At 51.7% G+C, this 135290-nt stretch overlaps 10 protein-coding genes across 36 annotated transcripts in view; 6 read left to right on the forward strand and 4 right to left on the reverse strand.

Moving 5' to 3' along the window:
- The first annotated feature begins 3352 nt into the window (after positions 1 to 3352).
- Positions 3353 to 3814, forward strand: LOC311590428 (ATPase inhibitor, mitochondrial-like). Its single transcript, XM_084769403.1, has one exon. The coding sequence runs from the start codon at positions 3369 to 3371 to the stop codon at positions 3690 to 3692; it is 324 nt and encodes a 107-aa protein (XP_084625529.1). The 5' UTR covers positions 3353 to 3368; the 3' UTR covers positions 3693 to 3814.
- Positions 3815 to 12113: 8299 nt separating this feature from the next.
- Positions 12114 to 15221, reverse strand: RASSF7 (Ras association domain family member 7). 7 transcript variants are annotated; one of them, XM_084774119.1, is made up of 6 exons: positions 15150 to 15221; positions 13946 to 14079; positions 13053 to 13765; positions 12747 to 12875; positions 12581 to 12662; positions 12114 to 12493 (listed from the first exon to the last, which is right to left on the reverse strand). In XM_084774119.1, exons 2-6 carry the CDS (start codon positions 14070 to 14072, stop codon positions 12462 to 12464), a joined length of 1083 nt encoding a protein of 360 aa, XP_084630245.1. In that variant the 5' UTR covers positions 14073 to 14079; positions 15150 to 15221; the 3' UTR covers positions 12114 to 12461. The 7 variants fall into 7 exon arrangements, with proteins under 7 accessions (XP_084630245.1, XP_084630241.1, XP_084630239.1 ...); XM_084774115.1 differs by lacking the exon at positions 15150 to 15221 and adding an exon at positions 14858 to 14958; XM_084774113.1 differs by lacking the exon at positions 15150 to 15221 and adding an exon at positions 14686 to 14851.
- On the forward strand, positions 15084 to 20867 carry LMNTD2 (lamin tail domain containing 2). Of its 3 annotated transcripts, none has more exons than XM_084774095.1 (15): positions 15084 to 15210; positions 16332 to 16399; positions 16771 to 16970; positions 17059 to 17211; positions 17435 to 17522; positions 17612 to 17767; positions 18059 to 18130; positions 18228 to 18316; positions 18688 to 18962; positions 19156 to 19246; positions 19345 to 19534; positions 19755 to 19874; positions 19967 to 20172; positions 20333 to 20579; positions 20655 to 20867. In XM_084774095.1, the coding sequence occupies exons 3-15, from the start codon at positions 16783 to 16785 to the stop codon at positions 20784 to 20786; spliced, it is 2007 nt and encodes a 668-aa protein (XP_084630221.1). In that variant the 5' UTR covers positions 15084 to 15210; positions 16332 to 16399; positions 16771 to 16782; the 3' UTR covers positions 20787 to 20867. The 3 variants fall into 3 exon arrangements, with proteins under 3 accessions (XP_084630221.1, XP_084630223.1, XP_084630222.1); XM_084774097.1 differs by having other exon boundaries at positions 18865 to 18962; XM_084774096.1 differs by lacking the exon at positions 16332 to 16399 and having other exon boundaries at positions 15102 to 15210.
- Positions 20804 to 38337, reverse strand: LRRC56 (leucine rich repeat containing 56). Of its 8 annotated transcripts, none has more exons than XM_084774102.1 (13): positions 37981 to 38337; positions 36185 to 36255; positions 34555 to 34730; positions 33394 to 33481; positions 31968 to 32028; positions 26243 to 26339; positions 25966 to 26166; positions 25283 to 25466; positions 23996 to 24157; positions 23851 to 23915; positions 23481 to 23617; positions 23133 to 23272; positions 20804 to 21455 (listed from the first exon to the last, which is right to left on the reverse strand). In XM_084774102.1, the coding sequence occupies exons 3-13, from the start codon at positions 34723 to 34725 to the stop codon at positions 21160 to 21162; spliced, it is 1602 nt and encodes a 533-aa protein (XP_084630228.1). In that variant the 5' UTR covers positions 34726 to 34730; positions 36185 to 36255; positions 37981 to 38337; the 3' UTR covers positions 20804 to 21159. The 8 variants fall into 8 exon arrangements, with proteins under 8 accessions (XP_084630228.1, XP_084630229.1, XP_084630230.1 ...); XM_084774103.1 differs by lacking the exon at positions 37981 to 38337 and adding an exon at positions 37782 to 37833; XM_084774104.1 differs by lacking the exon at positions 37981 to 38337 and adding an exon at positions 37670 to 37690.
- A 114-nt stretch (positions 38338 to 38451) lies between these two features.
- HRAS (HRas proto-oncogene, GTPase) lies at positions 38452 to 41456 on the forward strand. Of its 5 annotated transcripts, none has more exons than XM_084774124.1 (6): positions 38452 to 38597; positions 39459 to 39610; positions 39786 to 39964; positions 40106 to 40265; positions 40361 to 40444; positions 40920 to 41456. In XM_084774124.1, the coding sequence occupies exons 2-5, from the start codon at positions 39500 to 39502 to the stop codon at positions 40424 to 40426; spliced, it is 516 nt and encodes a 171-aa protein (XP_084630250.1). In that variant the 5' UTR covers positions 38452 to 38597; positions 39459 to 39499; the 3' UTR covers positions 40427 to 40444; positions 40920 to 41456. The 5 variants fall into 5 exon arrangements, with proteins under 5 accessions (XP_084630250.1, XP_084630249.1, XP_084630248.1 ...); XM_084774123.1 differs by lacking the exon at positions 40361 to 40444 and having other exon boundaries at positions 38454 to 38597; positions 40920 to 41045; positions 41163 to 41456; XM_084774122.1 differs by lacking the exon at positions 40361 to 40444 and having other exon boundaries at positions 38455 to 38597; positions 40920 to 41045; positions 41192 to 41456.
- Positions 41457 to 52200: 10744 nt separating this feature from the next.
- RNH1 (ribonuclease/angiogenin inhibitor 1) lies at positions 52201 to 64126 on the forward strand. 5 transcript variants are annotated; one of them, XM_084774108.1, is made up of 10 exons: positions 52201 to 52357; positions 57943 to 58047; positions 59640 to 59810; positions 60145 to 60315; positions 60820 to 60990; positions 61070 to 61240; positions 61327 to 61497; positions 61762 to 61932; positions 63585 to 63755; positions 63872 to 64126. In XM_084774108.1, the coding sequence occupies exons 2-10, from the start codon at positions 57962 to 57964 to the stop codon at positions 63957 to 63959; spliced, it is 1371 nt and encodes a 456-aa protein (XP_084630234.1). In that variant the 5' UTR covers positions 52201 to 52357; positions 57943 to 57961; the 3' UTR covers positions 63960 to 64126. The 5 variants fall into 5 exon arrangements, with proteins under 5 accessions (XP_084630234.1, XP_084630235.1, XP_084630233.1 ...); XM_084774109.1 differs by having other exon boundaries at positions 52202 to 52357; positions 57948 to 58047; XM_084774107.1 differs by lacking the exon at positions 52201 to 52357 and adding an exon at positions 56063 to 56219.
- Positions 64127 to 66494: 2368 nt separating this feature from the next.
- On the reverse strand, positions 66495 to 89916 carry PTDSS2 (phosphatidylserine synthase 2). 2 transcript variants are annotated; one of them, XM_084774111.1, is made up of 12 exons: positions 89686 to 89909; positions 85866 to 85967; positions 77940 to 78022; positions 74287 to 74354; positions 70691 to 70825; positions 70273 to 70323; positions 69652 to 69765; positions 69445 to 69563; positions 68193 to 68307; positions 67966 to 68111; positions 67678 to 67863; positions 66495 to 67337 (listed from the first exon to the last, which is right to left on the reverse strand). In XM_084774111.1, exons 1-12 carry the CDS (start codon positions 89799 to 89801, stop codon positions 67160 to 67162), a joined length of 1413 nt encoding a protein of 470 aa, XP_084630237.1. In that variant the 5' UTR covers positions 89802 to 89909; the 3' UTR covers positions 66495 to 67159. The 2 variants fall into 2 exon arrangements, with proteins under 2 accessions (XP_084630237.1, XP_084630238.1); XM_084774112.1 differs by lacking the exons at positions 66495 to 67337; positions 67678 to 67863; positions 67966 to 68111; ... (3 more) ...; positions 70273 to 70323; positions 70691 to 70825 and adding an exon at positions 73001 to 73061 and having other exon boundaries at positions 89686 to 89916.
- Positions 89917 to 99473: 9557 nt separating this feature from the next.
- Positions 99474 to 122492, forward strand: ANO9 (anoctamin 9; the record flags this gene model as incomplete). 3 transcript variants are annotated; one of them, XM_084772632.1, is made up of 25 exons in its annotated part: positions 99531 to 99608; positions 101480 to 101565; positions 107683 to 107757; positions 107983 to 108108; positions 108240 to 108364; positions 109554 to 109600; positions 109699 to 109757; positions 109846 to 109919; positions 110152 to 110286; positions 110399 to 110495; positions 110654 to 110714; positions 110826 to 110908; positions 110994 to 111098; positions 111178 to 111330; positions 111418 to 111454; positions 111651 to 111762; positions 118774 to 118831; positions 118920 to 119017; positions 119153 to 119295; positions 119392 to 119544; positions 120293 to 120440; positions 121047 to 121148; positions 121224 to 121317; positions 121453 to 121565; positions 121659 to 122492. In XM_084772632.1, the coding sequence occupies exons 2-25, from the start codon at positions 101512 to 101514 to the stop codon at positions 121684 to 121686; spliced, it is 2280 nt and encodes a 759-aa protein (XP_084628758.1). In that variant the 5' UTR covers positions 99531 to 99608; positions 101480 to 101511. The 3 variants fall into 3 exon arrangements, with proteins under 3 accessions (XP_084628760.1, XP_084628758.1, XP_084628759.1); XM_084772634.1 differs by lacking the exon at positions 101480 to 101565 and having other exon boundaries at positions 99474 to 99608; XM_084772633.1 differs by lacking the exon at positions 121659 to 122492 and having other exon boundaries at positions 121453 to 121569.
- A 403-nt stretch (positions 122493 to 122895) lies between these two features.
- SIGIRR (single Ig and TIR domain containing) lies at positions 122896 to 132031 on the forward strand. The gene is made up of 10 exons (XM_084772635.1): positions 122896 to 123041; positions 127688 to 127841; positions 129106 to 129304; positions 129916 to 130046; positions 130128 to 130268; positions 130510 to 130653; positions 130757 to 130859; positions 130939 to 131089; positions 131241 to 131430; positions 131725 to 132031. Exons 2-10 carry the CDS (start codon positions 127835 to 127837, stop codon positions 131886 to 131888), a joined length of 1230 nt encoding a protein of 409 aa, XP_084628761.1. The 5' UTR covers positions 122896 to 123041; positions 127688 to 127834; the 3' UTR covers positions 131889 to 132031.
- A 610-nt stretch (positions 132032 to 132641) lies between these two features.
- Positions 132642 to 135290, reverse strand: part of PKP3 (plakophilin 3) — a 10928-nt gene continuing 8279 nt past the window's right edge. Inside the window, exons 8-14 of the mRNA XM_084772631.1 lie at positions 134799 to 134916; positions 134556 to 134726; positions 134267 to 134452; positions 133781 to 133934; positions 133386 to 133578; positions 133202 to 133289; positions 132642 to 133008 (exon numbers count right to left, since the gene is read on the reverse strand). Of these exons, the coding sequence (XP_084628757.1) occupies positions 132973 to 133008; positions 133202 to 133289; positions 133386 to 133578; positions 133781 to 133934; positions 134267 to 134452; positions 134556 to 134726; positions 134799 to 134916 (946 nt within the window). The 3' untranslated portion in view covers positions 132642 to 132972. The remainder of the gene's footprint in view (positions 133009 to 133201; positions 133290 to 133385; positions 133579 to 133780; positions 133935 to 134266; positions 134453 to 134555; positions 134727 to 134798; positions 134917 to 135290) is intronic.

Consider the following 135290-nt stretch of genomic DNA (forward strand, 5'->3'; position numbering starts at 1 on the left):
TGTAGAGAACTTAACTGTCTGGTTCAGATGATTAATAGACGGAATGGGACTAGAAACGCCTCTCCGTAGTAGATCGCTTTCTGCCTGGCATGCAGAAGGCTCTTGTGAGAAGGGAGAAATGTGGAGCCCAGTAGGTACAAGGGCAGAAATACTGGAGTCCTGGCCAATGCCAATAAGGTGTTATGGAGGACCATGGAGCTGCAGGGAAAATTAAGACTACAAAAATGAGATTTGCCTAGAGGCTAGAGGCACAGAGGGCATTGGGGAGGCGCGAAGGGATGGTCTTTGATAGGAGTAGAAGACAGAGACTGTGGATTTTCCGAGGTGGATGTGAGTGGGCAGGGAGTAGGGGAAAGGAGGAACATGAAGATGCGAAGAGAGGAGTTTGCTTAGAAGGGAGACAGCAGAAAGACAAAGGACTGCCTTGGAGATAAAATTGTACTGGGGAGGGGGGCTGAGAGAAGGCAGCATCTGAACCTTGGTCCTCCAGTGCTAAGAAGTGCAGATTCTGCAAAGGAATTCAAGGCTGAGGGGTTGAAGAGAACAAGGAAGTAAGAAGCAAGCACATGGAGAAGGGACGTGGCGGGCTGGGAACGTGGCACACATCTTTAATCTCCAGCAGAGACAGGTGGACCTCTGTGAGTTCAGGGCTAGCCTGGAATACGTAGTAACTTCCAAGATAGTCAGGGCTACAAAGAAGACCCTGTCTCAGGGCTGGAGAGCTGGCTCAGAGGTTAAGAGCACTGACCACCCTTCTTCCAGAGGACCTGGGTTCAATTCCCAGCGCCCACATGGCAGCTCACAACTAAAGCTCCAGGCCCAGCGTGGTGGCGCATGCCTTTAATCCCAGCACTCAGGAGGCAGGGGCAGGTCAATCACTGTGAGTTAGAGGCTAGCCAGGGCTATCACACAGAGAAACCCTGTCTCGGGGGAAAAAAAAAGCAAAACAAACAAAACAACTGTAACTCCAAGATCTGATATGTCATTTTTTAATTTTTATTTTATGTGCATTGGTGTTTTGCCTACAGACATACTTGTAGGCAAAACACCAATGCACATAAAATAAAAATTAAAAAATGAAGAAAAAGAAGAAGAAGAAGAAGAAGAAGAAGACGACTCTGTCTCAAAAAAAAAAAAAAAAAAAAAAAAAAAGAAGGAAAGGGACATGGGGTATAGCTAAGTTGGTAGGGTGCTTGACTGTCATGCCCAGAGCCACGGTTCATCCCCAGCATAAAATAAACTAGGTATGGTGGTACGTGCCTGTGATCATCTTTGGATACATATGGAATTCAAAAACATTCTAGGCTACAAGAGACTCTAACTCAAAAAAGATGGTGCTGGGAGTAAGGTAGGGCTGCTCAGGGATGACAAGGGGCAGAGTCTGTCTGGAAAAAGTATAGAGAAACTAGGAAGACTGAACAGGCAAAGCCAGCACAGTAACTGTTCACGGTAGATTTGCTGGGAAGGGAGAGCTAAGTAGAAGTAGCTGAGAAGAGGCATCCGTACATGTTTAAAATAGGAGAAACAGCAGTTGTTGTTGTTGTTGTTGTTGGCTAGGGCTAGAGGGATGGCTCGATGGTCACTGTTCTTCGAGAGGACCAGAGTTCAATCCCCAGCACCCACATAGTGGCTCACAACTTCTTCAACTCCAGTTCCAAGAGATTCAATGCCTCCAGCCTCTGGCTGGACTCATGTACATACCCACATACAAACACAACTATACATAACTAAAAATAATAAATTAAAAATATTGCTGCTACTGCCTGGATGTAAGGGAGAAAGGATGAAGTCAGAGAGGGTTTCCTTGGAATACCTCTCCCTTCTGTGGGCCATCCAGTTACATGCAGATGAGGGAGGATGTGGCCCATCTTTAATCTCCAGCAGAGACAGGTGGACCTCTGTGAGTTCAAGGCTAGCCTGGAATACACAGTATAGCTTCAGGTGAGTTTCTCCCCCTCCTTGTGTCTTAGTGTCCTTTGCTATAAGATAGGGATGGATAGAGCCGGGCGGTGGTAGCGCACGCCTTTAATCCCAGCACCGAAAAGGCAGAGGCAGTCAGATCTCTGTGAGTTCGAGGCCAGCCTGGCTTACAAAGTGAGTCCAGGACAGTCAGGGCTATACAGAGAAACCCTGTCTTGAACCTCCCCTGCCCCCCCCCCAAAAAAAGATAGGGATGGATGTTGCTCATACTTGCTGTAGAGGCAACTGTGAGTACTGGCTGGGTAAATGCAGAGAAAAAGCTTTGTTTGGGGTCCATCATGATAAAAAAAAAGGGGGGGGGTACCTGAGAGGCCACCCTAACTCTGAAACAAATACCTCTTCCTCCCTTCTAGCTTGGATCCCTGCATGTATAGGCCCATCTGTACAAACACTGCCTGCCTGGTGGAGATCATCAGATATAAGGGCACCTGTAAACACACACTGAAGCTCCGAGGGAGGAGAAAAACAGGCAGCCTACGAACAACCTGGAGCCCCCTTAGACAAGCGCCAGCTCCTTTTATCTACTATTTTCTGTGGCTGCTTTTATTGGGGGAGGAAGCTGCTAAAAAAGAAAAACTGACACCGGGTGTGGTGGCGTGCGCCTTTAGTCCCAGCACTTGGGGAGGTAGAGGCAGGCAGATCTCTGTGAATTCAAGGCCAGCCTGGTCTACAAGAGCAAGCCCAGGATAGCCAGGGCTGCAGAGAAACCCTGTCTTAAAAAACCAAAAATAAAAGAAAAACTGTTGAGCTGGAGAGATGGATCAGAAGTTAAGGGCACTGGCTGGCTGGGTGTTGCTGTGGACCGTCTCAGTCGGGCATAGATCCTTGGGGTCAGGAGTTCTCGAAGCGTCGGTGGGCAGAAGATAGGCAAAGTGACATTCAGATTCAAACTTCCCCTAAGTTGGTCTGTTTGTCACTTCGCCTATCTTCTACCCACTGACGCTTCGAGAACTCCTGACTCCAAGGACCTGTGCCAGACTGAGATGGTCTGCAACAGGGCATGGTGGTGCATTTAATCCCAGCACTTGGGAGGCAGAAGCAGGTGGATCACTGTGAGTTCCATGCTAGCCTAGTCTACAAAGTGAGTGCGGGACAGCCAAAGCTACACAGAGAGACCCTGTATCGAAAATAAATAAATAAATAAAAGCACTGAGTTCAATTTCCAGCAACCACATGATACCTCACAGCCATCTATAGTGAGATCTGGTGCCCTCTTCTGGCCTGCAGGTGGCCATGGAGGCAAAACACTATACATAACAAAAAAAAAATTTTTTTTTAAGAAAAACTGTTATAATAAATAAATGCAACCACAGTGATACATTAAAAAAAAAACCAAAACCAAACCAAAACAAAACAAAACTCTTCCAGAAGGAGCGTTGCAGGCGACAATGGCAGGCTCGGCGTTGGCGGCTCGGGCTCGGCTCGGTGTTTGGGGCATGAGGGTCCTGCAAACCCAAAGCTTCGGCTGGGACTCGTCGGACAGCATGGACCCTGGCGCTGGCTCCATCCGAGAAGCCGGTGGGGCCTTCGGAAAGAGGGAGAAGGCCGAAGAGGATCGGTACTTCCGAGAGAAGACGAGAGAGCAGCTGGCTGCCCTGAAGAAACAGCACGAAGATGAGATCGAGCAGCACGTGAAGGAGATTGAGCGGCTGCAGAAACAGATTGAGCGGCATAAGAAGAAGCTAAAAACCCAAAAGGACAACAGTGATTAGACGCCCACGCCCCTCCTGGGACGGCCTGTGCATCGTCCCCCCACTCCCACAGAGACATAGTTTTGAGTGATGAATATTTGGTTATGTGCCACTCACAGATAATAAAGTTACCACCAGTAAAAAAAAAAACAAAAACAAAAACAAAAACGAAAACAAAACAAAACAAACTCGTCCTCAACATCAGTAGCCAGCCTATGCAGCCATGGCAACCCATGCTTATCAAGTGTGGGGGGAGAGGTGCCTGCAGGGAGCTGCCCCTTGCCAAGCCAGGCCGAACCCAGCATAAGTACCGCTTTTGTTCGTTTTGAGACAAGGGGTCTTGTAGTTCAAGCTGGCCTTACATGTGCTATGTAGCAAAGGCTAGCCTTCAACTCTCAGTCCGCCTGCCTCTACCTGCAAAGAGCAGGTAACATAGGTATGAACCAAACATGTCTAGCAGCAGTACTTCCTGAGAACATAAACACATCTCGACATCCCGTCTGCTGATGTACCACCCCAAAGAAAAACCTGATGATATAAAACAGCTTCTCACCTGTCCCCACATACCTTGATGGCCAACATTGTCAGCTGTCATATATACCCACCCTGATCAAGGCTATGACTTCTCGTACATGCTAATGAGTTGCCTACTGGCCAGTTCTCACATATTCCTGCTAGTGTACACATACAAAGGCGACCTGCTCACACAAGGCCTGAACCAGAAGTGCCTACCTGATTCCTAATGTATGCTGGCACACACTGTGCCATCTCCTGCATGGACAGACAGACATAGAAATGGTATATGCATGTTCTTGGTGTGCATAGAAGGTTGTAATAGGCTGTGTGTTCCTCCTCCTGTCCAGCCTCTCCCAGAGGGTTTAGCTCTTTCCCCTGTCATCTGAACAGGAAGAAAAACAGAGCTGAGTGAACACTGAGCCTAGGCATTGCCTTCTGCCCTACCTGGTGCCTAGCAGTAAGACTGTTGAATAGTGCCAGCACTCAGGAGGCAGAGGTGGGTGGATCTCCATGAGTTTGAAATGGGTCTGGTCTACAGAATGAGTTCCAGGACAGGGCTACCGAAAGAAAGAAAGAAAGAAAGAAAGAAAGAAAGAAAGAAAGAAAGAAAAAGCCAGGTATAATACTGCACACCTTTAATCCCAGCATTCCTGGAGGCAGAGGCTGGCAGATCTCTGTGCTTTCAAGGCCAGTGTAGTCTACAAAGAGTTCCAAGACAGCAAGGGCTACCCTGTCTTGAAAAAACAATACCCAATGGATAGGACATTCTCCACAGTTATGTGGAGAGTGGGGACTCACTCTGACATGAACTCTGGTACTCCATATTTGACCACCTCCCCTTGGTGGAGAAGCCTGATGGCACTCAAAGAATAAGCAAGCTACCAAGATGAGACTTGATAGCCTATGACCATATAGTGGGGGAGGAGGTCCCCGTCAGTCTTAGACCTAGGGGAGGGGAATAGGGAGAAAACAGAAGGGAGGGAGGAATGGGAGGATACAAGTGATGGGATAATAATTTAGTTGTAATTTGAATAAATTATTTAAATCATAAAAAATATTTACAAAAAGAAAATGCATAGATGTGAAATAAGGAGATAGGGAGACTAGGATCTCACTATGCAAAATAGCGTCAGAAGATTAGAACTGTCAGCTTCAGCCACCTTGAACTTTGTAAAAAAAAATGGTTGTCTGAGATTGGGGATACATTTTAGTGTGTGTGGTATGCATGAGTCCCTCTGCTCAATCCTTACCATGCCCAAAATAAAATAAGATACAGTTGCTAAAAAAAGAAAAGAATGCTGAACAGTCAAGAGATCCCCAAAGGAGGCTGAAGCAAGGTGATCTGGGTAAGACCAAGGGATGTAAAACTCCCAGAGCTGATGAAGAAAACAATAGGTAATAGGTTGCCCCCTCAGACCAGGCAAGACAGTTGTTGTGTTCCTTGACTACATATAGGGTGGCTACAGGCTGGAGAGATGGCACAGAGGTTAAGAGCACTGCCTGCTCTTCCAAAGGTCCTGAGTTCAATTCCCGGCAACCACATGGTGGCTCACACCATCTATAATGAGATCTAGTGCCCTCTTCTGGTGTGCAGGCAGAACACTGTATAAATAATAAATAAATAAATATTAAAAACAAGCAAACAGAAAACCAAAAAGGGTGGCTAAAGGAACAGAGTTCTGTGCCAGATGTAAGAATTGTTCAAGCCAAGCCAGCAGGGTCATGCTTTCTACAAAGGTACGGGGGAACCTTTCCTGCTTTTCTCACTTGGGGGCTCCAGGCTTCCCTTGGCTTTGTTGGCATTACACTTCCTCACGGACTTTCCTCTGTGTGTTTTCTCTATTGTCATAAGTACACTGTCATTGGATTTAGGCTCTCCCACTTAAGTCATAATGGTCTCAAAAATCCATTCTGCTGCTGGAGGAGAGAGAGAGAGAGAGAGAGAGAGAGAGAGAGAGAGAGAGAGAGAGAGAGAGAGAGAATGTGTATGTGATGCTGGATACCCACAGAAGCCAGAGTGTATTAGATCCCCTAAAATTGGAGTTACACACTTGGGAGGCAGAGGCAGGCAGGTCATTGTGAGTTCAAAGCCAGCCTGGTCTACAAAGCAAGTCCAGGACAGCCAAGGCTACACAGAGAAACCCTGTCTCAAACACACACACACATACACACACACACACACACACACACACACACACACATACACACACACATATACACAAAAAAATTGCAGTTACATTTCTGAGCTGCTATGTGAGTACTGGGAATTAAATCCAGGTCCTCTGAAGAGCTATTGCTCTCAACCATTAAGCTATCTCTCTAGACCCAGGTACACACTTTTGTTTTTCAGACAGGGTTTCTCCATGTAGCTCTGGCTATCTTAGACCCACTCTATAGATCAGGCTGGCCTCGAACTCACAGAGATCCGCCTACCTCTGCCTCCCGTGTGCTGGGATTAAAGGTATGTGCCACCAGACCCAGCTTCGGCTCACACTTTTAACTCTAGCACTTGGGAGACAAAGGCAAGTGGATCTCTATGAGTTTGAGGACAGCTAGTCTGCATGGTGAGTTCCAGGCCAGCCAGGTACAATGAGACCCTGTCTAAAAAATAATAAAATCAGGCCAGGCACGGTGGCACATGCCTGTAATCTCAGCACTAGGGAGACAGAGGCAGGCAGATCTCTTGAGTTCTCTGATCTACACATTGAGTCCAGGACAGCCAAGATTATACAGAGAAACCCTGTCTCAAAAAACAAACAAACAAAAAACCAAACCAAAATCTTTCTCTTAACCATCTACAAAGACACCTCCCCCGCCCCCACTTCTTTTGCAAAGTCACATTTATAGGCCATAATAGGATTTGGGCATTTTCTGTGGTACCATATATCCACTGCACAGGATGGTAAGGACTACATTTGAAGTTCTGAGGCACAGGCAAAGCCAGAAAGGAATTAAACTTCTCCCTACCTCCCCTTAATCCCTGACATCTTTCCTCTGAGCCTAGGCCTCGCCCTTAAAAATGTGAACCTTCTTAGGATTCCCAGTAACTGCTAGGATTCCTTCAGGACCCACATGATTCCAGCCTTGCCCCATCCCCACCCCCTCTATCTCTGAAGGGTGACCTGAAACATGTCCTCCTGCTTCTGCCTCTGACCTAGGTTACAGGGGGTACACTCTCTCTGCTAGGCTAACGGGTATGTCACTTCATCAGGCCTGATCCTTCAATTTTTGACCCTCTGTGGAAACTGAGTCACCTCCTGGCTTCTCTGTGTTACATCCCTAGATGGCCACAGTGCACCACATTCTGCATCTGAATTTGTCCCCTGACTCCAAGCCCTTGAGGTCTGGCCTGGGTCAGATACCTCCCTGGTAGGGCCTCAGAACTTAGCTGCCTGGGCTGGGTTTCTGGCAGCTGGCAGGCTTCAGCCTAGACTTTATAAGGTTCAGGATATAGAAAAGCCAAAGAAGCAAAGGAGGACAAAAGCAGGACAGATGGTTGAAGGGCAGGAGGCTGAGCTGAGGAGGCTGGCCCCTGAGCCAAGGACCAGGGTATCTGTGGTGGACAAATGGGCCCTTTGGAGTTGCCTGGAGCAAGGAAAGGCTGTTGTCCTGGAAGTATATCTCTGAGGATGGTGTGGAAGACTGGCTGAGGTAAACAAGGATGGGCAAAGAAAAAAGGATCTCTACCTCAGAAGCAAAAGAGCAGCTGCCACATTTTCTGGAGTGATCAAGCTAAATGCCCCCATGATTCCACCATAGGAACAACCTGGGGTTAGAGGGCTTGTAGGGAGCAAAGTTAAGTCTATTCTGGCTGCACTTCCACCCCACTCCGTTGGATCTCTTCCTAGGAGTCCAATAACTGGTCCTGCTTGTCCTAAGGAAGGTGACAGTTCCCCCAGTAGGCGCTTCCGCCTATTTTCCAAAAGATAGGGGCAAACTCTCTGAGAGCCCAGTGCTTTGCGAGACTCTGCCTTCAGGGAAGGTCGCTTACTAGGCAAAGGCAAATCCCACAGTAGAGAAGGGAGTCCCTGGGGGGCAGACCCTTGGGAGCTCCAGGCAAGTCAGACAAGAGACAGTCCTCTCACCCCACTTCTCATAGCCAGATGGACCCACATATCTTTGAGGATCTATAGGCACTGGAGAAAGGCAGAGGCGTACGTGCCTCTCGAGGGTATGGTGTCCCTGGCCATCCAGGCCACTCCTGGGTCACCGCCAGGACTACGTGCGCCTGGAGTGTTGCGAGTTCCAGAAGAGGGGCGGTCTTTAAACTGGGCGGGGGAAGAGCCGGTCTGCCTGAACTACAGTCTGGGAGGCGGGGCAGCTTCTTTGCCTCAAAGGGCCCCGCCTTGTCCAGCTGTCTCTGCGCTGGGCCGGTGAAGCACTCTGCTGTCCCAACTCCAGGTCCAGATGCGGTGAGCCCGGGCCGTACCACCGCTCGAGGGAAGGACTACGAGACTTGGACTGTACTAACATCCAGTCAAGGGGAGACACTCTCCCGCAGGGCCGCCCCGCAAACTCCGCCCAGCAGGTGGCGGCCCCTCCCCAAGCCGACGTGCAGAAAGGAACGCGCCGGCCTCGCCCGCGAAGGGTTGCGCGGCGGTGGGCGGGGCGTGCTGCCTCCCCTCGTGTTCACTGGCTGCAGCCCTGCAGGGTGGGCCCTACTCGACCGGCCATTGGCTGCCGGATAGACTATTTGCATGTGGGGCGGGGTAACTGGACCCGATTGGGGCCCGACTTGGGTGTGAGAGTGGCCACCTCCGCTACTGAAGTTGATCCAAGAGCTGGCGATGGCCCTGCTCCGGGGTCGCAGGTGAAACTGGAGAATTGCTAGGTTGAGGGATGGAGGAGCACCTTTGAGGTTGCCCTTCCCAGGAGGATTTGGGCATTGGGCGGGACAAGAGAGAAGTGGCTCTGTTACCTAAGGGAGGAGGGCGGGGATGGAGAGGGGGACCCCCACTTGCCCGCCTGCCAGGGCAGTCCTTCCAGGCTCAGGACAGCCACTGCCCACCGCACACTGCGTTGCTCCGGACCCACTGTGCGTGTGACAGCGGCTGATCTGTCCCTGGGCAGCGCGAATCCCTGGCCCTTCAGTGACCTGGGTCTGGGAGGCGGGCAGGGGCCACTCTGGGGCGGAGGAAAAGCACCTGGGTTCAAAGATGTAGAGCAGCAGGCCGCTAGAAGTCCACACCTACTTATAGACAGGCCTGCTTGAGGGAGCCCAGCCCAGACAGGCTGGGCTGGGGGCACACTGTGTGCTTCTCTGCTCTTCACCTGTGGGACTGAGGTTGGGCTAGATAACTCTCTTGGAGGGAACTTTCTTATGTGTATTAGGATTCCAGGATGTGCGGTCCCCAGGACGGCCACTGTGGAAGTAATCAAGCCCCGGGAATCTGGGCAGGCACAGGTGTGAACTTCAGCCAACAGGACCGAAGCCTACTGGAGCCACCTCTGGAGCCTCCTCCAGGAAGGCAGTGGCAGCTTGAGTTCTGCCACTTTCAGTGAGGGAGACCGTACCATGGATCTCTGTGGATGCCTGGGACAGGCCTGTCCAGGACCACCCCTCAAGTCCACCTGAAAATGGAAAAGGATAACCAGGGAAGCTATAGGATACAGGGCCAGGACATCAGCAGCCTGGTTCAGTCCCTGGAGATGGAAGGGCAGGCTTATCCAGACTTCTCTAGACTGACACTGGTCTTTGAAGGGGACCGTTTTATCACCACGGTGGTATCCAACTCAGAGTGTTCTGCAGATGGTAAGGTTTATGGGGCCTCTGGGTTGAAGAGGCTGCAAAACTTGACTCTCATTTCTGGACAGCTACGTGCTGGGGAGATCCACAGGGGTTCTTTCACTTCTGTTGCTACAAATGAACAAGACCACTGAGGGGAGGAGGGGCCCTAGCAGAGCCTGGCCCTGCCCTCTGGTTGGGTTGCCCAGCCATGGAGACTGCCTACCTCACCTACATCACCCACATGACCAGGTCTTGCCCTGCCAGGGACCAGATGTTTGTGGGCAGCTTGTCTGTCCCTCATTTTAGCATCTATCCCACTACTGTTTCCAAGTAAAGTTGCAAATTCCAAAGTAAACTTTTCATTAACTCAAAGGCGTGCTTGGTGGTTCAAAGCAGTCGATCAACTGTTTGGAGCGTGGGCCTTTATCCACTTGAAAGAGCTACCGAGCAGAGCTCTACCAGCCTTTCCCCTCAAAGCACAGTTGCTACTTGGAAGAAGAGGGCTTGGTAGCTTCTTTCAGTGCCACCAGGAACAGCATACTACAGACTGGACCTGGCCTGGGCAGGGGCCTCAGGAGAGAAAGCGCTTCTCAGGACACAGAGCAGGTGGTGCTAGGGAACATGTGAAAGACTCAAACGAGGATACAGCTTAGCTGCCTACCCAGCTCCCTTTGTGTGGGGTGGACTCTGGGTGAAAACGCTAGTGCAGCCACCAGACTATGTGCTTAGCTTGGGGAGATGAACCACCATGGGCTTTGGACCAGTGCCAAGAGGTCTATTCAGTTCTCCTGAACGTGGACAGGGCTTCAGGTGGTGTGGGTGGTGGGTGGGTGAATCAGGTTCCTCAGACCCCTGTCTTCTCACCACGGACACCAGCCCTAGTGGCTTTTTTTGCACTCTAGGATCTACTCTAAATGACCTTTTGCTTGGCCCTAGCTGTCTGGTGCCACAGGTCAGGCAGGTCTAGGCTATAGCAGGCTCAGCCTGGAATGCCGACAAGAGCAGGCTGCTGGAGGTTCTGGCCTGCTGACATCACGCCTCTCCCCTTCCCTGTTCCGAGCTTCAGGCAAGAATATGGTCTGCTGGGTGGTGGCGTACACGTTTAGGCCCAGCACTGGGGAAGCAGAGGCAGGTGGATCGTTGAGTCATAGGACAGCTTCGACTACACAGAAAAACCCTGTCTTGAGACCTGGCCTCTGAGGAGCTCTCTTTAGCTCACGTGATAGCTTCTTTGCTTCTCGATCACAGGATTTCCATGTTCCCTTTCAGTCTGCCCCAGAAGAAATGGAGAGCACGGAACCTAGCTTAGGTGGCAGCTGCAGAGAAAGCCGAGCCCACCCCACATATCCTCTTTAATATTGTGTAAAAACACTCATAGTCTATGGTGTCCCCATCTTGTCATCCAATTCTACCCATGGTTCTGATCCTACAAGCCTTCAGCCTCGCTGGGCAATGGTGGCGCATGCCTTTAATCCCAGCACTTGGGAGGCAGAGGCAGGTGGATCGCTGTGAGTTCGAGGCCAGCCTGGTCTACAAAGCGAGTCCAGGACAGCTAAGGCTACACGGAGAAACCCTGCTTGAAAAAAAACCCTTCAGCCTCAGGAGCTCAGAACATGTGGTTGCCTGGGTAACCAGGACTTTAGAAGAGGTCACTATCTACTCAGGAGCAGGAGTTGTGGTCGGATTGAGCTGTAGAAACATCCGCACCCGTGTCAAAGCTGAGGGCTCACAAACAGCTGTCACACTTCACACCAGGAGGAGAGGGTCAGCCCTACCCATTCCACGTCCATTTCTACCTTCGGGCTTGGCAAAGTTTTCTAGGGAAAACTACCTGGGCCTGGCCAAGCCATAAGTCACAGACTTGACCCAGGAGTCCAGGACTCGCCCCCACAAGTTCTCTGCAAACCTGACAGGCGGGTCTAGCTTGTCCTGGCATCCTCAGTTCCTGTTGCTGGTGGCACACAGGCCAAACAAGGAAAAGCCAGGGAAGAAGGGTCCAGATAAAAACGCAGGCCAGGGTTGAGGTGGCAGGCCTCACGAGGCTAGGGATTACAAATAAACACGCCTAGGAACAGTTATGACACAGGGCCCAGGGAGCCCATAGTGCTTTCTTAGAAACCTGGCAGTAGCTGCCATGTGAGCCTCAAGTTCTGGACTGCAGACACTGCCCAGTAGTACAACTTCAGAACACAGTTAAACACCTTTGAAAGGTAGTTTATTAAGGTTTGTTGGGGCAAAGGAAGGCAGCACGTGGCACACACCCACAGGATGGAGACAGTGTCCACACTTCTCCCTCCTCCAATAAGGAGGCCTGGTAAGTTTTGACCAATGCCCACTCGCTTCTTCAGGGGACTTGGGAGACATGAAGAAGACTAGGATGACATGTTGCCAGCACTCCCGTCCCCTGGAGCAGAAACCCCACGACATCATAGCTTTGCCCGTTGTAGGGAAGGAATCCTGTGATGGTACTCCCCCACTGTCCAGGTGGCTCGTCCCAGCTGTGCTGGCTCATCTGTCCTCAGTGACCCCTACTTGCGCAGTGACTGCTACCTCCAGGAGTTCTGCCTGATGGGGCAAACTGTGGGAAAGGAACAGGCTGAATGGGCTGAGACCAGAGCTGGGCCCTCCCCATGGAACAGGGGTAGGAGTAGGGAGAGACACATACCCTCGGGACTCAGGCTGGACACTAGGATATGGCTCTGGGGGACTCCCAGGAGAGGCTCTTCTCTAGGTGGAGGTAGAAGGTCCTGTAGGGAAAGGTGGTCAGCTGAGAAGTGGGGTAGCCATCCCCCTGACCCACCACCATCGCCTCTTCCCAGAACGGCTCTGACCTGTGTGTTAGGGATGGTTCCGTCCAGCTTTGGAGGTGGTGGCAATGCAGCCCCCGTCTGCTGGATGAACTGCTGCAGGTTGCACTGCCGGAGTTCCCTGTTCAGCTCCTCCAGCTCCTGAGCCTGGGCCTGAGGGCACACAAGACCTTCAGGAACAAGGCTATATGACCTTTCCCCAACACAACATGTTCCCCGTAGTGAGGTTCCCCAAACCCGCACACAGGTGCACGCGTGCAGCAGGTGAAGAGTTGACAGACTGTCAGTGTAGCAGGTAGGGAGTTGACAGGGGTCTAGATCTGAGCTCACCTGCAGAGCGTGGTCAGCGGCCTCCAGAGCCTGGCTCACTAGGGCCAAGGTGCCCTGCATCTCCAGACTATGCCGCTCCTGGATGGCCAGGTCCTGGCGCAGGCGCTCAGTAGCAGATGCTGTAGCTGAGGGAGGACCAGGGGCCTCAGCAGCCAGTCGAAGCTCTGCCTCCAGGGCACAGGCCTGGGCATCGAGGGCCTCCAACCTGGCGGCGTGCTCAGCAGTAGCCGCACTCAGAGCTTGTAGGCGTGCCTGTCCCTCGCGCTCCCTGGCTTGTTCTCGGTGTAGCTCCTGTTCCCAGAAGGACTCGTGGCTCAATTCCTCAGCGTTCCTTTGTACCCTGAGTTCTAGGCCCTGCAGGTCTGCAAAGCAGTCTGGTGTGGGTCCCACCAGGGCTATAGGCTCAGGGATCGAGGGGCTGGGGACCAGCTTTGGACAACCTAGGTTGAAGGTCAATGCTTTGCGTGGCTCCCGGCCTGGTTTTGCCCATGGCTTCGGGGGAAGGCTGGCACGAACTGGGCATCGTTCCGGGGGTGGGCAGTTGTCTGAGGATGGCCTCCCAGACAGGCTGGGCCCTGTTCGCCTCAGGACAAACTGGACATCATTGGCAAACTGTCCACAGGTGGCCTGTGCTCCCACTGGACACTCCTGTGGCAGCAGCTGTCGTTCCTTCTCTCTAAGACGCTGCACAAGGACAAAGCGGCCTGTCTGGCCTGTGGAGGAAAGACAGGGTCAACCTATGTCCTCCCCCTGCCCCACCCCCTTTCTCTATCTACCTAGCTTGAAGAATAGAGCAAAGGATGGAGTCGACCCCACCCTCCTTGGGAGGGAAGATGCCACTGGACCACAGCCCCCTCCCACCAGTTTAACTTTTTTGTCCCTAGGGAACTCACCTATAGCTTGGGCTAGCGCGATGACCACTTCTTGGCAGGTGGTCTGTTCTGAGACCCCGCAGACCACCCGCTGGATGCCATCCACCCATACCTTCAGTTCCATGGCCACAAGCTCCTCCAAGACCATCCCTGTCCTGTGGGGAGGGTACAGGCCATAAGACCAAGCCAGGCCTGCTTCCTTTTCTCTTGGCTTGCCACAACAACTGGCTCAGGACTGGGGCCCTTCAGCCCTGCCCTCCTGTGCCCAGCCCCACCCGCAGGCCACACATTCCTACAGTGGCTGGGGAACTAGTTTGGCCCTCTTGAGCATTTTGAGGCGTCCCCCCTCCTTCACCAACCTCCTCTTGCCCCACCCACTCCACTCCAGGAACAAGGCGAATCATTAACTAGGTCCAGGTTTTCCTGTCCCCCGGTCACCTGGCTCAAAGGCCACTACCTTATTCAAGCGGGCAGCCGTCCCCAGGCACGCAGCCGTCCCCAGGCACCTAACAGCGACCATACGCAAGTACGATGCCTGCCGTCTACAGTCATGGGAACGCCCCCCAGGGAGGGAACAACAGTCTTCGGCCCCGGAGGAGATCAGAGTCACAACCCAGACAGACTTCCATCTCCGAACCGACCCTAGACCTGAGCAGCAACCCCCCTCGCCAGTTCCCAGTCTGCCTCCGCAGTCCCTCCCGTCCAGCCTGTGCTCTGGCCTTCGGTGGTCCCGCCCCCGCTGGGGGCACAGCCCGCCTCACTGCTGATCCCCGGCCGCGCGGGATCCAGACGTCCCACTCCGCAGCGGGCAGACGCAGGTGCAGCACAGCCCCCGCGCGTCCCTTTGCCCAGATCCGCCTCTCCTCGGTCGGAGACGGCTCCCCTGGTGCCGCGCCCAGTGCTCAGGAAGCTTGAGAACCCAGCACAGCTCACCTGGGCACTCGCCGGCCTCCGGGACTTAGGCGTTTGGGCGCCGCCTCAACCTGCTGTCCCAGCACCGCGGCGCGCCCAACCTCACGGCCTCATTGGCTAGCGGCCCGCAAGTCCCGCCCCACGGCACCCCATTAGCTCGGAGGCGTGTGCCTCCCGCCCCATACCCACTCTAATTGGCGGCTTCCTCCCGCCACGCCCCATTGGCTCGTTACTCGGTCCCGCCCCGGAGGCATCCAGGTGTGGGCGGGGCCTGAGTGGGTTGGGGCAGGACCTGGACGCCCAAGATGCTCACCGCTGTTGATCAACGCGGAAGCGCGTCTGCAGCTGCGTTCGCTCTGGGCTAGTTGGTCCAGGTGAGATGGGTTCCCAGCTGCAGAGAGGACTTCCACAGAAGACTTTCACTGTGATGGATCTCCGCCCACCGAGAGGGCCCCAGACTGGAATTTTGCAACCCCGATATGCTCAACAGTCTCCCTCCCTTTTCTAACCCCATGGGCTAGGCCTCTTCAGCCTGCTACCTTAGGAATCTGTGGCCCCCGACTCCGGGAAAAGAGACCGTGAACAGCCCCCCATCTCCCCTCCCACCTCCCGCTACTCGAGGGAGGTGGGGTTTAGGGGCCAACTGACCTAGTGGGCCCTGCAGCCTTGGTGGGGGAGGGGATCGTCCCTGAGGCTGCCTGGGACAAAGACCCTTGAGTCTTTGTTTGAAGCGCCATCCTCTCCCCTCCCCCAGTGAGCCCATTGCCCTCCAGAGCAGCCCGGCTCTCCCTGAAGCGGGGCCCCTTCAACGTCTTAGCTGGTGTTCCAGTGGGCTAAATGAAGCCAGTCCAGCAGCGCCATGTGCTCTGCCCCAATCACAGAAAGCTCTGGGAGGGGGTTCCTATGCCCCTGTGGCCACAAGGAAGCAGATTTAGAAACATGAGGCTATGGAAGCGACACGGTAAGAAGGAGCCTTCTGGGCCTCACTTCCATTCTGAGGCAGAAGCAGCATTTCCCAGGGTTCACTAGTGGAACCACCATTGGGGAAAGCCCGGGGGTATGGAGACAGACACAGCTAGGTAATGTTCCCAAGGGTTAGGCAGATGGCTGTCAGACACAGGCTTCCTTGTTGACTACAGTTAGCACAGCCACTACAGTCTCTCATCACCGTCCTCAACTGCCCCCCTAATCAGCTCATCTCCTCAGGACCATTACATACTCAAGACACCTACACATCTACTGCTACAACTACACACACACACACACACACACACACACACACTGAATTCCCTCCCAGGACACCATTGTTTCCCAGTACCAGCCTATGACTCCTGGCTAGGGATGGGTTCCAGGGGTCTGTATAGTTCCCTGGGCTTCAGCTTAGCTGGGTGGGTAGTCACCTTGCTTACATATCCAAACCCCACAGAGTACACTCAAGGCCCTGGGCTGCCCTGTCTCCCTGGAGGCTTCTAGTAACAGACACCCTCCCCCTCAGGTGCAGAAATCCATGGCAACAGGATAGAACGCTTCCCTCTCTAGGCCTTCTGTGGGTTTAGGCCTCAGGTGAGTGTGGGGGTGAGCTCCTGGGCTGGAGGGACATGGATAAGGGTTACAGGCAAAAGGGTAGCACCTCTGATCTTAGCTCTAGGCTGAGGGCAAGTAGGACAAAGAGGAGAGAACAGGGAATATAATGTACACACTGAGGACATGCTGCCTGGGGCGTGGTGACCTGCTGTCCTGGCCTGAAACATACACATGAGGACATTCATGTGACCAGCAGTCCTATGATATCCTATTGGGTAGACACCTGAGTAGGCCTCTTCAGAGAGAACTGGCAAGTGCTATCTGGGCCTCTCTGACACACAAAGAGAGTGTCATGAAGTTCCCACCCCCGGGACACAGGGCACACTCCATCCTTCCTCTTTCCTTTCCAGCTCCTGACCAACATGGCCCCTAATTCTTGCCAGGAGTCTGAAGATGAGCAGGTGTCGACAGCTCCAGCAGGTGGAAAGGCAGACAGCAGTGACTTAGGGTCTCCAGTTGGCACACCTATGGACAAAGAGACTCCTTCGTGTTCCCAGGGCACTAAGCCCTACAGCACATCCGCACCAAGGGCCTACTCTATCGGGCAGCAGTAAGGAGGCAGGGGGTGGGGCAGCCTCCTGGTCTGGGCCAGCCAGAGGGGCCAGGCCTGATCCAACCGCAGGGAACTGGAATTGCAGGTTATCCCCTGAAAGCCTGGACCCGGGTACCCTGAAGCTGTTATGGGAGCAAAGAGAACTAGAGATCCAAGCACTTCGGTGGGCTATCCAGAGTCGCCAGAATACCCGAGACTACTATATCCTGCAGGAGGTGGCAGGGATTCCCCCCGAGCGGTCAGTGCAAACCCCTCAATCCAACCCAGGTCCTACCCTGCTGTAGCTCCCTGTCCCTGGAGCATGTAGACCCCTTGCCCAGACCTGCTAAGGGTTTAAGCTGCCCTGGCCTGCGATAATATGTACCTTCAGGGCTTGGTGGCAGTGAGGTCGGCTTCACTGCTGACCTACTCTCAGGGATCCTTGCCTGACCCGGAAGTACTGAGATTGCCCCTCCTACCAGGAGCTTCAAACGCCAAGATAAATTCCTGCAGAACCAGGTTCAGAAGCTTACCCTGGAGCTGAAAGCGCAGAAGGAACAAGCTCAGCTGGTGAGGGGTGGGGGGGGGGACGGGAGCAGGTTGGTCTGGGAAGGTAGGGCTGCTGGAGGCCTCTCTCACTGGCAGACACTCTTCATCAGGAGAAAGAGCGCTTGGAGGAGAAACTGCAGCAGAACCTTTGTGCGATGCAACAGCTGGAGGCTGAGCTGCAGTCGTTCCAGAAGTCATGTCTTCTACAGCTAGCCCGCTCCTCTTGGGTGGGACGCATGCTGAGGTCTCAGACTGGCAGCGTGGAGGTGAATTTGGGCTTCTGGCCCTGATACCTCTCAGGCGCCCCTCCCCAACATTCCTTGGGGCAGCCAGGATACTTCTTGAGGCAGGTGTCTCTCCTGGGGCTCTTGGTCTGCCTGAGAACCTGTCTCTCTTGGGATTCCTCCACAAGGAGGGATATGCCCAGCAGTCCTCTCTCCATCTAGTACACAAAGTGCTGTTAAGGTCAAAAGTGAGAGGCCCTGGGGGGTGGGGAAGGGGTGAGGAGGTCTCGCTCTCAAGCTCCCTGTGAGCTAGTCTGTGCTTCCTTCTTGCAGGTGGTCACTGCAGAGGTTCTAAGGGACCCCAGTGACTCTTCTGACTATGCTGAGGTTCCCATTGCTGGGGAGGTGAGCAAGGCTTGCCACAGGAGGCATTCCACATAGATGATGAGGCCACTGAAGCCCTGCAAGGTGAGAGAGCCACGATCCTCTTATTTCCTGCCAGGGTTTCCGGTTGGAGGATGTAGATTGGAACAGCATTGCCCACCGATATCCCAACCTCTTCTCCAACATGAGTTTCCAATCGGATCAAAAGTAACTGCATTGGACAGGGAGTCCCCAGGGGTCAGGGGAAGGGAGGACTTGACTTGACTGAAGTGCACCAGTTCTTACTGTGTCCTTAAGTGTCCCGAGCCAAGTCATGAAACTCCTGCAGTCTCAGCTATGAAACATAATATGTAGAATGGGTTCAGAACAAGGGGAGGAGGTCTAAGGTCATTAATTTATCATGAGCTGAGTCTGACTCCTGAGTTCCTAGAACACACACACACACACACACACACACACACACACACACACACACACACACACCAGGGTGCCCATTGCCTTGGGGAGGCTGGCTGGGGTTGGGAACATGGGGCCTGGGTCTAGGAGCCAAAGCAGCCAGTGAACACATGTGGTCCCAGGCTGCCCCAACCACACCCGTCCTACGAAACGGATGGCCGGGACTCGGAGTACACCACCAGGCACACAGATAAGTCGGGCAAGGTCCTGGAGTGGAGCACATTGCCTTCGACGGACACCAGCAGCTCAGAGGTATTTGACTCTGACACCAGCAGCTGCCAGGTTGTTCTGCGTTCTAGAGCAAAGAAGGTGACAGGCCACCCTTCCCAGGAAACAGACATAACTTCTTCTGAGCAGATGCAGGAATGGGCTAGGAGCTGCAGTGGACACAAGCAAGGTGAAGTTGGGTGCATCTCCCTTTCATCCTTTAGCAACCCGTTGACCTCTGCCCAAGGTCCTTCAGCCCCCAGGGTGTGGCAGCTTCATCCCTGCTGCTGTTTCCCTATGATGCAGACCCCTGGTCTGGCCTCCTGGGGAACTGCCCACGGGACTCTTGTGTTCTCCCTCCCCTAAAGGACTTCTTTTTCTAGATCTTCATAAGAGCTGCTCACCCTCGTCTAGCAAGACTGTTCTGGAACCCTATGTGGACCTTCCCCACCAATATGCAAGGCCCCAGTTGAAGTGAGGGCTGCCCAGCCATGAGCACACCAGAAAAAGCGGGTGGTTTGCTGGGTGGATGGGTCCCTCCTTCCCTACTCAGCATTCTTTTCTGGGTCCAGCCCACTTGGTTGCTGCTTAAAGATTGCTGCAGTCAGCCACCGAGAGAAGTTCATCCGTATCCTCAACCAGTCACGGGTAGAGACTGTTGACCTAGGCGGCTTTGTTCTGCAACAGCTTGTGAGGGATTACCCCGTGTGCATGTACCGCTTCCCGCCGGCTACTCTGCTAGCCCCGCAGCACCACATCACGGTGAGCCCTGCTGCTTGCCAGCCCACACTGCCTTGCCCCAGCCCACACTGCCTTGCCCCAGCCCACACTGCCTTGCCCCAGCCCACACTGCCTTGCCCCAGCCCACACTGCCTTGCCCCAGCCCACACTGCCTTGCCCCAGCCCACACTGCCTTGCCCCAGCCCACACTGCCTTGCCCCAGCCCACACTGTTCCTCACTTGGTACCTGGCTTTTCCCTAGGTATGGGGTGAAGGAACCAGCAAGACCAAGAAGCAGCTGCCACTGTTCTCAGGCCAGGACTCCTTCCAGTTCCAATCCAGCCGAGGCTGTGTGACGGTGCTAGTCAACCCCCATGGCCAGGTCAGTGCTGATCCCCAGCCAAGGAGCTGAGGAGTCAGCTGGTCTCACCAGGTTAGAGTGAATTGAACAGCACAACCTGATGGTTTTGCCAGGTCCTCAGTGAGCATCAAGCTGCACCTTGTGTGTCTGTGGGCTCGAAGATCTTCACAGACAACACTGACTGGTCCATTGACCGCTTCCCGCTCTCAGAGTGTGAGCCCTGTGCTGATGCCGGTGAACAGCAGCGCCATCGTCATCATCCTTCGTCCCCACACAAAGGCTCGGCAAGGGGTGCAGGGGCCAGGCGCAAAAAGCCAGGGTAGGCACAAGTTCCTGAGTCTACCTCACAAAACCTGTCCCTTATTTCCCTAGGCATAGCCTTGGACAGGACTACTACCCTGGCCCATACTATCTTGCATTATGCCCACCTTTGCCCAGAACTGAGTAGAATATTCCTTGGGTCCCTGTCACATCTCTAGGCCAGGTGTTCGCCAGCAACGGCTCTCCAGCACTAGCAGACCGAAGACCTCAGGACCTCTTCGCCCCACAGAGACCCAGGATATCTTGCCACTCCTGAGCACCCAAAAGCTCCTACCCCCTGGGGAAGTTCCTGCACAGCAGGAAGGCATGAAGGCTGAGACATCAGAGCTCCTGCCTGTGATCCCAGAGTGTGCCTCAAGAGTCTGTCTCCAGGACTCGCTGGGCAGGCTGGAGCACAAGGTCCAGGTGAGCATGATGCTGTAGCGCCAGGTTCTCTGCTCTGCCATTCCACAGGTTCTTAGGCCCCAGTGTTTTCTGCAGGTATGCCGGAAAAGCGTGGACCTAAGTTGCCCCATGGTGGCCCTGTCAGTACAGAGCACAGCCGAGAGCAGATATGGCTTCCGCTTCCTCTGCTGCCCTCCCATCACCGAGGAACTGTGCCGGCGGTTGTAAGGCAGCAGGGCCAGGCAGGCAGTGCCAGCTGTATAGTTTATTGAACCAACTGTTGCTTACAAAGTAAAGCACATTTCTGCACACCTGAGAGTCAAAGTGATTTGCTTGGCTTTTACAGAGGATATATGGTGTCCCAAGAGAAAGGACTGCCCCACACAAGGAAACCTGCAAATCCAACCCAGGATGGTTGTGTTCTTTGGAGGCCTAGGATAAGCAGGCTCAGAACTCAGGCCACATAGGTGACCCAGACTCTTGGGACATACAAAGAGCCCAGCCCCAGCTCTAACCTCTTCAGCTTTGGCCCCACCTAGGCCAAGAGATCCCAGCAAGGGGAGGTTACACTAAGGGAGAGAGTGGGCTGGGGGGACAGGGTTCAAGTGATGAAGGCAGTGGAGGCCTGGGGAGCAGGCTTCGGGTCTGAACATCCCTGGGCTCGATGGCTGGGGCCTGAGGACATCTCCAGGGCTCTCAGGGTAGTCACTGCAGCCAACCTCTCACCCAGGACAGACCCCTCACCCAGGCTAGGCCTCAAGCTGCCCAGGACTCTAAGCCTACGTCCTCTGAAGGGCAGGTCTGCAGATTTCCCTGAGGAGCTGATGCCTGACTCAGGTGGCATTGGGTACTTCGGGGGAGAAGGGATTAGGTGAAAGCCTGATGTCTTGGAAAGTTCTAGAAAGCAAGGAAGAAAACAGCATGTCAGAGAGGACCTTTCAGATAAGGTGGGGGAGTGTTAGTTGCTGCCTATCCATAATGGTGCCCATCTATAACATTGTGAGATGGTGGCAGGCTGGGGGAAGTCCAACCGCAGGTCAAGAGCTGCAGTGTCCTTTGGGGTACCTACAGGTGGCAGTATCCCTGTCCCACTAGGCACCTTCCTTTGTCCTGCTTCATCTGCTTCCCAGAGAAAATATGGCTTCAGTCCTGGGGCTAGCTTTAGGGCAGTGGTTCTCAGCTGTGGGGTGTGACCCCCTTAGGGCTTACATACCAAATAATCCTGCATATCAGATATTTACATTATGATTCGTAACAGTAGCTAAATTACAGTAATGAAGTTGTGATGAAAATAATTTTATGGCTGGGTGTGGTGGCACACGCCTTAATCCCAGCACTTGGGAGGCAGAGGCAGGCAGATCGTTGTGAGTTCGAGGCCAGCCTGGTTTACAAAGCAACAAAAAAGAAAAGAAAAGAAAAAGAAAAAGAAAATAATTTTATGGTTGGGGTCACCAGAGCATGAGGAACCGCATTAAAGGGGTGCAGCATTAGGAGGGTTAAGAACCACTGCTCTTGAGCATACAAAGTGCCCATGAGGCCTGGGCTCTGGGGGGTCATCTGGCGGCTCCAACCAGTTCTCTCTCTCCCCTTCCCCTCTCTCTCTTTGGTTTTTTGAGACAGGGTTTCTCTGTGTAGCCTTGGCTGTCCTGGACTCGCTTTGTAGACCAGGCTGGCCTCGAACTCACAGCGATCCTCCTGCCTCTGCCTCGCAAATGCTGAGATTAAAGATGTTCAACCAGTTGTTAAACTTCTGTAATGATGTGAGTTAGGCGGCTAGGGTCACCCAGTGCCTTCTAGGCCTGACATCTGCAGCAGGAGGTCCAGCAAATTCCAGTCAACTCTGCTGATGGTTGCCTTCCTACTGTCCCTTAATGTGTGCAGTTCTTGTCCACTGGGTGGCCAGCTGTTGATCTTGCTTTACTCTCAGGGCCCTCTTCCTGCCCACTGCCCCAAGCACCAGCCAGACTGTAGAGGGCTAAAAGTACGGTTGTTTGGTCACTGACAACTTTGTACTTTTGCTCTTTTTGCCCTTTCTAAGGCTTATCCACTATTGCTGGGTAAAGGTCTCTTCAGCAGCAGTCACTTTGGCTCCCTCGGAAAGGATGCTGCCTGGCTTAATTCTGCATCCCTATGTTAGGTCAGTCCTGCCTGGGCTGAAGTCACTGAATGCTCCTAACCTTCTTTGCCTTGGTCTCCTGGTGGTTCTGTTGGCTACTTTCCTACTTCTGGATTCTGCTAGTTTCTCCTGAGAACTGGTGTCTGCTTCTGGATACTGTGAAGCTCCCAACAGGTGCTTGTCTCTGAACTTGCCCTGTATCCTTTTGTGGAATGCCTCCCTCTCTCATTTATTAGTCCTTGAGGTATCATGGTGTCAAGGAAGAGTTCAGATTGAACCTGCTCTAAGTTATGAAACCCACCCACCCCCACCCCCACTTTGCCAAGAAGGGGACAGTCTTATGTATCTCCTTCCAGCGCCTGGCAAGGGAAGGGGCTGAACTATCCTATGCTGCTCTGAGGTGGGGACATCCATACCCAGGTAAGGGATCAGGTTATTCTTAGGCTCTGGGGTAGTACCTGAGACCACGTGTGGAGGGGTTAGGGAAGTCTTTGGTCCAGTCTGGTCTTCCTGTTCTTCAGAAGCCGCCTGTGGGTCCTGGGATGCGACCTGAGCAGGTCTTTCTGGCTGGAACTCCAGCTGTCTGTGGAGAAGGGGACTGAGGTGGGGAGAAAGGAGAGCTGCAACCATGTCTGTTTCAGAACTAGGCCCAAATGGCCACCACACTGGGCTGGATCACTGGCCTGTGGCTCCTTTGGCCATCTTGAGGGACCAGTGGCTGCTCAGCCAAGGAAACTTCTAGCCCAGATCACCCCACACCAAAAAGGACAAAGGGTGGTAGGGCTGGCAGGAAGAGGGGGACCAACCGCAGGCCAATGTCCCTCCAGGCCCGAAGCCCAGTCATGGCCAGGTCACAGCTTTCTTCAGGGTCAGGCCTTGGGGTGGAGGGACTGGTGGCCAGATCTTGCCTATGTGGGGGCAGCTGCTCCAGGGGTGCCCATTCCTAGGGAGGGAAAGGGCTGGTGTAGGGACCCTGACCCTGGAATAGGAGGGCCAGAGCATGGGCATGCCAGTAGTCCTGGACACTGATACAGTGGGGGCAGCTCTGAGTGGTGGTCCAGTTCAGGGGAGGACTCTGGATAATGGTCTATTGTGGGGTATGGGTAATAGGAAATGGTCTACTTTGGGAAGGAAGGCAGCAGTCCTGGACTACTTTGGAGTGTGGGAAAGGCATACCTGGTACTGGTATCTACGTTCCCGTAGGCCTTTGGTGGGGTTCCCACAGAGAACTTGACCAGGACCTGGAGAAGAAGGTGTGGCTATGCCTGGTTTGGGGTCAAGGTACTGCAGGGTCAGCTCTGGGTCAAATAGATTCAGTTACCATGGGTGAGGTTGCTGGCATGGTCTTCTGTGGCTGGGCTCTCAGAAAGCAGACCTTCAGGCAAGGGGCCCTCAGGGACCAGTAGGGACAAGGCCCATGGCTGGGTCTCAGGCACAGGCTTGGTTGAGTCAAGTTTCCAAATGTTGGCTCCATGGGGACAATCTGTCCAGGGTCAGAACCAGAGATCACTGGGCTCATGTTGGCAAGCATGCTTCCAGCTCAGATCACAGAGCACAGCCCTGCCACTCAAGAAGCTGTGTGACCTAGGCTGGCCTGTGATGGCTCCTTTTTCTCCAGAAAGACCCTCAGCCTCAGACCCTCCTCTCCTTCAACACAGGAAAGGGGAAGCCAGCGGCTGCTGCTCATGGGAATATCTTGACCTGGGTCAAATGTGCATGGTTCTAGGGACATAGGTCCGGGAAAGGGAACAAAATGCAGTCACCCAAATCTGAAAGGCCTGGGGAATGAGTGGAGGTCTTTTTTCCTGGGGTTGAAGGAAGCCTGTCCTCTTGGGGTACTGGTGGGGACCTGTCTTCCTGAAGGGCTGGTGGTGGTCTCTTCTGGAGTCAGGGGCTGGGGCATAGTATCAGCCTCTATAGTAAGTGTCTGGCCTACCCAGGTCCATAGTAAGTGCCTGTCTGGCCTACCCAGGTCCATAGTAAGTGTCTGTCTGGCCTACCCAGGTCCATAGTAAGTGCCTGACTCGCCTACCCAGGTCCATAGTAAGTGTCTGTCTGGCCTACCCAGGTCCATAGTAAGTGCCTGTCTTGCCTACCCAGGTCCATAGAAAGTGTCTGTCTGGCCTACCCAGATCCATAGAAAGTGCCTGTCTGGCCTACCCAGGTCCATAGTAAGTATCTGTCTGGCCTACCCAGGTCCATAGTAAGTGTCTGTCTGGCCTACCCAGGTCCATAGTAAGTGCCTGTCTGGCCTACCCAGGTCCATAGTAAGTGCCTGTCTGGCCTACCCAGGTCCATAGTAAGTGCCTGTCTGGCCTACCCAGGTCCATAGTAAGTGCCTGTCTGGCCTACCCAGGTCCATAGTAAGGGCCTGTCTGGCCTACCCAGGTCCATAGTAAGGGCCTGTCTGGCCTACCCAGGTCCATAGTAAGGGCCTGTCTGGCCTACCCAGGTCCATAGTAAGGGCCTGTCTGGCCTACCCAGGTCCATAGTAAGGGCCTGTCTGGCCTACCCAGGTCCATAGTAAGGGCCTGTCTGGCCTACCCAGGTCCATAGTAAGGGCCTGTCTGGCCTACCCAGGTCCATAGTAAGGGCCTGTCTGGCCTACCCAGTCGAGGGAGGAGAATGTCAAGCACGTTGCCTTCCTTGATGGCCTCCTTCACCATCAGCCAGTCCTGGTTCAGCTTCTGGGGAGCAGGCAAGTTGGTGCATGTGGTAGGTACATCATCTAGGATGTGGAGCTGAGGGATGAGCTTCTTTACTTCTGCCCTGTAGTTGTAGTCCTGGGGTACCTATAGGGTAGAGCCAAGGGGACAGCAGACCTGGGTCTAGTGGGCCCTGCAGGCCAACTGCTTCCTGGGGCTCCCTCCTCCAGACTACTATGGTACAGAACAGAGACAGGGTAATGATATTGTCTCATCATACTGAAGCCTAGGGATTAGGCTTTCATCCTCTCAGAATGTGTGCCCTCATCCTCAACGCTCATAGCCAAGGGTCAGGGAAGCCCTCTAGCATGTGGAGCTCATCATGGGTCAACACCAACCAGCAGCCATTGAGGTGAACAGTGAGCTTGGAGCATGTGTGACCTTTGTGGGGTGCATGTGGATTCACCTGCTATGAAGAAGCTTGCATATGCTTGATTTTTCTAAACAGAGTTAGGCTACTTAGGCCTCCAGTGACAGAAGAGAGAGCTCACAGAGAACAAACCAGAAGATGCATGTGGGCACAAAGGTCTCCATTTTGTGGGGGCTCCTCCTAAACATATGCTGACTGGGTGTTCAGCACACATACCTTTTTGGGAGGGCCAGGATCTGGCTTCAGGCATACCAGATTCCCCTCCAGTGTGAGCGTGGCCAACCGTGGGCACAGCTGCAGGAACCGCATCTGCCCTAGGTCCTCTACATTGTTGCCCTCAAGGTCCAGCACCTCCAGCTGCTCGAGCAGGCACAGCGGGCTCAGGTCCGAGATGTTGTTGTAGGAAACATAAAGTTCCTGAGGACCACAGGAGGGATCTCAGCTGGGGTCTGTCCTGATCTCCGTTCCTTGCCCTCAAACGCTACAGACTTACCTTCAGTGCCAAGAAGGAGCCAATGCCATCCAAGTCAGTCAGGCCACAGCGAGCCAGCCACAGCACCTGCAGGTGGCCCAGAGAAGTGCCCAGGTCTCTGCAGAAGACAGGCAGAGTGGCGTGATGGTTAATCTTCAGTGCCAACTTGATTGGACTTAGAATCACTTAGGAGACACATTTGGAGCATGTGTCTATGAAAGTATTTCCAGAAAGGGTTAACTGAGGAGGGAGGATGCACCCTGAATGTGGGTGGCATCTCCTCAAGGGCAGGGATCCTAATGGGGGAAAGGAGCTGGCCAGCTGATTGCTGGCACCCCCTTTTCTCTGTTGTTTTTGTTTGTTTGTTTTGTTTTTTCAAGACAGGGTTTCTTTTGTTGTCCTGGCTGTCCTGGACTTGCTTTGTAGACCAGGCTAGCCTTGAACTCACAGAGATCCCCCTGCCTCTGCCTCAAGAGTGCTGGGATTAAAGGCGTGCGCCACCACGCCTGGTTTCTTCTCTGTTTTTTAATCTACTCAGATGTGAGCAAGCTTCCACTTCCACAGACATGAGCTGCTCCTGCTGCCGTGTCTTCCCTGCCATGATGCTGTGTCCCCTAAATCATGAGCCAAATAAGCCTCTCCTCCCTTAAGGTGCTTCTTGCCACAGCAGTGACAGTAAAAAGTGACTACTATACGTGGTCAGTGCTGCCATGGGGTTGAGGGGTCTCTCCTTAGCTGACACAGGCCAATGCCATGCTACCACCCACTCTGGCTGTCCGCAGGTACAGGGATAGCTGTGACTTGCCTGCGGTAGGCTCCACCTGATGGGGTCCAGAGATCCCTGCTCCCATCTCTCCCTGCTGTAGCATCCTGGGTATAGTTTAAATGTGTTCCTGGAAAGCCTGTCTGTGGGCACAGTGGTCCCTGGAGTGTTGGGGGCCCTTCCCAAACATGCTGACTGAGTGTCCAGCACCCACACCTTGTTGGAAGATCCAGGGGCAAGCCTGAGACATACAAGACTGTCCCTGAGGAGCTGCCTTCAAGCTGCTGCCTTGGCCCAGCCCTACCTGCTACTGTTGCTGTCCTCCTCTCTTTTTATTTATTTATTTATTATTTATTATGTATACAGATTTTGTTATAGATGGTTGTGAGCCAACATGTGGTTGTTGAGAACTGAACTCATAACCTTTGACAGAGCAGTCAGTGCTCTTACCCTCTGAGCCATCTCTCCAGCCCTGTCCTCCTCTCTTACTGGCCTGCTGTGCCCACAAGGCCTCTGTTCCTTGCAGTGTATGCAGATACTGTGTTTGAGGACCTGTCCTTGCTCTTTCTTGCTGTGATGCTCTTCCTGTAGCACTGAACTGCTCTTTGCCACCTGACCTCAGGCTTCATGAGCTATCACTGTATCTCATGCCCTAGTCCTTTTGGTAATGGCTCGGCTACCATGTAGCCCCGCTAGGCTTGTTTTCAGCTGTTGCTCTAGGCCGTACATTTACTTTAGTCTTTGTCCTTCAAGTTGTTAAGATTCAGCAGTTACCCTGTTAGTTGCCTTAAACCACCATTTTCTTTTTAAAGTGTGTGTGTGTGTGTGTGTGTGTGTCTGTGTGTGTGTGTGTCTGTGTGAGTATACAGCACATTTGTGCAGGTGCTCATGGAGGCTAGAAGAGGATGTCAGATCCCTTGGGGTTAGAGTACCAGGTGGTTACAAGCCGCCTGATGTGTACTGGAACTGAACCTAGGTCCTCTGAAGAGCAGTACACGCTCCTGCTGAGTCATTTCTCCAGAGCCCCCCTCCCCTTTTTGAGCTGTTCTCACTCTGTAGTCTAGGCTGGCCAGGAATTTGAGGCAGTTTTCCTGTTTCAGCCTTTTAATACAGGTGTGCATCACCACACCAGCAATCAAATGACTGTTTACCCCTTGGATAGAATTTGTTTCTAGTGATTCTTTCCAGCTTGGCTTACAGAGACTTCATCTCTTTTGCTCACACACATCTGCTGCTTCTGCTGGGATGGCCACTTGCTGGGGCATATGTCTCTGTCATGCTGTCATGCTGTCTTCCTTCCAGTGCTCCACTCTTTCTGCCTTAGAATGGTTCGTGGAAGGTTGAGGAGAGCCCTCCCCCCCCCCTTTCTTAAAAGCAATTTGCAGCTGAGCAGTGCCAGTGGCTGTGGTGGTAGTGCACACCTTTGATCCCAGCACTCAGGAGGCAGAGGCAGGCAGATCTCTGTGAATTCAGGGCCAGCCTAATATACATAGTGAGTTTGAGGACAATCATGGCTATACCAAGAAACCCTGTCTCAAAAAATCAAACTAACAAACAAAAATCCCAAAAAGCAATTGATCTTGTTTTTTTTTCTTGAGTATCCTGGAGTCAGTTATGTTTCGATTCTTTTCTAATTTTTGACAAGTTTCCTTTAATCTTTACATTTTTGTGTGTGTCCTACCATCTCAGTTTACTTCTTTTTGTTTGCTTGTTTTTTGTTGTTGTTTTGTTTTGTTTTTTAGGACAAGGTTTCTCTTGGTATTGTAGCCTTGCCTGCTTTGGAACTCATCAGGCTGGCCTCAAACTCAAGGAGATCCGCCTGCCTCTGCCTCCCACGCGCTAGGATTACAGGCGTGCACCACCATGCCCGGCTATCTCAGTTTACTTCTGTCAAGAGTCCAGATTCTCTGAGTTAGGTAGGACTCCTCTATCTGCCTCCATCTCTGATTCTTTTATTTTTCATATTTATTTATTCTTTCTCTGTCTCACCCCCACCCCATCTCTGTGTATGTGTGTGTGTGTGTGTGTGTGTGTGTGTGTGTGTGTGTGTGCGCGCTAATGTGAATATTACACCGTGGCATTCATGTGGAGGTTAGAGGACAATTTGTTGGAACTGGTTCTGTCTTCCTTTGTGATCCTTTTACAAGAAGATTTACTTTTATTTGTGTGTATGTGTATTGTGTGAAGACATCCTGGCAGGACAGAAGAATGCTAGGCCTCTCCCTGGAGTTGGAGTTAAAGATGGTTATTAGCCATCTGACATGAGTGCTGGGAACCAGTTCAGTCCTTCTGGGAGAACAGCAGTGCTATCTCTCTTTTAGACTCTGTCACAGACAGTTCGTTTTGGTTTTATCACTCCTGTCTTTTGAGGCTCTTATGGTTTCCTGAGGGGTTGCCTTCAGTTTGCTTGTAGCTGAGGCAGTTTGTAGTTTTAGTCCATTTGTTTTCAGAGCTTGCCCACTTCTTGCAACCTGGAGCTCAGAATTTCATGCCTGGGCTGAGCTTCAAGAGAGTCAGGCAACTTCCATTTCTTTTGGTGGACCACATATCCAGCTAAAAAATGGATTCTTCTTGTTATAAAAAGAATAAGGATTAGGAAATACCCAGCACTTCAGGAGGCAGAGGCAGGTGGATCTCTGTGAATTTGAGGCTAGCCTGGTCTACAAAGCAAGTCCAGGACAACCAAGGGTACACGGAGAAACCCTGTTTGAAAAAAGAAAGTATTAGGAAATAAGTGGATTGTGTTATACTTTGTAATAATAGGAAATTTATATAAAATTCTTAGAGTTTAAGGCAAAAAGCAAAACATATACCATTTGTAGAGTCTTGTAACAGAAAGAAAAGTCTAGATTTTTAAAAAAGACTTAACAAAAGAGAATAGTCTGAGGTGGTGGCATAGCTCTACTGCAGTTCAAGAAGCCAAAGGAGACATCATGACCTCAGTTCAAGACTAGCTTGGGCAACCTAGAAAGACCTGAACACTTTAAACAAAACAAGCTGGGTGTGGTGGCTCATGCCTTTAATCCCAGCACTCGGGAGGCAGAGGCAGCTGGATTGCTTGCTGTGAGTTCGAGGCCAGCCTGGTCTACAAAGTGAGTCCAGGACAGCTAGGGCTACACAGAGAAACCCTATCTCAAAGAGAGAGAGAGAGAGAGAGAGAGAGAGAGAGAGAGAGAGAGAGAGAGAGAGACAGAGACAGAGACAGAGACAGAGACAGAGACAGAGACAGAGACAGAGACAGAGAGAGACAGAGAGAAGTTCTGGGTTTAAAGAGAGATCCTGTCTTACAAAATAATGTGGAGACAGAGGAAGACACTCACTCAGTGTTGACCTCTGGCCTCCACATGTATATACACGGGCAAGGGCACCTGGATATATGTGTGAACATACACATACACTCCACCCCTACCACTACCACCACCATGAACAACAAATCGTAGGACTCTCCAGGTTTAAGCCAAGTTGTTGCTTTGTTTTGTTTTCTGAAACAGTGTTTCTCTGTGTAGCCCTGGATGTCCTGGAACTCACCAGGCTGTCCTCTAACTCACTGAGATCCATCTGCCTCTGCCTCCTGAGTACTGGGACTAAAGGCATGTGCCATCATGCCCAGCTCATCCCCAGTCTTATAACATACTTTTAAATCCAGCTCAAACCAGATGGGGGTGGGGGGATGTCTCTGTGAGTTTGAAGTCAGCCTGGTCTACAGAGTGAGTTCCAAGACAGCCAAAGCTACACAGAGAAACCCTGTCTCGAAAACAAATAACAACAAACAAACAAACAGAGAGTGGAGGCATATCCTATCCTAGTACTCAAGAGGCTGAGGCAGGAGATTACCATGAATCTAAGTATAACCTAAGGTATACAGATTCTAGGCTAGCACCATGTCTCAAAGAACAAAAACATAAGGAAAAAAAAAAAAAAGAACTTGGAGAAAGTGAGAGCAAGAGGAGACAGTGTGTGTGTGTGTGTATGTGTGTGTGTATGTGTGTGTGTATGTGTGTGTGTTTGTGTGTGTGTATGTGTGTGTGTATGTGTGTGTGTTTGTGTGTGTGTGTGTGTGTATGTGTGTGTGTATGTGTGTATGTGTGTGTGTGTATGTGTGTGTGTATGTGTGTGTATGTGTGTGTGTATGTGTGTGTGTATGTGTGTGTGTGTGTGTGTATGTGTGTGTGTGTGTATGTGTGTGTGTGTGTGTGTACTGCTCTAGATAAAATTCCATGTATGACAGACAAGAACTCTACTAACCAATCTACACCCCACCTTCTTTCTAGAATTTTGACTGGAATTTCACCCCTTACACCTCTCGGCTTGGGCCAGCAGCATCTTCACAAACACCTCTGCTCAAACTCCCAGCCTGCGGGTACTCTTGACTTTGTTCTCTCTAATCCAGAGACAGAACCACAAGGTGCTCCCGTGTTCTGAGTGCTGTCTTTTAAGCTAGCTCCCGAGAACTCTGAGAATACTAAGCTTTCTTGACACTTCAGTCCCTGTTCAGCAGACAGATGTTCTTCTGGATCTAGCCTCAAGTAGAGGGTCAGCTTGGAGGCAGCTCCTGACTACTCTTTTTCCTAGGGACACTTCCCTCTAGCTCCTGGCTCTATGGGCGCATGCCTGGTGTGAGCACCTTGACCTGGACCCCAGCTTTGGTTTCAGTATTGCTCACATGGGGCAGGTGCCTCCCCATAAGCCTAAGAAACAGGTTCTTGCCTCTCTACAGGGTGCTAGAAACAGGAGCCACAGACTCCAAGATATTTGGAAGACAAAACACATGGACCGCACCCACCCACAAAGGCTCTTACCCCTGGGGTTTCCCCTCCCCCCTTCCATGAATCCCACACCTGAGTTAATGTCTGTAAAACCATTTGATGGCAGCCTTCACCCTCCAAGGGTCGACAGGGTGGATCAGAGTCTTGAGAGGAGGGGCAGCCTTCAGCAGCTGAGGTCCAGGCCCCAGCCCCTGCTTGCCCTAGACCAGGCTCTCACCTGAGGGAGCCCAGGCAGCTGTGGTTCAGCTTCAGTTGGATCAGGTTAGGGAGGTGCACTCCTGCGGGCCACAGGGAGGAGAGGTTGGCCTAGCCCCAACAGCCCTGCCCACCTCTTCGCAGTGCCTTCTGCTCCCTACATTCCCGAGAGGCATGGACAGCTGAGTGCCTGTTCACAGGCCCACGACCTCTTGTGGCTCACAGTGGGCCTGACTCTGTGGGTTCTCTGCAGGTTTTCTGAGCCTTCTCTTCCTTACAATGTGTGTCTGCATACCCTTTTACCCATGTATAGCCTGGCATGGGTAAAACAGGTGCAGAAAGTACACACACTGGTAAGGACTTGGCTTGAGAAAGGGAGCCAGGCTGGTATACGTGAGGTGAACCCTGAGCATCTCCCCTCATTGGCCCCCAGGGCTGAAACATCCCCCACGGGTCTTTCAGCATTAGCTAACAAGTCTCAGGAATGTCCTGCTAGTGCCTTGTACAGCCTAAAGCTCCAGGAGAAGGTCCCCATTTTTAAAGCCTCTTAGGGTGAGATCCTGGCTCTTTGAGATAGAATCCCTGAATGATGAAAAAAGGGGTGTAGGGTGGCCTATAAATCTCCAAGGAGGAGCAGGTGACCCCTGATCTCACAGGTCCACAGAACTGCTACACTGAGTTGTCAAACACTTAAATGCCAAACTGAAAACCAAGCTAAGCAGGATGGGGAGTGTTTAACTTTACTTGTAATCAGAGAAAAGCAAACAAAATACACAACTATCCTGTATCTTTCCTGTTGGGACGGTGTTGGTGAAATTTGAACAAGGTCTGTGACATAGATAAGAATGCTCTATCAGTGTCCTTTTCAGACTTGGACCATTACACACAGAGTATTTAAGATAATGTTCTCTTAGGAAATAGGCACTAAAGCATTAAGGAACAAGAGGAACCCTATCTTAAACAGATTGAGAAAACAAGTTTCTCAGGGATGTGTGTGTACAGCCATGAGAGAGAGAGATAAAGAGAGATAAAGAGAGAGAGAGAGAGAGAGAGAGAGAGAGAGAGAGAATAAATATTCTGAGGAAAGGTTACATGAGGGATCACTGTAACTTTTTGGGGGGGGGGAATCAATGTAACTTTATATGTGTGTGTGTGTATGATCTGTGTGTATAAATTCAAATTATCTCTGGGAACACCTTGCATAAGAGCTTAGTACCTTTGCTATTTTGCCACACTGGTACTGGTATTTGGATGTGGTCCCCCTGAAAAGTCATTTAGGAATAAAGACCCTGGGCTAAAACTTCTTAGTCTAAGGACCAATCTTAAGGAAAGAGACATTTAGCCCAAGGTGTTTGCTAGCTTGTCATTATACCCAGGAAATAAACTGGCTCATTGAAAAGTCAATCTGTGACAATCACAGGGGCATGGGTGTGAACAGTGACTCTCACCGAAGTTCCCCAGGCTGTTCTTACGGGTGTCCACACACATCTCCAGCACCCTCACCAGTTGGAGGTCATCTACCTGGGCCAGGGCCTGCTGCAGAAATCATCAGGTGTCATTCCCAGTTTTCTCCATGCTTTTGGCTGAGGACTCTGTAAAGGTGCCTACGGGAGCAGGTGGCAAGTATTCCCCTGCCTTATCCAGGTTGGGTTTGCTGTAACAGTTTGGCTGGTGGGTATGACATGAGCAGAGATTATAACAGTTTGCCTGTCAGGAAGGAGTGCTGCCAAGGAAGGGCCTGCACTTGGGATGCCAGTCTCCAGGTGAGACTTTCAAAACAGACCCCACAGTGCAGTTGGAGGCCAGAGTCCTGCTGAGCAGCATCCAGCCACAGCATGCCTGGACCAGAGGATACACAAAACACTCATGCTGGAAGCCAAGGGGCCCTACTGGTCTCTGTTCTTGTTGATGAACTAGGCCAAACCTTCTTGTGTGTGAAGTGCCAGCACGGTCTCGCAGGACTCTGGGCCACACCTGCTATGGCATCAGTAGACACCTTGGGGAGCACATGCAGGCTAACCAGCTATTCTGAGGAGGTCCTGGGTGATACCACCCACTGCAGTTCTCTCTTTCATTGTGGCCAACCATGAGTAGGTTGAAAACTCTTAAGCACTGGGAGCATCAGGGTTGCCCAGGTGGACTTTACAAAACCTTAGGACTAAGGGGTGGGGCACAACAATAGGCTCTCACGCTAGATTTGGAGGAAAGGCTTTACCTGCTGCCGATACAGGCAGCATACCAAGGATAGACCCTACGTCAGGCAGCTTGAGAGGAGACTGAGGAACTCTGGCCTTGGGAGGTGGTGGTGCAGTATGGACCATGATCAGCTAGCTGCCCTTCCAGCATCCCCGTACGCCACCTCCTAGTCCTCCCTGCTACAACATTACCTACGAGTAAGGGGCTTCTTGTCTGCTTGAGCACAGGCCTCAGCCAATAGTTACAGAACCTTGGCCCAATAGTGCTTGTGTCACTTGGGGTTGCTGGCAGGGACCCTCAGGGTGGAAAGGTAGGTGGTACCTAGCAGAGGGAAAGCTAGCTATCAGCAGAAAGGGTGCCAGGATGCCACCTCATGCAGACCCACGGAGGAGCCTGAGGCCCCAATCACTTACCAGCCGAGCAGGGGATAGGTGCTGCTCCCTGCGGATATCCCCATGGCTGCCCAGTCTCTTGTTTTGTGGGCAGGGGTTCTTTAGGCCCTGCCAGCTCAGCTCTCGTACCCGGATACTAGCTGTGCTTGGCCGAGGTCCCTGGGATCCATCCCAGGCTGGGTCCATCCACATCCAACCTGTTAGGAGAGGCAGAGGGCCAAGTCTCCTGGTTTACAAGGCTCTAGTTCCCAGCCATGGCCCACAAAGCCATTGGATTAATTCTGACATCTTCCCACCTCCCAGCCTGATTTGGACTGAGGAGCCCTGGCAATCTTGGTCTAGATAACTGAACAGCGCACATCCCCTTCCCTAGTGTCAGCTCAGACTTTCTGCTTGTGCTGATACCTTCCTTTTGCTTCTGTATTTTGGAAAAAAAAAAAAATGTATTTGCCCATTTTATAATTTGTGTATATGTGTATGTGTTAGTGTGTGTATATGTGTGTATGTAGAGGTCAGAGGACAACTTTGGGTGCCATTTCTCAGGTGCCATCTTCCACTTGTTAAAAATTTTATTATTATTACCATTATTATTATTATTATTATTATTATTATTATTATTATTTGGCCTTTTTGGGGGGGGTTTCGAGACAGGGTTTCTCTGTGTAGCCTTGCCTGTCCTGGACTCGCTTTGTAGATCAGGCTGGCCTCGAACTCATAGCGATCCGACTGCCTCTGCCTCCCAAGTGCTGGGATTAAAGGCATGTGCCACCACGCCCAGCCTGAGATAAAGTCTCTTAATGGTTGGGGCTTACCAAGTAGGCTAAGCTGGCTTGCCCACAGGTCCCAGGTACTTGCTTGCCTTTTTCTCCCTAGTGCTGGGATTACAAACTCACACCATGATGCCTGGCATTTTATATATGGGTTCTGGGGATCAAATTTGGGTCTTTATGCTTACAAAGCAAGCAGTTTATTGTCTGAGCTATCCCCTTAGCCCCTGGTTCTGTATTTGTTTCCCACAGTGCCCACACAAAGAGTACTGGCTCCATGCTTTGCCATCTGGGGCCTCACAAAGGTTGTGAGTTGGGCCTGGAAAGATAGTTCAGTGGTTAAGAGCACTTGCTGCTGTGTTTGATTCCTAGCATCCATACTGGGTGGCTCACAAATTCCTATAACCAAGGGATCAAGCTGGGCAGTGGTGGCGCACGTCGGGAGGCAGAGGCAGGCGGATCACTGTGAGTTCGAGGCCAGCCTGGTCTACAAAGTGAGTCCAGGACAGCCAAGGCTACACAGAGAAACCCTGTCTCAAAAAACCAAACCAAACCAAACCAAGAACAACAACGACAACAAAATAAAACATAACCAAGGGATCAGATGACCTCTTCTGGCTGCTGAGAGCACTTGTTCTCTGTGCTATACCAACACACACAGAGGCACACCCATATATGATAAAGAATATTATTTTCAAGGCTGTGAGACTTAGGAGTACTGAACACGATGCCTGAAATGACCAGCAGCAGCTGTTACTGACAGTTCCCTGAGCTCCCCCAGACCCTGGCTATGGAACCTTCTTCGTCAATGGTCTCTAGTCTAGGTACAGAAGTGAGATGACAGACGTCCCTCCAGCCACCCGCTTTGTTGACTGAGGCCCCACCTGCAGGTAGCTGGCTCCTGCTGTAGTTCAAACATTCGGGCAAGGGGGCCACATGTGTCTACAGGTAACACCTGGAAGAGAGAGTTAGATTATCTTCCTGGCTAGGTCACAGTGCCCTGTAGCACCTGGGCTGAGCTGGCCAAGGTCACAGCACCCAGGTGCAAGGATGTGGGCTGCTAGCTGGGGGCCTGGGCCTGGATTCCCATTCTAGTGAGGGTGAGGTTCACATAATGAAGAAGGCCCTCTGGGTAATACAGTATAAACAAAGACATGATCCAAGTCCTCATCCAAATCCTCCTTCCACTCCTAAAGGGGACGGTTCTGAGTCATCTTCTGTAAGCCCACCACTCCTGAGCTCCTCCCCATACCTTTGGAGGTTTTTGTTGGGGTGGGGTTTTCTTGGTTTTCGAGACAGAGTTTCTCTGTATAGCCTTGGCTGTCCTGGACTCACTCTGTAGACCAGGCTGGCCTTGAACTCACAGCGATCTGCCTGCCTCTGCCTCCCGAGTGCTGGGATTAAAGGCGTGCGCCACCATGGCCGGCGTGTTTTGTTTTTTTGAGACAGGGTTTCTCTGTGTAGCCTTGGCTGGCCTTAAATTTACAGAGATCTGCCTGCCTCTGCCTCCCAAGCGCTGGTATTAAAGGCTTGCGCTACCACCTTGGAGTTTTTTTCAGGTCTCTATACCTCTGGTAGCAGGCTCATGTACTGTTTCGCCTTAAAGATACAGAGGTCTACGTTTGGCCCCTAGGGCTGGAGTGAGAACTCTTTCCTCTTGGTCATAGTCCCTGGCCTCCATCCAGGTTTGGCCGACCCCTAACTCCTGCACTTCCTGTCTTTCACAAATACATTTTTCTAATAAGAGTGACCACCACCCCCGCCTTTCACCGCACTTCATGATTTATTGCTTACTCAGTCTAGTGTCTTGTCCCACAAGATGTGGGCCCCACTCCTCGGCCCAGGTTTCCCCTAGCACAAAGGGCGTGGAGAGACGGAGCCAGGCTCTCACCTGAGGAGTAGGCCAGGGTGCCCAAGACAAGGGGCCCAGCCCTGGGGCCCTCCAACACAGCGGTCGCTCTCTCAAGTGAGGGCTTTATTTTTTTCCACCGCGGTGGGGTTGCGGCCCTGGCGCCATGGCAACGGAGGCGGGGCCTCATTTGAATACCCAAATATTCGTAAGCCCCGGGCATCCGGGCCTGCCTGAAGATGAGCCCCGCCCCCTAGCAACCGTTGCCGGGACACGCGGCAGATCCGGTAGGAGAGCTCTCTAGAGTAAAAGAGACTAGCTAGACCGCTGAACGCAGTGAAGACACCCACAGTGGTTTGGAGAGCCGCCAGTGAGGGGCTTCTGGCCGGCTCTCAGTTATCGGCCTGCTGGCCCCATCGGCCGAGCTGAGCTCGCACCCGGGGCAGCAAGTGAGCGCGCGCCCCCAGGCCTGCACCACCTGAGTAAAGCCCTGGCTGTTTTCTGATGAGGACGTGCTTACTCGTTTCTCTGAAATTTCAAAAAGTGTTGAAAACACGTCATTTGCATCTGACAGATGTATACCCTACTTGCTTGAGTGTGGGTGAAACACTTCATTTCGCCCCAATACCAACTTTTCTGACTTCCGGGGTCGTTCTTCAAATGGGACGCAGTATGAGTTGCTGCAGGGTTAGGACCTCGAGTTTGGGGGAGGCGGGGGAGGTGGGGTGGGGGTAGGTGCGGGGTAGGGGGTGGATGGGTGGGGTCTTCTCCAAACACTACGAGCGCGATGCTATGGGCCGACGCTGCTTCGGGAAATGGCCTTGGCTCCACCTCGGCCTACGAGAACAGGCAACTTGGGGTCCCGGCGGACTCTGTCTTCCCCGGATATCCCGCCTGCGCGGTGCTGACTGTCCCCGACGCCAGGTCCCCGTCGGAACGACCTTTCCGCTTTGTGGGTCTTGGGGCTTCTGGTGAAGCTACAGGATGGGGGCTCTGTGGCAGGCCCTGCGACGCAACCCGAGCGCACGCCAGTTGCTTTCCGGAGGAATTCCGGTCTCGGAAGCACCGTCTCTCACACTCTCCTGCACCTCGGAACTAGGCGTCACTCGCTGAACGAAGCACCCAGGCGGCAACACTGCCCTTCCTGCCACTCCGGGAAGCCCCACTTAGCTGCGGCTTCTGACGGATGGGTTGCTCAACCAACCACAACAGGTCGCGGTGAGGTGGCGTCCGACCAATCACCGGCCGTCTCGAGTTGACGGACGGGCGCGGGGCGGAGCGGGGCGGGGCGAGCGCGGGCCCCGCCGAGTCCCTGCCATCCGCGCCCGGCGCCCGCAGCCCGAGCCGCACCCGCCGCGGACGGAGCCCATGCGCGGGCCTAGCCGGCGCCCGTCCGCGCCCCCGCCCTGCCCCGGCCCCGGCCCCGGGGGCAGTCGCGCCAGCAAGCGGTGAGTGCGGGCACGGGGTGGGGCTCGGGGCGCAGGTGATCGGTGCTTCCTCGCTCCTCTTGGCCCGGCAGCGTGCCTAGCGCCGGGCTGCCCGCCTCTGCGGCCCGGTCCGCCCTGCCTTGTGGCCGCCCTCCCGGCGGGGCGCCGCCCGGGCCTCCGGAGTCTCTGCGCCCCGCGGCCATCACGCTCCGGCCTCGGGGCCACAAGGACACCCGCGTCGGGCCCCTACCAGGGCCTTCTGATCCCGGCCACCCCTTGTGAGTCTTTCCCCGCAGTCACCTGCTTCCCACACCCTCAGCTGCCTTTTTTCCCCCCTGCTTGGTGAAGGCTCCCTGGCCCCTTGTAGAAGGTCTGTCTTAGTGGAGGGCAGGCTGCCTCTCTACCCACCCTTCCCCCGCTGCCGGGACCGCGCCTGGCATGCAGTAGGCGCTCAGTAAATACTTGTAGGTTGCACCCACATGCCGGCGGGCCGGAGCCGGTTGTAGGTTGGCATTGGCCTGCCTGGGCACGCTGAGGCTGCCGTGGCAGGACCTGTTTTTTGGGGGGTGGCCTCAGCCCTCAGGCGCCTCCAGTTGAGGCTTTCTGCCTACCTAGCGACTTCTAATTTGGGTGCGTGGTTGGGAGTAGCTCTCAGCTGTCAGCCCTGCCTTGGGGGCCTCTCCCTGCTTCCTCACACAGCCATTAAGGGCTGTTGGAGGAGGGGGGGGTCCTCACTGTCCCAGCTGGAGGTGCCACAGGTGAGTGAGTGACTGGGCCACTGCCTGGCCTGCCTGCTCAATGCTGGAGAGGGCCTTTGGGTCAGGCACCTGTTTAGAAGTGTCAAGCGGCTAGGGCCTGGCTAAGTGTGGTTCTCCTTGGCAGGTGGGGCAGGATCTCCTGGAGTGGCAGCCCCTGTAGAAGCGATGACAGAATACAAGCTTGTGGTGGTGGGCGCTGGAGGCGTGGGAAAGAGTGCCCTGACTATCCAGCTGATCCAGAACCATTTTGTGGACGAGTATGACCCCACCATAGAGGTGAGCTCTTGCTGTCTGCCTGGGCTCTGGCAGTAGTTATGGGTAAGAGTCAGGACAGGCCCACACAGCCAGGTCTTGCAGGTGGTATGGGGCTGGCTCCCAGCTGATTCATCAGGGGATGAGAGGTACAGGGTAGGCCGGCTCTGTGGATGCTCTAAGCTGTGTCTTTCTGCAGGACTCCTATCGGAAGCAGGTGGTCATCGACGGGGAGACATGCCTGCTGGACATATTAGACACAGCAGGTCAAGAAGAGTATAGTGCCATGCGGGACCAGTACATGCGCACAGGGGAGGGCTTCCTCTGTGTGTTTGCCATCAACAACACCAAGTCCTTCGAAGACATCCATCAGTATAGGTGAGCCACCTACAGCTAACTATGAGCCCATGGCACGTGTGTGCGCACACACCGGCACACATGTGTCTTCTCCTGACTGTCCTGGATACGGCCATGGCTGCAGCCGGCTAGCTGGCTCACATACACTCCGTCCCCTTCCAGGGAGCAGATCAAGCGGGTGAAGGACTCAGATGACGTGCCAATGGTGCTGGTGGGCAACAAGTGTGACCTGGCTGCTCGCACTGTTGAGTCTAGGCAGGCTCAGGACCTTGCTCGCAGCTATGGCATCCCCTACATTGAAACATCAGCCAAGACCCGGCAGGTGAGCTTGCTTCCCAGTCCACAGCTAAGTGAGGGATTCACCCCGCCCCACCCCAGCCAGGGAACACAGCTCATCGCCCCTCTCCCTCAACACAGGGCAGCCGCTCTGGCTCTGGCTCCAGCTCCGGGACCCTCTGGGACCCTCCCCCGGGACCCATGTGACCCAGCGGCCCTCATGCTGTAAGTCTCCCAGACGGCAGGCCTGTGAGGGAGGCAAGGGCCAGGGTCTGGGCTCACGCCCTGCAGTTCTGGGTTGACACAGCTCCAGGGCAGGATGGGGGTCCGTGGAGAGAGCTGCCCTGAGCCAGGCCGGAGCGGTGACCCAGGGCCTTCCTGTCCCCAGAGTGTCCTGTGGGTACCTGATAGTTTTGAGCCATTAAGTGTGTTAGGGTGTCGTACCTGAGTCATACTGGGGGTCTGGGAGATTTGAGTGGCTTTGACTTTTCACGGATATTCAGGAGTGAGCCTGCTTTAGGAGAGTTGCCCTTTGCTTTTTAGATGGGCAGAGCCCAGCTCCCTATTTGTGTTGGTTGTGCGGCTGAGGAAGGGAGCCTCCAAGACTGGGATGTTGCCTGATCCAGGCAGGGAGTTTCTTACCCAGACAGCACCACTTTCCTCCTCAGAGTCCTCTCTGATCCAGTCCCTTTGTTCCCAGGGTGTGGAGGATGCTTTCTACACTCTAGTACGCGAGATCCGGCAGCATAAACTGCGGAAGCTGAACCCACCTGATGAGAGTGGCCCTGGGTGCATGAGCTGCAAGTGTGTGCTGTCCTGACACCAGGTGAGGCAGGGACCAGCAGACATCTGGGGCAGTGGCCCCACCTAGCCAGACGAACTTCATATCCACTCTGATGTCCCTGCTCCCCATAATTCTGCCAATCCCCCTGCCTGCTGTCAGATGTGTCCTTTGTGCCCATCCCGGCACAGGCTTAGGACGTGGAGGTGCCGGATGCAGGGAGGAGGTGCAGACGGAAGGAAGGAAAGAGGGAAGGAAGGAAGGAAGCGATGCTGGAGCCAGGCCAGTCCAGGGATGGTGGACAGATGTGACCAAGACCTTCGCATGGACAATTTGAACAGACTGTTATGAACTGTCCCTATTGCCACTGGCACCCCAGCCCTCGACCCCTCTCAGTTCCCTCCGGGTGCCCATGGGGCACAGGTTGAATTACAGTAAATTATTTGATGGTCTTGACTTGTCTCTGGCTGGAAGTAGGAGGTGAAGTGCCTGTGGCCTCACAGAAGATACTGGGAATCTGGGATCCACCATCGGCCTTGTTCCTGTTTGTAGAAGAGGCTGGAGAGGCTTGCCTGGGACCCTGGACTGTGTGGCACTTCCTTTCTGCCCGCCCCAGTGATCTTGTGTTTCCTGCAGAAAGCTATAGGCAGCACAGGAATAGTCAGGTGATTTGAAAAGTGACCTATTGTCTTTAATGGGAGGAGGAGGTCTGGAGAGTAAGGGGCCATCCCTTGTCTCCAGTAGGAAACACATTTCCTGCATTCTGAGGTTCGTGAAATACAGCCCCAAGGATCACAGAGTGTAAGACCTGCCCTGCCCCAGCATCCTGTAGCCCTCTGACCTGTGATGAGGCTTCTGGGACTCTGGAAATAGGGCCCCAGTGTTTTCCGTGTAGCTTCAGGCCTCTGTCCCACTGGTGCCTACAGCCTGGCAATCTCAGCTCCCTGATATGGTGGAAACTGCTTCACCGGTTCCTACCACCTCTCTGAGGTGTACAGATGTTCTCCAAGTCACCTGTGTGGTCTTGAGAGGCACATACAGGGCAGGTAGCTGCTCACCGCTCCCAAAGGGCATGCCATGCCCAGTGCCTCATTTTAGCAGTCGTCATGGCTACAGGACGGTCCATCCCCTGATCCTGGTCCTCATCCTGGCCACTGGGGCTCACGGTGGGTGCCCTCTACCCTCTCAAGACTCAAGTGGAATATAAGCAGGCTCCAATAGGCCTGCTGCTGAGTGGTTGGTTGGGCAGTGGGACACCACACTTGTCTCTTCCCCAGCAGCCAAATGTTCAGCTTCCTTGTCCATGTGTACTTGAGGCCGCTGAGGTATCACCTGAAGCTTCACTGACTCCTCTGGAGCCATGTTGGCCATGAACCCACGGGCCTGTTTGGGGTTGTAGCAGTCTGGGTACATGCTGGGCTGTGCTTGTAAGGGCAGACAGGAGCTCGGTGTTCCCGCTGGAAGCAGTTGGGTGGGAAACATGGGCCCTAGACTTGCCTGCCCTGGGCAGGGAGCTCACGCTGGAGCTAGTTTGAGAAGCATGTCACTCCTTATCCTTCTAGATGCCACAATGGTACCTGAAGTTCTTCAGGTCCAGCCTGAAGCAGCATGTCCTACAGAGAGGCTTCAGGAAGTTTTCAAGGGTACACAGCTGGGCTCTGGGCTGGTCCCTGGGAAGGTCGGTGTTCATGTTCTGCCTGTGCCTAGGACCATCTTGTTGAGGCTATTGCACGCTTCTGTTTGTACCTCTATCACCATGTAGACATAAGGCCACAGCCAATGAGAGATCCTGCCAGGAAAGCACCCTCAACTCTTAGCTGTGATACAGGGATGGGCCCAGTGCTTGGGACAGTACCTTGCACCTTGCCCAATTGACCACTTCTGGCTTGGCCCACCCTTTATGGCTGGTTCGCTCAAGGGCTGGAGAGATAGGCACCGTGGTTGGTTTGAGTGTTACCCTCGGCTAGCCAAGGTCTGTACTGGGTACCCAAGGAATGACTTCTGTGACCATGACCTCATCCTCAGGATGTAGCTATCCCAGAGCTTCAGGGGGACTTGAGGAGGTCTGCAAATACAGCTGGCATAAGAGGATATCACCTGTCCAGGTGTGGCCTGCGCACAACCTCTGGGTTCTCTGTAGAGAGGGGATTCCATGAGGCTGTCATCAGGCTTGTAGCTTCTCAGGGATGGACTTAGCAGGGATGACCCTAGGATAAAGGGTTCTCCTGTCTTGGCCATGCCTGCCAATGGCAATTGCTCAAACACTGGCCTGTACTGTGGGTTATGTGGTGGGAGGGTAGGAGGGTCATTCTTCGGGCCTAGTTCGTCTGTTGGATATTGGCTCTCCTGGGCCTTCTTGGGAGGCAGGGGAGCTCCTAGGACAGTCACATCCCTGAGCAATTGGCACTGTGGAGCAAGGAAGGTCCCTGCCTGTCCTCACTTGATTGCTACAACATGGCAGGAGCCCTGGGCAGCTGGTGTCTCCTCACTGTCCTGATGGAACTCAGTGGCCCCCAAACCTCTCTGTTCTAGGTGCAGCCCAGTGCCTCCAGGGATGAGGCAGGTACCTTCACTCACTGTCTACTTTTTTCTTTTTTTTTTTTTTTATCTCATTCTCATAATCTGGGAACCAAAAGGGTGTGGCTGGAACCCCATTTTTAGAATCCTGAGAGCCTATAACGTACAAATACAGCTTATTGGGGGGGGTCATAACTTGAGGATAGTGACAGGTTGTCCCACGAGTCAGAGGCTTCCCCTCATCCCACAGACTCAGAGAAGGGAAGACTACCCACATAAGTCCTAGCTAGACTTGCTGCCCCACTATGTCCTGCTTCCTGATGAGCAGGGTAGCCTTTGAGGCAGAGAAAGGGCTATGGCAGATAGGGTTTGAGCAGCCAGTTAGACCCATGTAGTTGGTAGGGGACAAGGATGAAGGTTTGTGGCTGCCTCTTGGGCTCAGAGCAGGAGATGACATAGGTTGATGCCATAGCTGGTGGGAGGGGCATAATAACCAGCAGGGGTGTGTCACCTGGGCTTGTTCAAGCATGGAGGGTTCTTGGCTGATAAGGACATAAGGGGGTCCTTTGACAGCAGACAGTCCAGTGGCTCAGAACAAGTAGGGCAGGGAAGGTGTTATGGCTGTAAATTGTCACCACTAATTAGTGTGGCTGTCACCCAGTCTGGCAATTTGGTGCCATGAGAAGCTGTTTACTTAACTTGGATACTATGCTGCTTATTAATGAGTTGGCAGCTGGAACAGTGCCCAAAAGGCATCTTCCTTATTGAGGACCATTGTTGGGACAGAGGTAAACCTGACCCATGCCTAGGCAGTGGCCCCCTGCTTTCAGGAATCAAACTCAGGGGAGGAGATCGCCCAAGAGGGCTGAGGTCTTCTGTGGGACTGCACGAGGCCCCAGGGAAATTAAATGCAACCTCTGCATTTTCCCCTGATAGCAGAGTTCTGGCCAGAGGACAGGGACCCCTGCTGTGGGCAGCATCTGGAAGGAGGTCTGGAAAGTAGATGGGGAGGGGTGGGGGGAGGAAGCAGACAGGTTGGGAAGTGCCTGCTGGTCTTGTTCTCTTACAGAGTTCGGGCACATGGAAACCTGTCTCTGCTAGGCTGGAGCAGTAACATGGTACTTTCAGGATTCAGGCTTGAGGACCAGTAGTATCCATTGGTGTTTCAGTAGCCTGCCAGGTGCTTCTCCTGGGATGGCATGCTGCAGCACTGCCAAGATTGTGGGGTTCTGGGGTAAACCCACGAAGGAGTCGGGAGCCTGGACCACCATACCCTTCCCATGCTAGACCAGAAGCCCCAGTTCCTAGCTGCACCTCAGTGATCACAGCTAATCCTCATCGTTGTGTCCTGCCTACACAGTGACACAGAGCCGGCCTGGAGGTGAAGGGGCAGAACCAAAGGAGAGAATGAGTCACTTCTTATAAGAGGAAGAGAACTGCTAAGGGGAGACTAGAGAACAGACCCTAGTTGCTGGTGGCGCACGCCTTTAATCCCAGCGCTCGGGAGGCAGAGACAGGCGGATCGCTGTGAGTTCGAAGCCAGCCTGATCTACAAAGTGAGTCTAGGACAGCCAAGGCTACACAGAGAAACCTTGTCTCAAAAAACAAACAACCTTTAATCCCAGCACTCGGGTGGCAGAGGCGGGCGGATCGCTGTGAGTTCAAGGCCAGCCTGGTCTACAAAGTGAGTCCAGGACAGCCAAGGCTACAGAGAGACCCTGTCTCGAAAAACCAAAAAACAAAACAAAACAAAACAAAACAAAAAAACCAAACAACCACCACCACCAACAAAGAGAACAGACCCTAGAAGCAGGAATGGTGACACCCACTTTCATGCTCATACAGTGTGACCCATGTCACAGGGTCCTGTATGGCCCATAAGTCACAGTAGTAAGAAGGCTACTGCCTAAGGGAAAATGTCCATGCCCACTGGGTGTTCTGACAGATGCTGACAGGGAAACCCAGGCTGAATCAGGACCAGGCACCAAGCAATCTCAGGTATCCAGTGGATGGAAGTTTGCTTTTCATTCTGCTTGGCTCATGTTGTTTGTGCACAGGATTTCAAGTCTTTGCAATACGTTCCACAGGTTTGAACCAGAGTGTAGAGCCTGTCGGACCACATGGTAGTCGTCAGTTTGGTTCTTTAAGGAACCGGTGTTTTCCAAGGAGGAGGCCTAGCAGGTGTTAGATGGAGTAGCTGTACACCTGGCTCCATACTGCTGCAGTGTCTGTGTCCCCGAACCCGTTCCTCCCAGTCTCCTGCAGGAGTACTTCCTTCTTAAGGCTGTTCATGCCCTTTAGCCTTCGCCTTCGCTGGCAGGCCAGCTCTGTGTCACTGTATAGGTCTTTCCTGGTCTGTGGAGGTCCAGGAGCCCCTCACTCTTGTGCCCTCTCTGTAGGGCATAAGTCGTGGAGAGTGCTGTTCACAAACACTGATTATTTGTTTGCCTGTATCATTTTCCTTGGGTGCCTCCTGTTTAGGACTTAATGCCTGCTAGTACCCAGCACAGGGGTGTGGCTACTTTCTATAAGAAAAGGTCCCTTAGCAGTATCACTTCTTCTAGATCTCTACATCTTGCTTAGGATTCCTTCCTGTTCCCCTGGGACTCCCGTCCCTTTTGACATCCCTATACACTTGGGGACTCATGCTCCTGGCCTCTCCCTACCTCTTCCTTCAGGCCTCCAGAGTTTTGGGCTCCTGACAAAGGATGTGGCTCTGGGTCCTTCTGCTGTGCTTCCTAAGACTGCTTGGCCTAAGCTGGGCATGGTGGCACATGCCTTTAATCCTAGCAGGAGCAGGTGGGTCTCTGTGAGTTCCAGGACAGCCTGGTCTACAAAGCAAGTTCCAGGACAACCTGGGCAATACACAGAAAAACGCTGTCTTTTTTTTTTTTTTTTTTTTTTGGTTTTTCGAGACAGGGTCTCTCTTGGCTGTCCTAGACTCACTTTGTAGACCAGGCTGGCCTCGAACTCACAGCAATCCGCCTGCCTCTGCCTCCCAAGTGCTGGGATTAAAGGTGTGCGCCACCACCACCCGGCAAAACGCTGTATTGAAAAAACAAACAAGAAAAAATGCTTGGCTTGTCATCCTCCTACCCGCACAATCTGAATCACAGATTTCTTTTTTCTTAATCAGGCTGGGAGAAGCTCTGCCGTTTGTTTCTTTCTTTATTGAGACAGTCTCACCATGTAGTTTTCGCTGGCCTGGGACTCTCCATGTAGACCAGGCTGGTCTTTTTTTTTTTTTTTTTAATTTAATTTAATTTTTTTGTTTGAGACAGGGTTTCTCTGTGCAGCCTTGGCTGTCCTAGACTCACTTTGTAGACCAGGCTGGCCTTGAATTCACAGCAATCCACCTGCCTCTGCCTCCCGAGCGCTGGGATTAAAGGCATGCGCCACCACACTCGGTGACCAGGCTGGTCTTAAACTCAGAGAGATCCACCTGCCTCTGCCTCCTGAGTTCTGGAAGTAAAAGTGTGCCCTGGGCACACCTAGCTGAGGCTCAGTTTTAATGCTGGCCTTTCAGAAAATCTTTATTTCTCCCTCTTTTGTTTTTTTGTCTGTCTGTTTGATGTGTTGTTGTTTCAGCTTCCATTTGTAAACCTCTTCCTAGAATTTGGATGCCCAGGGAGGCTCCAGGGTTGGGGCTACTTTTGACTTTATCTCTGTTTAGCACTGTACCCATGACATTGCTTATTCTTTGCCTGGTCCTGGAAGGAGAAAGCCAGGCCGACCTGGTTTGTTCATGGCACCACTTGGGATTTTGCTGTCTCTGCCCCTGATCTTCTTCAATCCTGATATTTAATGTTCTAAATTTTTTTTTTCTTGAGAAGGTGGGGTCCAGTTCCTTATCCCAAATGTGAGATGGACTCTGGGAAAAGCTTTTCCTGAAATGAGAAATGTGGGCTTGGGAGGGACATCAGGAGGAGCTATAGTAGGCACTGCTGCCATCAGGGCAGGACTGGTGTCTAGGACACGGAGTTGGCCATGTTCTTGTTTACCTCCCTAGTTAGGGAGAGACCTATGCTCCTGCTGGACCTGTTTACTCATTCTGCTCCTGGCAGGGATGCAAAGGCAGTGCTCGTGTTTCCTTTGGCTGACTTGGTCCCTAGCAGAGGAAACCATACCTGTCTCAGGACTCTCAGCAGACCTGGGGAGAAGTACAGAGGGAGAATAAAAATCCTGGCTGGCAGGCCTAGGGTGACCATGGGAGGACCAGACTGTGGGGATTGGCTCATGGCCCTCAGGAGAGTTCAGTCCTCCTGAAACTGGACTTTGCCCCCCATGGTTAAGGAGTGGACAAGGGCTCAAAGTTTTAAACTTCTGTTCCTCCCATCCACCAGGTGGCATCATTACCCCTGAACTGGGGTGGCCCAAACTTTGGCAGCAGGTTCTTCCTCATGGAGGTAACCTTGCAAGGAATAGCAGAAACCTGGAAACCAAGACCTGTGTCCTCAGGGTGAAGACATGTGCTTCCCTTTCTGAGGAGCCACAGAAGTAGTACACACCCTGGCAGCAGCCAGTGGTCTGAGGGAATCCTGGATCAGCATGTCACCCTTTGCTCTCTTGCATGGACTCTAGTCCTTAGCTATTTCCCCGAGTGTTTGAACTGACAATTTGCTAGAACATGAAAAATGATGGCATTGGCTGAACTGGTTTCTTCTTGGTGTGGCTGTAGGACACTATATTGCCCTCTTGCTTAGAAAGCTGAGGTGACCAAGCTGGAAAAAAGCAGGAAAGGTGCAGACCCGGGCAGGTCATGCTGGTGGCCTCCTTTCATGGCATGGGACGTGCCTCAGGCCATAGAACCTTGCGATCCAGATGGGTCTTAGAAGGCAGCAGGCAGCAGCTCCTGTGCCTCATAAATAGTCCCCAGGGATGGAGTTCTGCTCAGTGAGTCTCCCATCAATTGCTACCCACGCCCTTGAACTTGCAATCATCCTGCTTCGTCCTACTAGTGCTAGAACTGCAAGTGTGTGCCATCGTGCTCAGCTAATATATAGAGTTTGGAAGCATCCTGCCAATCTTTCTTTTGATCAATGTGTTATGTCTGTTTTCATTTACTGTAATTGAGAGATGCTTGCCTTTAGTTCTATCATTTTATGGCTTTCTGTTCCTGTTGTCTCTTTCTTCTTTTTTTTCTTTTCTTTTTCTTTCTTTCTTTCTTTCTTTTTTTTTTCTGAGACAGGGTTTCTCTGTGTAGCCTTGCTGTCCTGGACTCGCTTTGTAGACCAGGCTGACCTTGGACTCACAGCAATCCGCCTGCCTCTGCCTCCGAGTGCCGGTACTAAAGGCGTGCGTCACCATGCCTGGTCCAGCTGCCTGTTTCTAATTTTCTGTTTCCCCTTTACTGTGAAACAGTCTGGTCCCAGGGTCTAGAGACAGGTTCCAAGGTGCTGCAGTGACACAGATGAAGGATTACACAGGGCACAAGCTGCACTCACTGGCAGGAGGGTGGTTCTGGGCAGCAGCAAGGCCATTGGCTCCCTGTGATAAGGATAAAGCCAAGTATGCATATTGGTTAGAAAGAGGTGACTTTGGGCTGGAGAGATGGCTCAGTGATTAAGAGTGCTGCCTGCTCTTCCAAAGAACCTGAGTTCAAGTCCCAGCAACCACATGGTGGTTCACAATCATCCATAATGTGATCTGATGCCCTCTTTTGGTGTACAGGTGTATCTGCAGGCAGAATACATATTATGTATACATACTAATAAATAAATCTTTAAAAAAAAAAAAGAAAGAAAAAATGAAAGGTGACTTTGTTTTGCCAGAATATGCCTGGTTTATATTAAGGTAATAGCAAAGTCAGGTGTAGCACTGCAGCAGGGACTAGGAGGAAAGCAGCAGATACACTTTAGTGGTTTTATACTTTGCTGGGAACATGTGCAGAAAGGGGACCAGGGTGTGACGTCTTGCCTTTAACTCCAGCCTCAGAAGGCAGAGACGGGATTCCCAGAGCAAGATGGCTATCGAGACAGCTATATCCAAGATCTCAGGGCTGGACTGAGAGCCCCTGCCTCCAGTCAAAGATGGTACTTCCTGACAGCAGCCGCAGGCCTCCACATGTACATGTAAACACGTGCATACAATACCCACACACATGTGGGCTCTCACACATGCAAAAACATGCGTACCCTGCACATCTCACTCATATACATGCTACATGAAAATGGTGGGGAATTTCTGATCAAATCAGTAAAAATTGGGGTTTGGGATTTAGCCTAGTGGAAGGCCTTGGGTTTGATCCTCAGCTCTTAAAAAAAAAAAAAAAAAGAATTAGGAAAAATGAGCCAGGTGTGGTGGTGCACTCCTTTAATCCAAGCACTCAGGAGCCAGAGGCAGGCAGATCTCTGTGAGTCTGAGGCCAGCCTGGTCTACAAAGTGAGTCCAGGACAGCCAAGGCTACACAGAGAAACTCTGTTTTGAAAAACAAAAATTTAGCAAAAATGGCTGAGATTATATCTCATTTGGTAGAGTACTTATCAAGCATATATGAGGCCCCAGGTTCAATCCCTATCACCACAAAAAGTGAGGACAGTAGTACACACTTTTAATCCCAGTACTTGGGAGATACATGCAGAAGGACCTTGTCCTTCGATGCTCCAGGAAAGAAGCCTCACGTTCACCAGGACCCATCCTCCTTGAAGGTACTCAGTTTGTGCCCACTAGAGGGAGCAAGAGCCCTGCCCAGTTGGCCCTGCTGGCAAACCGGTTTCGTTAGGAGCAGAGTCTCTTCTGGATTCTACCTGTTATATCTGCCCACACATATCTACTTCCTCAATTATGGGAATGTAATTGATGGTATAAAATTTTCTTTTTTGTTGTTTTTCGAGACAGGGTTTTTCTATGTTATCTTGGCTGTCCTGGAGTTGCTTTGTAGACCAGGCTGGCCTTGAACTCACAGCAACCCACCTGCCTCTGTCTCTCGAGTGCTGGGATTAAAGGCGTGCGCCACCATGCCTGGCAGTGGTATAAAATTTAGGAATAAACATTTCTATGTGTGGGATGCATGTGGGTGTATACACACACACACACACACACACACACACACAGAGTACCATGAGACTTTGAGCACCGAACTGAGATACCCCATGAATAAAGTTACCATAGAGCCTTAGGTACTGAACATAAAAGAATGTGAACCATCATTTTCAATTTAATTAAAAAAATACTGTTCACATGCTGGAATGATATTTTGGACATACTGACTTAAGTAAAGATTAGTTTCACCTGCTTCTTTTAAATTCCCTTTTGACATTTACTTAATTACTTGTGTATGCATGGGTGCCACAGCCTATGAGGGGAAATCAAGAGGACAATCCAGGGGATGCAGTTTTCTCTCTCCATCATGTGAGTTCCCAGAATAGAACTAAGGTGTCAGACTTGACAAGTGCTTTACCAAACGAGCCATCGCCTGTTTCTTCTAGTCTTCTTGCATAAAACTTTCCTGTTATTAAGTCCTGTAAGGTCACGTCTGTGAGCACACTGCATTTCTTAAGACCATCTGGTCTACAGGAAGTGCTAGTAACAACAGTCAAAATGGCACCGTTTTCATCTAGGCCACAGGATTTTAGGCTGATCTTATTTTGCTAATATGGCTTCAGTTTGTCTATAATGAACGATTTCTTGTAAGGCAAGGAAACTGTAAACCAAACTAATTTCTACCTCTTCCAAAGTGGGTCTATTCTTTTTAGTATTACATCAGAAAGCCTTAAGTTTGTTGGGGTGTGCGGGCTGGAATGGGGATGGGGGGGGGTGTTGCCTGGTCACTCAACACCTCTGTGTCTGTAGAGGAGCAGAGAAGGCAGAGGGCGAGGTCTTGCTTGTTTCCAGTCTAGCACCAGGTTCCTGAGATGTGGTGGTTTGGATGAGATGGCCTCCGTAGGCTCACATGCTTGAATCTTGGATGCCCAGTTGGTGGAACTCTTTGGTAAGATGAGGATGTATGGCCTTGTTGAAGTTGTGCCCCTGGGGGTGAGCTGAGAGCTTTCTAAACCCCACCACACTGTTTGCAGCTAGGCCTCTCTGCCTCCTATGCGTAGCTGAGGGTGTAAGTTCTCAGCTACTGCTCCAGAGTCAGGGCTGCCCGGCTCCCTACTGCCATGCTCCACACCATGACGGTTAGAAAATCACTTTCTGAAACACAACAAATTAAAAACTTCCTTTGATAAGTTGCCTTGGACAAGGTGTCGCACAGCAGTTAGAAGTCTGAAGGGAACAGGGAGGAAGGTAATGGAGCAGAACACTAGTTGGCCTCCTCCGCTCTGAACAAATACACACACACTACACACACATATTTAAAAAAAAAAAAATTCCCAGAGACCAGGTATGGTGGCCACGTGCTGAGGGTTTGTTCAAATATAAATAAGTCAAGCAAGCAAAGCATAGTACTCCCAGAACTCAGGGGAGCTGAGGCAGGATGGACTCAACTTCGAGGCCAGCCTGAGCTACATAGGGTGTTTCAGGCCACCAAGAGCTATTCGAGGCCTTGGCTCCGAAACAAAACAAAACAAAACAAAAGCCTCCAACACGTTTTGGCCGAGTTCCGGAAACACTTTTAGCATGTAGGTCAACAACGGGTCCAGGAATCGGCCCACACCACCCGTCAGTATCCAGCAATGAAGGCGTTAACTACCCCGGGAGCATCACTGCTACCCAGCCCTGGAGGGACTTTCCGGTAGCAGTCAGGTGGGTTCCAGGCATCCCTACAGACGGTGACGGCACCAGGCTATAGGCCCCGCCCTCCACCATGCGGACACGCCTCGCAGGACCTCGCCTCTTCCCCTCCAGTCAGAAGGCCGCCGTCCCGCTCCGGGTCTCCAGGCCTCGGGCTTCGTGAGGTCAGTTTCACGTGCTATGTTAGCTCGTGCTCACTCAAGATGTCTGGGCCTCCCGGCTCAAGCTGGTAAAGAGCTGGGGGCGAGAGGAGCGCCCCCGGGCGGGGCGGGGCTGCGGGGGAGGGGCGGGCGCGGCGGCCTCGCGCACTTGGATGACGCAAACTCACATCCGGTGCTCGGCTACGGGGCCTCACGGGTCCGCTTACGTACGAGTAGCTTCTCCTTCAGGCCGCCGAAGCAGGGACCCGCCCAGCCAGAATTGCTTCCCCTCCCCCCCAAATGAAGCTGCCCTTGGTCTTCGTCCCCCAAAAGCACCTCCTCGGGATTCGGGGAGTAGGTGGACGGCCTAGATAGAGCGAGATCAGAAGCGGAGGGTGGCTCGGAGAACCGGGGGCCAGGCTAGCCAGAGGCCTCCCGCACGCTGTGGGAAGTGGAAGCGGCTCCCGTGGGAGGGCACGGAACTGGTGTCGCAACTCCCGACTGTCGCTTTGCCTTGTTGGATAAGGCAGACGGATTTCGACAAGTTGTGTCATTTTGGCTGTGTGTAGGAAGGCCATTAAAATCGACTGGTCCTCTTTGCAGGATGGTGAAAAATCTGAAACCAGCCCACCCATAGATCGGTTGATTCAGTCAAATAAATGGATAATTGTGCACAAAGGAAAGTGTCATTGTATATAGGTATTTTGAAAAAAAAAACTACGTATTTTTGCGACAAGATCTTGTTCAGTAGTCTGGCCATTGTATATGTATTGTTTGTTTCTGTTTCTTTTTCTTTTCTGTTAGCTTTGACTGTCCTGGACTCACTTTATAGACCAGGCTGGCCTCGAACTCACAGTCATCCGCCTGCTCTGCCTCCCAAGTGCTGGGATTAAAGGCGTGCGCCACCATGCCTGGCCTGGTTTTCTTTCTTTCTTTCAGATTTATTTATTATTTATACAGTGGTCTACATGTACATCTGCAGGGCATCAGGTTACATTATATTTGGTTGTGAGCCACCATGTGGTTGCTGGGAATTGAACTCAGGACCTCTGGAAGAGCAGTCAGCACTCTTAACCTCTGAGCCATCTCTCCAGCCTATTTTGTTTCTTTCTTTCTTCTTCTTTTTTTTTTTTTTTTTCTTGTTTTTTGGTTTTTCGAAACAGGGTTTCTCGGTGTAACAGCTCTGGCTGTCCTGGACCTCTCTCTGTAGACCAGGCTGGCCTCGAATTCACAGAGATCCTCCAGCCTCTGCCTCCCAATTGCTGGGATTAAAGGCGTGTGCCACCACCGCCCAGCCATTTTGTTTGTTTGTTTCTTTCTTTTTCTTTTCTTTTCTTTTCTTCTTTGGGGTTTTTTTTTTTTTTTTTTTTTTTTTTTTTTTTTTGAGGCAGGGTTTCTCTGTGTAGCCTTGGCTATGCTGGACTCGCTTTGTAGACCAGGCTGACTTCGAACTCACAGCGATCTGCCTGCCTCTGCCTCCTGAGTGCTGGGATTGAGTGCTGGCATTAAAAGAGTGGGCGATCATGTCCGGCATTGTTTCTTTTTAAAGACACAATTTCACAGTGTAGCCCACCTTGCCTGAATCTCAGTATGTAGCACAAGCTAGTCTTGAACTCATCTTGATCCTCCAGCTCAGCCTTCTGGATGAAGTGCAGGGATTGACGTAAAGGTTGGGCCACTGTGCTTGTACACAGATAAAATAGGTTGACTGTGTGGCACCAGCTTCCAAACTCAGTGTGGAGGAGGATGAGGCCATCCTTGGTAATGTAGGTGGTTCAAGGGGGAGCCTGGGGCACATAGCAAGGCTATATCTTCTTGTTTTTGTTTGTTTGTTTGTTTGTTTTTGTTTTTGTTTTTCCAGACAGGGTTTCTCTGTGTAGCCTTGGCTGTCCTGGACTCACTTTGTAGACCAGGCTGGCCTTGAACTCACAGAGGCCCACCTGCCTGGGCCTCTGAAGTAGGGTGTCCTGCTGCAAGACCACAGCTTAGAAATATTGTAACAGAGCTAACCAAGTGTAGTAGTGGTGTACGCCTTTAATCCAGCATTCAAGCTGGCCTCGAACGCACAGTGACCCGCCTGTCTCTGCCTCCCAAGTGCTGAGATTAAAGGCTTCATGCCCAGCTAGAGGAAGCTATTCTTTTCTTTCTTTCTCTTTTCTTTTTTGAGGTTTATTTATCATGCATACAATGTTCTGCCTGGATGTGTGCCTGCCCATCAGAAGAGGGCACCAGATCTCATTATAGATGGTTATGAGCCACCATGTGGTTGCTGGGAATTGAACTCAGGACCTCTGGAGGAGCAGACAGTGCTCTCAACCTCTGAGCCATCTCTCCAGCCCAAGGAAGCTTTTCTTGGAGGATATTCTTAGCTTTTGATTTGTGGAAGCTACTGGTCTGCTAAGTTGAAAGATTCCATAAGGAAGCTGAGTGTAGGGACACAGGCCTTTAACCCCAGCACTCAGGAGGCAGAGGCAGGCGGATCTTTGTGAGTTCTAGGCCAGCCTTGTCTACAAACAGCCAGGGCTGTTGACACAGAGAAACCCTACTGTGAAAAACTCCCTCCCCCCCCCCACAGTTTCTCAGTGTAGCCTTGGCTGTCCTGGACTTGCTTTGTAGACCAGGCTGGCCTCAAACTCACAGCAATCCGCCTGCCTCTGCCTCCCCAGTTCTGGGATTAAAGGCGTGCGCCACCACCGCCCAGCAAGACCTTGTTTCAAAAATACAAAACCCAAAAGCAAATCCCATACCTTGTGGGTACGTTACAAAGCTTAAACATGGTCTTGAGGGATAGCTTAGAAGTTAAGATTAAGATCACTGTCTGCTGCTCTCCAGAGCACCCAGGTTCAGTTGCCAGCACCTGAATAGTAGCTCACAACTGTTGGCTCTGTTTTTTAACACTTAAACTTTATTATACAACCCAAGTAGCTTACACAAAAGGGAAAAAAGGTTAAGGGGAAAAGAGTGAACCTTCTGGTGTCCGTTCCACGGGACGGGTCCCTAGGTGTCTCTGGCCTGTGTGCTGGTCCGGCCTGTTTGCAGAAACTCTTCCTGATCACGTGTGTTTAAGCCCCGTCTGACCCTGTTGTTCCTCTCTTTGTCCCCTCTGCTTGTCTGTCTGTCACGTGTAAGGGGCGGTCTCCCTCTCCCATTGAGGGTCGATTAGAAACACAGTAGTCCAGGTGGAGTCCCCAGGTCCACTTTCTGAATTCCAGGCTTAGGATGGCCCCACCCAGTCTATCTCAAGGTTAATCTCAGGGAGTATCCGTGGTGTGTCCAAGGGCTAAGCCGACAAGACTGCTTTTACAAAGCTTACAGTCCTCAAACTACCATCTATAACTCGTTCCAGGAATCTGATACTTTCTGGCCTCCCTAGGCACAATACACAGACATATATGCAGGTAAAATATTCGTGTACATAAATAAAATAAATACCCGAAGTGCTTAACTAGTGGCAAAACGCTTACCCTTTGTGGATGTTGAGAGCCTGTGCATAAGAGGCCGTTGTTACCACCCCTAGCCACCTCCCCAGGGCCATCAAGAGTGCTTTGAACACTGTTCTATCCATGAAAACCTTGTCGGCTCGTAGGCAAGGTGGGTGTGTGCTGTTGTCGTACAAGAATTTCTCAGAGTCACAGTCCCACCCTATTCGTAGCAGCTGTGGATCATTTTAAATATTTTTAGTCAGGCCCAAAGAAGTGACTCAGGTTTGTCCAGTTCTGTTCCCAAAGTGCAGCCTGCGTGTGGGAGGGGCCGACCTGGTGGGCGGTCTCTAGAAAGCAAAGTAAAAGGCTAGTTGGGGCCAGAGAGTGAGGACCCGCGAGAGTCTCGAGGTCCCGCCCTGGGCGGAAGAAACGGGAGCGGCTGGGTCCTCTAGCTGCAGCTCCAGGTGAGCTAGGTTCATGTTTCGGGGAACCCGGCTGGCTCTGAGAGTTTTTCTCGGGTCCCTTCCTGGCCCTCTTAATACGTGGCAGAGCGTCTGGACCAGAAGGTTCGAGGGACCATAAATAGGGCGGGAGCGGGATCGCGGGCCGGGAGAGCCTCTGAGACCTGTTCCTCCTTAGGGTGTGGCACACATGTGTCCTGGAGAAGCCTTTCTCCGGCTGTGCTTGAAGGCTGACCTCGTGTCTCTGGCGCCAGCAGCCTGTTCGCTCACTTAAAGGCCCAAGGAAGGGGCGGGGGCGCTGTCTTCAGATCCCAGAATTAACCCAGCTGGGCTACAGCTGATAGCAGCTAGCTAGCAATCCGCACAGTCGCATCTAAGTCTGAATAACGCCTCTAAGCCGGGCTTGTGGGGGCCTCCTGCCTGGTCACCTGTGTACACTCCCAGGGCCTACATTCCAAAGGATCAATGGCCCAGAGAGGCCAAGGGCCTGGTCCCAAGGCCAAGCAAGGGGAGGAGTGTGGGAGGAGAGCCAGCTGCCTGGTTACTTTCATATCCCCTGTCCCTGACCTCAGATGATCAGTCAGAAGCTGGCACCTTACTTCCCACAAAGTCCAGTCCTGTGCTTTCCCCAAAGGTAGATACTGTAGGATCCCCTAGTCTGTAGTGCAGAAGAGAGCAAGGCCTGGGCCTAGGGGATGCTGCTGTGACTAGAAGTCCTGTAGGTGCCCCACCCCACTGTTAGTGCCCCAGAGATGAGTCCGTTTGGATGCCACACCCTGGGATCCAGGCAGTGCTGGTTGTACTCACTGGTTCATTTTGGGTGGGGATAACTCTGGTTTCTCCATGCTCTCTGGCTGTATGGCCACAGTGATTTATTCAGGTCCTTGCCTCAGTTTCCCCTGCCACTAGCCCTTGTGTCAAGATGTGTAAAGTGAATTTTACCCCCTGATTGGCATTAAGGGGGTATCCTCCCAGCTCTGGGAAGGGAGGGGAAGGCCCCTTTAGCAAGGCCATGCTGTGCCAGGCACTGTAGCCTCACAGAGAACTGTTGTCATTGTCATGATCATCATAGAGGGTAGCCGAAGTAAATTTCTACTGCTCTTAAACAGAACCCAGTACCCCCTCCTTCCTCTGTGCTAGCAGCACAGCACAGATCACTCCTTCCAAAGAGCCCTCCAGGGTACCCATATGCTGTCCAAGCTGGCCTGCTTGACAGATGCTCAGAATTTGGGGACGTGGGTGTCTGTCCCCTGGCCTCAGGAACATCCATCCACAACCAGTGCCTGCCTTGTTTGTTCAGGCTCTGCCTATCCTTGTCAGGCCCTGTTACCTATTTGCTCTCACTTTCCTGGATATAGGTCTCTCTGTATTTTTTGGCCCTGAGCTGGCTGAGGGTTATGCAGAAGACATCCCTGGGCTGACCTAAGTCCCCAGCCTCAGAAGGAAGTCCCGGAAGCAAGTGCCCTAGTGGCTGCCCCCCAGTACTCTCCCTTAGCCCAGAGTCCTGTGCCTTCCCACCCTTAGGGTAGTTGCTTGTTGCCAGGAGCCTCTCCCTGATATCTTGTTTACTTCTGGAGACTCAATATGTAGATACACGCACCCAGAGAGGTTGGGCCCCTACTGAAAAAAAATCTACTCTCATGGCTTCTGGATTCATCCTCTTACGAATTCCAACCTGTCAAGCTATGGGAAATGTCTCCAGAGTTCTCTTCTTTCTTCTGCCCAGACTAGGCTGTGCACCCACCATGAGTGTTGACATCCAATGCGAGGAGCTGAGTGATGCCCGCTGGACAGAGCTCCTTCCGCTGATGCAGCAGTACCCAGTGGTCAGGTAGAGGCAGCCTTGGGGGCCTTGTGGGTACAGTTGGGTCTGGCTCGGGGAGCACTACTCTGTTGTGGAGGTGGGTGGTTCTTACGGCTTGGTGGCCATCTGACAGGGGCTTGCTGTGTTCTAGAGGCATACCATTCATGGGCAAGAAGATGCGTTGCGTAACCTTCATGGGATGTTATTCTTGAGTTTTTCAACCTTTTTGTTTGTTTTCAGACAGGGTCTTACTCTGTAGCCCATCCTGGCCTGGAGTTGGGCTATGGGGACATAGCTCAGTAGTTGAGTACTTGCCTAGTATGCCCGAAGACTTGGGTTCAATTGATTTCCATTACAATATAAACCGAGTACGGTGGTACAAGCCTATAATCCCAGTACTGGGGAGGCAGAGGCAGGAGGATCAGAAGTCCAAGGTTATTTTCTGCTACATAGTGAGTTTGCAGTTAGCCTGGGATACATGAGTTTAAAAACAGCTGACAACTAGGCATGTAGCTCATGCAACCAGGTGGCAGAACTTGACTAGCCTGTAACATGCTTGAGGAGCGTACGTGAGCCACTCCAGGCTCAGGTAGGATGGACAGGCTTATTACCGAGGCTGATGGCAGCCGCAGTTGGCGGGCACCTTGCATGTGGCAGTTTAGACCCTTATTAAGCTATTCCTTCTCTAGACAGTAGGCTTTTCAGGAGGCAGTGGTGCCTCCCCACACCCTGTGGCTGACTCTCCATCTCCGACTGAGAGGGAGTTGGTATCAGCCCTCCTCACCAGGCTCTCATAGCTCTTGGTGACTCAGGTTCACAAGCAAGAGACAGATGCCTGCTTCATCCTCATCCTTCCTGAGGTAGCCTAAGGTTTGCAGTAGAGTCAGAGGTCAGAGGTCATTCAGGCATCCCCAGCCCTCCAGCAGCTTCCTGGGACCATGTCCCAAGATTCTCATGCTGCCTGGCGCTTCTAGTCAGATATGGGTTCCCAGCTCTGCCTTGTGACTTTTCTCCATTCTGGTTGCTTAGGGTCCCCTATGACTTTTACTGAACCCCTTCTGCAGGTTCCCTCATCCTCTTGTCCTAGGGACCTGAGTTTTGAGTCTGGATATCCTGCACATGTTCCCTTGGCTGATTGGAGGGCTTTTCCTGGTGGTCATGTGCTTTTGAAGAGTATGGATATATTATGGGTGTGGCCTGTCACACTGTCTTCTGGGTGTACAGTGACCTCATGTGGCCATAACTGAGTCATAACTTGGCCATGATTCGTCATGTGCTTATGTTGCAGCACCTCAGACCAGGTCAGAGTTCCTCTGCCTGTTACCAACATCTGCTTCTACCCTCTCACCCCACCTCTCAGTGCTGGAAAGTTGGTGCAAGCTAGGCAGGCACTTCTAGCTCTTGGTTTTTCTGAGATAGCTTTCTTCTACTGTGTTGCCCAGGCTGACTTGGAGTTTGGTGATTCACCTGCCACCATGAATGCCTCTTTCAAATGTAAACGTTGTAGTTATACTCCATATATGGGTTTCTTGGCTCCTGGTGGGTCATAGTAGCTGTTGAGTGGGATGATGGTTGGGTCTGAGGTCAGTGCCCTGCTGACTCAGCGGTCCTATCTTCAGGCTGGATGACTGTGGCCTCACTGAGGTGCGGTGCAAAGACATCAGCTCAGCGATCCGGGCCAACCCTACCCTGACAGAGCTCAGCCTACGCACCAATGAGCTGGGTGATGCTGGTGTGTGCCTGGTGCTCCAGGGCCTGCAAACTCCCACTTGTAAGATCCAGAAGCTGAGGTAAGCCCAGGGCTTCAGCCCAGCCTAGTCAGGGTAGAACTTGAAGTGGTCAAATAGGCAGCTGTGATGTGGAGAGCCACTGAGAGGTTGGGGAGGTAGGAAGGGACAGGTTGTGGTGACAGGCACTCCCAGCTCTATCCAGAAGAACACAGGTGACGTATGCAGTGCTGGGACTGGCCACACTATGGCCTGGATGAGCCACACTGGTGCCCTTCCTTGGCCTGGAACCCCATCTAGAGGAAAAGCAGTGGCCTAACCCTTGCAGTGTAGTGGGAGGTTTGGCAGGTTTGGGTTGAGTCTGTTCAAGCCTGGAGTTGATGGCCATGTGCTTCAGCCTTCAGAACTGCAACTTGACGGAGGCCGGCTGTGGGGTCCTGCCTAACGTGCTGCGCTCTTTGCCTACCCTGCGTGAGCTACATCTCAATGACAACCCTCTGGGGGATGCAGGCCTGAAGCTGCTCTGTGAAGGACTTCGGGACCCCCAGTGCCGCCTTGAGAAGCTTCAGTGAGTATATTCTTTGCCAGGGTCCCTGAGCTCTTTGCTACGCCCGACCCAGAGCCCAGCCATCTTCAGTAACCCTCTACCAGCACAGTGGATGAGAACTTTGGAGGCGACTCCTAGGACTCTAGGGGCTCCCCTTTACCAGGGGCTGACCTAGCCTGGGAATAGGAACTGGTGCTGGTGGAGCCTGGCCAGATTCTGTACAGCGTGACCCCAGATTAGCTGAAGATACTATTCAGTTAGGAATTTGTTTCTTTCTGCTGGGTCTGGAACCTCAAGAATTTTGGTAGGGCTCTTTCTGGTGGAGGCTTCCTGAGCAGTGTTGGTGTCCACAGAGCCTGAAGGCTCTAGGAACTCACTGTGCCTGACTGACCAGATGAGGCCTTAAGGAGGCAGTGGGAGATGAGATACCAGCACCCCTGTCTGGTACCAGTCTCCCTGATAACTGCATTTCCAGCCCTATCCTTAGTCCTTTTGCTGGGCCTGAGACCCTTGCCTGCCCCCCAGGTTGGAATACTGTAACCTCACAGCTACCAGCTGTGAGCCCCTGGCGTCAGTGCTCAGGGTGAAACCTGACTTTAAGGAGCTCGTGTTGAGCAACAATGACCTCGAGGAGGCTGGTGTCCACGCGCTGTGCCGGGGGCTGAAGGACTCTGCCTGTCACCTGGAGTCACTCAAGTATGTCTGTCCTAGGCCGCAGAGGCTAAGGGGTGGGCCCAGGCACCTGTGCCCCTCTTACTGTGTCCTGTGTCTCCAGGTTGGAGAACTGTGGCATCACATCAGCCAATTGCAAGGATCTGTGTGATGTCGTGGCCTCCAAAGCCTCACTGCGGGACCTGGACCTGGGCAGCAACAAGCTGGGTGATGTCGGCATTGCTGCACTGTGCTCAGGACTGCTGCTCCCCAGCTGTAAGCTCAGGACGCTGTGGTGAGTCGGTGCCCAGCTTCTTTCCATGGGGTGGAGGGCATGGTGGGGAGTGAGGGGCACTCTTGGAGAATGTTGCTATCCCACAGGCTCTGGGAGTGCGACATCACTGCAGAAGGCTGCAAGGACCTGTGCCGTGTCCTCAGGGCCAAGCAGAGCCTGAAGGAACTCAGTCTAGCTGGCAATGCGCTGAAAGATGAGGGTGCCCAGTTGCTGTGTGAGAGCCTGCTGGAGCCTGGCTGTCAGCTGGAGTCACTGTGGTGAGGAGGCTCGAGGGGGCTTGAGGGGGTGCTGAGGGGCGGCGGGACAGAATGGTGCCTGGGCAGAAAACGCAAGCCAGGATGGAGTGAGGCTTGGGGATGCTGGTGGACTCTGGAGGATGGTGCGGCATAAAGACGATGCTAAGCTGAGGTGCAGGTTCACAGAGGATAAAGGACGGCGAAGGGCGCGGGTGAGCTACCAAGGGAAGGCTAGTTGGAGCTACTGCCTCCAGACAGTGGATGCCGGCCTTTCTGTTCCTACAGGGTAAAGACCTGTAGTCTCACAGCTGCCTGTTGTTCCCACTTCTCCTCGGTGTTGACCAAGAACCGGTCTCTGCTGGAGCTCCAAATGAGCAGCAACCCGCTGGGAGACTTGGGAGTCCTGGAGCTCTGCAAGGCCCTGGGCCAGCCAGACACTGTGCTGCGTGTGCTTTGGTGAGTGTGTGCAGGTGGGCACGTGCTGGGGGAAGTCGGCATAGCTCTACACTCTGGCCCCCTACCTCCTGTGAGGAATCCCAGGTAGAGATGTACTAGGTAGGGCTTCCCTACTTTTTGAAATGGGGGGGGGGTGTCAATGTAGCCCTGGTATTCACTGCGTAGAACAGGCAGGCGCCTCAAACTCAGAGATCTGATGCCTCTGCCTCCAGAGTGCTGGGGATAAGGCATGCACCACCAAGCCTGGCTCCTTCATTTTCTTCACATTCTAGCAGCTTCCAAGCATGGGTTCTATAGAAGACGAGTTTCTAGTACTCTTGTGTATCCTGGCCATTGAAACACAGAGTCTGGGCCATTCATTTCTCCCATTTCTTTCTGGTTCCAGGGAGGTTTCTGGTGTCCCAGATCTCTATGTGAATGCCTGTTTTCTTTGGCAGAGTTTTTTATTGTTATTTTACATTTCTGTTTATACCCGCAAGCTGATACACCATATCCATACATGTGGAGGTCAGAAGGTAACTTGCAGTTGATTCTCCTTCTACCATGGGGTTCCAAGCATGGAATTCAAGTTGCTGGGCAAGTGGGCCCGGCTCCCCTTGGCAGCTTTGATTTTTTTCTGCCCATTGTGCTCTGGGATATTGGTTTGCCTTTACTTGGGTACTGGTCCTGAAAAGTCACGTGCTTTCTTGCTCTTTCTCTCCTTCCTCTCTCTCTGCCGTGTCCAGGAATTAGTCCTTGGGTTTTAAGGGAGGGCAGTTCAATTCCTGTCCTCATTTTCTTTTTCAAGGTTTTGTTCTCACTTAGAGATTTCCCATTTTCCAGCCAGTCCAGAGTCTCATTTCTGCTTTTAATGTTTTGTCTCATTTACCATTTATCTCAGCCCTGCCTTTTGTGGTGGCACTTTTTTTTTTTTTTTTTTTTTTTTTTGTTTCAAGACAGGGTTTGGCTCCTGGACTTGCTCTGTAAACCAGGCTGGCCTCAAACTCAAGAGATCTGAGTGCTGGGATTAAATGCATGCGCCACACACCAGGTGTGGTGGCTCATCTCGACTGCTGCCCATTCTGGACTGGACAGCCCTGTAGTCTCCTGTCCAGCATCTTGGTAGCCAGAGCTGTGGCATACTCTGGAAGTTGGGGGGGGGGCGGGGGAGGGGGAATTGAGTGTGGGTCCTGTGCTGGGGGACTTGGGTCCTACCTCAGTCACTTAAGAGGGGGTTCTGCAGATTTCAGGTCCACCAGGAGAGGCAAGCAGTAGCAGCTCCTTGATGTCCCCTGGCCTCCCTGTGCATTATACTCCCCAGTGCCTCTGGCTTCCTCAGGTTCCCTCTGATGGTTATGGGTACTGGACCTGCTCACTTATCCTTCCTTTGCCTGCATCCCACTCTCCTGAGTCTGGAAACCTGTCTACCCTGTTCCTTTCTGCAGGCCTCCTGATGTACTTGGCCTTGGTGCACAGGCTTTTGACCTAGCCAGGCTCCCCAGTGCTGAGACATTATATTCCCTCTGAGGCTGTGCACCCCTCTTCTGTTAGGGGAAGCCAGGGTTCTGTCTGTTATATCCAGCTGAGGGAACCTTAGCTGCACTTGTGGTATGGAGGGGCTGCCTTCCTGCCAAAGCCCAGATGTGGGTAACAGCTCTACCCTCTCCACCCAGGCTGGGGGACTGTGACGTGCATGACAGTGGTTGTGGCAGCCTTGCCACCGTCCTGCTGGCCAACCGTAGCCTGAGGGAACTGGACCTCAGTAACAACTGCATGGGGGACTCAGGTGTCCTGCAACTGATAGAGAGCCTCAAGCAGCCCAGCTGTACCCTTCAGCAGCTAGTGTAAGTGCATGTAGTTGGTAAAGGTGGTGGGACAGGGGCTCCCTGGCCCAGAGGGTTCAGGCAGGAAGGTGGGCATGGAGGAGTGAACCCCAACTGACTTTCCTGCCTGTGTACAGCATGTATGACATTTACTGGGCAGAGGAGGTGGAAGACAAGCTGCGGGCCCTGGAGGAAGAAAGGCCATCCCTGAGGATCATCTCCTGAGATGTGCACCTCTCTGGACATATGACATTAGTCCAGCCCCAGGGTCAGCCAGCAGGATCTCTGGGCTCTGGGTGTCCCAGTGTTGACTGGAGATATGCATTGCGATCTTACTTCAGTAGAAAACTTTAGACACTTTATAACTATTAAAACACTTTGTTGACAAGAAAGGTCCTTGTCACTTTTTGTGGCCTGGTGTAGGTCTGCTATGGACCCATGATACTATGCCTACTACCTATTATGAGCACTTCGTGCAAATGTTCACCCCAGCCCTTATGAACTCTCCAAGATGGCCTTTAAAAAGGTAAGGTTTTATGCCAGATGTGGTGGCGCATGCCTTTAATCCCAGCACTCAGGAGGCAGAGGCAGGCGGATCGCTGTGAGTTCCAGGCTAGCCTGGACTACAAAGCAAGTCCAGGACAGCTAAGGCTACACAGAGAGACCCTGTCTCCCCCCCCCCCCCCCAAAAAAAGGTAGGGTCTTGCTACCGTAGTCTTGATCAGCCCTGATTACCTATTGCTCATCTACTGCCTGAGTGTTGGGACCACAGGCATTATAGAGGGGATTCCAGCTGCATGCCATTAAACTTTGCTCTAAGGTAGGTCTCAAAGTGACTTTCACAGCTGAAATCTTCCTTCTGCCCACACCGAGGAGCATGAGGGGTGAGGACTGTCTTGGCTTGCAGGTGGATCTCTGTGAGTTCAAGCCCAGCCTGGTTTAAAAATCGAGTGGAGGACAGCCAAGGCTACACAGAGAAACCCTGTCTCAAAAACAAACAAACCAAAAAACGAAACAGAGAGGGAGGGGGTGGGTAGCCAGTACAACTCTAGAAGAAACTGGCTATGTCATGTGGCAAATATGAGAGCTGTGGGCTCTTATTTACAAAACAAATGCAAAAGACAACAAATGCTAGAGTTAAAAATGGTTGCTCAAGCCGGGCGTGGTGGCGCACGCCTTTAATCCCAGCACTCCGGAGGCAGAGGCAGGTGGATCACTCTGAGTTGCAGCCTGGTCTGCAAACAGAGTCCAGGACAGCCAAGGCTACACAGAGAAACTCTGTCTCAAAAAACCAAACCAAAAACCAAAACCTTAAAAATGGAGCTATGGTAGGACCCAGCAATTGCACTACTAGCTACATATAGCAAACAAACTGAATCAGTATGTTAGAGCATGCCTTGTCTCTACATGTACTGCCTCGATCACTACAACAGTAGTCACAGCAGCCAGAAAATGGGAGAAAAAAATGTGGGACATGGGGCTGGATGGTGGCTAACAACCACCTCTAGCAGCAGCTCCAGGGGATCTGATGGCCTCTTCTGGCCTCCACTGTCACCTGCTCTCATGTGCAATTACCCATACACAGATTTAATTAAAATGTTTTAAATTAAAATTTTTTGTTGTTAGCCAGGCATGGTGGTGTTATTTTTTGAGACAGGAGTTTTGTGAAATAGCCCTGGCTGTCCTAGACCAGGTTGGCCTCAAACTCACAGAGATCCACCAGTGCCTGACTCTGTCTCCCAAGTGTTGAGATGAATTTTTTTTTCTTTTCTTTTCTTTTTTTTTTCCGAGACAGGGTCTCTCTGTGATAGCCTTGGCTGTCCTGGACTCACTTTGTAGACCAGGCTGGCCTCGAATTCACAGTGATCCGCCCGCCTCTGCCTCCTGAGTGCTGGGATTAAAGATGTGTGCCACCACGCCGGGCTTAATTTTTTGGTTTTTCAACACAGGGTTTCTCTGTGTAGCCCTGGATGTCCTGGAACCCTCTTTGTAGACCAAGGCCTGTAGATCCGCCTGCCTCTGCCTCCTGAATGCTGGGATTAAAGGCGTGTGCCACGACATCTGGCAAAACTTTTTTTTTTTTTTTTGGTTTTTCACGACAGGGTTTCTCTGTGTAGCCTTGGTTGTCCTGGACTTGCTTTGTGACCAGGCTGGCCTCGAACTCACAGCGATCCGCCTGCCTCTGCCTCCCAAGTGCTAGGATTAAAGGCATGTGCCACCACGCCCGGCAAAACTTAAATTTTTAAAAAAGGACTTTTTGGTTTGGTATATGGCACAACCTGTAATTCCAGAAATTGGGAGGTTGATGCAGGATTGCCAAGAATCTGAGCTCAGACCGGACTGTATATTGAGTTCTGTGCCAGTCTGAGCTATGTATCCAACCTATCTCAAAATCCAAAGAAACACCTTGCCTTAGTAAGCTAAGACACAGGACTTGCACATTTGCATTTGTGGGAAGATGAATTGTCGTCTATCACTGTATCCCAGTGGCTGCAACAGTAAAGCTAGGTTCACAGTCATCTCCCACGGTCACTCTTCAGTGACACTAGCCCCACGCCTAGTCAGAGACAACATGGCAGGCAGGGCAGCTGCCCAGGACATAGGTCCTGTAAACACCTGCTATGACTGCCTTTGGAGAGTTTTGTCCCGCAAGCTCCTGAAGCCATGTGAGAACTGCATTCACACCCTTGAAAAAAGATGGCACAGTCCCTTCCACTGCAAGGTCTCTGGGAGCATGGGGCAGAGAAGGCAGCCAGAGGCTAGGCACCTTCATCATCACTTTATTTGTTCTGTTTGCTCGAGGGTACGACTAATAAACTCAGGGAGCCATGGTGACAGCACAACCCTAGCACCTGGGGGACAGCTGTCTAACTTGATGCCCCTCAAGAGGCCAATCTGGTAACCTTCATGTAGACACCATTCAGCTTACAGTCCTGGTGAAAGGAAGGCTCCAAAGGAAATGGCTCAGTACTGACTCCAGACCACCACACAGAGTCAGCTACAGGGAGCCAACCATCTTGCCTGTAGCTGCAGCAGCCATCTTTGTGTTGTGACATCCTTCACTTGTGCTGCTGTAAGTTGGGTGGGGCCATAGGGTCTCATGGGGCTTCTGCCTACCCAAGAGGGTAGAGAGAGTACTGAGATGCCTCTCCTGGCCTGAGCTGAGATTGACCACAGGGAGACCATGGGTCAAGGACCTGACTGACCAGGCAGAAGGACAGGACAGGACCCTTGCTCTAGAGCAAGTTCTAGGCTTGCTGGTTAGCTCGCACCTGGAGAAGTGTCTGGAGCCAATGTGCACACCTCTACCTGCACACAAACACGTATACTCAGGTGTCCTTGGTGGAGTGTGGATAGGTCCCCACCTCCTCTGACGCAGAGAGAATAAGGATGGGGGAAATGGCACAAGGCCGGTGAAGAGAGGCTCACGAAGCAGCCGAGGCCCCCTCCTCAGCAGGTACACCATCATTGGTCCCTTCTTCCTCTGTAGTCCCAGACCCTGGCAGGTCATCATCTGTCCCTGGATGCCCATTGTTGATGGTTCTGCCCTGGTGACTCTGCTGCTTCTGCCGCCGGGTCTCCTTGTACCTCATGGTGATGTCCCTGTGGGGTAGCAGAGCCACCTCACCACCTGTCCCTGCAGCGGCCCTCAGCACAGGTCCCACAGTCACCTTGATGCCTTTGCTCTGCAAGAGGCCACACCCGCTACAACTCTAGGAATGGCTGGGGAGGGGTCAAGCTAGAGTGCCAGCTACAAGCCACCCTGAACCTCGAGAACTCAGATCTACCAGGCAGAGCCACAGAGACTCCCAGAGAATAGAGGGGCCAAGGCAGCTAGAGGCACAAGGCAATGAAAGGGCCTAGCTGGAGCCTTGTCCGTATTTGAGCAGAGGGGGACAGACACCACTCACGGCAAAGCCCGATGGCCTGGGGTCCCACTCACCGCAGGAAGAAGCGCCAGACAGTCCACGTAAGCACCAGGATGGAGCCAAGAGTCCAGCACTGGGAGATGTAGAAGGGCAGCGACAGGGTGAGTGTGTGCGGGTCATACTTCACCACGATGAGCAGCTCTGTGACCGTGATGGCTGCCACCAGCCAGGCTTGCTGGCCCAGCTTCCTGTGGGGCTTCCTGCAGAGAGGCAGCAGCTGCCTGGCTTGCTCAGCACCCAGAATGCCCTTGGGGCTCCCAGGCTCCGGCCTCCCACCCCCTAGGCCTTCTGGCGGCCCTCACAGTTCATCCATGAAGTCATAAATCTCACGCATGGCCACGCCACCCACGTTCACGAAGAAGACCAGACGCAGGAGGACCAAGTAGTGTTCAGGAGGCATCCATAGCACAAACTTCAGGTAGAACGTGTTCAGCTCTGCCAGCAGGAACTAGGGGATGGGAGAAGGCCCATTTATCAGTTCAAGAACTAACCACTGGTGGTACACAGATCCAGTCAAGATGGGACTTACCACCAAGATGATGCCACACACAGCCAGCCAGCGGTGCAGGCTGGAGGCCGGCTTCCACTCAAAGCGTACCCAGCTGTAGGGCGTGAACTGAAAGGCAATCCTCTTCATCTTGCCCCTAGGAAGCAGAGAGCCAGTAGCCTGAGGGGGATGGCCAGTCAGCCAGCTTACTTCAGGCCATGGATCTACGGCAGGACTTGTGAGCCAGTGTTTATTGCCTTTCTCAAAAGACACCAGGGCTCTGCCCTGGTCAGATCCCACATAGCTACTCAGAGGGGGCTATTCACATGCCAGATGCAACCAGACAGGAGGGGAGCCTTGTTCCTTATTGTCCCCAGGTTTTTTTTCTCTTTTGTGGTGCCAGGGATCAGGGTCTCAATCGGCTTGCCCTCTACCTCTCCAGTGCTGGGTCTCTCCTGCCTAGCTCTTCCCCCGACCCTGGGGGGGGGGCAGGTAGGGAGCAGCGAGGGGAAGACAAGGCCTCACTATTATTTAGCTCTGGCTGTCTTTGAACTCAGAGATCTACCTACCTGCCTCTGCCTCCCAAGTGCTGGGATAAACCTGGCGTTTTGGTGTTGTTTGGGACAAGATCTTACTATGTACACTAGGCTGGCCTCTAATTCATGGAGATCTGCCTGCCTACTTGGGATTAAAGGTATGTGCCAATATGCTTGGCTAATTTTTTTATTTTTATTTTTTTGAAACAAGGTCTCATGTAGGTAAGGCTAGCTAGCCTCAAACTTACTATACACCCGAGGATGACTTTGAAGCTTCTACTTTCTCCAAGTTTTGAGACAAAGTCTCACTGGACTGCCTAGACTAGCCTTGAACTTCTATGCTCAAGGAATTCTCCTGCCTCAGCTTCCCGAGCAGTGGAATCTGTAGGTGTATACCACTATTCCTGGTATCATTTCTTTTTCATAAATAGCAAATAAAATAAAATAAAATAAAAATAAAAGTAAAGGGGTACACACTAGTACTCCTAGGAGTTGGGAGGTGGGGCAAGAGTCATCCTAGACTACATACCAAGTCTGAGGCCAACCTGGGCTGTGTGAGAGGTGGATTGGACAGGCCCACAGCTTCTTGAGGGGATATAGGCCAGGGGCCCAGATGGAGGGAGGAATAACAGTGGCACTCTACCACTCTAATGTCTGAGGAACAAATACCCATCTTGCTTGCCACCCTCCCAAGTAGCAAAGCCTTATGCTTGGGGGCCCAATGCTCCAAGGTTCCCTCTGTAACTCCCAAGATGTACTTGTAGGTTGGAATGTTCCAGAGGCCCTGCCACTTGTATGTCTTCAAGGACAGCCACTCGAGGGTCTTCATGCCACAGTAGATGCCCAGCCCGTTGCAGATGAGTACGTCCATGATCCACTGGGTCAGCAAAGGAGAAGTGTTAACCACAGGGCCTGCGACGAGAGGCCCAGGCCCACCCAGGCTGTGCCTTGCCCTCGGCACCTACATGGTCCCACCAGCACTCGCTGAAGTTGGGCAGCTGGTGCTCCAGGCTATACTCCAGGAACTCGAACATCACGCTGATGATCATGCACATCCACCAGTCCCGGATCATGAGGGTCTGTGAGGTGCCAGAAAGCACGCCATCAGGCTCGTCACTCACTCACTACACACTGTACCGCTCAAACAAACAACCCCTGCCTCCTGCCCCAGCCCCACTGGGCCCCTGCTAAGTGTAGTTGATGGGTGTCGCCTTTCTAACTTGAAGATTTTCAGGCAACATGGAGGGGATTTGGCACTGAGCTCTAACAGGAGGGTCCAGCTGCGTTTCGGGACTGTGGGATATACCTGGAGCCCAGGTTGGCCTAGGCTTCCTGCCTTGCCTTTTCCTTCATTCCCTTTCCCTACATGGCCACAGTGCTAGGAATAGGGCATAGATCTGACCAGCAGGGTCAGCACTAGTACTTGAGTCCTGCCAAGAAACCTGGAAGTTTCTGGTGTTACACATATTCTCCAGGACGGCATAGTGTTTCCTCGCCAGGGCTCACCCACCTACCACTCCGCCTTGGAACATGGAGAAGGAGGGAATTAGATAGAACCAGGGTGTCAGCCAGCTAGGTCACCCTACCTTCAGATACCAGCCAATGAAGTGTGCAGGAACAAAGCCATCCAGCTTGTCCTGCAGACGAGAAGGATGTGGTCCTTAGACACAGCCAGCATCTCAGGCAGCCCCTCTCTCAGGCAGCTGTCTCCACTGCTGTATCTTGGGCAGGTCTCCAGGGACCATACAAACTCATGCTGTGCAAAGACCTGGGGCCATTCCCCTCCCGACAAAAGCCCTTCAGGCCGATGCTGAGTCAGAGCCTGGCAAGCATATTGCTGTGTGGACACCTTCAGATGACCACGCTGGTAACAGAGAGCAGGATGTGCCTCAGATGGATCCTCATTTAATATGAACAGGGGCATCGGCCTGGCCTACATGTGCAGAGCCATACCACACTACCCCGAAGGAGCCTGAGGAAAGGCAGGAGGGTGGACACCCCTACCCAGATGTTGTGGAAGGGGTCAGTCTTGTTGTCAGCATCATAGATGAGGCAGTTGCCCCCGTAGTCCCTCTCTGGCAATGGGACTCCCAGCCTGGGGTCCACATACTTCAGAAACTGCCGGCCATCGTGGACTGTCTGCAAAGCAGAGCCATTAGTGTGGTCAGGCTTAGCAGGGTAGCCTGGATGGAGTAGTCTGTAGAAAGTGACCTATATCTTGGCCAGTATGTCACAAGGACAGTAGCCCCCCCCCCCTGCAGCTAGGGCTGGAGACATGCCTTGAGCCCCAGTGAGCCCCAGTGAGCCATCAAGGCACAAATCAGCCCCCTACAGCACTCTCTCCCAGGGTACACTGCACCAGATCATTATCTAGAAGAGGCAGCGCTGCACTGCTGCCTTTCCTGAACAGCCAGGGCCATGCCTAAGGACACAAATCTTTTTGGATATGCAGCTGCTGCTGAGAGTTCTATCCCCTCAGCGGAGGAAGCACTTTTGGAGCAAACCACAAGCCAGGACAAAAAGGGGCCTCAAAGGCTTGGAGACCAGATGAGAGAGTAGAGGTCCAACAGAGCAGGCGGAAGTGAAAACACACAACAGACAGGAGAGGCCAGCTGTGAATCTAGCCCCTGATCTGAAGTCAGGGGTCACCTGTCCCTGGTGTAGACTCCACAGATGACCATCTTGTTAATGCTGTGTGTCCTGGATGCTAGCAACACTTGCGGACATGTTGAAACAGGACTGCTCCAAAAACCCCCTTCCAGCTTAGGCCCCAAGGCCTCAAATGAAATCAGAAAAGCTGAGTGCTGGGCTTGACAGAGGTTTAGGATCAAGGATACCTGTTGCTAGGTTCAAAATACCTGCAAAATAAACGCTGCTTCTGATCAACACGCAGAGACCCTGTGACCCCGCGGTGCTCTCCTATAGGGCAGAGTGGGCAGGAGAGACGGAGCTAGACTGCAGGAGGACCATCAAGATAGAGTACCAGAACTGGAATAATCACAGGAGTATGTTGCATGCATGTGGAGATGCTCTCTGTAGCTTAGTACCTGGAACCTGACCAGCAAACTCAGTTCCCAGACCGCAGTATCTAAGGATGTCCTTTGTCCTGCAGGACCAGGGCCCCAGGGAAAAGGCAGGGGGTGCACACAACTGGAGCATCCTATGGTATGAGTCAGGGAGAGCTTCAACAAACAAAAACCCAAGAACTCTTGAATGAACGGGTGTATCAGCCAGGTGTGGTGACACACACCTTTAATCCCAGCACTCCGGAGGCTGAGGCAGGTGGATCCTGGTCTACAAAGGAGTCCAGGACAGCCAAGGCTACCCAGAGAAACCCTGTCTTGAAAACCCAAATCTGGCCAAATCCTAAGAAATACACCAGACAAATTTAGACTCCGATGCCCAAGCCCGATAAAAACAATTCCAGGAAATCAAAGACAAGCGCCTCGTGAATTTGGAGGCCACGATCCTCGGCCAACTACTAGGAGGCTGACTCTGGACTATGACTGGGTTCTACAGCGTCACCTCATCTCAGGAGTAAAGTCATGACAGGCACGGCAGCCAGCACACACCTCTATGACTGCACCTCAGGGCCAGCCTGGGCTACACAAGACCTTGCCTCAAACACAAAGCAAAGCAGAACACCCAAACGAACCACATTTTAAACATTAATCAATGTAAATACCACCATCAATAAAGGAAAAACTCACATAATTGTCTCTAATACAGAAAATGCACTTGACAAAATCTAATGATGAAAACACTCAACCAGCTACCACTGAACTGCTGCCACTTAGTGAAGACTTCCGGGAAAAGTCAGAGCTCTCATTACACAGCACGAAAGGCCGGAGGAGATAAAAAACCAATTAAGAAGGTCCACACTTGTGAGGAACACACTTCTGGGAGGCCCAGCTAAGGGAGGCAGGCAAGAGTAGGGAATAGAAGGCACCAGACTGCACGGAAGTGTGGCATCATCTGAATGCAGATGGCAGGGCCTAGAAAACAGCAAATCCTACAGAAGTACTGGAACCGGTAAGTTTAGCAAGATCACAGGGCAAACACACACCTGAAAATAAACTACTTCAACACCCCATTAACCAGCAATCTAAAAACTGAGAAAACAATGAGTAAAGTACTTGGGAATAACTTAACAAAAGAAGTACAAAGTTTACATTAGGAAAACTATAAAACATAGTAGGAAGAAATTAAGTACCTAAATAAATGGAAGACATCCCATGTTCATGAATCGCAAGACTTAATAACATTGGGATGGCAGCATTCTTAACTGTCAACATCTCACCTGCTAGGTCTGGGCTGTAGCTCAGTAGTAGAGCACTTGCCTAGCATGCAGGAGGCCTGGGTTCCATTCCCAGCACTGCAAAGAAAGAAAAGGAAATCTCATGGGCTCTTTTATGTAGCAGGAAAGTGATTGTAGCATTCACTGGGAAATGCAGATCAGCTGACAACAGGACATCTTGAAAGAGAAGAACAAAGTGTGGAAAACTGCATTGCCACCCGCCAGCCTCTGCAGAGCTGCCAGCCCATCAGAAACAGGGTCAGCCTGAGGAGCCCAGAAGATGTGACACCTAGGTGTGCTGTGGTGTTTTCCAATGAATCCTTGGCAAGACAAAGCCAAAGCCAAGAGAAGCTACCTTATACTCGTTAGGATATAATACCATTCACTGCCAGCAATTCCATTTCTGAGCACTCACACAGGAGAACTGAAAGAAAGCGTATAGAGCAGCAGAATTCTAAGTCAGCGCTAGCGGGACGCAAGACGGCACAGCCATGCCGGAAAGGCAGCCTGGAGCTCCTCAACCAGTTAAAGGCACTGTGTGGTGTGACCAGGAAGAGCACTAGAGCCTGTCTATGAGAGAAATGGAAACTCGTGTCCACACAAGGCCTGACAGGAGTGTTGACAGCAGCTTGGTTCACAGACTCCAAATGGGAAACCAAATGCCTCAGGTTTGCAGAGTGGCAGGATGCAGTCCTGACATGTCTCTCAGTCACAGGAAGAGGCGCTGTGCCGATGCAGCTGGGTGGCAGAACAGAGACACTGAGCTTTCTAGAGACGGAACTGTTCTGGCTCCTACCAGGACTTTCAGTACATGCACAGGACTCAGCCCTGGAGAGTGGATTTAGAACCATAAACCTGGCCACTCACTCATACAGCGCGAGTTCAGTGACTGAAGCACATGGTCCCTTAGTGAACATATAAGCTAACATCCCATCCCCACCCTGCAAGCCCCCGCCCAGTTGCCAGTCCCACCAGCTTCTTGGATCCAGGTAGGCCAAAGGTCCTACAGCTGCAGCTGCTCAGCTACAGGCCAAGGGCAAACCTGCTCGACTGCACGTTACCTGTCTTGTAACCAGATGAACTGTCACCTCCGTGTCTATCCCTGCTTGCATACAGACATGGCAGCAGCCTGTGTCTGCACCCACACTAAGACAGCCCTCCATATGGGCCTGCCTGGAAGTGAGGCAGTTTGTGTCTATCTGTGCTGGTCCAGCCTGGCTTCCTGCTAGCACTCTGGGGACTGAGAATTCAAGGCCTCCTCTATTATCTATTCCTATTTTACCAACGAAGAAAAGCTGCTTACCTGGAAGAGGATGAAGATGAGAAACAACTCGTAGACCACACTAACACACAGCCAAAACCGCCAGTAAGCTACAACAAGACAACAGCAGCGTCAGGGGCTCTGTTCTGGGGCTGCAGGCCCCACCCAGCCCCAGGAGGCTTCTGATCATAGTTTATTTTTTGGGAGGGTGGGGTACTTAGGTGTCCTTCGTAGAATCTTTATAAGCAAGGCCTAAATGAAATTAAACAGAGCTTCCCTCTGAAATGTGAAATGCTTTTCCTGGAGTCCAGAGGTCTTTCACTTTGTCTGTCTTGCTGCAGAGGCACGGCAGGCCCAAGGTGCTGGGAGGAGGAGCAATGGCTGCACCCTGCTCTTTATGTACTAATTATGCTTCCGACCTGCAACCAGCTTCTGCTGGACACCTTGTTCAGGAATGAAAACCCTGTAATTCTAATATGCTCGATTTTATTTTATTTTTCAATCACGAATGAGTATGAAGTCTTCTTCTGTATTTAGGAAGGTGTTTTACCACAAACCGTATCAGCAGACCTCAGATCCTGAAACACCCTCCACCCCCAACAGCGCCATGGGACCTGAAGAGCCGGGGAGGCTCCACGCATTCAGAGTATGTGACCTGATCTATGTGGTTGAGAGGGACCAACTCTGACAGACAGGACACATGACGTAGGAAGCTCTTAATGGCATTTGCTCACGTTACTCTTGGATACAGATGGAGGCTATGAATGCTCTTTGCTGCTGGAGTAGGGAAGAGCCTGTGTGAAAACCTTCACAGGCTGAGGGGGGCAAGATGACCCACACCACTGAAGTGTGTGTCTATATGTATACGGAGGCTCCCTAAGAGAAGAGGCAGATACCTAAAGCCACAGGGACCTCTTAGGCCATCAGTACTGATCCTGGCATCATCTCTTCAGCTATTGCCATTTCCTGTCTTTCCTAAATCCTTTCCCACAAGAACCCACATCAGAAGCTGACCCCTCGCCTCCTTTAGGCCCATCCCTAAATATCCAGCTGTCTCTACATCCTCCACCCACCCACCCCACAAAAAAAAAAATCCTCTGACCTCTAGTGTTGGTAGGTTTGATGCCAGTGTCCCTTGTCTACCCAAATATAAAATGTAAGAAGGGGTCAAAGGCAGTTCAGATGTGCCGGGGACAGCAACGAGCCTCAGATTCTGGAGACAGCCACAGAGGAAAGAACTAGAAGGGGCTGTAGCTGTAGCTCAGTGGTAGCACACTTACATAGCATGCATGAGGCCCGCGGTTCAGTCCTAGCCTTGCACACAGACAAAACAAAAACAAAAACAAAATTCAACCAAGGAGGGAGGCTATTTCAAAGAATCAGGACCTGTTTCAAGGTATTCACTTGGAATCACAGCCAATTAAAGTTTCCAAATAAAGTAACTCCCCAGACGGGTCAGCTGAAACCTCATTTTGCTGCTCTAATGAGGCCAGGCAGGTAATGGCCCCAGCTGAGACAGCCTGACTGGGCCTGCCTGCTTACACCAGTAGATAGGGTAGAGGAAAGCGCCCTGCAGGGAGCTGCCTCTCCCTGGAGAGGAACCCCCTTCGAGCTGCCCCTCCCACGGTGCGGCTTGTTGACCTCTCATTTAGCTGTACCACATTCTTTTTGACTGGAGGCCCTGAGGGTTCCATGCTCAGTATATGAACAGACAGTAAGGCGGGAGGCAGCTCAAGACCGACTCCTACAGAACGGTGAAGGAGCCTGGAGCTTATGCAAATGACCACACTGTAAGGAAAGGCACAGCACAGCTCTCAAAGTAGCCCACAGGTGAGCATTCATGCAAGAGGGAGAGGACTCCTAGGCTTGGTGATCCCCCCACTCGGGAGACAGAGACAGGCAGACACCTGAGTTGAAGATAGCCTGGTCTACATAGTGAGTTCTAGACAGCCAGGGCTACACAGTGAGACAATAGATGATGATGATGGTAATAACAATAGTAAGATTTAAGTGCTGGAAGCTGGAACAGTAGTCAGTTAGCTGAGCCCAGTGGGAGCCTCTGAAAGCTCTAAAACCTTTCAGACATGATGGCTTGTTTGTCAGGGTATAGGGCTTGTGTCCCTGGACTAGAGAACCTACTTGTCTTAGAGACACTTCCAGTGTCCCGTGCAGAAGCAAGTTACTGCCAGTTGGCCAGTGTGGCTCCATGTGTCATGCTCACTGAGATGTGGCATCCAAAGGGAGGAAGCATGCCTTACTGTATGGGCTTGTAATGCTCACAAGACAAGCACACACAAAACCCACACACATATGTAGTTTTATTGTAAGAAAGCAAAGTGATCTGGGCATGGTCACCTTTAATGCCAGCACTTGGGAAGCAGAGGCAGGTGGACCACTGTGAGTTTGAGGCCAGTCTAGTATACAGGGTGAGTCCAGGACAGCCAAGGGTACACAGAGAAATCCTGTCTCAGAAAGTCTAAATAAATAAATAAATAAACAAACAAAAATGGCATTTTAAAATAGCACAATCAATTCCAGCACTTGGGAGGCAGAGGCAGATGTAACTCTGAGTTCGAGGCCAGCCTGGTCTACAGAGCTAGTTGTAGGATAGCCAGGGCTACACAAAAAAACTCTCTCAAAAAACTAAAACAAAACAAAACAAAACCCACAAACATATCATAGAAGAAACATTGTTGCTAAAATGAATTGGGCACTTTGTAATGACTTGGCTCTTTTGTGGCTTCCAACCCCTAGAGAGGCAAGGCTGGATGGGTCAGAGGGCGAAGGCCCACTGAGGCTGGGAGGCCACTCGCTCAGTCATCTAGCAGCACACACAGAGCACACAGTCTGTTCAGAGCTTCTGGGTCACAGGGGAGCTGTGTCCACAGCCTCAGAACTAACTCACCTTGGCAGACATTCCCTTTTCTGGAAGGCTAACAAGTTCAAGGCTAATCTGTGCCTCTTGCTCCTACAGTGGTTTGTTAAACAATTCGGTAGGTACACAGATACATGTGGCAAAATCTCAAGACCGCTTAATTTACAAAACAATACAAAAACAACATCTGGGAAAAACATCTGTGTTGGGGCACTCACTTGTGGGCCCAGTGTTCAGGAATGGAGCCAAGGGGATTCCTTGAATCCAGAATAGCCTGAGCAATAGTGAGACCCTCAAAAATAGGTACATAAATAAATATACACAACACATCCAAATTTAAGTGTTTATTTTTTTAAATGCCTAAAAATAGTTTCTGTATCTCCACAGTTTATAGTCCCATTGAGACAGAAAAGAAACATGTTTCTAAATATAAGCCAAGGCCCTAAGTGACATCAGCCAAGCTGTGACCCCAAGGGCCTCCTCATCTGAGCTGTGGCCAACTGAGCAGGCAGGCAGGTGGCCTGTGGCCTCCAGCTGAGGTTCACACAGGGGGCAATTTGATGACATGGATTTGTCAGAACTTGGGGTAGGAGAGATGGAGACGGAACCCAACAGCTACCCCTAGGTCTCCAGGAAGAAGGGGAGAGAGGCACAGACAGGTAAGAAACAAGCAGTACAGTCAGCTCTCCCTGCCATGGGGGGAGCGGCCACGGGAGGAGCAGGCACCGGGGGACAGGACACTCACATCCCGCAGCACAGGTACAGCAGCTGCTCAGAACAGAAGGGCTACGTGGCTACATGGAGAAGGAAATGGAGTTACCTGGATGAGGTCTGGAAAATGGCCCGTCTTTGGCTTGTGTGACTCCAAAACATAAGAAAACCAAAATACTGGCCACAATACCTCTGCAAATAAAGAACAAACAGCCCCTCAGTGTTCGAAAGCATCTTCAAGGCAGAGGTAGGGATAGCGGGGACCCCAGTGGACACCCAAGTTCGGCCAGTCCCTGGCATGCAGGAGCAGGTGTGAGGACGCAGCCCTCAACTCAGTCTGGCAGCGACTGGCAGGAGGCTCACTCCATCTTGACAGCCTACAAGCAACACCGCTCTTGGATGTCCTGGGCCAGGTGTCTCTTGTCATTTACAGTGTCACCAATGATCCACTTGACCTCTGAAAGCCTCTGAAAAATGCCAGGATCTAATGGCTACCTGATAACACAGGTCTTCCCAGAGTTTCTGTCCTGTTGGGTCTCCACTTCCAACACCAACATGTTCTTGGAGGTACAAGATGGAAGAAAGTATGCTACACACATGTAGACCAAACACTGAGAACACGGTGCAGGGTGCAGAAGCGTGGACCCCACAGAGCCAGGGCTGGGCCACCACTGCTCTGCTTACCTGAGACAAGCCTGTGTCTCACCCACGTGTGGCCATCAGTGTGCCTCAACTACAGCCACCCTGTGGTGCAAAGCAACACTCAGCAGTATACGCTGGTGGCATGGGAACTTGACCAGAGCTACAAGGCCCGTGTGAATGACAATTTACAAGGATGAGTTGTAAGAAGGACCTAAGTACTCGAGCAGAAGCAACATAAAAGGAAAAGAAACTCCTTACTTTCTTAAAAATAAACTTTTAACTAAATAAAGTTCACACTTCACCCTGTATTTCCTTGTTCCCACTAAAATCCTCCTTTGCCCAGATGTGTGTGTAGGCCCCACATGACGGCGGCTCTTCCTTCACAGCTCTGTAGTTTTCTCTGGTGGTGACAGAGGCTGTTTCTGGAGACTCATGTGGGTGTGAGCAGGGTGTCAGCCTGTTTGAAGACTTCCTTGCTGCTTTCCTCACAGTAAGACTATGGCTGTAGGGGGCTGGAGAGATGGCTCAGAGGTTAAGAGCACTGACTGCTCTTCCAGAGGTCCTAAGTTCAATTCCCAGCAACCACTTGGTAGCTCACACCCATCTATAATGAGATCTGATGCCCTCTTCTGGCCTGCAGGTGTACATGCAGGCAGAGCATTGTATACATAATAATAAATAAATCTTAAAAAAAAAAAAAAGGCTATGGCTGTGAGCATGGGGAGAGAGAGACCCAGGGGCAAATGGCCCTTGCTCACCAACTATAGGTTCCACTGTCAACCTGATGTGTTTCTTAGGACTCTTGGTGCCTACGCTGAGCACAGCCCCTTCTCTACTACAGAGCAACCCTCCATGCCCTCGATGAGCTCTGGGGAAGGAGCAGGAAAGGTGCAGAGCTTAAAGCTTCTTTGGGTGGAGCCTACCATCCACATGGGATTCCTCTTCCCATTCCCCATTTATTGATTTCATCACTTATCTCACTGTGGACTTGTGGATATGAGACTGCATAATTTGGGCAATGTTCCAATACCACTTTACTGATTTTGTTGCTCAGCTTTGCCTAAGCTACTGCTGGGACATGACTCAAGAACACTGCAGGCACAACAGGAACCTCAAGACCATTTTGGGCTTTTTTTTTTTTTTTTGGCCTTACAATGAATGACTCCAAGGAGTCTGGGTCTCTCGGTGAAGAACACCAGAAGCCAAGATCTGGTTGCTGGGTATACTTGTTGCCACTAGGGTAAGGCTGGCTTTAGGCTCTGATTTCAGAGAATAGCAAACAGTGCCTTCACCAAACTATATCCATATATATATACAATTACCCTAGTATCTGTGGAGTGTTGGGTTCAAGATCCTCCAAAGGTAATGAAATGTGTGAACACTCAGATCTTTTACATACAGTGATATGTGTATACCACATACATATAGCTTCCTAAAATCATCTCTACATTGCTTATACTAGCTAAAATGGCACGTGGCTGCTACATACAGAGCTGGGTGAGTGCATGATGGACAAGGAAAACGTCTGTACATGTGCAGTGTAGATGTGGTTCACCTGCCAATGTCTTCTTTTTCTTTTTGGTTTTTAGAAACAGGGTTTCTCTGTGTAGCCCTGGCTGTCCTGAACTTACTCTGTTGACCAAACTAACCTCGAACTCACAGAGATCCACCTGCCTCTGCCTCCTAAGGGCTGGGATTAAAAATTGTGCACTACCACCATCAGGCTTCAAATGTCTTCTTCTTCTTCTTCTTCTTTTTAAAAAAGATTTATTTATTACATATACAGTGCTCTGCCCACATGTACTCTTGCACACCAGAAGAGGGCACCAGATCTCACGATAGATGGTTGTGAGCCACCATGTGGTTGCTGGGAATTGAACTCAGGACCTCTGGAAGAGCAGACAGTGCTCTTAACCTCTGAACCTTCTCTCCAGCCCCAAATGTCTTTTATTATCTATCTATCTATCTATCTATCTATCTATCTATCTATCTATCTATCTATCTATCTACCTACCTATCTTTATGTGCATGAGTGTTTGGCCTTTCCTTCCTTTCTCTCTCTCTCTCTCTCTCTCTCTCTCTCTCTTTCTTTCTTTCCATGAGTGTTTGGCCTGCACGAATGTTTGTACCACGTGTGTGCAGTGTCTGTGGAGCCTGGAAGAAGGAATGAGAGCTGGAGTCACCGCTGTGAGCTGCCGTGTAGATGCTGAGAACTCTCTCGAGCACCTTTCAAATGTTTCCAAGATCTGGATGACCCCTAAGAGATGAAGCTGGTGGGTATGGGAGGCTGAGATATTATAGATTGCATACATTTCTATTTGTAACTACCTGTATTTGTACTAAGCGAAACCTGAGTTTGTTTCTGTTGTTTCCCAGCGGGGACAGTTCTGACTTCCGTCCTTTGGTGACCTAAAAAGCTCTACCGGTTCGGGAATCTGTCCCATGATCACAGACACAGCAGTAGCAGCTGTACAGATACCCATGGGCTCAGCAGTCAGCCAGCACAGGGGCTCCTGCAGCCTCTCTGTTGCTCCTTATGGACGCCACCTCCTGGCCCTTCAGGGCTTTCAGTGCATCTATAGACTGGTTCTCTTGTCAGCCTGCCTTCCTTCTTAGGGCCCCGGCAGCCGGCTAAGGTGTGTGTGTGTGTGTGTGTGTTCTGTTATTTTACTCCGTCTTTACCATACATTCTTGAGAAGAGGACTTATTATGCTGTCCAAACCAGTCTCCTATTCATGAATTCAGGCAATCTCCTGCCTCAGCCTCCAGATGAGCTAGCTGGGAGTGAGTTCATGTGTGTACTAACAGATTTTTGCTGCTGCTGTTGTTTTTTAAGACAGGGTTTCTCTGTGTAGCCCTGGCTGTCCTGGACTCACTTTTAGACCAGGCTGGTCTTCAACTCACAGAGATCCACCTGCTTCTGCCTCCCAAATCTTAGATTAAAGGTGTGTGCCACTACACCCAGCCCTCTACCAGATTAACTGTGTTGCTTCTTGTTAAATTTTGTTTGCCCCGGGGCTGGAGAGATTGCTCAGAAGTTAAAGGCACTGGCTGCTCTTCCAGAGGTCCTGAGTTCAATTCCCAGAAACCACACGGTGGCTCATGGCCATCTATAATGAGATCTGGTGCCTTCTTCTGGTGTGCAGGCGTTACATGCAGGCAGAACACTGTATGTGGTAATATGTAATAAATAAATAATATATTTTTTAAAAATTGTGTTTGTCCTTTAAAAAAATGTCCGTGGTTTTTCGTTTTGATTTTTGAGAAAGGAAACAGGATCTTGCTTTGGAGCCAGACCGGCCTTGAATTTAGGACTCTGCTGCTTCAAACTCCTCAGTGCTGAAAATAAAGGTGTGTGCTATCATGCCTGCTTTTAGCTTTGTACACATTTTAAAACTATAAATGGAACGGAGTAGCTGAGAAGGTGAGACCAGAAGGGCCCCAGGTCATGACATCAGATGGTAAATCATAAGCATCTATGTGGCACAGCTTCCCAACAGTACTGACAGTCCACAAAGACATTCATCCCCAGGTGTGGGGAAGAAGCTGGCACGGAGGAGCAGCACAGCAACACCACTCCTGGGAAACCAGAACACGTGTTGTGAGACGTACAGTGGTCTGTGCTTGGAGTCCTGGTTATTCAGGAGGCTAAGGCAAAAAGATTACTTCAGCCCCGGAGTTCAAGAACAGACTGGCAACTGGGTGTGGTAGAGCATGCCTTTAATCACAACACTTGGGAAACAGAGGTAAATGGATCTCTTTGAGTTCTAGACCAGCGTGGTCCACATAGTGAATTCCAGGACATAGCCAGACTGGCAATACGGTCAAACATCCCTCCTCCCATCTCAAAAACAAAGAGCTATGATACAAAGTTGAAATTAAAGACTTAACAAAAGGAGCTGGAGACCGCATACAGTTAAGAGCACCTGCTGCTCTTGCAGAGGGCCTGGGTTCAGTTCCCAGCATTCACATCAGAAGGCTCACAACTGCCTGTAACTCCAGTTCCAGAGGATCCAATGCCCTCTGAGATCTGTGGGCACTTATGTGCACATAACTCACACAGGCACACATACATACACAGAAAAAGTTAAACGAACCGTAAAAACAGTGTTAAAAATAACTCTTGGGCCGGAGAGATGGCTCAGAGGTTAAAGAGCACTGACTACTACTCTTCCAAAGGTCATGAGTTCAATTCCCAGCCAACCACATGGTGGCTCACAACCATCTATAAAGAAATCTGGTACTTGCTTGTAGCCTGCAGGCAGAATACTGTATACATACTAAATAAATAAAATCTTTAAAAAAAAAAAAAAAAAAAACCTCTTGGGGAGCTGGCGAGCTGGCTTAGTGGTTAGGAGCATGTGTGTGCTGCTCTTGCGGAGGACCCAGGTCGAGACTCCAGCTTCCACACTGTGATTCACAGCTGTTTGTAGCTCCAGGGGATTCGATACCCTCTTCTGGCCTCTGAGGACACTGGCTTACTTATCCCAATACATACATAAAAATAATGTTTTAAATGAAAATAAGTGTTGGGGTTGTGTCTGTGGTGGAGTGCTTGCTCGGCATAAGTGATGAGATCTAAGTTCTATCCACAACACCACAAAAATGATAAAGTATTTCCTATAAGGCTGGCAACATGCTTGTCACTAGACCTGACAAGTTGGGTTCAGTCCCTAGGATCTGCATGGTAGAAGGAGAAAATCAATTCCCTCAGGCTGTTCTCTGACACTTGTTCATGGGTGCACTGTACATGTTGAACACACACACACACACACACACACACACACACACACACAAAACAAATGTAATGAAAAAATACTTTTTACACATGGAGCCTACCCTAAGCACACAGGAAAACGCCCACACTCCTAGGGAGGAGCCAACAGCGGATTCCAGGCTCTACCAGAAGAACTACTAGCCATAAAGGTCAGCTCCTCCATGCTCTTAAAGAGACAAAGACGTCCAGTGTCTCCTGGAGGAGTGAGGAGTGAGGCAGCTCTGGGAAGGTCAGAGCTGGACGAAGAAAGGCTGTGCCCACACAGATCTGCAGTGCCACTGTCCTTAAGCTCGGGGAGTCTGAGCTCTTGGACTCTGGGCTACCTAGTATGGACAGCAGGCCCAACATCTTGGGTGGACAGGAGCTCTGTAACTGCTCTGGCAGGTGACAGGTGACCACTCCAGGATACCTTTGCATGTTCCTTCTCTTCAGAGGAAAGAAAGGGCTGTGCTCTTCCTCGAGACAACTCTTGTCCAGTGACACTGGAGCTGGGCATCTTTAGCTAAGCTTCTCATATAGAGAAACTTTTTTGGGGGGGTGCTGAGTGTGGTGCTAAGGATTAAACCCTAGGCTAGCGAGCCATATATCCAGGCCCTGGAGAACACCTTCTGAGGTCGAGCCATGCCCCATCTCCTTGGATCTCACAGATGCTACTGACCCTCTAGGCCCAGGTACACGGAGATGAATCCAGAGAAAGCCCACAGAATCAGTTTTGTGTTTGTTTATTTTGTTTTGAGACAAGGTCTCACTATATAGCCATAGCTTGCCTAGAACTCTCTTTGGAGACCAGGTTATCTTTTTGGAGACCAGGCTAGCTTCAAGCGCATAGAGATCTGCCTGTTCTGCTTCCTGGTACTAGAAAGGTGTGGACTACCATCTTCTTTTTATTTTTTGAAACAGGGTCTCATATAGCTCAGGCTGGTCTTGAACTCACCATGTAGCCAAAATTGGCCTTGTGCCTCAGTTTCCCAAGTGCTTGGTTTACAATGTGTGAGCAACCATACCTGGCTGAGACACAGTTCTACTTGAAAATTTCCTCTGAGCAGATGTAGGCACCACCAAGACTCCACTGCCTCCATACACCAGGGGCCGGTATCTGCAGATGACTCCTCTGCCAGCACCAGGACCGGAAGGACAAAGCAGTCCTGACCCAGTGGCCCAGGAAGTTCCTCTCCCAGTATTAACTCATTTCCTTAAAAGCATGCTGAGCTTATAGTCCTAGCCTGGGAGTCTGGTGGAAGGAAGCCTTCCCAAGAAAGGAGGGAGGAACAGGCAGGCCTGGAGATGGGAATGAGCAGGAAATGCCAGTACGGGCCAGGCCAGACATGATGGGCTACAGGAGGGCTGGTGGGCCCAGGAGCACGCCATCCCAAGCTAGGAAAAGAAGGAACTCCTGAGAGGGTGACGATGACCTGGAAGTCACTGAGTGGTTTAAAAAAAAAAAATCACAGAGAATGGGCCAGGAGCAGCTGAGAAATGAGCTAGGGAGAAGATGGCTGCATTACGCAAGAAAGGCAGGTGGGAGCCCTAGGGTCCAGCAGCCTGTTGGTCTAGCAGAAGCACCCAGTTGTACTCAAGGACACGAGCTCCATTACCAGGTTCACTGTTGGTGGTCCTACATCCCAGACAGGCTGGGAGTCCTTATGTCCTGGAGTCTACCACAGTGATGCTTGGTGTGACTCCCAAAAGGCCAGCAGACACTGGGGAGGGCAGCATGACCACATCCACATGTTCACGCCGTTACCCCATTCAACTCTTAGAGCAAGGTACTAAGACTCCCATTTTTCTTTTCTTTTTTTCTCTCCCCCCGGGCCCCCCCCAGACAGGGTTTCTCTGTGTAGCCTTGGCTGTCCTGGACTTGTTTTGTAGACCAGGCTGGCCTCAAACTCACAGTGATCCACGTGCCTCTGCCTCCCAAGTATTGGGATTAAAGGTGTAAAGGTGTGCACCACCATGTCCGGCCTAAGACTCTCATTTTTCAAAAACAAAATTTTGGCCTAGAAGTATCAAGACCATGGAGGTTTCTCCACATGCCTAGGGGACAAGCAACCAAGGTGGCCTTGAAACCTCAGTGGCCCTCTCACATCTTCTCTGGCCTCCTCTCTAGCCCTCCCAGAGCAAGCAGAACCTGCGCAGTAACTAACTGTAACAGTAATTGACCTTCTTTGCCAGGTAGCACTCCAGAGGAGCAACAGGAAGGTCTGTCAGGACACTGAGGTAACTTGTTCCTGTATGCTGGGGACTGGCCTCAGAACCTGGCAATGCAACAGGGATAGTGCTTGTGACCTGCCTGCTCTGGAGAATGCTGAGAAGTAAGGTCACAGGTGGTCACTGAATGTCCCCCTGGCCTCTTAATATAGTCTGTTTAAATATTTAGAAAGTGCTGGCACCAATACCACTGTAGAAGCACACCAACTAGGAGGACCACCCGGAAGGTTACTGAAAAACTTCCCTAGTACTTGAAAGGTACCATATACTCAGGGTTCTGGGTAAGAAATCCCACACAGCACCAAGGGAAGGTATGGAAGCCAGTCGCTTAGGCAAACAAGGAAAGTGTAGAGCCCAGGCTGGCCAGAGCACCACAGATCAGCACACCCTCTGAGCAGGAGCAGTTACCTCTTAGTGTTGTAGGCTGTGTCCTGAGGGGTTTCTTCTAGGAGAGTCACATAGCCCAGCGCACAGGTGAGAACGAACAGCACAGTTAAGGTGTGGGCACGCCTGCATCAAAAAACAAAACAAAACAAAACAAAAACACACAGTGTCAGAGACAGAGGATCGCCGAGGACTCATGTGAAACCTAGTCACCCAGCATAGGAGAGGGCCTGACCTGCACTCCCAGACTCACTGACCATCCCACGGGTACCAGAGGGGTTAGAGTGTACTGCCTATAGCACAGGTAGATATGGTCACATTAAGCCAGGTATGGTGGCACACACCTTTAATCCCAGCACCCAGGAGGCAGAGGAAGGCAGATTTTTGTGAATGCAAGGACAGCCTGGTCTACAAAGGGAGTCCAGGACAGCCAGGGCTACACAGAGAAACCCTGTCTCAAAAAACCAAAACCAAAAAACCAAAAAACCAAAAACCAAAACAAAACAACAACAACAACAACAAAAACCAAAAACCCAAAAAGATGTGGTCACATTACTAGCACAAGTTAAGCGCAGAAGGCTTTCCCCATTCGCCCTGCAGGAATGAAGACTGGGCCTTACATATACAAGGGTAGTGCTCTACCCCCAAGGCACAATCCCCAGTTCTTTTCCATAGATCTTAAAAATCACTTCAGCTCCTCGGTTATTTTACTGTTATTTTTTTACTAGTATACTGATCTTCTCATAGTTTTTGAAGTAGCCAGGAAGCTGAGGGCATCCCTGACTACCTACAGTCTTGAAAGGGAGTACCGTCTTTTATTTCTCCTCACTATGCCAGGGATATCTGAAAATAACAGCTTTCCCTTGAGGTAAATGGTCACCCTATCATTGGCACAGTAGGAGAAGCAGGAAGGACAACCCAGAAGCAGGGCGTCTCATCAATAGTTGCTGCAGGGTGGGCTCTGCCTTATTGCTCTGTGTCTAGCTCACAAAACACACACCCACACACCAGACTCCAGAGGCAGGTCATCTTTCCCCCTCCAGAATGTCAGGTTTGTGCGGTGGGCCTCCTACTCCTCCCTACTGTAGGCAGGCACTGGGATGGTCTGGGTCTCATGACCAGGCAGGCCCAGGACAAGAGTTGACCTATGTAAATCATGGGCAGGCATGAGGACAAACTGGTTCCTTGCTGTGAGTGGAAAATACCCAGTGGTTGTTCCTCCCTAGAGATGACCATGCTCCTCGTGCTGAGTGGGTAGGAAGGCACCCCTGCCAGAACCAACCAGGGAAACATGAAGGCGTTGCCAAGAAAGGGACAGAGGCCGTCCAGGTCCTCAAGAGGCTCCTAGCCTGCTGTTATACTGGCCTTCTTGGCCTGCTGGTCTGATAGTCAAAAGGGTATCAATTGTCAGATCATGCCTGCTAGATGTGGGCAGACTTAGGCAAGGCCTAGCCCACGGCGACCTATCATGTACATACACCTGGCCCTGCAGAAACAAAGAACTACTGAGGATGGGCTGGCCACCTCTGCCCCAACTCACCTAACAGGCTCACTAGGGACACCACGCTTTAGCATCCAAGCACAGACCACCAGTTCTCAAACTGTCAAGGTTCCACGCTGGTGGGAGTAGGTTAGAACGTGATACTTGGGGTGGCCGGGTGAGGAGCTGGAGAGACGGCTCAGAGGTTAAGAACACAGCCCACTCTTCCAAAGGTCCCAGATTGGATTCCTAACACCCACACGGTAGCTCACCAGTCTGAAACTATAGTGCCAAGGGATCCAACGCCTTCTTCCAGGGGCGCTGCACACACGTTACACAAACACACATGCAGGCAGACCATCAATACACACAAAATAAAATTCTAAATAAAGTTCCAGGACTGTGCCAGAGTCTGAGCTCTTGTTTGGTTTCCTGATATATCCCTTAAGATAGTAATGGCACTCAGTAAAGGTCCCCAAAATATACACTAAAGGACTGAATGAATAAATGAATATAAAACAAGAAGGGCAAGCCAACTACCCACTCTAGAACTCTCTCTCCAGCGGCCATCAACTATATAAACCAGGTGTGGGCCAGGGGGTTTATAAGCATCATTTCCCTGCAAGGGAAAAGGAGCCCTTTGTCCTGTCAGGCAGTGATTGAGATGCTGTGGGGTCAGTTATGGGGTTAGGGACCATACACCCTGTCAAGCAGGATGAGGTATGGGGTTAGTCTTGAGATCAGTTATGGGGTCGGGTCCCATCAGCTTGTCTTCTAGGCCACTGCAAAATCTAAAGGACCTCAAAGGTCAGAAAAATCGATGCGAACAGCCAGACACAAACGAGGGGATAACAATCGGGAAGTAATCTGAATAAATTATAATAAATTTTTAAAAATGTTAAAAGTCAGAAAAGTTCACTGGCATTAGCTCTGACACCCATACCACCCGCCTCTCCCCTGCCTCTCCCTGCCTCCCCTGCCTCTCCTCTGCCTCTCCCTGCCTCTCCTCTGCCTCTCCCTGCCTCTCCTCTGCCTCTCCCTGTCTCTCCTCTGCCTCTCCCTGCCTCTCCTCTGCCTCTCCCTGCCTCTCCTCTGCCTCTCCCCTGCCTCTCCTCTGCCTCTCCCTGTCTCTGTCTCTCTTCACTATGTAGCTCTGGTTGTCCTGGAACTCACTATGTAGACCAGGCTGTCTTCAAACTCACAGAGATTCACCTGCCTCTGCCTCCTGAGTGCTGGGATTGCTTCTTTTCCTTCTAACGTTCCCACAGTCACCAGAGGGGATCATATGGAAAAGCGGTGCTGGCTGGACCCCTTGCAGAAGCTGTACGTAACGCAGGGAAGGTGCTAATAATATACGGTCCAGATGCAAAGCGCTCTCCCGCCCCCACCCCACTCTCCTGCTATTTCAGCTGTATCTCACCAAAGCCTCAGCTTCCACTCCCACCTGCAAGCCAGAGATACGAGCCAGCAAAGGACCGAGTCCCTCCGAGGACCCTATCTGTGTGATGGCCCCTTCTGAATTGCCAAAATCGCTTCCAGACCAGGCTTCTCTCACTCTGATCAGTGTTCTCAGCACGACCACTGCTCTGTTCTCTCAGAGCTACTTCTATAGAGCATCTGCCCCCGCCCCCCCCGCCCCCCCCCCCCGGGTCTGCATTTGTCTCTGTGTGCACTTGGGTCCACTTGTCTGCAGGACCCACCCTGGGACTCCAGGACTGTATAGGTGGGTGGAAACTTAGCTGTCTGAAGTAAAGAACGGCAAGCAAAGCCATTCCTCTTGTGGAAGCGAGCTCTTTGCCTCATGAGTGTCATCTTTTTTTCACAAGCGAGGAAAGCTGACGGGCTAGCCCAAGGTCACGGGATCACACCTTTGACTGGTCAGCCAGGGAGGTGGCATGGTCCTTCAAAGTAGCAAAGCACCTGCAATTCCTAGGCACCCACTCCACTAAGGCAGAGAGGGCTTGTATGACCCCAAAACTTGTCATGGGCAGAGTTGTGCAGGCCAGGGTCACTGAAAAGGGTAGCAATGAGCAAAAACTAGACCACAGATGTGCCATACCCATCAGGCCAGTTCAGGGCAATGCCAAGGGGAAAGAGCAGGGGTGACACCAGATGTCCAGCGGAAAGACAATCTAAATGTCACTAGTGTGTGGTGGCAAGGCCTTCCAGAGCTCATCCCGGGGCTCCCCCGACCCGAAAAACACTCGCCATCTCATACGCAGACGACCACGCGGGATTTCACCGGCTTTGCTGGCCGCTGAGCCCTGGTGAGGTGCTCTCCCGACGGATCTGGGCCCAGACAGTCCCCGATCCAACCCAAACCGCCTGTCCCAAACCCGGACCCCGACGCAGGGAGACCCTCACCAAAAGAAGGTGTTGGTGCCATCGTCGTAGACCTCCGACTCGGTGCTGCGACGGCCCTCGAGCAGCGAAGATCCGGAACCCGAGCCTCCCGCAACTCTGCGCTCGCCCCTCCGCATGGCGCCCGGCCTGCGCAGCCCGCCAGGCTGCGGGCGGCGGGCAGGGGTCGCGGTGCCGCCCAGCGGGGTCTCCGCGGGAGTGGGGCGGGGCCGTGAGGCATTGTGGGACGCGTAGTGCGCGCCGGGCCGCAGGGCATGCTGGGCGCGGGCGGCCAAATCCCTAAGCGGCTAGCTAGGAGAGACGCTGTCCGGTTGCCAGGAGACCGTCCACGTGCTTCTTCTAGCCGGGAGACTGTTCTAAGCTTCTGGCAGTGGCTGGTGTTTGATAGAGTTCGGAAGACAGGTCTCTGGGGATGCAGAGAGAATCAGCCCAAACTGTTGTGGTAGCCCTGGCATGCAAACTAAGCACCAGGGAGGCGGAGGCAAGAGCACTAAACGAATTCAAGGACAGCCTGGGTCATGCAGACAAACCTTGTCTAATGAGGGCATAGTGGTGCGCGCCTTTAATCCCAGCACTGAGGAGGCAGAGGCAGCGGATCGCTGTGAGTTCGAGGCCAGCCTGGTCTACAAAGCTGCTCTTCTAGAGGACCGAGTTCAGTTCCCACACCCACATGGCAGCTCACAATCTATAGTAACTTCATTTCCAGTGGATCCAGTGCCCTCTTCTGGCTTCTTGGGCACTGCACACAGGTGCTACACAGATATATACATGCAGGCAAAACACCTATGTACATAAAAATAAATAAGTTTTAGCCAAATGTGGTGACATAGGCCTCTAATCATAGCTCTCAAGAGGCAGAGGTAGGAAGATCTGTATGTGTTCAAAGCCAGCCTGATCTACATACAACTCCAGATCAACCAAGGCTACCCAGTGAGACTCTGTCTCAATGTTTAAAAATTATTAATAGGGCTGGAGAGATGGCTCAGTGGTTAAGAGCGCTAGCTGCTTTCCCAGAGGTCCTGAGTTCAGTTCCCAGAAACCAGATGGCTCCCAACCATCTGTAATGGTATTCATGAAGACAGAGCACTCATGTAATATAAAATACATAAGTAAATAAAATTTTTAATTAATTGATAATTACTATTTTAAATTAACTGGGGGAGTCAAGTTGGATAGTTGTACAAATAGCTGCTGAAAGTACTCACAGTTTTGCAGTAGGGTAGTGAATGGGTTACCTAAACTTGTATAAGAGTGTGGGTTCTTTTTCAATGTGATCAGTTGTGGTGTCTCAGGCCTGATATCTCAGCACTTTGAGGTGGAAGTGGGTGGAGCAGGAAGTTGATAATCATCCTTGTATGAGACTAGGAGTTAGTCAGATACCCTAATAGGCGGGCAGATAGGGAGAGAACCTATTAAATTAGATATTAAAGATGACAAACTTCAGCAATGGTGGCCCACACTTCTAATCCCAGTACTCAGGAGGCAGAGGCAGGAAGATCTCTGAGTTCAAGGCCAGCCTGGTCTATAGATCGTGTTCTAGGGCTGCCAAGGTTACACAGAGAAACTCATCTCAAAACAAACAAACAAATGTCAAGATGGCCAACTTCTAGATTCTTCCTCAGGCTCCTGGCCTGAAACAAAAGTCTGATAGTGTTAAAGAAAGGCCTTGGTGGGCTTTTTCTCCACCAGTAGCTTGACAGGTTCAAGATCAGATCAGGACATGTTTGCCCAAAAGTTGTTGTGGCCTGCCAGCCTCCCTTGTCATTGTTCAAACCGACAAACCATAAATTAAAGAAGCAAGACCGCCTTAAAGATCCTCAGAGACTCTCCCTGTGTCGCTGGCTATGGCCGCAGGGCTCCAAACCTTTAATTCCAGGACCCGGAGGCAGACAAATCTCTGTGGGTTTGGAGGTTAGCTTACTCTACATAGTGAGTTCCAGGCCAGCCTGGGCTTTACAGTGAGATCCTGTTTCAAACAACCACCCACGCAAACCTTCAAAAAAGACCAGATTTGGGACTCCTGAGTGCCCTCTTAGCTCTGCAGAGGGTCTTTCTATGAGTCCCGTGTGCCTCCTCACCCTAATAAAACACTTTCTTTCTTCTTCTTTTTTCCTGAGACAGGGTCTCTGTGCGAAGCCTTGGCTGTTCTTGACTCACTTAGCAGACCAGGCTGGCCTCAAACTCACAAAAATTGGCCTGCCTTTGCTTCCTTGAGTGACACCACTCCACTGCCCGGCTCAAAACTAGCTAATCTTGAAATACTGAGAGGTCAGACTTCAGCCAACAAGAAAAAAGTACAGTCAGCATTTGTATTAGAATGAAAACCAAGTGCACTTTCTGTCTCCCTTTCTTTCTTTCTTTCTTTCTTTTTTTTTTTTTGACAAGGTTTCTCTGTGTAGCCTTGGCTGTCGTGGACTCACTTTGTAGACCAGGCTGGCCTCGAACTCACAGTGAACCACCGGTCTCTGCCCCCCAAGTGCTGGGATTAAATGTGTGCGCCACCACACCTAGTTTTTGTCTCCCATTGTTTGCTCTGATGGGTTACCTTTGAGCAAGGGTAAATATTACCCTTAGCTGGGCATGGTGGTGTGCGCGTTTAATTTTAGCATTCTGGAGGCAGAGGCAGATGGATCACTGTGAGTTCGAGGCCAGCCTAGTGCTTTTACCTTCTGTGTCCTCACCCTGGCCAGGCTTGACAATTTGGTTTGTTTGTTTGTTTGTTTGTTTGTTTGTTGAGACAGGGTTTTCTGTGTAGACCTGGCCAAACTGGAACTGCTCTCTGCTCTGTAGACCAGGCTGGCCTTGAACTCACAGAGATCCAACTGCCTCTGCCTCCCAAGTGCTGGGATTAAAAATGTGTGCAACCACCTCCCAGTCATGGGTAGGTTTTTATTGTGACAAGGTCTCTCTATGTACTCCCAGCTGGCCTGCAATTCACCAGTAGGAGTCCAGGCTGGCTAGAAACCGACAACCATCCTTCTGCCTCTGCCTCCGAAGTGTTCTATTACAGGCATATAACAGTATAGTCAGCTTCATTTGGCTAGGGTTTTGACAGAGTGATTCCATTTGAGTTTCTGTGAGCAGTGGTGGGGCGTGAGCTAAAGACACAGCTCCACGCTAAGGCTTTCAGAACTGGGCTTGTTGACTGTGCCCCAGGAAATGTCAGGATGAGTCAGTATGAAGTAAAATTGGAATTAAGAGCATTTAGCACAGATTTATACATGGTGGGATGGGTACTAGGCATACAGGAATACAGTAGTACACACCCATGTGGGACTGTGGGTTCCTTGTGAGAGTTCCTGGTAAGTATCTTTACAGGGGCTGGAGAGATGGCTCAGAGGTTAAGAGCACTGGCTGCTCTTCCAAGAGTCCTGAGTTCAATTCCCAGCAACCACATGGTGGCTCACAACCATCTATAACGAGATCGGGTGCCCTCTTCTGGTGTGTAGGCGTATGTGCAGGCAGAATACTGTACAAATAATAAATAAGTTTTTTTTTAAGTATCTTTACAGTAACCATATAAGATGTTGGATGCAGCTGGGCATGGTGACGCACACCTTTAATCCCAGCGCTCTGGAGGCAGAGGCAGGAGGATCTCAGTGAGTTCAAAGCCAGCCTGGTCTACAGAGCTAATCCAAGACAGCCAGAGTGTCACACAGAGACCCTGTCTTGAAAAGCAAAACAAAACAAAAAATGTTGGATGCCAGCCAGGCATGGTGGCACATGCCTTTAATCCCAGCACTCAGGGGGGCTGAGGCAGGTGGATCTCTGTAAGTTCGAGGCCAGCCTGGTCTACAAAGTGAGTCCAGGACAGCCAAGGCTACACAGAAATCCTGTCTTGGAAGACCAACAACCAACCAACCAAACACCCTAGGTCATAGGATTGCGTGGAGATTTTGCTGTAAACTTTTACTGGTGAAACTCTCAGAAAATTTCAGGTTCCCATCTGGAAGAGGTAAGCCATATTCTTTTGTTTTGTTTTGTTTTGGTTTTGGTTTTTTGAGACAGGGTTTCTCTGTGTAAGCCCATATTCTAAGGTCATGTACACGCAGGACTTAAGCATGGTTCATTGCTATTTTAACATTGTTATTTTAAAGTATTCTGTATAAAAGAAAAGGCTGCCTCTATGTAGGCCAGTCTTCACAGGAAATGTCAGTTGGCCTGGGACTCTTGACTTTCAGCTGAGGAGGCTCCTTTCCTTTCCATGTCTCCTTACTCCACCCCCCGGCCCCCCCCCCCCCGTTTTTCTAGCCTTCCTAATGTTTGCGACTTTTACAGTTTGTTAAAATACTCAATATCTCGGTATTGAACCTTGCTCTATGCACAAATGTAGACCAGGCTGGCCTCTGTCTTCTGGCAAACTGAGCGCTTGCCTCTGGGCCCCCTGCTGCCCATTACTCTGGTCACATTGCATTGACCCGGAGTTATCAGTGAATGGACAAGACCAGGCTAGAAAGGAGAGCAGGTCGGGATCTCAGTTTCCAGCCTGTGGAAAGAGCGTGACAACTGGATTGTCTGTGCCTGAGACGATAGCCTATTTCAACATATGGCGAGGCAGAACCCAGCGCTGGTCGGCTGGCTACCGGCTTATCCAGCAGCAGCGCCCAAGGGCGGCTGACTCCGAGCTATCCATCCTTTAGCGCCCCCTTCTTGTACCTCCCTTCCTTGCTCCCTTAGTGGAGTGACAGAGCTTCCCTAACGTGGGTGTTTCTCTCCAGCAGAGACCAGGCCCCTCCTTCCCAAGAATAGCTGGAGTGCCAAACCTTTTCAGAGAGCAAAGGCGCAGCTTTAATTCGAGACTGCCCCGGCGAGGGGCGGAGCCAAAGGCTGGCTGAGTCGAGGGCGTTCTCTGGGGCGGGCCAAGGGGCCCAGGCTTCTGGAAGGGCAGGTTGGGGCTGGACCAGGGTCAAGAGGCGGGGTTCCGGGTGGGCTGACGTGACGGCCAGCGGGAGAGGTGGGGAGGGCGGGGCTAAGGGCCCGAGGCGGGGTCAGGGCTTGGAAAGGCTCGGGCGGCTGGTTGTGGGCGGTTCGAGGGCGGAGCCAGGACCTGCTCCGGGCGGGGCTGAGTTGCCTAGGGACTGGGCAGTGCAGCCGATAGGCGTTGGGTACAGTAGGCTGCAAGGGTGTGGTCTAGGAAGGAGAGCCCGCCTTTTAGCTGGACCAAGCTACTCTGTGCAAACTTTGGTCCTCACTGCAGCGGCCTGGCTATGGAAAATTCTCCCAGATTTCCAACGCGTTACAAGGCGTTACAAGTGTCTTTAGTTTCAACTAGTGTGTGTGTGTGTGTGTGTGTGTGTGTGTGTGTGTGCGCGCGCGCGCGGGCTGGGGGGGCAGCGGGGTTTGAGACAGGGTTTCTTTGTGTAGCCTTAGTTAGTCTGTACTCTCTGTAGACCAGGCTGGCCTTGGAGGCACAGAGATCCACCTACCTCTGCCTCCCAAGTGCTGGGATTAAAGGCATGCACCACCACGCCCGCCTTGGTTTCACAACCTTTGAGTTTTAGTTTGCTCCTTGTTTAGGAACAAGAGATGCTCAAGCGAGGAAAGTTTGACGACTTCCACTCCCAACACTACACAGGTTCTGGAAGCTTCTACCAGCACTTCAGGATTCTGCAGGTGCTCCCTCTGCTTGTAGGTTCGCGCCTGTGTCTCACCTCCATCTTGTCTGCAGGTTGCGAAAGCCCTCACCCCAGTCCCTAGGGAGTGGGACACAGAGTGGCCTTTTCTCAGCTGTGAAGCCTCTAGTCAGAGACCCAAGGCTCTGGAACCAGGCAAGGGTTAAAGGAAATGGCCAGTTCCTGGGAAGGAGGACGCCAAAGCTCACATGGGCATGGCTTGGCCTGGCTTCAGAGCCAAGGTTTCCTTAGGCCCAAGGAATCACATTCACGGTGGGAAACAGCGGAACATTGGCGGAAATGCTTTCTAAAAATACCCTTGCAAGGAAAGGACATAAAGCTGTGTAAAGGAACAAAGCCTTATTTCTATGGGTGTGGCAAACCCGTAAAGCCCCAGGACACCTGCCACCTGAGGGGATTTGTTTGTTTGTTGTGTTGTGTTTTTCAAGACCGGGTCTCTTTATGTGGCCTTGGCTGTCCTGGAACTCCACAGACCAGGCTATAGACTAGGTCGCCTCTGCCTCCCAAGTGGAGTAAAGGCCTGAAGCACCACTCCAGGCACCCGAGAGTTTTGTTTTTGCTTTTCTTTCTCTTCCTTTTTCAAGACAGGGTTTCTTTGTGTAGCCCTGGCTGTCCTGGAATCCCTTTGTAGACCAGACTGGCTTCAAACTCACAGCGATCCACCTGCATCTGCCTCCCTGAATGCTGGGGTTAAAGGTGTTCCGTCATCCTGCCTGGCTACCTGAGAGTTTTTTTTTTTAAAGGAGCAAAGCAGAAAGAAAAACCGAGCAGTCCCTGTGGGGGTGCCCCACCCTATGTGTGAAAAATACAAAGCCAGCTAGCTTCACAAAGAGAGTCCTGATAGGCAGGCGACCGGAGAGCTGGTTGGGTCTCCCCTTGCATGAGGCAAGGTTGGGAACCAGCCCAGAGCATCCACTTAACGCTCACTCAGAGACATCTTGGTCGAAGCATTAGAGTAATCTATTACATCCAAACCATCAGGGTTAAGAGACACATTCCTGAAGGGCTGGAGATCCTAGGGCAAGGGCAGTTAGTGCTCATCCCCACCTGTGGCGTTTCGTTGCCCCCTGGAGTCCTCGTTGGCCTGGTCATCCTGATCCACGCTGAGCCACTGGGTCCTGCTTAGCAATGGCTCCCTCTTGATGACCTTTGGCCCTTGGAAGGTGCCAAGATTTGTAACTGGAGAAATGAGGAAGGAGACGGAAGGTCCATGGTCCACACGGAAGAGCCAGAGCCCCATGTGGCCAAAGTTCTCCGCCTAGAAAGGCAGGGTAGCACAGCCAACAGCCAAGGAGGCTGGGCCACGCTTCACAGCAGGGCCTCATCCATGATGTTACCTTCACCGAGTCACCTATACCAAGAACAAAGGCCAAAGAGTACAGCAAGTCTGGGGAAATAAGGTTTGTAATAACTAGAGCACGATATGATAATAAAACAATTTAATAATAAAGATCACATTAATGTGTGTTTGTGGTAGAAAGTGTGAAAGAACAAGCTAACATGAAGAATCAATGAATTAACTTTACAGAAACACAAGTATCAACTTGCAAACCTGCCTGTCCGGCATCTTTTTTTTGTTTTTAAGATTTATTTATTTATTTATTACATATACAGTGTTCTGCCTGCATGTACACCTGCACACCAGAAAAAGGAACTAGATCTTATGATAGATGGTTATGAGCCACCATGTGGTTGCTGGGAATTGAACTCAGGACCTCTGGAAGAGCAGTCAGTGTTCTTAACCACTGAGCCGTCTCTCCAGCCCCCCCCCCCATCTTTTTAAAGACTTATTTACTTATTTTATATATGTAAGTGCTCTGTTTCCATGCACACCAGAAGGGGGAATCAGATTTCATTACAGAGGGTTGTGAGCCACCAGGTAGTTTCTGGGAATTGAACTCAGGACCTCTGGAAGAGCAGCCAGTGCTCTTAACCATGGAGCCACCTCTCCAGCCCTCCAGCATTTTCATATTTTTCAACTCAGTTGAAATTTCATATGTTTCTATTTCTTTGTTGTTGTCATTGGTTTTTTGTTTGTTTGTTTCGAGACAAGGTTTCTCTGTGTAGCCCTAGCTGTCCTAGAACTCACTCTGTAGACCAGGCTGGACTCGAACTCACAGGGACACCCCTGCTCTGCCTCCCGAGTGCTGGGATTAATGGCATACGCCACCACCTCCTGACCTTTGTTTTTCATTTGAGGCATTTTTCTATGTTCTCATGGACTGTATTCTTTTTTGTTTGTCTTTTTGTTATTTTGTGTCATGGAATGGAACCCATACCTCCAGTTTGTTATGCTGTTGACTTGAAGTCCAGCCCCAAAGCATAATTTTGGTTATTTTGTTTTTAGAGACAGGATCTCACTCAGCCTTGCCTATCTCTTGCAAGTGTCCGTAGTCAGGGAAAGGAGTACAGCCAAGGCTGGCCTTAGCACCCCCATCTGCAGAGAAGTTAAGTGAGGCTTCTTAGAGATAGATCCCCAAGACTGACCAACAGCCTCAGCACTGTTTGTGGTGGTACCCATTAACTGTTCTGAAAGGGAAAATTCAACACAATAAAGATATCTAGAGAGCTATATCTTTTGTATCCAAAATTGTGAACCATCTAGATTTTCAGAAACGGGAGGAATCTGAGTAAACAGTTTATTTCATTCACTAAAACGCATGTTCCTACTAGGTTGGTGGTATATATCTGTAATCCAGAGTCCAGAAGCTGGCGTGAACTGTATGGTAAATTTTAGTGAGACTTTGTCTCAAGCAATGAAAGAAGGAGGAAATAGAGAGGATGGCCCAGGGAACTTGTGTCCCGAGCAGGTTTATTTAAATGCTTAGCTATCAGGGATTGGAACCCTGGTAAGATTAGAAGGGGTGGCCTTGTTGGAGGAAGTGTGTTTCTGGGGGTTCTCCTTCTCTGCCTTGGGATCAGGATGTAGCTCTCAGCTACAGTACCAGCACCATGCTTCCCACCATGATGATAACAGTCTAAACCTCTGAAACTGTAAGCCAGCCCCAATTAAGCGATTCCTTTTATAAGAGTCATCTTTGTTGTGGTGTCTTGTTTTTGTTTTTCCAGATAGGGTTTCCCTGTGTAGCCTTGGCTGTCCTGGACTCGTTTTGCAGACCAGGCTGGCCTTGAACTCACATCAATCAGCCTGCCTCTACCTCCCGAGTGCTGGCATTAAAGGTGTGCGCCACCAAGCCAGGCTGTCGTGGTGTCTTTTCTCAGAAATAGAAGGATGATTAAGAAGGTTACACAGCTCCCACTGTTGCGGCCCCCTCCCCCCTCCCCCCCTCTCCAGTTTCCTAGTTTCTTCTCTTTTGACCCCTCATAAGTCAGTCCTAGAGCCTGCTACTGCCCCTAAGCAGAAGTAGGGGCATGGCCTTCTTTCAAGAAACCTGAGCAAGTATACATCAACCCAGTGCCTGAACTGCAGGAGAGTAGTACATGGTGACACAGTGTTGAGCAGGTGACATCGGGGGGCCTCCTGGCTGCCAGCCACCCTGTGATACTTTCAGAGATCCTGTCCTACCCATCAGCTTTGTCCCTGTATCCTCAGCTTCATAGTGGTTTTCAGATGTGGCCCCTGACATGTGTGTAATGGCATTTACACCTCAGTGTCCTCATTACGTGCCCTCCCTGATGGAGGTCATCCACCCCCTGCCATCTTCAGTGTCCTTGGGCTGCTCCCATGTGTTGGTTACTCTGACGCTGCAAATAGCCTTTTCCAGCAGCTATCTGGTGCAGGCTGCACAGCAGGGCTCATGATGTCAGGATCACAGACTCCGAGGCTTCAGGTTGTCACAGGAGCCCAGGTCTGAGAAGACAGGTCCCTTTGGTCTCTACCTTACCATCCCTTTGTCTCTTTTCTCTCTCTAGAGTCACCTGTACATTTGGAAGGCCAGAAGTGCGCTCTGAAGATGTCTTGGGGACAGGTGCTACTGAGTATCTATCTATTGAGGTCATCTACGTCACCCTTTTCTCTGGAAGGGGGCGTGCCATGGGCTCTACCTTGTAGCTAGTGCCGCCCTGCAGAGAGAATGAGAGGTGACCCAGGCTCTTCTGCCCTTTTGCCCCACCCTCACCTCTGAAAGGCAGGTGTTGGGGTTGTTGGACACTGGGAGGGATTTTCTTGGCGGGTTTGTTGCTGGCTCCTCCCCAGCACACTTGGGCAAGCTATCAGAGGAGAGGGCGGGGCAAATCACACACGGAAGTCAGGTAACAGCCGGCACTCTCATACCTGCCAGCGCCAGCATCCAGAACCCCACGTTGACTCAGGGACCAGCCACCAGCATGCAGGTGAGCCTGGGTTTTGAGGGTACATACCTGCAGCCCCTACAGCTGCCATCCTTCCCTGGAAGGTTTGGTGGCAGGCTGTTCCCAATAACATGCCATTCAGGGAAAATGTGGCTAGAGTTGGATCAGAACTTATGGGGCAGGCTAAGGCTGGGGCATGACCCGTGAAGTAGCTTTCTAGTCCTATCCTGGAATTCTGGAGATCCCTATGAAAGTGTGTGACTTAGAGCTTTTCTGCCAGAGTCATCTGTGCAAGGTGAGGACACAGATGCTGTGGTGGAACCCCCAGATCTGTGCCTTGCGCTGAGGAGGAGGAACTGTGGGTGCCAGGTTAGACTGGCCTCGGCAGCTCTGCGCCGTGCTTTCTGGATCCTGCTCCAGGCAGCGGCCAGCTCTAATGCTGAACTTGGAGCCTAGGTGTAGAGGAGAAGGTAAGAAGTGGGGGGGGGGGGGGGGGGGAAGGGAGTACTTTTTAGAAAGCATCATTTCCCCTTCTGTCAACAAAGATGGTCACCTGGGTCAGAGACCAGCGTTGACATCCCCAGGGAGGAGGCACGGGTGAGGTAGAGAGTGAAACCAACTTCCCACTCAGGCACTAGGCCTCCAGGTGTGGGCTGTGTGGGTGGCTGCTCCTTCTGCTTTTACTCAGTCTTCTTCTCTCTGGGCCTTTCAGACTCAGCTCTGGGAGCTGACTGCTCGTGCCAGCACATAGACACACTTAACCTGGCCTCAGTATCCCCTTGCTAGCCTCTTCCCCAAGCTGGTGGCATAAATGGAGGGCATGAGCCTTGAGGACATAAAGTTTAGATACTCAGAGGACAGGGGGCCTCAACTCCTGGTTGGGTCTGAGCCTGCCCTTTCACTGTTTAAATTTCTTCCATGGCTCTCTGTTGCTTTTGTTGAAGTCCAAGAAATCTGCCTTGATCTGGCTTCTGTGAACTTGTAGCCTCACATGATGGCTTTGTCCTTGCCCTTTATACTCCAGCAAGGTTGAAGTGCTAAGGACTAAGTCACCAAGAGTAGTGACTACCAAGTTCCCTGGGGGTCAAACTGAGGCTTGCTGGCAGGTGCCTTTATCCACTGAACTATCTCACTGGTCCAGGGCTGAGTCCTCTGAGGTGGTTAGGACAGAGCATCTGAACGGGTTGAGAACTGAGTAAAAACTAAGTGCTATCTGCTTGGTGTGGTGTCAGAGGCCTTTGATCCCAGCACTCGGGAGGCAGAGGCGGGCGAATCTCTATGAGTTCAAGGCCAACCTGGTTTACAAAGCGAATCTAGGACAGCCAAGGCTACACAGAAAAACCAAAAAAGAAAACCAGACCAAACCAAACCAAAACCAAAACAAAAAAAAACCCAAACCAAACCAAAACCCAAAGTGCCACCTGCCTCTCAGGACTGACCCACACACTTTTCTCTTTCTCAGAAATGTAGCCCCAAACCTCCTGTGTTTATCTCCTGCCCTATGAGGGAAAGATTGGGACCACCTCTCCCACCAGATAGGCCTGACTCCAGACTCCAGTCCCTGTGTGCTCTCACCCCACGCTCCACCCTCCAGGGCTCTCAGTACTGAATTGCCTTTTCAGTGTCTGGGGATAAGTACGGGCAAGCACACAAAAGGATGGACTTCCGGGAGACAGAAGGTTACAGACCACTGCAAGAAGAGATGGGGAGAGAGACAGCGGCCTCAGGGGTTCCCAGGAGGCAGGGGAAGCAGAGATGGTGGCTAGAAGGCAGCGGAGGTGAAACTGAAGCATGTTACAGCCCTCAGAGCACTAGCCTGGGAGGTAAACATAATCTTCAGACAAGGGTGGGCCACACATGGTGTGCGAAGTGAGGTCCGCATGTCTTCACGCATGGGTACCGTGTCCCCACAGCTCAGGCTTGGTTTGGAGCTGGATGGAGCGGGATGCGCAGCTGTGCGGCTGAGGCCCAGTCCACTGCATGGCTTATAAGATTGGAGGTAGGAAGGACCAGGGGGAAATGGCAGGAACTGAGTGGCTGGGCGTGTGATTTCCTTAACTCTTTCCTGCCTGTGGATACTGCCAGGGCCATCCTTTGTTGCAGAGGTGATATGTCCTTAGAGTCTATAGGTGAGGAAATTGAGTCTCTGAGGGACTGATGACGTCACAGCCAGGGAATCTGTCTGCCTAGTCTGGCTGTCTATGGCAAGGTTGAAACTGTAGATCAAAGGCCCCAGCTGAGTGTGTGGGGACAGCCTTGTCCCTATCCTGGGTATCCTGGCGTCTCAGGACTCCACACAGCTTCTTGGAGGTGGATCCCAGGGGATTTGAATGCTCCAGGAACAGTGAGCAAGCTGCTTGGCTGGGGGTAAATATAATAGCTTCACAAGCCTGTCCCACCATGAACACAAGGGTCACACTGAGCTAGATGCTCATGGGTATCATTCACTTGGGATCAGCAAGATGTGGCCCTGGATGCACTGGCTCTGGACGGCTGGACCTTGAAGGCTGGGGGCTGTAGCTGTGGATGGGTGGTTGGTAAGCCCAGCATGCATGCATGCAGAACTTAGTGGCCCTGCCTGTCTTGCTATAGGCTGGGAATGACAGAACCAGAGCTCCTTAGGGGGGATCTCTGGCGTAGCTGATTGGCTACTACTGTCCCTGTGCTACAGTGTCAGCTAAAACCCTGTGCAGCTCCCAACGTGTGTGTAGCTTTGCCATGGATATCTAAACAGTGGTCCTGCCCAGAGTGGCTTCAGCCTAGGCTGGCTCAAGTGACATCCCCAGCCCCGTGAAGTTTCAGGTACCTGCTTCAAAGTTGCACACACCTCTAGCAGGAAGGGGATTTCTAATATACACCTGGGGATGGCTCTTGGCCTCTTCGCCCAGGTATATTTTGTGGATGGTCTCTTCTTCCCAGGATCCCCCTCAATTTGTGCTGCAGAGTCCAACAGGTTCCTGGTTCTGTCCTAGGTCTTATCTCTGCTCTAATTTGTTCTACACATTTTAATGCTTTAGGCCCTTGATGATGATATTGGTTTATAGGAAAGGGGAGGCATGAGAGGACATCTACTCAGGTCCAAAGTCAAGCCTATTTCACTCACCAATTCCTCCCTTGTGGTGAGTGGATGCCTAGGCTGGGTGCCCCGGACATTAGGGTGCCCTGGCTACCTATCCTGTTGGTTGAGATGTCACCTTCTTCCCAAGTTGAGACACAGGTGCTCACCCTGTATTGCACCTCTGAGTGTGGGTTCCTCTCCTGGGGAAGTTTCTATCTCTGCCCACAATTACCTGGGTACACATGCCTGTGGGCAATGGATGGGAAAAGCCAAGCGCTGCCCAGGAGTCTGGGAGATGCTGTCAGAGTGAGAGCCAACAGAAATGGTCCTTGGGGAGCCCCGCTGGAGGAGGAAGTCTAGCACACGGGGTACACACAAGCCCAAGAGATGGAGTTCTGAGGCCTGTGCTCCTTCCAGCAGCTAGATGGGGATGCAGGCAGAGGCGGCACCTGCCCATCCTTGAACCAGGAGCTCCTTGGGTACGTGAGTGTGCACACTCACAGGGCTGCAGTAGGGTGTGGATTGAGCAGCAAGACAAACAGCAAAACAAAGCAAAAGCACCCTAGGTTAAATTGAATTTCAGATGACTTCTTTTTCCTAAGTATAAGTATACGCAGGCCACACTGGGATACCTAAAAACAAATAATCAATCAAACAAAACAAGATTAAAAAAAAAAAAGGAGACCCAATAAACCCTTAATTGTGTTTTGTCTTGCTTTGAGATGAGGTCTTGCTATGTAGACCAGGCTGGCCTGGAACTTGCTATGTATATCAGGCTATGTACACATTCACAACAACCCTCTCAATTGCTAGCATGTGCCACCATGCCCATCCCAAAGCCTGTTTGTCTGTCTGAAATTCCTACATGACTGGGTGGCTTGTATTTTACCTGGCAGCTCTTGGGCTGGCCTGTTGGAGCAGTATGGTGAGACTCCCTGGAGGAGGCAGGAGGAATGTGTTTGGGAAGAAGAGGGATTACAGGTTTGTGGGGCAGGGGAAGCAGGAACCAGACCTGGCATCCGGGTGACCTCAGGGATGGTAAGATGCAGTGTGAAGACAGAGGCAGGGGCCACTGACGATGAGCACTGGAACTGGTAATGGGCTAAGCAAGACTCAGGGTCAGCGGGCTGTGCGATATGATAAAGGCAACCCGGGAAACAACTTCATTTGGCTCAGGTCTCTAGAAGGACATGGTCTCCAGTGTTCCTGCTTCTGGGACTGTGGAGCCACAGGGTCCTTGCCACTCTGGAGTCCCTCTGGAGCCCCTCCATCGACCCCGGCATTGCTCATAGGGACGTGGATGGGATGATGTCACACATGCATGCGGAGTCAAGGGACACATGATACATTACAAAGCCAACATCCGTAGCATCTGCCCAATGTTGTCTCGTTAGGCAGTGCCTCTGCCCATTTAACCCCTCCCTCGGCCTTTACTCCATTGGGTTTGGGGAAGTGCAACCTGCTCCGACCTGCCTGGCAGCTGGCTCCCACCTCCCCAGCTCTCCCTCCCTGCTTCCTACAGTCCACACCCTCAGGAAAGAAGCTCTGATGCCACTTAACTTCAGTCCTCAGGCACCTTGGTCGCTGAAAGTAAACGAAGTCCCAAGAACCCAACAGCTTGAAGCCACTGAGACAGAAAGCAAAGCACCCATTGCTCTGACTCTGTTCCCTCCCTTGGTAGTGTAGTTTTATTCCATCTGCAAGTATTCCTAAGAATATGCCATGTTCCTTGGAGGCTGAGACAGGAAGAAGAAAAGTCTGCCCAGGTCTGGGGTCCATATTAAGACACTATTTAAGCGGGCGTGGTGGTGCACGACTTTAATCCCAGCGCTCGGGAGGCAGAGGCAGGCAGATCACTGTGAGTTCAAGGCCAGCCTGGTATACAAAGCAAGTCCAGGCCAGCCAAGGCTACGCAGAGAAACCCTGTCTCAAAAAACAAAAAGAGAACAAAACAAGACACTATTTAAGTAAAACAAACAAAAACCCAGGCATACCATCCCATGCCTGTAATCCTAGCACTCAAAGGATACAGGCAAGGTGATCAGAAATTCAAAGTCAGAAATTCTCTCCTCCTCTTCCTCCTTCTCCTTCTTCTTTGTTTTTTTTTTTTTTTTGTTGTTGTTGTTATTTGTTTTTTTCAAGACAGGGTCCCTCTGTGTTAGCCTTGGCCGTCCTGGACTTGCTTTGTAGACCAGGCTGTCATTGAACTCACAGCGATCCACCTGCCTCTGCCTCCCAAATGCTGGGATTAAAGGTGTGCGCCACCACGCCTGGCCATTCTCCCCTTCTAATGAGTTTGGGGCCTGGGTTACCTGGAACTCTGGGTCAAAACCTCAAAAACAAACAAGCAAATTGACTTGGGTATATGGCTCAGTTAGTAAAAGCTTGCCTGCCACACACGAGACCCTGAGTTCAGTCCCTAAGCATATACTAGGTAAGGTACCGTCTGCCAGTAATTCTAGGGCCTGGAGGTAGAGGCATGAGAATTAGCAGTTCAAGGTCTTCACTGGCTACACAGTGAAGTTAAATCACTATATGACACCCTGTTTCAAAAAATAAAACAATTGCAAAGAATCTGGCTTGATTCCCAGCACCCACATAAATGGCTCCAGTTCCAGAGAATCTGATGCTCCCATTTGACCTCCAAAGGTATCAGGCACACACATAGCAAATAGATATACATGAAGGCAATAAAAATAAATAAAGATATAAAATCAGGTGTGGTAGCATACACTTTTAATTCCAGAACTCTGGAGGCAAAGGCAGATGGATCTCTGAGTTCAAGGCCAGCCTGGTCTATCCACATTGTGAGTTCTAGGCTAATCAGGGCTACATAGTGAAACTCCTGCCGCTCTCTTTTAGTTTTTTGAGACAGAGTTTTTCTGTGTTATCTTGGCTGTCCTGGACTCACTTTGTAGACCAGGCTGGCCTTGAACTCATATCAATCTGCCTGCCTCTGCCTCTCAAGTGCTGGGATTAAAAGCGTGCACCACCACACCTGGTGAAACCCTGTCTCAAAACAAGAAAAAAAGCATGGGTTGGAGCGACAACTCAGTGGTTAAAAGCACTTGCTCTTCGAAATGACCAGAGTTTCATTCCCAGAACCCACATGGCAGCTCACAATTGTCTGCAACTCCTGTTCCAGATGATCTGACATGCTCACACAGACGCAGCTATGCAGACAAATAAATGAGAAAGATAGAAAGGAAGGAAGGAAGGAAGGAAGGAAGGAAGGAAGGAAGGAAGGAAGGAACAAAGAGGCAGGTTGGAGAAATAGCTCAGTAGCTAAGAGCACTAGCTGTTCTTCAGAGGATCTGAGTTTGATTCCCAGCGCCCACATAGAATGCTTACAAACTTCTGTAAGTTCAGTTTCAGAGGACCCAATACCTCTTCTGGCCTCTATGGGCAGCATGGTTACACACAGTACACAGACATACATGCGGGCCAAACATCCATACACACAAAATAAATAAAAATTTAAAAAGCAAAGCTTTACTTGTTAATTGCTTTTTATTTTATTGAAAAACAAAAGCTATATTGTGCTAGGGACTAGAGAGATGGCTCAGTGGTTAAAAGCAATGGGTACTCTTCCAGAGAACCCTGGTTTAGTTCCCAGCACCCACATGGTGCCTCACAAAAATCTGTAACCCGTCTGGTCCCTCTGTGTCACCTTCCCAGTTCCAGTGGATCTGATGCTCTCTTCTGGTTTCCATGGGCACTAGGGATGCACATGGAACACAGACTTACATGTAGGCAAACACCTATCCTGTGAACATTTAAAAAAAAACTGTATCATGCTTGATGTAGACTCCTAAGGTTTGTTTTTATAAAATCAAGCTTGTTTGAGATTTTGAAGGCCATTCTGGTGTCTCCCAGGAATCAGCTAGCTTGCCATGACTAAGTCTCGGGAGGCACTTGTACTGCCCAGAACTTCGGCCACATACCTTTGGGTCTGGTCACTCAGGATTCCGTGTAGCTTTTAGTCACCATTTTCTTAGCTTGTGCTTGAGATATTTCTTCCTCTTGTCCTGGTGACATGACTCCTGGACTCTCCACATGGCCCTCTGAACTCTGAGGACTTAACGGCTGGGTGGACTCGGGGCTTCAGGCAGCAGGACCCGCACTCACCTCTGCATCCTGCTGTGCACCCCTGGCTCCCAGGCATATCAGGGGCGACCACAACCTTCCTCACATGGATTGGGGTGACACTGGTGCCCACTGTTTCTCATGCTCGTAGCTTTCTCTAGTCACTGGATGCAGCCCCCACAGTGGGTAAAGATAAAAGCCCACCTCCCAGAAAATCTGAGATCTTCACTGTGGTCCAGTAGTCAACAAGTCAGAAAAACCTCAAGTCCTTCAGGTTCCACCTGGGGCTCTCAGCGATGGGGAATATGCCTGACCTGAGTTTCCAAGGGTGGCCTGACCACGGGGTCTAGTATGGTTCAATTAAAAACCCAGTGCAAGCCTTTACTCCCAGCACTCGGGAGGAAGAGACAGGTGGATCTCTGTGAGTTGGAGGCCAGCCTGGTCTACAAAGAGAGTCTAGGACAGCCAAAGCTACACAGAGAAACCCTGTCTCAAAAAAACCAACAAAAACAAAAAACAAAAACCCAGTACAAAATGTGCCCCAAGTGTGTATGCATCCCCAGTGTCCCCAGACATCTTCAGACTCTTATAGTGTGTGTCACTGGTGTCTCCTAGCCCTCTGACTCTCCTTGATTGTCCTATGGTTGCCATTTCTTCACCCATCAAGTGTTCACCGGGACCCCTTTCAGTGACATCCCTGTGAGCCACTGTCTACTGTGAAGGAATGGCATGGGCCACCTTTTAAGGCCCTGAAAGGAGTCCTTGGTGTTTCCACACAGACTTCTCTGCTTGTGTTACACCTGTCACCTTCTGCTACCTTGTGACATCCTCAGCCTCACCTCAACCAGGGATTGCCTCTTTGCCGCTAGTTTCTGATAGACCGGTCCCCAGCTTGGGGACTGGTCAGAGAATGTAGGAACAGGCTTGTGAGAGGCTTACCTGTTCACCTCTCCATTTTTCTCTGTCCCTCAGGGTGATGATAACTTCCAGAGCTTGGTGGGGTCAGAAGGGGACCACTTGCCACTGATGGAGATGGGCAGTTGTAAGGTAGTTCTGCTCAGCTCTCCCAGGCTCGATTCCACCTATCCCCTCGCCTCCTCGGTGGGTCCTGTGCTTGGTTCTGGTCGCACACCTCCTCCTATATAGCCCATGTGCTAGGCTGGGTTCCCGTCTCATGCCCTCTCCCATCCTGTGTCTTGTGCTGGGTTCCATATCTACACCCCCTCCTGCCTCTGTCCAGGGTTCTACCCCCCCCATACCTTATCCCTCCAGCTTGAGGCCTCTGATCAATGGGACTGTGTCCTGGTGGCTGATCTCCAGACCCAGAAAATCCAGAAGCAGGTTCAGAGGCAACAGCAGTTCCTAGAGAAACTCGAGAGCAATGGCTTCCACTTCAAGGTGGGCTGGTTTGCATCAAGGGGCCAAGTCATGGGCCAGAGAGTTATGGGGGATGTCATGCCATCGTATACCCGAGGACCAGGGCATTGGATGATGGCTGTGGATAAGTTGGTTCCTCTGTGGCTCCCAAGATGATAAAGGACCAGAAGAAGGTGTTCTTTGGCATCCGAGCTGACAGTGGTATCTTTGACCTGTACCGGACTCTCCTCATGAAGCCTGAAGATCCTCACCAGCATCCCATCCCAGCTACCACAAGGTGAGGATGTATTGCTGAGCCAGGCCAGGAGGACCCTTGCCCTGTGACCAGGCAGAACAAGGGCCGCATCCCATCTGAGGTAGGAACCCAGCTCCACACTGTCTTAGTGTGGGTGTCACAGGGGGTCAGACCCCACTCTGTGCCTCAGTTTGGCATTTTGTAATAGTAATAATGTCTTGACACCCTGCGAGAACTCTTTATCACAGTTATCCAGAGTCAAAGTCAGCGGTGGAGCTGGGCGTGGTGACTCCCAGCACTCGGGGAGGCAGAGGCAGGCAGATCTCTGTGAGTTCAAGTCCAGCCTGGTCTACAAAAGCCAGGGCTGTTACACAAGAAATCCTGTCTTGAAAAGCCAAAACAAAACTAAAACAACCCCCAAAGTCAGCAGCAGAGTGAGCAGTCACTCCTCTGGACTCTGAGGTCTTTATCTCCCACAGACCCCTTTCTGGACATCTGGTCCTCAATATCTGTCAAGAAGAGCCTCCTGTGTCCCCAGCTACCCTCACACCCACAAACACTAATGCACCCCCTTCTGGTCCCGTGTTACCTACACACAGCTTCAGGAAGAGCTATCTGAGGGGGGGGGCTGGCTGGGTGACTCTGGCAAAGGACGGCCAGGGAATTGGGTACCAGGCAACGGGGTCCTGTGAACACAGAATTTTCTGGTACTGGGGAGAAATGAGGATAAAATCAGAAGAGTAGAGGCACCTTGCCAGGGTGGAAGGGGCAGGGGTCAGGGAAGAAAGATAGCCTTGTGGGGGAATTTCCGTGTGTTTGCTCTCAGACACTTAAGATGTATCTGAGGATGGCTCCACAAACGCCTGCATAGCCTCAGGCAACTTACCCTAACTTCTGAACATCAGTTTCCACATAAGCAGAACGACTCATGAGCGTGGAAGAAGGTTTGTACCCCTAACACTCAGCGTGTATAGGGGAGTGTGGTCAGAGGTTGGGGCTCTCGAGCCTGCATCTGGGAGAGATGTGGAAGCCTGCAAGTAAAGACCACATCGCATTTTGGAGGCCAGGCAAATCTGACCTGAGCAAGCTTTTTCAGGGTGATTTATGGACTCTGGGTTCTGGTCAGTTTTGGTAGGGTGCCTCTTCTAGAGCAGAGAGGGCCCGAGTGTGTGGAGAAGAGCACCTAGCTTCTCATGGGGCCATTTCTGATCCTGAGATTCTTGGGTTTCAGAATCCGAATTGTGAGCTTTGTCGTGAACAACAAGAGGAAACTTGGTGGTGAGCACAGCCGGGCAGGTGGCCGAGGAGGGTGCTGCTGAGGGCTGGATGCTCTGACCCTTCGCTGCTCTCTGACTGGGGCTCCCCGGAATCCCTAGAGACCTTTGAGGACCTGGTGAAGGATGGAGTTTTTGAGACCATGTTTCCTCTGCACGAGGTGAGGGGTAGACCAGCTCAGAATGGGCCTGAGGGTGGGATCCTGAGGCAGGAAGCCAAGCTCTCATTTTCCATCTCCCCGGACACAGGGGGAAGAGGACCTGAAGAGAAAATGGGCCCGATGGAGAAACATGTTCCGGAAACAGCCGATTAATGACATCAGGTAATACCACACCGAGCAGCTCCCCTGTGGACCACAGACACATCTGTGCTCAAACCAGATATCCTGTGGCCCAGCAAATCCAGTCCTAACTGACAGAAACGGTCCCCACTTAGCCGGACGCTAGCAGTAATCCTCCCTCCTACCCCCTCCCACAGCAGAGGGGGCGGTGGGGTGGGGGGCTGAGGGGGGAGGGGAATGGGAGGGTGGCCTTGATAGGGAAGCTTTCCCACAGGAACTACTTTGGCGAGAAGGTGGCTCTGTATTTTACCTGGCTTGGCTGGTACACCTACATGTTGGTGCCTGCGGCTCTGGTGGGCCTCGTCATCTTTCTGAGCGGCTTTGCTCTGTTTGATTCCAGCCAGATCAGGTAGGTTGGGGCCTAAGGCTTGTAGCCTCATTGTGGGCCAGGCAGGGAGGTGGGAGGGAGCCGGGATGGACCCCGCATCTGAAAACCACCAATCTTGCCTCTACACTCACAGCAAAGAGATCTGTAGCGCCTACAACATCTTCCTGTGCCCCCTCGGCGACTACAGCCGCAAATACCACCAGCTCTCAGAGATGTGTGCTTTTGCAAAGGTTTGATGCTACCGGGGTCTTTCCAGGGCTTACGCAAGGGTTGGCGCAGTATGTCCGTCCTGAAGTGGGGAAGATAAGGCACCTGAGTGCCCTGAAGAGCCACTAGGGGATGCTAGTAGGAGGCTTGGCACAAAGAAACCCTTCTGCTCCTTTCCCAGCTCACACATCTCTTTGACAATGAGGGTACTGTGGTGTTTGCCATCTTCATGGCTCTGTGGGGTGAGTTGCTGCTGGGAATCCTTGGAGGACCCTAGAGCCAACCAAGCTGGGCTCTTGAGCCACCCCAGCTCATCCCAGGTGCGCAGTGACACTCCTCTGTGCTGATTGTAGCCACAGTGTTCCTGGAGATCTGGAAGCGGAAGCGTGCCCGTGTGGTCCTAACCTGGAACCTATACGGATGGGACGAGGAAGAGGTAAAGGCCAGGGCTCCCTGCCAGCATCCCGTGTGGTCCATCCCTGTCTCCCTCGTGTCTGAGGTGTGTCTGGTGGCCTCCCTAGGAAGAGATGGCCCTCGAGCTCATTAACTATCCCGACTACAAGCTGATAAAACATCGTCACTCCTACCTGAGCAGCACCATCATCTTGATCATGTCCCTGTTCATGGTAGGATTTCTGGGACTTACGGTAAGGGCCGGGGACCCAGCCGTCCCTACTCTTCATGCCTAGCCCCAACCCTTCGCAGATCTGTTTCATGATTGGCATGGCCCATGTACTGGTTGTCTACCGTGTGCTGGCTGCTGCTCTCTTCAGCAGCTTCCTGGACGAGCAGGTGATCACCTTTGTGGTGGCGACCGGGGCTGTGGTGCATTACGTCATCATTGTCATCATGACTAAGGTAGGGGTCAGGCAGGGGAGGCCCTGGGTGCGGGCTGGGCTCCACTGAAGTCCTAGGTAAGTCTCACTTGGTTCCTTCCTCCCTCAGGTCAACAAATACGTAGCCCTGAAGCTTTGTGACTTTGGTGAGAAGACGCCAGCCTCTCTCTGGGAACTGGGGAGGACTCAGGGCTGAGAGTCATAGAGCTGTGATCAAACATGGGGTGGCGGGGGTGGGTGGGGTGTTGTTTCCCGGCTCTTCTGGGGTCTCTTACTTGAGAGGTGTAGGTGATGCTGTCTCGTTGGTCAAGAGAAAGACAAGGTGGCCATATCTCATTCCAGAGGATCCCAGGACCTTTTCGGAGAGGGAGAGCAAGTTCACTGTCAAGTTTTTCACCCTGCAGTTCTTTGCCCACTTCTCATCGCTCATCTACATTGCTTTCATCCTGGGCAGGTACGGCGCCTTGCCCTATATGCCTGCCCTCCAACCCAGGCCCCAGGTCCTTCAGTCTCAGCCCTCTTTACCTATTTCTTGCCTTTAAAAGTGGCCAGATCGGGGGTGGGTGGTGGATGTGGGTGTGTTGGGGTGGGGGGGGTGGGGCTGGGGGGGGTGGGGCTGGAGAGATGGCTCAGAGGTTAAGGGCACTGCCTGCTCTTCCAGAGGTCCTGAGTTCAACTCTCAGCAACTGCATGGTGGCTCACAACCATCTAGGATGAGATTTGGCGCCCTCTTCCGGCGTGTAGATGTACATTCAGGCATAACACTGTATACTTAATAAATAAATCTTAAAAAAAAAAAAAAAGGGGGCCAGATCAGGTGTGGTGGTGCATGCTTGGAATCCCAGCACTCTGGGAGGCAGAGGCAGGCGGATTGCTGTGAGTCCGAGGCCAGCCTGGTCTACAAAGCGAGCCCAAGACAGCCAAGGCTACACAGAGAAACCCTGTCTCGAAAAACTAAACCAAAAAAAGAAAAAAAGAAAGAAACTCAATATAGAGCAACACCTTTTGTGATCCTGGGCTCCAGAGGTGACACAGCCAGCCTGGTGGGTTTCTTGTTTGTACGTGCTTACCTGCACACAAGTATCTACTGCTTAGGTGGTTCTGCCATGTCAGTAATTAGCTTTTTACATGGAAACATCCAGGTGTCTCTGCTGAGTGTCCCATATTCTACACACCTTTTGTGGAGGTGCTGTGTTTCATGAAGAAACTACATGAACATCCCCTCACCTTCCTGAGTTAAATGAGCCATTTTTGGTGCATCTAGTGTGCACCGTTTTATTTTCATTAATGCTTTCTGTATGTGCTTAGACGTTATAAGATGTGCTAAGGTAGCCAGGCGTAGTGACTCACACTTTTAATCCCAGCACTCGGGAGGCAGAGGCAGGTGGATCCCTGTGAGTTCCAGGCCAGCCTGGTCTAGGACAGCCAGGGATACACACAGAGAAACCTTGTCTTGAAAAACAAAACAAAACAAACAAACAAAAAAAGATGTGCTAAGATGTTGTATCACAGTTCATCACAAACTTCCCACCAAACCTCCCAGCATGTTCAAAGATTTGGGAGTCCCTTAGCCTGTCCTGTTCTTGAAGCTCATTCCTGGCGTTTTGTCCCTGTTACCTGCCTGCACCGGGTCAAGCCTGAGCCCTCTCACAAAGAGCAGTTCTTTTCTATTCAAGTCTTTTTGTTCTTTAACGGAGTACAGCTGTCTTCATGCAGGTCCTGTAGTGTTTGTGTGAATTCCTTTTTTTTTTTTAGATATATTTATTTATTTTATGTATATGAGAAGAAGGAATCAGACTCCATTACAGATGGTTGTGAGCCACCATGTGTTGCTGGGAGTTGAACTCAGGACCTCTGGGAGAGGAGCCAGTGCTCTCTGAGCCATCTCTCCAGCCCCTTGTGTGAATTTCATTTCATGCTGGTTATTTCCTTCCCTCTTCTTTCTTTCTTTCTTTCTTTCTTTTTTTTTTTGAGACAAATTTTCACTATCCTTAGTGTTCTTGCTTCAGTGTGTTGAGTGCCAGGCTATCAAGCCTCTGTCTTTAACCCATGGCTGTGACTGATATTTTCTCAAGCCCTACTCCTCAGGAGTTTGGTTTCCTTCCTTCTTTTGTCTTTTTTTTTTTCCTTTGCGTTACGGTCTCTGTATAGTCTATGCTGGCTTGGAATGTGGCCTGTAGTCCAGGCTGGCCTGGAATGTGGCCTGCAGTCCAGGCTGGGCTGGCCTGGCCTGGAACTTGTGACTGTCCTCCTGCTTCTGCCTCTCAAGTGCTGAGATTACAGCTGTGTGCCACCACACGCACACAGCTTCTAGTGGTTTTCCTGCATGAAGGAAAACCAGTGCAGCCTGATGGGACTTCAGGTAGCTCTCAGTGCTGTCAGCTGATGGGGCCACGTTCTTCACTTGCTTATTTTGACTTTCCAATCATATGTCCTCAAATTGCACTTTTTCCTTTGCAGATTTGTACTAGTGTGCTCTATATTTCTCTTGCCATTTACAAGTCGTTTCAGCACCGTGTTAAGTAATAGCTACCATGAATCTTTTTTTCTTCTTTTCTTTTCTTTTTTTCTTCAGTTTTTTGCGAAAGGGGATCTCTGTGTAACAGCCCTTGCTCTCCTGGAAATCTCTTTGTAAACCAGACTGGTCTTGAATTCAGATATCCGCCTGCCTCTGCCTCCCAAGTGCTGGGATTAAAGGCGTGCGCTGCCACGCCCAGCTGCTACCACGAATCTTTTTTTTTTTTTTTTTTTTTTTTTTGGTTTTTCGAGACAGGGTCTCTCTGTGTAGCCTTGGCCATCCTGGACTCACTTTGTAGACCAGGTTGGCCTCGAACTCACAGCGATCCGCCTACCTCTGCCTCCCGAGTGCTGGGACTAAAGGCGTGCGCTGCCACGCCCAGCTGCTACCAAGAATCTTAATGGAAATGCTTCTAGGACTTCACCGTTAAAAATGGACCCCTGCGGTTTACAACAGTTTACAGTTTTTGCCACGTTATGGAAAGCAAATGGTCTTCTTGCTGATGTTTGTTTGCTGGTTTTGGAATAGGCTTGCAGCCTGGCTGGCCTCAAACATGCTATGAAGCCAAAGACGGCCTGAGTGTTGGGCTTGCATGTGTGAGCAACTACGGCTGGTGCTTTGCTTGCTTGTTCTGAGACAGGCTTTTTACTTTGTGTTCTTATTCAGGGCAGTCCTGCTTCAGCCTTTCAAGTGCTGGCAGTGGAGGTGTGAGCCACCACATATGACTTGAAAGCAGATGCTTTTAATCACAAAATGACACTATGTGCAGTTTCCACGGAGAGAAACTGAGGCGGTGTTCAACAGACCTTGTCTGGAGGCATCTGAGCCTAAGAAGGTGCTTGTGTGAGGCTGAGCCTGTGTAAGCCTAGGGCACAGTGCCTTAGGGTACTGTCCTCTCATGCCATTTCTTTTCTGTTTTTCTTAGTTTCTTTTCTATTGCTGTAATAAAACACTATTGCCAAGGAATCTTATAAGAGAAAGCATTTGCTTGGCAGTAGTGATACACACACCTTTAAATGCTAGCACTTGGGAGGTACAGGTAGGTGGATCTCTGAGTTCAAGGCCAGCCTGGTCTACAGAGTGATTCTAGAACAGTCAGGGCTATTACATCGAGAAACTCAGTCTCAAAACACCAAAATAAATAAATAAATAAGTAAGCAAGCATTTAATTTGAGCTGGGTGTGGTGGTGGACCCCTGTAACCCCAGCACTCAGGGAGGCAAAGGAAAGTAGATCTCTGTGAGTTCAAGGCCAGCCTGGTCTACAAAGCAAGTCCAGGACAGCCAAGGCTGCACAGAGAAACACTCTCTGAAACCAGCACCACCACCTGCAAAAAGAAAAGAAAGCATTTAATTTGGCCTAAGATGTTAGAGGCTTAAAGCCCATGATGGCAGAGCAAAGAAGAAACAGCTGAGAGCTCACATCTTGATCCACAACCAGGAGGCAGAAAGAGCGAGCACTAGGAATTGCACCAGTCTTTCTTTCTTTCTTTCTTTCTTTCTTTCTTTCTTTCTTTCTTTCTCTTTTTAAAGTTATTTACCTTTTATTTTATGTGCATTGGTGTTTTGCCTGCAAGTATGTCCATGTGAGAGTGTCAGATCTTGGAATTACAGACGGTTTGTGAGCTGCCATGTGGTGCTGGGATTTGAACCCGAGTCCACTGGAAGAGCAGTCAGTGCCCTTAACTGCAGAGCTGTCTCTCCAGCCCCCTTGAGCCAGGTTTTGAAACCTCAAAGTCTGCTCCAGTGACTTCCCTCTAACAAGGCCATACCTCCTAATCCTTCCCAAAACTAGGGACCAAAGATTCAAACATATGTGTGGGCGTGGGGGGGGGGGGACGCATTTTCATGCAGACCACCGCCTTCCACACTCTGGCCCCCATAGGCCTAGAACCATACCAAAAACGCCAAATGCATTTAGTCCAGTCTTAGAAGTCTCCATGGGCTTTCCCTGTCAATGCTGTTTAAAGGTCTGAAGTTCAAAGTCTTCTGACACCCATGGGAATCTTGACTTCCTGTAAAACAAAAAAGCAAAATCGCACACTCTCAACACGACACAGAATATACATTACTGCCGTGAAGAGGAGGGAGAGAGACACGGTGAAGAAATACTGGACAAAAGCAAGATGGAAATCCAGCAGGGCACACTTCAAATCCTGCAGCTCCTGCAGCGTCCACTGTCAAAGAGATTAGCTGTCTCTAGCTGTCCAGCTTTGCTGCCTGCAGCACGCTTCTCTCTCTTGGGCTGGGTCCACTCCCTGCACGTGGCTCTCCTTGGCAGATACCCTATGGCTCTGGCCCCTGTAACAGCTCCGGCTTCACGTTTGCAGCTTCCCGCACTGGCCTCCCAGGGCCTTATGCAGAGACTCGCCTGCCACATGCCCAGGCACAATAAGTCTCCTTAACTCCAGAAGGGGATTCCACAACCCCTAGCTTGCATATTACCTTTTATGACTCTAAAGCCAAAACAATGTGGAGGACGCTGCCATACTTGACTACTGACATGGGGTGAACTCTGGAGCCCATTAATCACATTCATAGCAGTTCTGATTTATTGTTGCCTTCCCCAGCCACCACTAGACAGGGTTTTTATTGTGTAGCCCTGGCTGTCTTGGAACTCACTCTGTAGGCCAATCTTGCCTCAAACTTGAACTCACAGAGATCCACCTGCCTCTGCCTCCCAAGTGCACTACCACACAGCTGGTGTTGCTTTCTTTCTTTTTTGTTGGTTTTTTTCGAGACAGGGTTTCTCTGTGTAGCCTTGGCTGTCCGGGACTCACTTTGTAGACCAGGCTGGCCTCGAACTCACAGTGATCCGCCTGCCTCTGCCTCTCAAGTGCTGGGATTAAAGGTGTGCGCCACCACTGCCTGGCTTGCTGTTGCTTTCTAAAAGCAGAAAAGTCCTTAGGCCTTTTCGTTCCACAAGTTGGAAGCTTAGTTGGGTGGGGTCTTGCTCTGAGTTCCTCTTGCCTTTATTCCAGTTTTGATCAAACCTCTCTCTCTCTTTTTAAAAGATTTATTTATTTATTATGTATATAGTGCTGTGCCTGCATATATATCTGCACACCAGAAGAGGACGTTAGATCACATTACTTGTGGTCATGAGCCACCATGTGGTTGCTGAGTATTGAACTCAGGACCTCTGGAAGAGCAGACAGTGCTCTTAACCGCTGAGCCATCTCTCTAGCCCCAGAATCAGGCCTCTCTATAATCTTTTTTTATTTATTTTATTTTATTTGTTGGTTTTTCGAGACAGGGTCTCTCTGTGTTAGTCTTGGCTGTCCTAGACTCACTTTGTAGACCAGGCTGGCCTCGAACGCTCAGCGATCTGCCTGCCTCTGCCTCCCGAGTGCTGGGATTAAAGGCGTGTGCCACCACGCCTGGCTACCTCTCTATAATCTTACCTCTTTCAGCACAAGCCTTGACTCCAACATTACGTTTCCTGGTACTCTTTTTCTCTTTAAAATGTATATTTTGGCTGGCCGGTGATAGAGCAAGCCTTTAATCCCATCACTCAGGAGGCAGAGACAGGCAGATCTCTCTGAGTTTGAGGCCAGCCTGGTCTACAAAGTGAGTCCAGGACAGCTAGTACAACAAGAGAAACCCTATCTCAAAAAAAAAAAAAAAAATATATATATATATATATATATATATATATATATTTTACATTTCTTTTTACCCTGCTTGCTCTTTTTCATTGTAGACTCGCATAAGAGTGATTACTAATAATCATGTAACAGAATCAATTTTAGGCTGTCTTGAAACCTCTTTCACCAAGGTGGTGTGGTAGCACATGCCTGTAATTCCAGCACTTGGAAAGGCAAAGTCAGGCAGATCTCTGTGAGTTTGAGACCAGCCATGTCTACAGAGCGAGTCCAGGACAGCCAAGGCCACACAGAGAAAACTTGTCTCCAGAAAAAAAAAAGAAAAAAGAAAAAAAGAAAAAAAGGAAAGAAATTTCTTCCACCAGGAAAACTAGTTCAGTATTTTTTCATTTAGCCTCAGGCCAGCTCTTAGAACAAGGGCAGAAAAAGACACTTTTTTTTTTTTTGCCAAAATATCTCAAGAATTGTGTCTAGGCCTGTTGCTCATATATATTTTTTTCTGAACACGCTTGAGCTGGACCTCCATAGTTTATATGGCTCTCAGTAGCACTGTCTTCCAAGCTCTGATGAAGACGAGGATGGGCCACTGGGCTCTACCCACAGCGTTCAGTCATTTATGTAGTCCAAAGTCCCCAAGTCTTCTGCATTTTTCCAAAAACAACACAGTCGGGTCTTTTTTCAGTAATAGCCCACTCCCTGGTACTGCCCTCTGTCTTAGTTACTTTTCTATGGCTGTGATAAAAACCAAGGCAACTTACAAGAGAAAGTGCTTGGTTTGGCTCACAGTTCCAGAGGGTTGGATTGTGGGATGATGAAGTGAACAGTTCGGAGCTCACAACTTGCTCTACAACCATGTGACAGAGAGCGAGAGAGCGAGAGATAGTGAGAGAGAGAGAGAGAGAGAGAGAGAGAGAGAGAGAGAGAGAGAGTGTGTACTAGGAATCAGGTGTGTTTTGTTTTGTTGTTGTGGCTGTTTTTTAAACTGAAAAACATTTTTTTTTTCGTACAATGTATTTTGATTATGTTTTTCCCATATCCTGGGTAAGTCTTTCGAAATCTCAAAGCCCAACCCCAGTGACTACCTCTTCCAAAAGAGCCACACCTCCTAATCCATCCCAAAACCATTCCACCAACTAAGGACAAAGTATTCAAATATATGAACCTATCGGGAGAGGGGCGGGGCAGGGCGGCGGCGGCGGCAGCAGCAGCAGCAGCAGCAGCAGCAGCAGCAGCAGCGGTTAGGGCCTTTTCATTCAAACCACCACACTCTTACTCTACCCTCCCAGGGTCCCAAGAGTCAGGGTACTGCCCAACTTCCTCACAGGCCTCGATTTTTCTCCCTAGGATCAATGGTCACCCTGGAAAGTCCACGCGCCTGGCTGGGCTGTGGAGGCTAGAGGAGGTCAGTGTGTCCTGAGGCCTCGCTGCCCAGTGCTTGAGCTCCCCTCCTCCCTTGAGCTCTACCCCTGACCTTCACGTTGGCCCCACAGTGCCATCTCAGCGGCTGCATGATGGACCTGTTCATCCAGATGGCCATCATCATGGGGCTCAAGCAAACCCTGAGCAACTGTGTTGAATACCTGAAACCGTGAGGACTCTTCCCGCCCCATCCCCCACCTCCACCCCCCACCCCCCCAATCCAGCCCTGCCCCCCCCCCCACCGTGCCTATCCCCAGGGCTCTGCAGTCTTTCTGTGTCTTCCACGTGTTCTTGGCGCCCACAGGTGGTTGGCCCATAAATATCGCTTGATGCGGGCTAATGAACACCAGCCTGAATCCAAAGACCCAGAACTGGAGGCGTGGCAGCGGAACTACTACCTGAATCCAGTCAACACCTTCAGCCTGTTTGATGAGTTCATGGAGATGAGTGCGTAGAGCTGAGGGGGCTGAGCAGATGGGCTGGGGATGCAGGGTGAAAAGTAGGCGGCTGCGCCCGATCCAGGGTGACATTTTCACCCTGCAGTGATCCAGTATGGCTTCACCACCATCTTTGTGGCTGCCTTCCCACTGGCACCACTCTTGGCACTCTTCAGCAACATTGTGGAGATCCGCCTGGACGCCATCAAGATGGTCAGACTACAGCGGCGCCTGGTCCCTCGGAAGGCTAAGGACATAGGTCAGAGGCCATGCAAGTTGTACAGTGCAAGAGAGCAGCCAGGGCACTGGGGAAAACAACTTCCAATCCTGGGTTGTTGTTGTTGTTGTTGTTGTTGTTTTAAACCAGCCCATGCCAGGCCACCTTGAAGAAGGTTGTAGCAGCTGGAACCCCTGTCCCTTACTCTAGAGACAGTCCCTAGGTTTCTCTGATATGGACACTAAGTCTCATGGGCTCAGACCCGCAGAAAAAGGCAGGCTAGGGTGCACTTGGCAAGGCCCTCCCGTGAGCCTCCAGCCTCCAATGGGGACCCTATGGAAAAGCAGGAGTCTGATCACATGAGAGGGAAGGTATGGCAGAACAGAGAGACCTAGGCTTCTGTCACCTTGACATTCCACAGTGAGAATGACAGATGTCAGGGAAACAGATGGATCCGATGCTACACCTCAGGAGAAGCATTAGGGAGGACCCCAGGCTTAGGAATTCTCGCTCGGGTGGGGCCCAGGAGATAAACAACGCGTTGAAGAGTTCTAGGAAGAAGGTGGGGATGGGGAACCCCGAGTTCTTCACTGCTCATGGCAGGGAGAAGAGGGTGCAGTTATACCCTGCCTGTCTTAGGTTTCCTAGTAGATCACTTGGCCCCCATGGCTACAATGGGGCCACGAACAGAGATCTCATAAGGCTCCTTGACCAACCAGGCACCAAGCTTTTAGGACAGGAGACTACCAATAATCAAGAGTGTGAGCATCATTCCGCTGCTTTCGTTCAGGGACCTGGCTGCAGGTATTGGAGACCATTGGAGTGCTGGCAGTCATCGCCAATGGGATGGTCATCGCCTTCACCTCTGAGTTTATCCCCAGAGTCGTCTACAAGTACCACTATGGCCCATGCCGAAAGTACCAGAACTTCACTGATGAGTAAGGCATTACAACTGTCGGGTGAGACTGCCCCTTCCAGCTCAGTCCTTGGAGCCCACACTTGGGGTTCTCCTGAGTATGTCTAGGTGTTGACAGTGCTATCTGGGGGCTGCACGGGGTTGGGACTTGACCACTCCTTGCGCTGTCTACATGACCTACGTACCTTGGCTGCATCCCATAAATGACTGATGGGACTCTTGTTGGTTGGGGAGGGGAGTATCAGGCCCTGTTGGTGATGAGCAGGTTGTATCTAAATGCCTCTCCTGCAAAGCTGTCCATCCCTGCCCTGCTTTCTGGTGTGGGGAGGCAGAGCAGGAATGTGACTAGCTCCCACCACACCTGCAGACCCGGGGCTCTTTGGGTCAGCCCTAGGAGTGTTTTTCCAGCCTGGTAGGGAAGAGAGTTGGCGATATCCCCAAGGCCCCTCAGGCTCCCTTCCCCCTCTCAAGTGTGGCCCCTTGTGCTTAGATAGCAGTCCTTTTCTCATAAAAGGAAGCGGAGGAGGCCTTCCACGGTGTGTCTTCTCCCCAGTGCCTTTTCAGGAGGAGCCTCAGGCCATTTGAACATGCGTTCCCCACCCCCCACCCCCCACTTGTCTCTCTCCAGCTGCCTCCAGGGCTATGTCAACCACAGTTTGTCTGTCTTCCGCACCAAGGACTTGCAGGACCATGGCAGGATAGTCGGCCAAGAAAATGTGACCCATTGCAGGTTTGGAACCCCTTCTCCCCCATAAATGCCCTCTAAACTCCCGATTCCTGACCTCAGGTACTTTCCCTACCCCAGGTACCGGGACTACCGGAATGAAGATGACTACAACTTCTCTAAGGAATTCTGGTTCATTCTGTCCATCCGGCTGGCCTTTGTCATCCTCTTTGAGGTGGGTAGAATTGTGAGCGAGAGCCTGAGTACAGGCAGCTCTCTTACTCCTCTTTCCTAGCCCCCAAATCCTACTAGTTTCTTCTTAGCCATTGACTTTGCTAGTTTTTTTTTCCCCCTCCCTACCCACCCTCAGCACGTCGCCTTGTGCATCAAGCTCATCGCTGCATGGTTTGTGCCTGATGTGCCCCAGTCAGTGAAGAACAAGGTTCTGGAGGAAAAGTACCAGAAACTTCGGGAAAAGATGTGGTAGGGATGCTGACGCTGATTCGGCTGGGGCGGGTCTGTGCCTGGGGGGACAGGCCTGGCTTCTGACCTGTACCAACCACACCCTTTCTGTAGCTTCATTTCCAGGAGCACAGACGTATAGACAGCCTAGGGCAGGTGGGGAAATGCTGGCTGCCAGGAGCCCGGATGAGGAAGAAGTCCCCACCTCTACAGCTTTCCCCTGCCCGTAACAATGTGTATGTGTGTGTTGAGGGAGACTGTAAAATTATGTATGTAGTCGCCGGGCATGGTGGTGCATGCCTTTAATCCTAGCACTTGGGAGGCAGAGGCACGCAGGTTGCTGCGAGTTCGAGGCCAGCCTGGTCTATAAAGTGAGTCCAGGACAGCTAAGGGTATACAGAGAAACCCTGTCTCGAAAAACAAAAACAAAACAAAACAAAATCACAAACAAACAAACAAAACAAAACAAAAAAACCAAAACCAAAAAAAAAATTATGTATGTATATGTAAGGGTGGTCCTGGGTGGTCTACATATATGTTAGTGAATGAAGGTCATAGGAGAACTTTGGATATATGTAGGAGCATCCTATGTTATCTCGGGAAGGTCATGGATATGTACGAGTCCTTGAAATTCCATGTATATTTAGGGTGTTTACAAGCAGCACGGATGTGCCTGTGAGGTTTGTTCAGACTGGCACAGACATGACTTAAAACTCTGGAGTGATCCTAGTACCCGTATAACTGCAGGCTGCTCAGAAAATCCCAACGCAGTAAAATCAGCCCGAGTTCCACGGACCTCCTCCATGGACGGCCTCCGTGCTCCGTGGGTCTCCTGTTGATGGGAGGCCGAGAGAGACCAACTTCAAGCTTTCCCCTTCGTAATCGTGGATCCCCACAGCCGGTACAACTTTTTACAAACAAAATAAACTTGTGTGTACTGATTTCTGAGCCTCATGGTATGGATCCAGATTATTTCTGCCCTGGGCTAGATGGAGGAAGGGTGGTAGCCTCGGCCACCTGGCTTTTCCCTGGGCTGCCTCAACTTCTAGGTGAGGGGCACCTTATCGAAGGAGGTTTTGCTTTCCAAATATCTGGATTTGGGGATGGCAAAAGAAGACACAAGGTCATTTATGGGGGGGTGGGGGGGGTGGATCAAGGCAGACTCCCTGGAGGAAAGGGAAGAGCTCAGGCAGGGTGGCCCCTTGTGAGCTGCTAGGCAGGGTGGCCCCTTGTGAGCTGCTCTAACTGGGCTGGTTTGGCCACTGCCCCAAAGCCGGGAAAGCTGAAGATCCCGGGGCTGAACTCCCGACAGTCTCCAGCACTAGCCTCAGGCATAAAGCGGGACACTAGGGTCCGCCCTCGGGGCGGGGCTGCACCTGCCGCTGGGTCTGTCGCTGCTGCGCACCTAGGCCAGGTAAACTGCCATCCTCCGCCAGAGTCTCAGGTGTCTCAGGTCTGAAAGCAGGTGGGTGACAGTCGTGACTCAGACACGTGGAGGTGAGTAGAGGTCGGGGTTCCTGGAGCCGCTCCAGTTTTAGGGTAGACGACCAGGGCGCACTTTGCTCCGCGGATCCTTAAGGCCATGGTCCGGCAGGAAGTAGCTCTGAACCAGACGGGTTTCACCGCTCAGCCCGGAAGCTCGAGAGAGCTGTGTCCAGTCCCCTTTTCTGGCCCTGCTCTTTTCACTCCGCCCGACGTGGTCAGTAGCTTCCTCTTGACTTCAGTGCAAGCCTATAGAGACGGGCGAGGGGCTCAAGACCCCACTTTTGCTCCCTCGAACGTATCTCAAACCTCAGCAATTCTAGGACACCCTGGTCAGACTTAGGGGCAAACTGGGACCTGAGCTCTCCCGGACCTCAGCAGTGCTTCCGCCTCCTGCACCGCTACCACTGGGTGTGCGTCCAGACTAGCTGTGGGCGCGCTTCCGTTCTCCGTGCGCGTGCCCGTCTTCAGCACGCGTGCCTGATAGGCTTGCTTGCAGCATCTGTTAGGTCCGGGGGTAACAGGTCGTGCGCCACTCACAGAAGACGAAGGGCAAGATGTAGGAACATGATGAACCCGGGAAGTCAGTTACCTCGAGGCCTTTTATGCACACTCCTTTCTTTAAAATAGATAATTTGGGGACCCAGCGGCTCAAGCCAAGAGTTGAGCTGGAGCAGTACCCAGGCTGCGGGATGCTGAGCAGCAAAACAGACCTGCAAGTGGAGAGCGGCCTCTGGCTTCAGGGTCCACAGCCTCAGGGTACTCACTCTTTTGATAACACAGAGTGCCTGCGGGAGTAGGACCTGGGCTTTCCTGGAACCTCATAATGTGGAGGCAATGCTGATGGAGGAATACGAGGGTTCAGGCTGGGGTTTAAATTCCGGGGAGCTAGAGTGCCTCCAAACGACTTTAGGGGCCAGTGTCGAAGCCATTTGGGTTTTATGTATAATTGGCCTGAGGCTGGGGTATGAGAAGGGTTTTCAATCTTCCAGTTGCTGCTGCGACCCTTTAATACAGTTCTTCATGTTATGGTGACCCCCCCAATCATAAAATTATTTCTGATGCTACTTTACAACTGTAATTTTGCTGCTGTTAACAAACTGTAACGTAAACATATGTGTGTTTCTGGTAGTCTTAGGCAACCCCTATGAAGAGTCATTTAGACCCCGCCAAGGGGTCGCGACCCAATGTTTGAGAACCACTGGGATAGATGGGTGATGTTAGCAGACAGGAAAGGAGGATGGTATTAACTCAACACTCTGAGAGGGGGCTGGAGAGATGGCTCAGAGGCTAAGGGCACTGATCTTCCAGAGGTTCTGAGACCAGAGATGGCTCACAACCATCTATAATGTGATCTGGTGTCCTCTTCTGGTGTACATGAGGCAGAGCACTGTTACCTAATAAATAAATCTTAAAAAAAAAAAAAGGCTCTGAGAGGGTGACAGGATCTAGGTGTACGAGGCGCAAACATTATGCCAGACATATTAGAAAGCAAGGGTGTTTGAGGACCCTGGCCTCAGTACTGGGGCAATTCCCTCTTTACTTCTGACTTGGGTGCTCCTGAACTTTGGTGCATTTCAGCTTCTTGACTGACAATGTGGAAAGCACAGAACTGACTCTGGTGAGGTCAGCCAGTTACTCTGTATGGGATGCTCAAGAGGCCCACAAGACTGCTCCAGGTAGGAAACGGCTCCACATGTGCAGAGGAAGCCTTTCCAGCTCTGAGCAGAGGTCATGCACGCCAAGGCATAGGGGCTTGAGTAGAGCCGGGTTATAGTCAGGTAAGGTGGCAGCAAAGCCTGCTCCTACCTGCAGTGAGGATGCTGGGTGGCCTGAACCAGGCACAGGGAGACCGCAGGAGGGTCTCTGGGACATACTCTTAATTGTGAGTGTAAAGGGAGGACCAGGTACTGGAGAAGACCCCTGTCCGATTCTATAAGTAATTGCTACTGGGCCCCAAGGCTCACTCACATCAATCTGAGGGGAGTCAGTGGCAACAGTAGGAGACACCAGCTATTTTCTCTCCTGTCCCACACCAGAGCCAGAGGCTTGCGGCTCTTGTGTTTGGCACTTTATCTTGAAAAGGGGGCTCTGCTCTCTCACCCTAGCCCTAAGCTAATGTCTACGAGATGCCACAGCCATCACGACTACTCACTCATCTGAGTTGGTGGCCTGGGAGGTGGCCAGGGTAAGGGTCAGAGAAACATGCTCTGGATTTCATTATTGGTCACCAGTTTCCACAGTGGCAGATCCCCTTTGCCACACACGGCAGGTCAGAGGTGAGTCATGCCTTTGGTGTTGTTGGGGGAGAGCAGATAATATGATTCCTCCTGTCCACTCCTGGGTGTGTGGTATACAGAATTCAAACAGTGCCAGGATTGGCGCGTGCCTTTAAGCCAGGCACTCAAGAGACAGAGGCAGGTGGAGCTCTGTGAATTCCAGGCTAGCCTGGTCTGCATAGACACTTCCAGGTCAAGCAGGGGAGGAGGCAGGGTGGAATCTAGGAGACACGCCTCCTACCCAGCTTGCCTTCTTTGTGTATCTTAGGGTGATTCTGGCTAGGGGAGGGTCTCCTTGCTAGGCTCTCTGTACAGCAGCCTAACCTCTGCCACTTGGAGTGCCCACCTACAGTCTAGCAGAGGAACAGCTTTATGTAGTGCTTAGGGACTGGGGCAGTCCCCAGAATCTTCTTACTCAGAGTTACAGGAAGAGCCAGGCAAGGCGGGGCAAGGACCGCCAACAGCCCGCCCCACCAGGGGAAGGGGTGGGTACCTGGGTGGGGTTTAGGTTTAGGAGAGGATGTGACTGCAAGGCCAGGAAACTAAGGGGGAAAGTTCTGACTAAAATATACATCAACAAAAGCCAGGTCCTCTCCCAAGCTTGGTGATGCATCGTGGGTAGCCGCCACACTGTGGGGCCCAGCTGAGGAGACAGTTTGCTCACAAGTGCACGTTACTGACCTCAATGGCCAGCTCCCATCTGGAGGAAAGATCCGGAACCCAGGTGACTGTGCTCTGTTGCTCTAAGTGATCCTGTGGCCTTGTGGTCTGTCCTTGGCGGTAGGCTTGGCCGAGGAGAGGCCCATGGTGCTGAGGTGCATGAAGGCACAGTGGTTTTGTGTGTGTGTGTGTGTGTGTGTGTGTGTGTGTGTGTGTGTGTGTGTACATGGTACACATGCGTGGGCATAAGTGTGCGTGGGAATGGATACACTTGTGGTCTCTGGTATTTGGGAGTGAGCCTGAGGCGATGCGTGTGCAGCCTAAGCCCCGTGTGAAAGGATGTGCACACATGGATGATACATGTGTGCGCACATTGGCAGAGGTGAACTCAGTGTGATTGAGTGGGGGTGGGGTGGGGGGTGGGGGGGCAGAGAGGGGCTGGGCACGCATAGAAAGTGAAAGAGAAGAGGACATGGAAGAGGGCACCTGCTGCTTCAGTGAGTGAGTCACATCCTGGAGGCTTGGTCTTGACTCCTGGCAGTGTCTGTGGCTGCCTTTGCATGGGTCAGGGTCTTCTGAAATTGAGGAGGTTGAGGGCTATGGCAGGACACACTCCGAGACCTGCTGGGCTGGGGGTATGTAGGACTTCTGGTCACTCTGAGGGGTCAACTGAGAAGCCTTGGTGGGTGGTTCTGCTCCCAGAAGTGTAGTAGGAGCCCCCCTTGCCCCCCTGCACACAAAAGGTTTTTCTGAAAGGATTACCTTGCCACCCTGACAGCAATGTGCCTCTTGCTGAGCTAGCTCCCAAGGAGATTGATGTCTCACCAAGCTGAAGATTTCAAGCTGAGCACAAAACAAAGGGAAAAGATTCATTCTCATGAAAGCTTCTGGGGCCTTAGGTATAGGAGGGACATCTGAGGCAGGCCAGGCCCAGGGTCTTGGGGCTTGACTCAGTGTTCCTGCTGCTTGTTGCATAGAAAGAGTGAGCTTGGGCCACCCTGGGAAGAGGGATCACCTAGGGCCCTGGGCTGCTGAAGAAAAGCATCCTGAACGTTTCCTGCAGTCAAGATACTACTGAGATTTTTGGGTCCCGGTGTGTACAATTGCTGTGGACTAAGAATGGCCCAGGACCCTAGGTAGGAGTCATCTGCTTGGGGTTCCCAGAAGTGGTTCCCAAGGCCCTTCAGAGTGGCCTCTATATCAGCCTGGAGTCCGTTCACTGCTGGTCCAGATGAACCTCAGGATGTGCATAGGTGTGACTTGTCCATTCAGACGTGCATGTGTGACTGCATGCAGGGCAAAATCTCCCCGTTAGGTTTCACTTATGGCTCATATCCCCTTTAATTCCCAGGTCCTGATCAGGTGACAAGCACCCATGCACCCACCTGCATACAGCAATCCACTACAGGGGACACCTGGGAATAAGGCTAACTTCCATCTCCTGAGGTTAGATCCTTGTTGGAGCATGTCTGCTGGGTCCCTGAGTGGCCCCAGAACAAGTGAAGGTGGTCCATGGGCCTGCCCCCTCCCACGCTGTGGGAGGCAGGATTGTTCTGGTCTCCGATCTAGGAGCTCGCCCAGCACCCTGAGACCGGCCAAGGTTGCAAGGCAGCCCTCTGGTGTGCAGCCAGTACAGCTGATGGCTGACAGTTACTGGTTAACTCATCCTGTTCCTGTTTAACTTGTCTCCTGGGGATGGTGACAGCAGCCTCTGACCTCCAGGTACCTGTCCATCTGGGCTGAATAGACAGAAAGGAGTCCCTCTCAGACTTCAGTGGACCCGTCTGCTTGGTTAAGAAAAAAAAAAACCCCGTGGATCCAGGAGTGGAACCAGGGTACAGCCTGCCGTGAAGAAGCCCTGGACGAGCCATGTCAGGTAGGCAGGTCACAGAGGGCCAGGACCAAGTCTCCACCCCGATTTCTGCTTGTCAGGCTGTCTCCACACTACACTTTCGGCTGATCTCTGTGCTTGGATGCATGCCAGAGGTCAAGGCCTATGCTAATTGCTTCTTTCTAGTAGTTGGGTCTGAACTCAGGGCAGGCAGGGTTGATGAAAGCCTCCACTTCTGTTCTGCCCAAGGCCTCCAGATAAGCCATACGAGAATCAGAAAGCCTAGGACTCTCAATGCGCTCCTGGGGCTGTGAGTGGTTTTTCCGAAACAGGGTCTCTCTGTGTAGCCTTGGCTGTCCTGGACTTGCTTTGTAGACCAGGCTGGCCCCACACTCACAGAGATCCGCCTGCCTCCGCCTCCCGAGTGCTGGGATTACAGGTGTGTGCCACTGCGCCCAGCTAGGGGGAGCGAGTGTTAAGTGAGGTGATTTGGTGTACCTCTCCAGCCTCCTGCTGGGGTCATCGTCCTACTTAAAGATGAGAAAACTTAGGCTCCAGAGAAGTGGGGAGGGCAGTCTGTGGCCAGTGGGGGTGAGGGTGGGGGGATCCTGGAAGCTCAGACTCCAGCTTGTCCTATCCCTGTGTAAGATGTTAGGATGCTGTATGTATTCTTTCAACCTCTGGTGCCCGTAGTCCCTGTGGCTCTTCAGGAGAAGCCAGCAGGCCCGAGGGATGCAGGAGCTGGCCTTACTCTGAGTGGGTAGTGTGGAGGCTAGACTCCGGTCCAGCAGGGGTAAGCCAACAGATGGGCCCCTGTGGCTGGGCCAGCTCAGATCAAATGTGACTCCAGCCACTCCTCTCCCTGTTAATGTTCCCCTGAGCACAAGGCTGTCACATGAGGGCCAGCCAGCAGAACACAACTGGCCACTGCTAAGGGAAGAGTCCAAGTGTGGGTTCTGACCTATAGGACCCATGGATGTGACCCCTGACATCACTCACTCGTTGCCTTTTTTTTTTTTTTTAAGATTTTTATTTTATTTATTAAGTGTACAGTTTTGCCTGCGTGTACGTTGCATGCCAGAAGAGGGCCCCAGATCTCACATCATAGATGGTTGTGAGCCACCATATGGTTGCTGGGAATTGAACTCAGGACCATTGGAAGAGCAGGCAGTGCTCTTACCCTCTGAGCCATCTCTCCAGCCTGCCCATTGCCTCCGCGCCACCCCCACCCCCACTGGTCATAGAGCATCTATGCATAGCGTGGGAGTAGGCATCCTAACATGGCTGACCTGTTGTGTTCTTTCTACAGGTGTCTGTGACAGGGCCCCTAATTTCCTCTCCCCATCTGAAGACCAAACCTTCAGACCTGCCTTTGGCAGTGCAGTTGCTTTGAATTGTACAGCTTGGGTGGTCTCTGAGCCTCAGTGTCCCCACCCCTCAGTGCAATGGCTAAAAGATGGTGTGACACTGGGCAATGGAAGCCACTTCAGCTTCTATCAGGACTTTTGGTAAGAGACTGAGGTGTCCAGGATATACCCATGGCCAGGCTTTCTGACCTACACCCCAAACTATAACAATTGGGACAAGAACTGAGAAAGAAGAAGAAGAAGAAGGCTGGGAAAATACTTTAATCCCAGTATTTAGCAGGCAGAGGCAGGTGGATCGCTGTGAGTTCGAGGCCAGCCTGGTCTTCCAAGCGAGTCCAGGACAGCCAAGGCTACACAGAGAAACCCTGTCTTGAAAAACAAAAACAAACAAAACAAACAAACAAAACCCAAACAACCAAGACAAGAGCTCTGTAGTACCTGTGCAAAGCTGACATGGCCAAGTGTTGCCATGGACACAGATAGAGGATTGACTTTGGGAACAGGTCTCAGTTTATTCATGACCCCTGTATATTATCTTGTAGACTGTCTGGGGATAGAATCCTAAGTCTTTAACGGGTCATTGACTAGCTAAGCGTGTAACCAGAGGCTCTGATCCCCAGGCCCCAGGCCCAAATTCTGGGCACTTAACCCAAATCTTCAGCCTCTTCCTAGGTGAATCCCAGACAGGTGGGACTTGGGCATCCACCGATGTTCTTGGTCCCCAGATGAGGGTTTGGCCTGGTTTCCCCCAGGGTCGGCGCCAACTTCTCAGAGTTTGTGTCCAGCGTTCTGGTGCTCAACTTGACCAGCGCTGAGGACTATGGAACCTTTGCCTGTTCCATCTGGAATGCCAGCTCTCACTCCTTCATTCTTTGGCGAGCTGGTGAGGCAGTTCAAGGTGTTGGAGGGCAGGGGTTTCTGTAGTTCTGGTGTTAAGGGCCTAGTGATCTGTCTCTGTCTGCAGGCCCTGCTGGCCATGTGGCTGCAGTGCTGGCTTCCCTCCTTGTCCTGCTGGTTCTGCTGCTGGTGGCCCTGCTCTATGTTAAGTGTCGCCTGAACGTGCTGCTTTGGTACCAAGACACCTGTGGGGAGGTGGAGATGAACGGTATGTGGGGTTCTGCATGGATGCGGGCACAGGATTCGGCCCAGGGCCTTACTGAGGTGGCAGGCAGCTGCGTGCTGGGTTACATCCTGGGAGGAGAGAGTTGTAGCTCTGGAGGACTCTAGGTGTACAAAGGCAGTGGGAGGTCCCAGGAACTGGGGTCAACAGAGGGAAGAGTCCTGGGGTCTGGTTCATAGGTAGGGGTGTCTCTATAACTGGCCGCGCTGATTGGCCTTTTCTGTAGATGGGAAGTTATACGATGCCTACGTGTCCTATAGCGACTGCCCGGAGGACCGCAAATTTGTGAATTTTATTCTGAAGCCTCAGTTGGAGCGGCGTCGGGGATACAAGCTCTTCCTGGAGGATCGTGATATCTTACCGCGCGCTGGTACCACCCATGTCCCGCCTCCTGGTCCCCACCCTGTTCCCTGAGTCCTGCCCTCGCCACTGGCCCCGCCTCTCATCCGCCTGCCCACGCCCTTGGCCCACAGAGCCCTCTGCCGACCTCTTGGTGAACCTGAGCCGTTGCCGGCGCCTCATTGTGGTTCTTTCAGATGCCTTCCTGGGCCAAGCCTGGTGTAGCCAGAGCTTCCGGTGCGTCCGGTGCTTAGCTTGGGGTGGGGGGGGACTGGGAGGCCTGGTTCTTCCTTTCCTGACGGTCCTGTCCCCGCAGGGAGGGACTGTGCCGCCTACTGGAGCTCACACGCAGACCTATCTTCATCACCTTCGAGGGCCAGAGGCGTGAGCCCATGCACCCTGCTCTTCGGCTCCTGCGTCAGCACCGCCACCTCGTGACCCTGCTGCTTTGGAAACCTGGCTCCGTGGTTCGAGGGATGGGGGGTTGTGAGTGGGTGCTGGAGGGCCAGGGTGCCTGCAAGTCAGCCACTAGCGTCACGCTTTGGGCCTGGGTGTCTAGAGGTTTCCAATGTGTAGATCCTCATGTGTTTATACTGACGGTCCAACCCTGTCCCTTAGACGCCTTCCTCTGATTTCTGGAAAGAGCTACAGCTGGCACTGCCGCGGAAGGTGCAATACAGGCCGATGGAGGGAGACCCCCAAACCCGACTACAGGATGACAAAGATCCCATGCTAATCGTGAGAGGGCGCGCTGCCCAGGGCCGGGCCATGGAGTCAGAGCTGGATCCAGACCCTGAGGGAGACCTGGGTATGCGCATCGGGCCTCATCTTAGATCAAGGGGTCAGCCACAGCTCCAGCGTCCTGGAAAGGACCCAGGCTTGGAGGACTCTGGCATCGAGAGATCCTGCCTCCTAAGGAGGTCTGGCCCTCCTTAGGGTCAAACTGCCTCTTACTGGGGAGGTGGTTTTGCTCCTAGGCCTCTGTCGGGGGAGCTTTCAGGGCTTCTAGTGTCTTTGTGGCTGGTGGGTGAGCAAGCAGTAGCCCCTTCTGTAGAAGACTGCCTGTAGATCATGCAGCCTCGGGCCTTGTGGTATCCTGCAGGTGTCCGTGGACCTGTCTTTGGGGAGCCGCCAACTCCGCTGCATGAAAACAGGGTCTCCATAGGAGACGGCCAGGGGAATGAAATGGATGTCTCTGACCTTGGCTCCCGGAACTACAGTGCACGAACAGACTTCTACTGCCTTGTTTCCGAGGATGACGTGTAGCCCTTATCCTAGCAGCCCAAATCATAGGGTCATGGTGGCAGCACCCAGGGTAGAGGCAGGCACACTTTCATCCTAGCCCTGGGCCCCTCAGGGAAGGAGTGTGGCTCCGGGGTGTCACAAAATAAAAATCCTCTTGGCTCTTGCCTGGGCCCGCTTCTCTTCTGGGTGGTGAAATTGCTTCCATTGTGAGACCCTGACCTCTCTTTTCATCCTTACCAGCACCAGGTTTCCCAAGCTGCTCTGCACCCAAGGCTGCCATCTCAGCCACCCCTGGCATATCCCTTACTCTAATGGCGCCCGGCATCCCTCCTTAGTACTTGGTTTTGGGAGTATGACTGTCTCTAGCCCCCTCTCACCTGGACAGATGCTTCAGTAAGAAGCCACAGTTGATAATCTTACAAGGGGCAGGAAAAGGGAAGCCTTGTTTCTGACAGTCCTGGAGCTCTAGCTTTGGACAGCCTGCCTGAGCCTCTGGCCAGGGCACTTCCTAGCACCAGCTCAGGGTGGACAGAGAGGGTATCGGGTGTGTTGATGGCATAGATATGGCTCACGAAGTCCCCAGCTCTGCTGCGTCTGTGCTGCCCATGCCAGTCAGACTGGCTATCCCTGTTACCTCCCCTGTCCTGTGTCTTCTGCGTTGGGAGGCCTAGGTGTGTGGGCCTGGAGGTGTGTCTCCTGGGATAGGGAGCAAGCTTGGGGACGGTGCACACGTCAGGGTCTGTGGCCGCTCACGGAGACTCATGGAGCTGGGGGCTGTATTCAAAACCACCTTTATTCCCAATGTTGCCATCGCGAGGCTGTCAGGCCACGGGCAGCCCCACCCCTGCCGCTGTGACCGTAAGTCACCACCCGGTGCACCAGAGCAGCTCAAGCCCAACCCACTTCCCCCTGCCCTGCAGAAGCCCGTCAATCCCCAGCTGCAAGCCCCTGTTCTCCCCTGGTGGCCCTGGCCCCTCAAGGGTACACACAGGACTCCAGAGAGAGAGGTCCTGTGGCCATCAGCTCCTCTTCCATGCACTGTGGAACAGCAGGAGCTGAGCCCGTCTCTTGGAAGCTGACCCACTTCACCTCCACGAAGCTTCACCTACGGGCCCAGGAAGTCCTCCTTCCGGTAGCCCTTCTGCAGTGGAGAGGGGACAAGACGATTAGGACTGCCTTTGCTGTCTCTGTGATCCTGCCTTCCCCTTGCCTCTGTGTTTGTCAGGCTTGTTCTCCCCCCTCCCCCCCCGCCACACCCCTCCCCGAGACCTGCATCCTATACTGAGCTTTATGTCCTCAGACCCTGTTCCCCGGAGCTCTGTAAAAAAACGTACCGCCCGGAAGTCACGGTGAAGCTTGCTGTACTGCCAGAGGTTGGCCAAGAGGCTGGAGGCTGCCCGGGAAGACTTCTCGCTGTCAGGGCTGTGGGCATTTAGGAGGGTCAGGGTCAAGGCTAGGAGGCAGGCTGGGGGTGGGGTGTCCCTTGACCATGTTGCTATGGGTTGGGTTGGTTCTTACCTATCCCTCTTCTTTTTGATGAAGACCAGCTTTCGGAGCCCATCAAAATAGAGCAGGTCCCGGGCAGCGATGGGACTGGCTACCACCAGGTTGTTGAGCACGGCTATAATGTTGACCAGCACCTCAGCTGGGGGACATTTCTCACCCACACTCCCAGGAAGCTTCTCAATCAGGTGGCTCACTACCTTTGTGGCTGGTAAAGAGGTTAGGGTCAGTCTGCCATTCCCTGCTGCCTCAGCGCCCAGAACCTCTGCCTTCCCTGGGAGGGTGGCGGAGGGTGGGGTGGGGTGGGGGGCTGACACACACACACCTGCCCACTCCATCTGGCTTGCTAGCCAGAAGCCAGCTCCTTGGGAGACATGGGCTGTGTACTGGACCAGGGGGTCAGAACTCACACATCTCATCCTTGTTCCTGGCATTCCGAGACAGGTTTCGGATGAGGCCAGTCAGTGAGCGCAGTTGGTTGTGGTCAGCGGTGCGAACGCGGTCAAGCAGGGGGTTTAGGATGCGCTCCTGTTCCAGGGCCAGGCGGCTCAGCACACCTGCCCACTGCGGCGAAAGTTGAACAATGTGGTGAAGCCCGAAAGCATCCCAGCCAGCCCTGGTCAGGACTGAGGCAGAATCACTCCTTCACTTCTCGCTTGCTACTTCCTGTCTGTTCTGTCAAGTCAGGACCTGACCAGGTCACCCTTCGGCTCAGAATGGCAGAACCCAAATCCATACGGGGGGTGGGGGGGCATTTCTCAGGGTGAGCATGGGCTTCATGTCTCACTTTTAGGGACCCTTCCCCCACCAGACCATGAACTCCTAGGGTGTGGCTTTTATCTATGTACTCCAGGGTTTAGCATAACACTAGGAGTGGGACCTGTGTGCACACTGACCCTGCGGTCGCCAGCGGTGATGTTCTGCAGCGCCCCTGCAGCTGCCTCTGTTGTGTGCCTGTTTAGTTCACAGCGCTGCAGCAGTCGGTTGTATAGCCCCACGATCTGGGGGCTCCACAGCCATTCGAGGCCCTTGGGGTCCTTGGATACTTCGGCAAAGGTGAGGGCATCGGCTGTGAGGGGAAGCTGAGTAGAAGGGTCCAGGGGTCAACCAGGGGCCAAGGGTGCAGCTGAAGTTAGAGCCTCAGGCCGGCACTCCCTGTTCCCGGCCTTCCAGGTGTGCACTCACCTCACGCAGCCGCCGACTCTGGGGTGTAAAGCAACCCACCACTTCACCAGGTGGTACCCCGGTCATGTCCCTGCGGCCCCGGCCTTCAAGTCGCTGCAGTGCTGATGGTGGCATCTCATCATATAGACGGTAGGACAAGTTCCTCAGCACACACACAGCATTTTCCACACTCTGCAGGGAACAGAGGGTGGTCAGAGTGGGCCGAAGCCCCTGGGCCCCCTTGGCTCACCAGCTGTCCCTCACCTTGTCCTCACACTTGCCCACGTCCAGGGCATGGTTGATGTAGGTGACCAGAGCATCCACTAGCCCATGGCACTCACGCATCTTCTGGCGAGTGGCCTGGGAGGCTGAGCTGAGGTTCCTGGGGATGGAGGCAGATCAGAGCTCCCTCCAAGGATACCAACACAGTCCCCTCAGGGACCCTTAACCTGAAGCCCCTGTCCTGGAGATGAAATCATTAGGCACTGATTTTCCCATCCCTAGTTTGGACTGGTCCCCTGTGCCCTCCTGTTCCTAGACCTTACCAGACACTTCTGGCCCTGTTCTTCCTAAAAAGCTTCAGGCTGTCCTGACCTCCATACCTGGTAGCCATACCTGGCCTATCCCACTCTGGCCTCAGCCCCTACTTTTCCCTGCTGTTACCAACTCCCAGCACGCTTAGCTAACAGTCCTTGCCATTTAGGTGGCAAATGAACAGACTTTGTCTAGAAGCCTCCCTGATCTTTCTCTGGCACC

The sequence above is a fragment of the Acomys minous genome (assembly GCF_964271855.1).
Source record: "Acomys minous genome assembly, chromosome: 2".
NCBI lineage: Eukaryota > Metazoa > Chordata > Mammalia > Rodentia > Muridae > Acomys > Acomys minous.

Excerpts from the sequence above, each read along its gene's own strand:
- LOC311590428 (XM_084769403.1), top strand. The coding sequence starts at position 3,369 with ATGGCAGGCTCGGCGTTGGCGGCTCGGGCTCGGCTCGGTGTTTGGGGC.
- RASSF7 (XM_084774119.1), bottom strand. The coding sequence starts at position 14,072 with ATGGTCTTGGAGGAGCTTGTGGCCATGGAACTGAAGGTATGGGTGGAT. Across the intron at positions 13,766-13,945 it reads CGCGCTAGCCCAAGCTATAG|GCCAGACAGGCCGCTTTGTC; the intron begins GTGAGTTCCCTA and ends TTTCCTCCACAG. Across the intron at positions 12,494-12,580 it reads GTCCAGCCTGAGTCCCGAGG|TTTGCCCCATCAGGCAGAAC; the intron begins GTATGTGTCTCT and ends CCTTTCCCACAG.
- LMNTD2 (XM_084774095.1), top strand. The coding sequence starts at position 16,783 with ATGGCCCCTAATTCTTGCCAGGAGTCTGAAGATGAGCAGGTGTCGACA. Across the intron at positions 17,523-17,611 it reads AGAAGGAACAAGCTCAGCTG|GAGAAAGAGCGCTTGGAGGA; the intron begins GTGAGGGGTGGG and ends ACTCTTCATCAG. Across the intron at positions 18,963-19,155 it reads CTGCAGTGGACACAAGCAAG|ATCTTCATAAGAGCTGCTCA; the intron begins GTGAAGTTGGGT and ends TTCTTTTTCTAG.
- LRRC56 (XM_084774098.1), bottom strand. The coding sequence starts at position 37,372 with ATGCCCGGGGCTTACGAATATTTGGGTATTCAAATGAGGCCCCGCCTC. Across the intron at positions 24,158-25,282 it reads CATTCTCCTCCCTCGACTGG|ATTGTCCCCATGGAGCCAAC; the intron begins GTAGGCCAGACA and ends GACCCTGGACAG. Across the intron at positions 23,618-23,850 it reads AACGTAGATACCAGTACCAG|GAATGGGCACCCCTGGAGCA; the intron begins GTATGCCTTTCC and ends TTCCCTCCCTAG.
- HRAS (XM_084774123.1), top strand. The coding sequence starts at position 39,500 with ATGACAGAATACAAGCTTGTGGTGGTGGGCGCTGGAGGCGTGGGAAAG. Across the intron at positions 39,611-39,785 it reads AGTATGACCCCACCATAGAG|GACTCCTATCGGAAGCAGGT; the intron begins GTGAGCTCTTGC and ends GTCTTTCTGCAG. Across the intron at positions 40,266-40,919 it reads CATCAGCCAAGACCCGGCAG|GGTGTGGAGGATGCTTTCTA; the intron begins GTGAGCTTGCTT and ends CTTTGTTCCCAG.
- RNH1 (XM_084774106.1), top strand. The coding sequence starts at position 56,233 with ATGTTTCGGGGAACCCGGCTGGCTCTGAGAGTTTTTCTCGGGTCCCTT. Across the intron at positions 56,322-57,942 it reads CAGAGCGTCTGGACCAGAAG|ACTAGGCTGTGCACCCACCA; the intron begins GTTCGAGGGACC and ends TCTTCTGCCCAG. Across the intron at positions 58,048-59,639 it reads CAGCAGTACCCAGTGGTCAG|GCTGGATGACTGTGGCCTCA; the intron begins GTAGAGGCAGCC and ends TCCTATCTTCAG.
- PTDSS2 (XM_084774111.1), bottom strand. The coding sequence starts at position 89,801 with ATGCGGAGGGGCGAGCGCAGAGTTGCGGGAGGCTCGGGTTCCGGATCT. Across the intron at positions 70,826-74,286 it reads TCATCTTCATCCTCTTCCAG|ACAGTCCACGATGGCCGGCA; the intron begins GTAAGCAGCTTT and ends TCTGCTTTGCAG. Across the intron at positions 69,766-70,272 it reads TCATTGGCTGGTATCTGAAG|ACCCTCATGATCCGGGACTG; the intron begins GTAGGGTGACCT and ends GGCACCTCACAG.
- SIGIRR (XM_084772635.1), top strand. Across the intron at positions 131,090-131,240 it reads TTTGGAAACCTGGCTCCGTG|ACGCCTTCCTCTGATTTCTG; the intron begins GTTCGAGGGATG and ends CCTGTCCCTTAG. Across the intron at positions 131,431-131,724 it reads AGACCCTGAGGGAGACCTGG|GTGTCCGTGGACCTGTCTTT; the intron begins GTATGCGCATCG and ends GGTATCCTGCAG.